A 144179-nucleotide genomic window follows, 5' to 3' on the forward strand; every position below is an offset into this window, starting at 1 on the left:
AAGGATTTAGACCAAAATCTGGAGAAGAGGATAATGTGAAGGCAGCACATGGTGAATAACAGTAGCAAGCAATTGTGTGAGGTGTATAAAGAGCCATCCAGGAAGGTGACTCAGTTAGTAAGAACAGCAAAACTACATGAGCAGAAATTAGTCAGGCCAAGAAAAACTTTAGAGAGTTTTGCAAATATGTGGCAAGTAGATGCAAGACTGGTTATGGTGAGATGATGTTAATGGTAGACTGGTAACTGCTGCAGAGGACATAGTTCAGGTATTCGGTGAACAATTTATAATAAGGGACTTTCATCCTCATCAGGGTGAAACCCTGAGTTCAAGTCTAGTGGAAAATAGAGAGGATAGCTTAATTGTGAGTGAGCAGGAGGTATATGAGGAAATAAATAATAAATAAAGTTTGATGTCAATAAGGCAATAGGATCTCATGATATATCATCACATGTCTTAATGGAATGTTCCAGAGAGTTGGCAGTAGCACTGGCATACATGTTTAATAAGCATCTTATATAACAGAACATTTCCCAAGAGAGTGGAAAGAAGGTAAATTGTTCTAATGCATAAAGGTAGTGATAAGGCTGTGGCTGTAAATTATAGGCCAATCTGTATATCTAGAGTTGTGGTTAGGGTATCGGAGAGATTAGTGAGAACTAGGATACAGAAATGGGTTTATATTAAAAGTATTCCCTGAAACTGTCAAGATGTGTTTGTTAAAGAGAGATCATGTTTTACCATCTTACTTATGCTACAAGGTGACAAATGTATTGGTTAGTGGACAAGGGAGATGCATATATATATATATATATATATATATATAAAATAAGTTTAATGACTATTACCGAGAGAAAAGATGGCAAGATATATTTAACAAGATACTACTAGTTTACTAGTTTCGTTACAAGAACATCATCAGGTATCATACTCAAAGAAGTATATAAAAAACTACAGAGACTTAACATTGTACTAACAGAACAAGTGAAAAACAGTAGCATGTTTGAAAAAATGCAAGTATGAGTTCCATACAAACGAATACTACGCGCTGTCGCGAGTGCGCCAGTACTGAACAGAAGCAACGTGTGCGTCCGAGAGATTGTAACTTAGGCTGTTATTGATATGAGAGGAATCTAGAGAAATTTCTCTTGATTCAACAATCTTTCTTTCCAGTTCATCATAGCACACATGGATATTAGCAGTTTGAGTCCAGTTTACAATGTGCTGGCGGCCTTCGTCTGAGTTAGCAGAAAAGAGAACGTGGCTAGAGAGAGCGCTAGCACTAGTCCTGTTATAGGAGATATCTCTACGGTGTTCATCCAAACGTAGAAGGATGGATTTAGCAGTCTGTCCATAATATGGTTTTCCGCAATCACATAAAATCTTGTAGACTCCTGGAAACTGAGTAGGAAGATGTTTCTGTTTATATTTGCAAAGTAATGAACGAAGTTTTGGAAGCGTAGTGTAGCACGTTTTGAAGTTAAATTTCTTGAGAATCTTAGCCAGTTTTGGTGAAAGAGAGCTGATGTAAGGTAAGGAGATGAAGGCTCTTGGGAGAGGGGGATCTTCAGCAGTAGTTGAGTGCCTGGGGGAAAGAAATTTGTCAATCTTCTTTGGAGAGAAGCCATTGTTGATAAACGTTTTTTTAAGAAAACTGAGTTCATTTATAATTTCTGTTTCTTTTGTAAGTAATGATTTGGCTCGGTGGGCTAAAGTGGAAATAATACCACATTTTTGTGGGGGATAATGATGGGAGGAAGCATGAAGGTATCTGTCAGTATGAGTAGGCTTTCTAAAAATTGAGATTTTAATGTTCTCAGCACATCTGGTAAGTTTGAGGTCTAAAAAGGAAAGACAGTCATCCAATTCCAGTTCGAGGGTGAAAAAGATTTTTTCGTGGCATTTGTTTAGGTGGTCTAAAAATAAATAGAGGTTATTGACGCCGTCTTCCCAGATGAGGAAAATATCATCAATATATCTGAACCAGACTTTTGGTTTAAAGTGAAAGGAGTTAATAGCTTTTCCTTCAAATTCGTTGAGAAATATATCCGCAAGAATCGGAGAAATTGGGCTGCCCATTTCTCAACGAATTTGAAGGAAAAGCTATTAACTCCTTTCACTTTAAACCAAAAGTCTGGTTCAGATATATTGATGATATTTTCCTCATCTGGGAAGACGGCGTCAATAACCTCTATTTATTTTTAGACCACCTAAACAAATGCCACGAAAAAATCTCTTTCACCCTCGAACTGGAATCGGATGACTGTCTTTCCTTTTTAGACCTCAAACTTACCAGATGTGCTGAGAACATTAAAATCTCAATTTTTAGAAAGCCTACTCATACTGACAGATACCTTCATGCTTCCTCCCATCATTATCCCCCACAAAAATGTGGTATTATTTCCACTTTAGCCCACCGAGCCAAATCATTACTTACAGAAGAAACAGAAATTATAAATGAACTCAGTTTTCTTAAAAAAACGTTTATCAACAATGGCTTCTCTCCAAAGAAGATTGACAAATTTCTTTCCCCCAGGCACTCAACTACTGCTGAAAATCCCCCTCTCCCAAGAGCCTTCATCTCCTTACCTTACATCAGCTCTCTTTCACCAAAACTGGCTAAGATTCTCAAGAAATTTAACTTCAAAACGTGCTACACTACGCTTCCAAAACTTCGTTCATTACTTTGCAAATATAAACAGAAACATCTTCCTACTCAGTTTCCAGGAGTCTACAAGATTTTATGTGATTGCGGAAAACCATATTATGGACAGACTGCTAAATCCATCCTTCTACGTTTGGATGAACACCGTAGAGATATCTCCTATAACAAGACTAGAGCTAGCGCTCTCTCTAGCCACGTTCTCTTTTCTGCTAACTCAGACGAAGGCCGCCAGCACATTGTAAACTGGACTCAAACTGCTAATATCCATGTGTGCTACGATGAACTGGAAAGAAAGATTGTTGAATCAAGAGAAATTTCTCTAGATTCCTCTCATATCAATAACAGCCTAAGTTACAATCTCTCGGACGCACACGTTGCTTCTGTTCAGTACTGGCGCACTCGCGACAGCTTGTAGTATTCATTTGTATGGAACTCATACTTGCATTTTTTCAAACATGCTACTGTTTTTCACTTGTTCTGTTAGTACAATGTTAAGTCTCTGTAGTTTTTTATATACTTCTTTGAGTATGATACCTGATGATGTTCTTGTAACGAAACTAGTAAACTAGTAGTATCTTGTTAAATATATCTTGCCATCTTTTCTCTCGGTAATAGTCATTAAACTTATTTTATAATATTCCAACCGAGTTAAAATGAATTGTCAAAATATATATATATATATATATATATATATGACAAGATGTTAAATAAACTGAAATGGATGGGCTTGGATTACAGACTTCTGAATTGGATTAGTGACTGGCTTTTGGAATAATGGAGTGCAGTATCCCAAAAGAGGAAAGTCATTAGTGATTTGGTGCAAGGGTCAGTTTGGGACCATTGTGGTTGTTTGTGTATTAATGATATTGGGATGGGTTTAACTGGTGATATGCAGTTGTTTGCAGTATGATGTATGATGCAAAACTGGGGAAAGCAATGCAGAGACAAACAGATGGTATGGCCTTAAGGACTAGAACGGATTGCATGAATGGGCAGAGAAGTGGAACCTTCAGTTCAATGTTGTAAAGTGTAAAGGTTTTGAAATTTTTATTATTATTATTATTACCACCCCAAGACCTCATGGAGTCAAAGACTGATCTGGGAGGTCCTGTTATCACACACAGCTCATCATACTGTGTTTTAAACACATTCAAACTCTTTGCAGACACCACATTCTCAGGCAAGGCATTCCAATCATTCACAACTCTGCACGAAAAAAAACTTGGCTCTCACTCCCCTACTCACACCCTCTTTATACAGTTATCAGGGATGACCTGTGGTTCTCCCCCTGATCTCCCACTATTCTCTGTAAAACTTCTCCAACATTGATCCTATAACAACCCCTCCAACTTGTAGGCCTCTATCATATCTCCCCTCTTCCTCCTGTCCACCACTCTGCAAATTACATCTTCTCAATCTTTCCTCATACTTGACATTCCAGAGGTCAGAAACTACCTTAGTCGGTCTCCTTTGGACCTTTTCCAACATCTCTTCATCCTTCTGAAAACCCAGTGACCAAATCTGGGCACAATAGTCCATTTTGATACACGATGATGGGATGCAAAATATACACTTGGTCTGGAAACTTTAAAGGAGGTAGAGATGAGAGATCTGGGTAATGGTGGACAAGGATCTGAAATTCAGGGGCCACATTACACAAGTTGTGAAGTCGTCACAACTTGTGTAATACAGGAGAAAACTTATCCTGTATTCCACTGTTCCATACGATATTTTTGATGTCTGTCTGTTTGTTAGCCATCCTCACCACTGAATATACATGACCATTGCCCCAATTTATGTAATGTAAATTCTTTTGATAAGATTTACATAGACGTTTAGACTTGGATAAATGATCAGTGTAAGAGATCAAAGAAATAGAAATGACAGAATTTAATGGATACATAAAAGAGAGTTGATATTATACAGGTATTTAAGTTGATGAGGAATTTTATAGGATTAATGCATAAAAGATTAATAACAGTGGTCCCTGATTCCCTGGAGGTCTCTAATAATAATAAATCACCCCAGTTTCCTTTTTTGTTAAGCTCAATAGCCTCTCATGGCCAAGTAATTTGGCATCTTAGAAACCTCATTAATGCTTATGATAGGGTAGTTAATTCTATCAGCATTGTCTGCTATATATCTGTAAATTGCGTGTGCTCTTCTGGTCAGTTTGTCTGTTTTGCAGGATGGAAAACCCAAGCTTCCAGGAGGAAAAACCATCTGTATGAGTCTGGCTTATTCAACTTCATGTGAAAAGTCCTGATAAAGGTTCTTTACTTGCTGTACACGGGTGCTTAAGGGTCAAAGCTGTATAACTGAGAGGAGACCTCCACATAGCCTTTAAAGAAATGTGGAGAACCGACCAGGGCTTCTGACCTAATGTCCAATCCTCACCTTCTCGTGGTTTACCCCGTTGGGTATCCAGTTGGATACTGAACGAACGAGGATGGGCTGACAATTTGGGATTTAGCCAACCAAATTGTATTCTTATTGGTTAAACCAAAATAGAATAGCTGTTGTAATAGATATGGTATGAAGATCAGCAATAAACAGAGAAAGACAATGAAAATAGGCAGAATCATTGAAAATGTCAACTGTATTGTGAATGGAGAACCTGTGGAACAAGTAAAACATTTTAGCTACTTAGGCATGATTTTTACTGAAGATGGTAAATTAAATATAGAAATAAACGACAGAATCAGCAAAACAGGTATGGTGGGAAATCAATTGAATAAATTCATATGGAATAAGAGAGAAATTAGTCGGAACACTAAATTAGCTGTATATAAGACTGTTCAAACCTGTTTTAACTTATGGATCTGAGAGCTGGGTCAGAAGCAAAACACTTGACCAAAGACTAGAGACCGCAGATATGAGAGTCCTGAGAAAGATTATGGCATGAACAGATGGCATCAATGGCAATATCATATTAAAAACGAGGATATTAGGAAAGAACTTGACATTGTCAGCATCCAGGAATGCGTTAACAGAGCTAATCTCAGGTGGTATGGTCACTTAAACAGAATGGGAGAGAAAAGATTAGCAAAACAAGTGTTCTCTGCCAGGTTGGCAGGAAAACAACCCAGAGGAAGACCAAGATATAGGTGGATTGATACGGTACAAAGTGCCTTAGACGATAGAAATATAACATCTGATAATGTTGGAGTGTTGACAAGTAACAGACTGATTTGGAGGAAAATTGTAGATAGGAAGTTAGTAATGATGTAATTTTTTTTTTTCATGTAGTACTATCATATCCTGTACACCCCTTGAGGGTACATGGCAGGAATTTGATGATGATGATGACTTTCTGTACAGGATTTGAATCTGGGTATTTCCAGGTATAGGGCATTGCTAATGCTGAGTGAGATATGGAGGCTCTGTTAACAATGATAGCAATACAAAGTGGAAGGATGGAACAAGAGGCCATCTCTGGAATTTATATAAACCTGTGATGAAAAGGAGTGGGAGGAGTACATTTTCATGTGGAGAATTGTGGGGGGGAATGCACTGTCAGAAAGTGTCTCAGACCTGCCAGCCTAATTGGCCTAGTGGTCAGCATATTCGCTCTACAGCTAAAAGTCCGCGGGTTCGAATCCTGCCATGGGCATGGATGTTTGTGATTGTCTGTGAAAATACTAGTGGTGGTGGTGAGCAGTAGATGATGCTGGTGTAGATGATATGGTTCACTGTAGTTGGTGGAGATGAAGAGTTGTAGAGTAGGTGCCCTTCCTCGACGAGTCTTTGGACCCTCTGGAGGTGATTCATAATAATAATAAAAAGATAGGAGTGTGAATGAGTTTAAAGTTGCACATGATAGACGTGTTGCTCACTGAGTGAAGAGGAAGTATTACAGCTGGTGTGTGTGGGGGGGGGGGAGTGGCCTCCCTCAATGAGTCCTTGACTCCCTAGAGATCTCTGATGATGATGATGATAATACTTAGTTTTACTCCTTATCCTCCACTTCGGTTTCTTTTGGTGCATTCCCATCAATGTAATAAGTCTGTTGCAACTGAATTGTCAACTGTTATTAGTTGACAATTCAGTTGCAACAGACTTCTGAAGCTAATATTATGGTTTAATGGATGAATTAAACAGAGGTATACCATATTTACAAGATATGGAAAAGCAATTCTAAGACTTCTTGATCAAAATCTAATAAGGCTGCCTACCAGTACTCCTAACTTATCCAACTCAGTTTAATGAATTTCTATGCAGTAATTTTTCTTAAAGTATAAAATATATGCATTCCCTTTAACTTTCATCCTTTTGAACACCAGGTGACTAAATTAGTAGTGCACATGTGGCTTAATAAGGCCTTATACAATGGAACCAGTCTTAGAGCAACCATATCCCCTGCATCATCGCAAGAATTCATTGATATTTAGTTCTCACTATTTTGGTAGTATAATCCTTTAAATTTTAGATCCTTATCTACCATCATCCCTAATTCTCTTATTTCCCCCACCTCCAACAATATATTCCCACCAAGAATAAAATTTACACACCATCTTTGTTTTCCAAATTTTAAAACCTTATATTTCACCACACTGAACTGGCATCCCCACTCCTGTGTCCATTTACTCAGTATATTTTCAAGTCTTTGTAAGGCCACAACATCTGCTCTACTCCTCATAGTTTGTCTCAACTTTACATCATCTGGAAACAACTGCATATCTTCATTCTTTCCTTCCTTCCTTCCACTCCATTGGAACTTGATCAGATGTAAGAGTCATATTAAACAAATATGTCAAGGCAGACATCAACTCCCTGCACATTCTTTCAAAATACGTGGTGATATATCATCAACTCCGAATTTATTTAAATATTAATTCACCAATTTAAAATTAAATATTAACACTAATTTAAAATATAACACCAATTTAAATATTAATTCAATGCTTAATCTTTTCATTCATCCATTTTGCACCTACTTTATTTAACCTTCTGACTTTTGTAATACATTTAGACATTGCTTCTACTAAATAGTTCTTGAATATCTTGAAGAATGGTGTGAAAGAAAGGCAAAAAATTGTTAAAAAATCATTGAAAAAGAAAATGATTCACCTCACTTTCATCCTAAAAAGGACAAAAGTGAGGTGAATGTGGCAGAAGGCAGTGAAATTGTGAGAATGAATGAAACCGGAAATAAGGTTCTAAAGTTGGTAAAATCTAAAGAATTAATAAAACCATAAATAGTGTGATGCAAGGTTTGAAAGTTGGAAAAATCAAACCAATGAATGATAGTGAAAGTTGGACGCATGAACCGAAAGTACAAAAACTCAAAAGGATGAATGAGAGTGAAAGTGTGAAGCAGGGGTCGAGAGTTCGAAAATTAGAAAGACTGAATGATAGAACGAGAATGTGTGCAAGATTCGAAAGTTGAATTGGGTTGGATGAGGCAAGAGATGAAATTGATGCGGAATTAAATTTAGAAAATTCATGTGAAAACGATTAAACAAATCATGATGGTACGAAAGAGTTAATGAAAGACGAGCGAGTGGCATTGTATGGTGACTCCATTATTAAATGTGTACTGGATGAGAGGATGCACGAGGCATGTTTTCCAGGTGGTAAAATGAGTAGAGCGAGGATTGAGGGTCTTGGATTTGGTCATCTCATCAGAGGATATAATTATAAATGAGGTCAAATCACCCACCAATTGGTGAGAGTGACCATGATGTGATTACCTGGGTGATTGCCAGCAGTGTGAGGACCTCTGTGAGAAAAGGGTATATGTGGAACTACAAGGGAGGTGATTATGAAAGACACAGGTCCTTCATAATCTTGCTGGCTACACCAGCAAGCTGGTGTAGCATGGAATAAGGAGTTAGCTGGAAAAGAGATCAATGCATCTTGGGGGATTTTCAAAAACTATCTAGTAGATGCAATGTCTAAATTTATTCCAAGGGTGAAAAGGTTAAATAAGGTAGGTGTGAAATGGATGAATAAAGAGATTAAGCATGCGATACAGAGAAAAAGGGCATTATGGTGGCAGCATAAGAGAAGTGGAAATAACCAATTCCATGAGGTTTACAAAGACCAGGCAAGGAGGGTGACTTGGTTAGTGAGGGTAGCTAAAGTGAGGTATGAACATCAGTTAGCTAATGAAGCCAAAAAGAATCCTAAGGAGTTCTTTTGATATGTATGTAGCCAGCAAAATAAAGAATGATTATGGAAGGATGACATTGATTGGAGAAAATGGTATAAATAAAGACATAAAGACAGCTTTCATATTAGAAATTATGGACTTTACAACCATGCTATACATAACTCTTTTAATTTCCCGACGTTTCAATCTTCATATTAAGATCATCATCTGGAGCATATAGAAATATACATACATATACATACAGGACAAGCTGAGTTACATTACATATACAGCAAGCTAGAGAAACAATGATTTGATCATAGGTTATTCTACTGGCATGACCTCTAGTGAAAAAAGAAAAAAAATTACAAATTATTTATATTTAGAAACTACATCAAAGCTAAATTCTATTTATGATAATAACATAACATGAATAAACATTCTTTCTTATAGATAGTTTTCTTTTAGTAACAATGATGTTCTATTTTTAGTATTACCATTGTTATTTTTGATTTTTTTTGATTTAGGATACTGGATTAACTATAGTCCTGTTCATAGTTGCTCTTAGAGAGTAGGGTTCCGTGGGTCAAATATGTGCCTTCCATATGTTTAAGATTTTTAGACCATCATTATTGTTCAGATTTGGGTGGTTGATAATAATCTCACATGCTTCCTTAAATTTTTTGCATTTTCATACCAAGTTCTGGTGTGATGTAGACAGCTAGTGCTTTTCCAGTCAATTCTATGTAAGGTATTCTTCAGGGCATGATTAGAAAGGCCAGCTTCACCATATTATTATATTTAATGTGTCGTTTATGTTCTTTTTGTCTGATAGGAATATTGTGTCCTCTTTCCCCTATAAAAGGTATGTTACAGGTGCAATAAATAAACAACAAAATATATACTCCAGGGTGGGCCAGCGGAGGGAGTGGGTCTTTGGATAGTTGAGTAAGCTTTTTAATTTTGTAGGAGGTTTAAAGGTGGATGAGGTTGTATTTTTGTAGTATTCTGTTTATTTTATATGATGTCCCATTAATGTAAGGAATGGTTATAGTTTTATTGTATTCTGGTTTATCTTTGTTTTTTATTGAGGTCTTGAAAAGAATTTTGTTAATAGTTTTTTATTTATATTTAAGTTAAGGGATATGCATCCCATATTGTTTCTTAGCCGAATAAGAAACTCAAAGAGTTTCATGCCGAATTGCCGGCGAAGGTTGGTCGATTGGTAGAGCCTCTGCTACTAATGGCTCAGTTAAGTAAGTTTGAGCACGGTTAGTAGTTGGAAGGGGACCAATCGTTCGATGCTGTCGGCACACTCTCCCTCAATGAGTCTTTGGACTCCCTGGAGGTGTCAAAATAATAATAATAATAATAATAATAATATAGAAACTATATAAAGTTCGACGATTCCAAGCATAAGCAAATTCCTGGATAGCGCAGGTATTTGCTCTTAGAAAGTAGAGGATAGTTTCTATATTCAGCATGAAACTCTTTGAGTTTCTTATTTGGCTAAGAAACAATATGGGATGCATATCCCTTAACTTAAATAAGTTCATGTCGCCGAATTGAAGCCTTTGGCTCTTCATATAATTAGTAATTTGTTAGTAGTGTTTTGGCTGTACCCATTTTTTTTTTAAAAGTATTGCTGATGACTTTGAATTCGTCTTTCAGTGCATCAGTGCACGTTCACTGGAGCAGATCTTCAGAGCCCTGTTTTTTTAGAGTATTAATTAATGACACCTAGTTTTTGTGTTGGGTGGTGGTAGGAGCTTGTGTGTATATATTAGCCAGTATGTGTTGGTTTCCGATATATAGTGAAGGAAAGATTGCCAGAAGGAAGCGTGTGACAAGTGTATCTAGAAACAGAAGTGTGTTCTGTTTTTTTCAATCTCAATTGTGAACTATATGCATTTGTGTTGTTTGTTTAGGTGGCTAGTGTCTGGCAGCCATGGGACCAGATCGCGAAAACATTGTCAACATACCTATCTATATCTAAGCCAGACTTTGGGTTTTAAAGGAGAGGAATTTAAAGCATGTTGCTCAAAATGTTCCATATAAAAGTTAGCAATAGGTGCAGGGGGGGGGGGTAATGGCAAGCCCATGGCTGTGCCTTCTTTTTGTAGGTATAGGTAGAAAGCGTTTTGCCATACAAAATAACCAGAACGCACACATAGAGCACCGTGACATCTGGAGGGAATTTGTTCTGTAGAAGAAGAATTGTCATTGATTGAGACATTCATAAAGAGGGCAGAGATGTCAAAACTGACTAATAAATCATCTTTTTCTAATGTAATGTCTTTGATAATGTTTATGAATTGTTCTGTGTTTCTGATATAGGAGGGGGAATGACCTACCAACTCCTTGAGTGTTGTCGCTAATTTCTTGGCTAAGTGATAATTCGGACTATCTATCCCTTCGACTATCGGCAGGAGTGGTGTGTGTTTTCTTTGTGTATTTTTGGAATTTGGAAGCCTGTAAATTCTTGGGGAATGAGCGTAGTGTGGAAATAGTTTTGTTTTGACCATCTCTTCGGGCCATGTGGTAATTGACTTAGGTAGTTTCTCTGTTTTCTTTTTTATTCTATTGGTTGGGTTGTAGCTAACAAGTTGGCATGTATTATTGTCCGAGACTAGCAGATTTATTTTTTCTAAGTAAGTGGTTTGGTTTAAAATAACAGTGGCACTTCCTTTATTTGCTCTAGTTATTAAGATGCTCGGATTTGACTTTAATGATTTCATTGCTGTTAATTCGTGTTTTATTAAGTTGCTTGTTATTGTTTTGTTATGATTTAAAAGAAAGGAATATAAAGTACAACACTAAAAGAAAGAAAAATAAAGACAGCTGTTTTGGAACGTGTGGTGGAGATACTTAATAAGCAGTTCATAAAGGTCTTTCTATCTTATGAATGGGACTTCATGGAGACATTGAGAGCAGTTGATGATGAGGAAGGGAGAGAGAGAGAGAGAGACTGACTGTAAGTGAGCAAACTAGATGTGATTGTCTGTGGTACTTGATAATATATCACCACGTATTCTGAAGGAATGTGCCAGGGAGTTGACGCCAGCCTTGACATATTTTTTTAATACGAGTCTTGCACTCAGTCAAGTTCCTAAGGAGTGGAAGGAGGGCAAGATTGTGCCATTTCATAAAGGAGGTGATAGAACTCAAGCATCAACTATAGGCCTATCTGTGTGTCAGGTGTTGTAGTTAAATTGTTGGAGAAGCTTGTGAGAACTAGGATCCAGAATTGGGTTGTCAACAATGGTATTATCTTTGATGGACAGCATGGATTTGCTAAAGGGAGGTCATGTTTTAGTAATCTACTTACTTATTATTACAATAAGTTGACTGGTTCCATGTACAAAGGAGAAGGATACACAGTAATATACTTAGATTTTGCAAAGACGTTTGATAGATTACTGCATGATAAGTTGATAGTCAAACTAGAGAGGATGGAGTTGGATATTAGATTAGTGCATTAGAATGGAGACTGGCTATCTGATAGGTAAACAAGTTGTGTATGGGGGAGCGATATCCAGGAAAAGGAAAGTCACCAGTGGTGTGCCTCGGGGGGGGGGGGTCTGTTTTAAGGCCATTACTGTTTATCTTGTATATTGATGATTTGGATGGAGATATTCAGTTGTTTGCAGATGATGCAAAGTTGGGAAGAACCATGAAGAGTAGAGAACATGTTGTGGTCTTACAAGAAGACTTGAATAAATTGAGTGATTGGGCACGGGAATGGGGATGTGAATTCAATGTTGCAAAATGTAAGGCTTTAAAATTTGGAAAACAATGATGGGATGCAGAATTTATGCTTCGTGAGGATATATTGTCAGAGGTGGAGTAATTAAGAGATCTGGAGATGATAGTGGATAAGGTTCTGAAATTTAGGGGACATACATTGCCAAAATTGTGAATACAACACAAAGGCTTCTGGGAATGATGCGGAGGACACTGACTTATAGAAGTAGGGAGATTCTTGTTCCATTGTATAAGGCTTTGATTAGGCCACACATGGACTATTGTGCCCAGATTTGGTCACCTGGTTTTCAGAGTGTTGGAAAGGGTCCATAGGTGACTGACTAAGGTAGTTTCAAACCTCTGGAATGTCTAGTATGAGGAAAGATTGAGTAGATGCAATTTGCAGAGTCTGGTGGACAGGAGGAAGAAGGGAGATATGATAGAGACCTATGAGTTAGTAAGGGGTTGTTATAGGATTAATGCTGGAGAGGTTCTACAGAAAATAGTGGGAGATCGGGGTAGAACCAGAGGTCATCCCTGAAAACTGTATAAAGAGGGTGTGAGAAGCCAGGTTTTTTTCATTCACATAGTTGTGAATGATTGAAATGCCTTGCCTGAGAGTGCGGTGTCTGCAGAGAATTCGAGTGTTTAAAGCACCGTCTGATGAGCTGTATGTATGATAAAAGGACCTCCCAGATGAGTCTTTGACTCCATTAGGTCTTGGTAATGATAATAATATCTTCCAATCTGCATTGATCTGTTTTCCAGCTTACTCCTCATTCTATGCTACAATGCAAGTTGTCTCCTGAGCTTCTCATAATCACCACCCTTGTAATTCTACATATATATAACCTTTCCTTGCAGAAGTTCTCAGATGGTTGACAACCATCAAGCTAATCACTTCATGGTTACTCCCACAAACTGGAGGGAAATTTGATACCTCATTTATAATAACATCCTCCAATGAGAAGATCAAATCCAAGACCTACAATCCTCATGTGCCCTCTGTTTACATATTGCATGATGTAGTTGTTCCTCAAAAACTCATTTTCTTTATATAGCAATCACTTCTGATTACTATCTTGTCATCTTTTCAAGTCTTTTATAGAAAGGAAAACATTTAAAAGTTATCAATTGTTATTTTATTTTACAACAATGATGACAGGACAACTGTTGAGGGAAGAAGATATTATTATTATGTGACACCTCCAGGGAGTCAAAAGACTCATCGAGGGAGAGTGTGCCAACAAAATCGAACGATTCATCCCCCTTCCAATTACTAACCACATTCAAACTTCCTTAACTTTTTGCATTAGTTAGCCATTAGTAGCAGAAGCTCTACCAATCAACCAATCTTTGCTGGCAAAGGTTGACTGACAGGTTGAGTTTTTAATGACTGTTCATTTTCCTTAGTCTTTATAAAGTTCTGCTTAAACAAAATAAAAGGATCGAAGAAAGTAAAGCTGAGTAGTTTATGTTATGGCTTTTAGAGGAAACTTGCAACTAAAACTGCAAGAGTTTTTATGATTCTTTAAAAGGGGAAACTAGTGTTTGAGTTACATATTTCAGATCCAGAAGTTTCATTTCCAGCTCTCTGAAAATAAAACATATCTAATAAATGCATTAGCAGCCAACCATGATCACATAACTTGACAGTGAATGAAATGTTTTTAAATAATAAAAAAATTTAAATTATGTAAAGGAAATAATATATTTGAATGCATTTAGAATGAAGTTGAAAACTTACTTGCCACTTATCTCTGATAAGTCACCTGTGGCAAGTGGACTAATGGATTTCTGGAGTCATGGATCATACAAATATTAGTGTTTTAACTGTGGATATAAAAATTTCCCTTAAAAATAACATATTAGTGTTTTAATGGTGGATATAAAAAAATTTCCCTTAAAAATAACATATTAGTGTTTTAACGGTGGATATAAAAAAATTTCCCTTAAAAATAACAAAAATGTGAAAAATACAAAAAAAATTATAAAAGCATACCAAAATAACATCAAAACTTCTTCCAATAAAAACACTTCCATATCCTTTTCACCAACATTTGTAGCATTAAATGATATATCATGTAACATTATGATATACATACAGACAACAAAAACTGATCTACTTTTCCTAACTGAATCCCAATTGGTGCCTTTTACAACTTTAGCCCACATGAACTATCCCAACTGTATCTTGCATGATACATTCTGCAAAAAAAGGGAGGACTATGTGCTTTCATTATGTGGTGCACTCAAAATCCCTAGAATTCTTGATGATCACAGAGGAGAGTAGTCCACTTAATAGGTGACCCCCCCACACACACACACAGACTTCCTTTAATCACTTTCCCATAGACAATGTGTTTATGTCCAATTATGTCTTTTATATATATATATATATAGGCAGTTTCATGCTACTAATCTGGTGAGCTGGCCATTACCATTCCTCTACTGTTGTGTTGTTAAAAGTAGAATTGAATAACTGGTAAGGAAGAAGAGAGACTGGTTCATGAATGTAAAGTGTTTATACTTTTAAGTAAACTTGAGATTAATAAGACTGTGGAACTTAATGCAATAGCACCTTGTATATTGAATACATGTTCATAGGAACTGATAGCCCCCTTGATTTGGTTGTTCATGACTAGTTTAGTAACAGGAATAGTACCAGAAGGAAGAAAAAATGGGTGCATTGTATAGGGATATATATAGGGAAGCATCCTAGTTAGTAATGGCAAACAATAAACCAGTTTTCTTGTTGAGAGGCTTATACGCTGGTTATACATGATAACTAATAATTAAGGAATTGACAGCGTACACTAGAAATATAAATTAAATAAACTTTAATATATACTTTCCGATATTTCGGCAAATGTCACGTTGCTATCTTCTTGGGAACTTATTACAAAGACAAGTGCACACTTGTCTTTGTAATAAGTTCCCAAGAAGATGGCAACGTGACGTTTGCCGAAATATCGGAAAGTATATATTAAAGTTTATTTAATTTATATAATTTATATTTCTAGTGTATGCTGTCAATTCCTTAATTATTAGTTATCATGTATAACCAGCGTATAAGCCTCTCAACAAGAATAATGATCATCCACAGAGATTCCTTCGCACGCAAGGCCCACCATTACGGCAAACTGAAGCTAAAGCTATCCAGACAACTTAACCGTCTAGCATTCCTAAAACGCTGCCGGGATAATCAAGTCATCCCTAACTGTGTTATTAAATTTAAACACCACTTCATCTCACAGAAAGCTCTCCGTATCTACAACCGGGCTAGCCAGGCTTTACTTCGGGAGCAAATTACCGCTACACGCGGTTCCCTAGCCGACATAAACAGAGCTATATTAGCGCTAGAAAATGAGCTTTCACATACGCTTAATCACGAGCTTTGGTCAGTCCTACATGATGTCTCATGTACGGCGACTAATCAAGAATTCGAACGAATACGGAGCCGACATATCAACAAGTTTGATAAATTAATAAAGAACTCGGCATCCAAACCTAAACTACAAACCAACACTGTAGTTAACCTTTCATCAGTTATCCTGAAGCCTGAAGCACTCAATGCTCTGGCACGTGATCACAACTTCGCCATTGCTCCTAAGAAATTACCAGCTGAGGAATTAATGATCCAAATTGAATGCGGGATTTGCCACCTCCCACACCACATCACCAACGATATCAGATTGGATGTAGCCTGTGTTCTCACAAAAGCAAAGCCTCCGAAATCCAACTTATCCATTAGTGAATACAAGTCACTACAAGAATTGAAAAGAAACAAAGAAATAGTGATCACCAAAGCGGATAAGGGGAACGCCACTGTGGTACTCAATCTTAATGACTACACAGGTAAGCTCAAGGCCTTACTATTAGATCGATCCACTTACCTCCCTATTGAATATAATCCCACCAACTCTCAAATTAGAAAACTCCATAGGCTCCTTAAGAAGGTCACTTCTTGGCCTGTGGAGATTACCAACAGACTGAAACCCTATAACTCTAGACCCCCCCCGCATATATGGGCTCCCAAAAATACATAAAGATAATGTGCCATTACGTCCCATTGTGGATGGCATTGATTTCCCCACTTACAAACTAGCCAAGCATTTAGCCAAAGTGCTCTCACACTATACTGACAACACACCATCACACATAAAAAACTCAGCCCACTTCAAAGCCAGTATAGAAAACCTCACACTCCAACATAATGACATAATGGTCAGTTTTGACGTCTCCTCCTTATTCACGAATGTCCCCCCCCCCTCAAAGAAACCTTAGAGCTAATCTAAGCTAAATTTGCTCCTGATATCTCAGCTCTATTTCAGTTTACAATGAACTCAGGCTATTTCGTTTGGCAGGAAAAATTCTACAAACAAATAGAGGGGACAGCCATGGGTTCACCACTTTCCCCACCCTTGGCTAACTTCTTTATGGAGACTTTTGAAGAGAAAGCCTTAAACTCAGCCCCACAAAAACCTACCATATGGCTTCGCTACGTTGATGATGTGTTCGCTATTTGGCCACATGGCCCAGATTCACTCCTATCCTTCCTTACACACTTAAACAACCAACACGCCAGAATCAAGTTCACCCTGGAAAAAGAGGCAAACAATATAACCTCCCCTTCCTAGACACACTAGTCACCCGCCAATCTGATGGAACCTTGGTTTTCTCAGTTTATAGAAAACCCACCAATACAGGTAGATATATTCACCAACAATCCCATCAACCCCCCTTCTCACAACAATATGGAGTTATTAAGACACTATTCAACAGGGCAAAAATAATCTGTTCTAATGATCAAGCCCTAACCACTGAACTAAATCACATCCGTGACACTTTCTCAGCCAATGGCTACCCCCCCCCCCAAAAAAAAAAAAAAAAAAAAAAAAGAATCCAAAATATACTTAACCCAGTTATCCACAAACCACCACCCCCTCCCCTTCACAAAAAAGATTACTCTAGATCCATCACCATTCCCTACATCCGAGGCACCTCGGAAAAAATCAACAAAATCTTAAAAAAACATCACTTGACCACCTGTTACAGACCACATAGAAAATTGGCATCCCTTATCCGCTCCACTAAAGACCAACCACTTCCCCTACACCTACCTGGTATACCAGGTCCCTTGCAGCTGTAAACTGTCCTACTTTGGCCAAACAGGCAGGACAGCAAATATATCAGAATCTCAGAACACAAGGATTACATCTGATTTCACAAGTAGAGCCACTCTGGGCTTGGTATACAGGCCCAGGACGAAGGGGTCCTGAAATAGGATATCAAAAAATAATCAGTATTATATTTTCATTTTCAAATTTTAAATTTTGCCGCCGTGGGAGCCGATTCCGCAACGTTTTTGGTTAAAGTTAAAAATTATCCGATCTGTTTCTATCCTTTTTTAAAAAAAAAGGGGGGGGGGGAGAAGCAAATGCACAGGGCCCATGAAAAGCTAGTTACGGCACTGTATGTATGTACAGGGTGTTCGGGATAAATTTGACATATTTATAATTAATTATATTTTTCCGTAAGTTACATGTATTAACACACACTTCTCTTCATTTAAAAGTTTGGACCCTTCTTCATTCATATACAAGATGTCAGAAAGGATGGATAGCTGGAACCCACCTGAATCATGGAAGAGAATAACTTGTATCATGATGATTCGTGCCCGCCATCAAAATAAGGATATTACGACTGCTGCCCAATGCTCCCTGAATACAGTAAAAACAATCAGGCATGAACTAGAGACTTGCAATGGTGACTACGAGGATGTAGCAAGAAGAAAGATCCCTAGCAGACGATCTGATTGCGTTCGTACAGCAGAATTCCTCGCAAATCTGCAGGAACAGGTGTTGAAGAACCCTGGCATTGGAATTCGGGCTTTGTTCTGGAGTTGCTAACTGTAGTCAAGCCCTGGATAACAAGGGTAGCCAATGGTAGGCCGTATGTATGGCAGCAGGATTCGGCCCCTTGCCACACCTCTGGGAAAAGTCAAAAATGGTTGTCTGAAAATTTCTACGACTTCACCAGTCCAAATGTTTGGCCTCCAAACTCCCCAGACCTTAACCCCATGGATTATTTTGTATGGGGCGCAGTTGAAAAAGACACCAATCGCACTTCCAGTAATACAAAAGCCCAGTTAATGGATAAAATTAAAAGTTTTTGCGGCCCTTCCCAGGAAGACTGTAGCATCAGCTTGTTCGAGGTTCCGAAGCAGAATTGAAGCTGTGATCGATGCTAATGGTGGTTATTTTGAGTAAATCTTGTTGATAGTATTGTAATTAACTCTGCCTGTAATGTTTTTTTGTCAATTCATTAAATTTAATAGATACAAAGAAGATTTTCTTTTTCCTTACGAAACTGTCAAATTTATCCCGAACACCCTGTATATATTAAAGTTTATTTAATTTATATTTCTAGTGTACGCTGTCAATTCCTTAATTATTAGTTATCAATAAACCAGTTTGTATATATCAGGTATGGTAATGAGGTTAGAAACACTACCAAATAGAGAGAACAAGAATATTTCTAGAGAAAAAACTTGAGTTCGTTAAGGGAAGGTCTTCTTTCAGTAACCTAGTTACATTTTATAATAATGTGGCAACTGTATTTGGATGGTAGAGATGTATATACTGTGATTTTTCTATATTTTGCAAAAGCATCTGATAACATATCCCATGATAAACTATTGCTGAAATCGAGGGGGGGGGGGGATTTGGATTGATAGTCAATTAGTAACTGGGATACAGAGATGGCTGGTTGAATAAAGCCAGCAAGATGGACATGGAGGATAGGATATCATACCTCAAAAGAGAAGGGTGACAATTAGGGTACCATAAGGTTCTATTCTAGTGCCACTGTTATTACTTAATTAACACACTGATATATATAATTCAAGGATTGAGAAGAGATTTTCAATTCTTTACTGGTTATGTTAAATTGAGGAGAGTAATGGCAGAAACCTCTGATCTGCTGAGCTGGCCATTACCATTCCTGGTAATGGCCAGCTCAGCAGATCAGAGGTTTCTGCCATTGGAGGATAGGACATGGAGGATAGGATATGATATCTCAAAAGAGAAGGGTGACAATTAGGGAACCATAAGGTTCTATTCTAGGGCCACTGTTATTACTTAATTAACACATTGATATATATAATTCAAGTTTGAGAAGAGATTTTCAATTCTTTACTGATTATGTTAAATTGAGGAGAGTAATGGCAGAAACCTCTCATGTGATGTTACAGGAGGGTTTGAAATATGATACACTTTAGGTAGATAAATGTGGATGTGGATTTGGTTTAATTCAGCTATGGCGAGAGGAAATGGAATGAGGTAAAGATATGGAGGTATTGATATAGAGGTAGTGATAATGAAATGTACAATCAAATTAGCCAATTAAATAAGAAAAGGGTGATCATTTGGGTGATTTTAATTATGGCAATATAGACTGGAATGATGAGATAGACAGGAAGTAAAGAAAATGAGTTTCTTGAGGGATAACTACTTCAGACAGTATGTAACAGAGGGCACAAGAGGATTAAGGGTCTTGGATTTGGTCATCTCATCGGAGGATGTAATTATCAATGAGGTATCAAATCATCCACCAATTGGTGAAAGTGACCATGAGGTGATTACTTGGGTGGTTGCCAGCAGTGCAAGGACCCCTGTGAAAAAAGGGTATATGTGGAACTACAAGGGGGGTGATTATGAAGAGCTCAGGAGACAGCTTGCAGGTGTAGCATGGAATGAGGAGTTAGCTGGAAAAGAGATCAATGCAGCTTGAGGGATTTTCAAAAAATATTTAGTGGATGCAATGTCTAAATGTATACCACGGGTGAGAAGGTTAAATAAGGTAGGTGTGAGATGGATGAATAAAGAGATTAAGCATGCAATACAGAGAAAAAGGGCATTGTGGAGGCAGCATAAGAGAAGTGGAAATAACCAATTCCATGAGGTCTACAAAGACCAAGCAAGGAGGGTGACTTGGTTAGTGAGGGTAGCTAAAGAGAAGTATGAATAGCAGTTGGATAATGAAGCTAAAAAGAATCCTAAGGAGTTCTTTCGATATGTAGCCAGCAAAAGAAAGAATAATTATGGAAGGATGACACTGATTGGAGAAAAGGGTATAAAGACAGCTGATGCAGAATGTGTCGTGGAGATACTTAATGAGAAGTTCATAAAGATCTTTCAATCTTGTGAATGTGACTTCATGGAGGGATTGAGAGCAGTTGATGATAGGGAGGAGAGACTGACTGTAGGTGAGCAAGAGGTGTATGGGGAGTTGAGTAAACTAGATGTTAATAAGGCTGTGGGACTTGATAATATATCACCATGCATTCTGAAAGAATGTGCCAGGGAGTTAAGACACCTGCCTTGACATATTTTTTTAATATGAGTCTTGCACTCGGTCAAGTTCCTAAGGAGTGGAAGGAGGGCAAGATTGTGCCACTTCATAAAGGAGGTGATCGAACTCAAGCATCAAACTATAGGCCTGTCTGTGTGTGTCAGGTGTTGTGGTTAAGTTGTTGGAGAAGCTTGTGAGAACTAGGATCCAGAATTGAGTTGATAACAATGGTATTATCTTTGATAGACAGCATGGATTTGCTACAGGGAGGTCATGTTTTAGTAATCTACTTACTTATTACAATAAAGTGATTGCTTCCTTGGACAGAGGAAAAGGATACACAGTAATATACTTGGATTTTGCAGAGGCTTTTGATAGAATACCTCATGATAGGTTGACAATCAAACTGGAGCAGATGGGGTTGGATATTAGATTGGTGCATTGGATTGAAGACTGGCTATCTGATAGGTACCAACAAATTGTGTATGGGGGAGCGATATCCAGGAAAAGGAAAGTCACTAGTGGAGTGCCTCATTGTTCTGTTTTAGGTCCATTGCTGTTTAACTTGTATATTAATGATATAGGTGAAGATTTGGATGGGGATATTCAGTTGTTTGCAGATGATGCAAAGTTGGGACGAACCATGAAGTGTAGTGAAGATGTTGTGGCCTTACAGGAAGACTTGAATAGATTGAGTGATTGGGCACAGAAATGGGGATGTGAGCTCAATGTTGCAAAATATAGGGTTTTAAAATTTGGAAAACAAAGATGGGATGCAGAATTTATGCTTGGTGAGAATATATTGTTGGAGGTCAAGGAAATACGAGATCTGGGGGATCTAAAATTTAGGGGACACATCGCTAAAATTGTGAAGATAACACAAAGGCTTCTGGGAATGATGCGGAGGACACTGACGTGTAGAAGTAGGGAGATTATTGTGCTGTTGTATAAGGCTTTGATTAGGCCACACATGGACTATTGTGCCCAGATTTGATCACCGGGTTTTCAGAAGGATGAAGAGATGTTGGAAAGAGTCCAGAGGAGACTGACTATGGTAGTTTCTGACCTCTGGAATGTCAAGTATGAGGAAAGATTGAGAAGATGTAATTTGCAGAGTGGTGGACAGGAGGAAGAGGGGAGATATGATAGAGACCTACAAGTTAGTAAGGGGTTGTTATAGAATCAATGTTGGAGAAGTTTTACAGAGAATAGGGGGAGAGCAGGGGAGAACCAGAGGTCCCTGGAAACTGTATAAAGAAGGTGTGATTAGGGGTGTGAATGGCGGTTTTTTTCGTGTAGAGTTGTGAATGATTGGAATGCCTTGCCTGAGAATGTGGTGTCTGCAAAGAGTTTGAATGTGTTTAAAACACAGTATGATGAGCTGTGTTGGTGTGTGATAAAAGGACCTCCCAGATGAGTCTTTGACTCCATGAGGTCTTGGGGTGGCAATAATAATAATATTTGGGAACGTTAATGGTAAGTGAGTGAAAGTTTAGCGACCATATTACAAAAGTCAACTGCTGTAAGTGTGTGACACTGCAAATAGGAACGTAAAAGTCATCACTATGTAAAGCACCAGGATTAAGCCACCAATAGATTTCTATACATAGATCTCATTATCTAGCTAATAATAAGGAAAGAAATCTTTCTTAGACAGACCTAGGGAATGTTCTCTGCAAAGTTTGGCAGGGAAAAGAAGGTGTGACTGAGACACATAAAAGTTTAGTAAGAGGGCTAATTCTGAAATCTGTACAAGGGGCATGTGAGTAAGGAGGTGAGAAGTGGAATTTTTTGCATGGAAAGTAGTGAATGAGAGGAATATGTTGTTGCATTCTGCATGCACTAGTACATAATGTGTTTGAGATAAGAGACATCTATAGAGATGTTTGATTTGATCTCCTGTGATGAAATTTGGTGACTAGAGTAGTCTCCCCTTATCGCAGGTTTGCTTTCTGCAGTTTCAGTTACCCATGGTCAACCCTGGTCCAAAAATATTAAATTAAATGGGAAATTCCAGAAATAAACAATTCATAAGTTTTAAACTGCACACATTCTGAGTAGTGTGATGAAATATTGTGCCGTCCCACTCCATCCCACTTAGTAGCCATCATGGTTATTAGATCAACTGTCGGTATTGCAATATTTGTGTTCAAGTGACCCTTATTTTAAAGTGTGTAATAAATATGAATTATGTTCATATTTATTACAGTATAATGTTATAATTGTTCCATTTTATTATTAGTTATTGTTATTAATCTCTTACTCTGCCTAATTTATAAATTAAACTTTATCATAAGGTATAGAAAAAAACATAGTATATATTGGGTTTGGTAATATTTGTTGTTTCACGCATCCACATGGAGGGGACATATCCCTAACGGATGGGGAGGGGGGTTGCTGTGTGTGTGTAGGCATCGAAATAATCTTCCACAGATAAGAGGAGGATATGTGTATATATATATATAGTCGTGGAAATAATACCAATGCTTATCTTAATTCTTCTTATCATTATTATGAGCATCAAACCTATATGGAGTAAAAATGCACCATGAGTGTCACACACACACACACACACATACAATGCTCATCAAACTGTACTTTAATATTGTTCACTTTTTTTATACTCACCAAATGCTTATATAATGCATTGCACAATTTAATGTAGTCCATTGTGTTAACTGATTTTTATGAAAAAGCATTAACATTTTTAAAAATTAAAAAGATCACAAGAGCTACTACATTAAGATCAGTACTATTTTTGTATTCAGGTTTCAGTAATGCTTGTTAAGTTTGCTGTCATCTTTGTTACCTCCTGATATGAACAACAAACAGCTACTGAACGCTGAGTATAAAATATTAATGACATATTTATTTTTCTAAATGTTGGTAATCTCCAAGCATAGGAGAAACTTGACACAAAGCAAAGAATTGTGATAATCATAATAAATGGCAAAATTTAAGTACAATGCATTTTAATAATACAAGTATTTAATTACTAGCGTGTAAATAAAATAACAGCTAGTTTACATCAGAGAACCTCGTATTCATATTCAGTTCATATGAGAACAGATCTAGAATGCATTGGCTTATACATAATGGATAATGTTCAGTCACTTTTTGAAAGCAAAAATATTGCACAGAATGATATGCTATAGTAGGGATCTCACACGATGAACATACAGTACATCCATAAGTGTAATAAATATGTGCAAGAAAAATTCAAGTTGTAGTTTATTTTCTTGTTCCATTGTTCCTGACTGCAAATGCAACTAATACTGTGACAGTGGACTGTAGCTTGGTAATTTTCATATACCAATATGGCAATACTAAAAAACTGCAGACAGAAGGATTATGATGATTGTTGCTCTCAGAATATGTTTAGCCTGATGAAAAGTGACGAATTTCTAGTTTTCTCTTCTTGCTATCATCAATGAATTTTTCTGTAAAGCTAAAACAATGAGATATTTGAAATTAACTTCGAAATGAAAGAAACTGTGATTATTCGCAAGTAATTTTAAACAATGTAGTGTCTTTATGGATATATAATATTATAAATGATCTCTAGAATCCAATAACTCATGTAACATTTTTTTAAAACTGAAGAGAGGAGGGAATCTATATTTTAAGTGTAATTTAATTTAATTTAATTAATGATTATGAATGGATAACTTTAATGAATGTAAATGATGGGAAGATCCAGACAGAGATAATACAGAGACAGGTGTGAGAATAAAGGTATATTATTATTATTATTATCTACAGACCTCCACGAAGTCAAGAGACTCATTGTGAGAGGTCCCACTCTCACATGCACAGCTCATCGTACCTCAACTTAAAAGCATTCACTATTCCTGCACTTGCCACTCTCAGGCAATGCATTCCAATCACCCACCACTCTCCATGCAAAAAATCTACTCCTCATCCCCCTTGATCATACCCACCTTATACAGCTTCCGGGATGGCCTCTTGTTTTCCCCCCCGTCTCTAGATATTCTATGAAAAATCTCACCCATGGGTAATTACTCTTTACCAACTTATACATCTCAATCATATCTCCCCCTCTTCTTTCTATTCACTAGACTGTGTAATTTACATTCTTTCAATCTGTCCTCATAGTCTACATTCCTGAGACCAGAAACCAACTTAGTCAATCATCTCTGGACCCTCTCCAACATCTCATCATCCTTTAGAAAACCTGGTGACCACATCTGTGCACAGTAATCCATATGCAGCCTGATCAAAGTCTTGTACAATGGAATCAAAACATTCTTACTTCTATATGTCAGTGTTCTTCACATTATTCCCATAATACACTGTGTCGTCCTCACAATTTTAGAAAAATGTCAGCAAAATTTCAAATCTCTATCCACCAGAGCCCCAAAATCCTTCATCTCTTCCAAAATATCCCCATGAATCCTATACTCTGCATCCAATCTTTACTTCCCAAATTTTAAAACCTTACATTTCATAACATTAAACTGATATCCCCCACATACTTGCCTATTCAGACAGTCTATTTAGGTCCTTTTGCAAAACTACAACATCTGCTCTACTTCTATATATGAACTGGACAAGCTTCCAATATTAAAAAAATCTTGACGCAAATCTATTGAATGTGATGTTACATAGAATATCTGCATGTATATTATGAGAAGTGCTTTACAAGACTCCTCCCCAACCAAAAAAAAAAAAAAAAACCAAATAAATAAAATAAAAAATAAAATAACATTAATTAAATTATATATAAAAATAAATAAAATTGATATTTTGTGAATATTGTAATATTAAAGTAGTATTGTAAAATGTAACCAAATCCTCACAAAAACAATAGAGTAGCAACAAAGAGGAACACCAACATGCATAGTGAAATTGCAAACGAGGCTAGTCCCAATGAACTGAATCATGTCTAATTTCAGAAACTAACAGAGATCTGCAGAATGAATTACTCTGGAAATAACTATTATTATTTTCCTGACCTCTATGCAGTCAGAAGACTCATTGTTGGAGATCAGCACAAAGTGTATCATATCACTCTTTAAACTCATCCACTATATGTTCACCACTCTCACATGCAATGCATTCCATGCTCCTGCCACTGTCCATGCAAAAAACTTACTTCTTATCCTTTTACTCATCACTCCCTTTTGCAACTTCCAGTAAAGGCAACTTGTCCTTGCTCCTTCCCCTTGTTCTACTATATGAAAAATTTCCTTAATATTAACATGATAATAACTCTTCAACAGCTTAAATGTCTCAATCATATCCTCCTCTTTGTCTTCTATCCACCAAACTCTGCAGTCAGCATGCCCTCAGTCTGCCCTCATAATCAACATTGTACAGTTCTGATACCATTTTTGTTATCCATCTCTGCATCCTCTCCAAGATTACTTCATCCCCCCTTCAAATCCCAGTGACTAGATCTGAGCAAAGAAATGCAAATGTGGTCTGATCAAAGCTTTATATAATGGGACCACCACACTTTTATCTCTTGCAGTCAATGTCCTCCTCAGCATTGCAGCAATTCTTTGAGATTTCTTCATGACACTTGCAAAATGTCCTCATAACTTCAAATCTCTATCTACAATTACCCCCGAGATCCCTTGTTTCCTCCACTTCTTCCAGTACAATCTCACCAAGTGAGTATGAAATATCCCAACACTCTGGATCCCAAATTTTAAAACCTTACATATAGTTGCATTAAACTGATATCCCAATTTTTTTGCCCACCTTTCCAGCTTATTCAAATCCTCTTGAAAAGCTAAAACATCAGCTTATAACTACTAATAACCCTCTCAATCCACTAATCTGATATCCAAACCCATATGCTGCAACTTAAAAATTAACTTATCATGTGGCACCTTGTCAAATGCCTTTGAAAAATCATCCATTGCTCTTATTACTCTATTGTAAAAGGTTACCAGATTACTAAAACTAGAGTACTACCATTTAACAAATCCATGCTGGTCTACATAAATAATATTGCCCTTATCTACAAATTCTGTATGCGAGCTTTTACCAATTTCTTCCAAATCTTAACAACAAAAAAGAAATACAAACATTCCTATAGTTTGATACTTCTATTCCACTGTCTTACCCTTCTTTCACTCTCCAGGAACTTGTCCAATTCCAAAAACTTTCATTAAACAGTCAAGCTCATGGCACAGTCAGTTCCATGGCAGGACTAAAAGAAATTATTAGATTGTTGAAAGTTTTTTCCCTTGGTTACTATAGATTAAGATGCCAAGAAATTATATTCTTCGTTTAGTCCTTTATCCAAGCGTAAACAATAAGCAAACAAAGTTTGCACAGAAGACTCTTCACGAATGGGCTATCTGTTGTGAAGAGTCTTGTGTATAGATCTTGTGCAGGTGTGATTTTAGCCGCTATGTGTATAGAGGCTAATCACACCTGCCATCATGCAGAACCTCTCTACTCTCCAGGAGTCTATCAGTGAGCGCCAGACCCAGAAGGGATACCAAGGTCGAAGTAATGCAGAAGTCATATATTTCCCCATATACAAGTAGTGAAAAGATACATCACCTTATTATTAAATTACTCTGGATCAGAAATAGATGTTGAAGGTTTCTTCACTTGTTATACAACAAATAAAGAATTCAACCAAGAAATTACATCCTTGGTTGAATTCTTTATCCAGGTGTAAGCAAACAAAGTTTGTACGTGAAGCCTCTTCACGACTGGACTACTTGTATATGGAGACTAATGACTTCACATCAGTTGCATTAGTATCCCATAATGCAAAGCACACATCCTTTCCAGTGTATATAACATGCATTATGGGACGGGCCACTAGACTGGTTTTGACCTTTATTAAGGTCTCATCTACTTCTCACAGCACTTCCCAACTTTGCATCATCAGTGAACAGCTGCCTATCTTCAGTTAAGTTAATCCCAATATCATTAATGTACAAGTTAAACAATAATGGTCCCAAACAGATCCCTGTGGCACTCCACTATTAACCTTCCTCTTTTGAGATATGACTCCTTTATATACAACCTGATGATACCTGTCTGACAGTCAATCAGCTATACAGCTTACTTGTCTGTTATCTAATCCTATCTGTTTCAGTTTAGCTAACTAGCTAGTCATATGGTAGTCTATCAAAGGCCTTTGAAAAATCCAAGACACCAATGTATATGCATCTCCTTTACGAGTGAATTTGTAACCTTGTTGTATATGTAAGCAAATTATTATTATTATTCAGGCCTCCATGGAGTCAAAAGACTCATCGTGGGAGGTCCTTCCTAAGAACATAAAGTCTGTCAAGACTCATCAAGGGGAGGTCCCCCCCCCCTAAGAAACACAAAGTCTATCATACCACTCCTTAAACTCATTGACCGTTCTTGCTCTCACCACTCCATCAGGCAATGCATTCCATGGTTCAACCACCCTCCATGCAAAGAAACCACTCCTCACCCTCTTGCTCACAGTTTCTTTTCGTAACTTCCAGGGATGGCCTCTTGTCATCACTCCCTCCCGCTGTTCAATTTGCTGAAATATGATCTCCTCCTCCCCCTATCAAAGTATGTTGGCTATCATAAAGAATACTGCAATTATAAACCCACTTCCTAACCCCACCCCCTACAGACTGACCTATAATTTGTAACCTTAGTCTTATCGCTCCTCCCCACCGATTTGAGAATGCACCCACATGACAATATACTGTCAAATCCTATTAGCTGTGAATATTAACCTCAACAAGTATGGTTGCATTAATTTACTAAAGATCTGGTAGACTATCATTTTAAGACCATAGCTTGGTTCTCTAAATTAACTTGGTAGTTATCTGACCCTGCACAGTTAGCCAAGTGGCTATGTGCTTCGCAACCACATGCCTGGGAAAGGAGTGTCCTGGGTTCGATTCCTGCACTGACATGAGGAACTTAGGATCTTTCTGAGACATAGCCAAGTTAGCTAGTCTTGGGCATGGACTGCAGGGTTTTTCTCCCCAGTTTATCTGGGGTTTTCCTCACGCAAGCAGGCAAACCGGCCTTGAGAACATAACACTTCTACAGACATAGGATACACCGGGAGGCATAGGGCCAATCATCTTATCCTTATATAATGGTTGCAATTATAAGGAATAGAAAACCCTCGACACTGTAAAGGTAAAAGAAATAAAGATTAAGAAAGAAAGAAAGTTATCTGACCCATAGAGGGTGTCCTTACATGGCACATTACATTAAGTGTCAGTTACAATTTAAATCATTTGTAAAATCTTGCATAATTTTTTTTTTGCTATCATTCACTCTCGCTATTTTATTGTCAGTCACACAAGCTTTTGCTGTCTTACCAGCTTGCCATCTTACCATTAAATGCACTCTGTTTTTCGACATCATTATCACCTGCTTTATCATCAACTGAATTCTTTTCCTCGCTATTACTTCCACACACTTTCTGAACATTCACACAATCTTCCTCAACTACCATTTCAGTTACAATGCCATGTTCCCTACTCATCTAAACATGCCTTGTGGTACATCAAAATATCACACTTCCTACATGCCCACACTCACTCCTTTGTCTTATTCAGCCTCTCCATATAAACATCCACAACATCTTCCCATACCATACCATTTTTGAAAATTCCATACCATTCACTTTACTTGTCTTTTGCACTAACCTATGCAATAATCTACCCTTCACTGCTATATTATATCAGAGCACTAAAAAGAAACAATGAATTTAACACATAATCCTTAGACATTTAATCAAACACCAACATTCCACACTCAAATATTTCACAGTAACACTCAATCTACAATTAGGCAATATCACCACACATCAAACACAGCCCATCTAGAGTAGATAGAATGTGTTAAGTTGTTGCTAATGACAAATGCCTCAAGCTGGTAGGGATGATCAGTGGAAGCAGAGAAGGGGTGGGGAAAGCTAGCTTGTGTTGTGGATAGTGAAGTCCCCAAGGAGTATGACATCATTGTTGGAGCATTTTGAGTGCAAGAAATCAAGCTTTACAGATAGGTAATCAAACAGGTTAGAGGGCAGTTGCATTCATTGCCTGGTAAAAGCAGGCAATGAATGCAACAAAGTTGGATTAGAAAATTCTGAACTTAATTAGCTTAGATTTAGCATTCTATGATACAGAATGTCAGTTGTGGTGAATGCACATGTACCACCTTTGTAATAGAAAAAATTCAGCTGTTTCTCTTGTATACCACCAAGCTAGGATTGCCTCCATGCACATGGAAATCTCAATGGCTGGTCAGGAAGCTTCCTAATTCGTAACTATCAGGTATGATCTTGCTGCTGGAGTGGATTTCTGAAATCCACCACAGCACTACTACATTATTATTATTATTATCCAGGCCTACATGGAGTCAAAAGACTCAGTGGGAGGTCGTTTTTAGGAAACACAAAGTTCATCATACCACTCCTTGAACCTATTGACCGTTCCTGCTCTAACTACTCTCTCAGGCAATGCATTCCACGGTTCAACCACCCTCCATGCAAAGAAACCACTCCTCACCCTCTTGCTCACAGCCTCCTTTCGTAACTTCCAGGGAAAAATATTCTGTGAATTTAAATAAATACATTACCTCACCATACCCAAAATATGAAAGATGATTATCTTGAGACTTTCACCAGACTGAGCAACAGTCTATCACAGTACCCACACAGAGTGCACCAGCTAGGACTTGAAGATCTCATTTTTTTAACATTAAGTCTTTGTTTTCCTTCCTGCTGATGTGCATACATGCACGTGTAGTTTATTATAACTTTGTGCCTGAAAATACTGGTCTAAAAAGTTAATAAATAAATAAAATTAGTTACTTTTTTTGCTATTATTATCATTCCTAGATATGTGTTTTCTCCTCTAAACAACGTGAACAAACAAACATTCAGCTGTTTTCTGTATACCACTATGCTAAGATTGATTCCATGCACAATCTGGAAATCTTATTAGCTAATCAGGAAGCTTCCTCATTCATAATTATCAAGTATGACCTTGTGAACTACTGTGGTGGATTTCTGAAATCTACCAGAGAACTAATACATTCTGTGAATTTATATAAATCTGCTACCTTACCTTACCCAAAATCTGGAAGATGATTGTCTTGAGACTTTGACCAGAAAGAGCAACAGCCTATCACAGCACCCACAGAGTGCTAAGACTTGAGGATCCCATTTTTTAACATTAAGTCTTTGTTTTCCTTCCTAATGATGTACCTACATGCATATGTAGTTTATTATAACTTTCTGCATGAAAATACTGGTATAAAAAGTTAATAAATAAATAAAATGATTAGTTATAGGTATTATTTTGGGGAAAATTCCCATGTTACTCCTCTAAAATAAACTATTATTTTTATGGCTAATATAGCCTACTTTTGTTTAGGAGTACCCACTTTTTTTTTACTTATAAAAAACGTATGTCCAAATTTTCCTCCTATATTATTCTACATATATTAGTGTTATAACACATCAGTAATGCTCTAAGATTTGAGTAAAGAGCCAATGACATTTAAAAAAAAAAAAAAAAAAAGAGCACTCCTAAACAAAAGTAGGCTATATTAGTCATAAAAATAATAAAATTAGTTACTTATTATCCTTAGATGTGTGTTTTCTCCACTAAACAATACAAACAACAAACAAACATGTAAGACTGCCACCTTGCTTATTGGAGTCTGGAAGTTACCACTTCAGAACTATATATATTGTATTGCACATCACCAACCCTTTAGTAGCTAACCTAATATGCATAAGTTGATTTCACACATAAAACTGAATTGACAATCTGAAATGAATGTAATGGATGTATAAATAATATAAATAATCTATACATCCATTACATCCACTCTATAAGAAATAAGAAAACAGAAATTACTGTAATTGTGATAAATAATTAGTAGAATACTAGAAAAATATCAGAGATGCTTGAATAATCTCTAAAGATTTAGTGCTAACAACACTCCTGTCTTATTTCTTAAAAAATAAATAAAAATAATAAAATAAAAGAAATAAAAATAAAAAATAAAAATAAAATAAAATAACCTTTTTTTTCCAAATCTTACTTTCTTTTCTTTGATAACACCCATAATCTCAAGACAAGATAACAAAAATCTTGTCTTATTATTATTATTATTCATGCCTCCATGGAGTCAAAAGGCTCATCATGGGAGGTCCTTTCTAAGAAACACAAAGTCTATCAAACCTCATCGAGGGGAGGTCCCCCCCCCCAAGAAACACAAAGTCAATCATACCACTCCTTAAACTCATTGACCGTTCTCACTCTCACCACTCTATCAGGCAATGCATTCCATGGTTCAACCACCCTCCATGCAAAGAAACCACTCTTCACCCTCTTGCTCAGTTTCCTTTTGTAACTTCCAGGGATGGCCTCTTGTCATCACTCCTTCCCGCTGTTCAACCAAGCGAAAGAACTCCCCAGTGTCAACCTTGTAACCACCTCTCAACAGTTTAAAAGTCTCAATCATATCACCTCTCCTTTTATCCACCAAACTCTGCAGTCCACATTCCCTCAGCCGATCCTCATAACTATCATTGTACAGTCCTGAAACCGTCTTTGTTATCTGCCTTTGTACCCTTTCTACAGTTAATTTATCCCCTTCAAATCTTGGGGACCAAATCTGAGAACAACAGTCCAAGTGTGGTCTGATCAGGATCTTATACAACGGAATGATAACCTTTTATCTCTACAGGTCAGTGTCCTTCTCATTATTGCAGCAATCCTCTATGGTACCTTCACCACCTTTGCAATATGCCCCCTAAATTTCAGGTTTCTATCAATCATCAACCCCCAGATCTCTCGTCTCCCCTACTTCCTCCAGTATGACTCCTCCCATAGAATATGCAGCATCCCATCAATGTTTCCCAAACCTCAAGACCTTACATTTTGCTGCATTAAACCAACATCCCCCATTCATTTTCCCATCTATCTAGCTTATTCAAAATCGTTTTGCAGGGCTGCCGCATCTGCACTATTCGTTTTAATGCTAGAGGAATAGGGCAGGTTCGAGGTTTAGTGGTACAGGAGGAGAATGTGTTTCAAATAGCTTCGTCTATAATTAGACACTTGCAGTCTGCTACCGCCCTTATGCAATGGCACTATCTTACCTTCCTTCCATTCCATAGGCACCTTTCCCGCAGCCAGACTTTCATTGAAAAGCCAGTTCAAAGGCACTGTCAGTTCCCTAGCACATTCTCTCAAAATTCATGGTGAAATACCATCCAGTCCTACAGCTTTACAGAAATCCAGAGCACTCAGTATTTGAAACACATTCTCCTCCTGTACCACTAAACCTCGAACCTGCCCTATTCCTCTAGCATTAAAACTGACTCCTCCAAGATGAAATACTCCAATAAAGTGGTCATTGAACAATTCTAGTATGTCCTCTGCATCAGTCACTCTATTCCCATTTTTAACCCACAATATCAGGCCACATATCTAAAAAATTCCCTAGGATTTTCTTTTTATTTTCTTCTTATTATTAATACCACCCAAGACCACATGGAGTCAAAGACTAATCTGGGAGGTCCTTTTATCACACACACAGCTCATCATACCGTGTTTTAAACACATTCAAACTCTTTGCAGACACCACATTCTCAGGCAAGGCATTCTAATCATTCACAACTCTGCACAAAAAAAACCCTGCCTCTCACTCCCCTACTCACACCCTCTTTATACAGTTTTCAGAGATGACCTCTGGTTCTCCCCTGATCTCCCACTATTCTCTGTAAAATTTCTCCAGCATTGATCCTATAACAATCCCTTACCAACTTGTAGGTCTCTATCATATCTTCCCCTCTTCTTCCTGTCCACCAGACTCTGCAAATTATAACTTCTCAATCTTTCCTCATACTCGACATTCCAGAGGTCAGAAACTACCATAGTCAGTCGCCTTTGGACCCTTTCCAACATCTCTTCATCCTTCTGAAAACCAGGTGAACAAATCTGGGCACAACAGTCCATGTGTGGCCTAATCAAAGCGGAACAAGAATCTCCCTACTTCCACACTTCAGTGTCCTCTGCATCATTCCCAGAAGCCTTTGTGTTATCTTCACAATTTTTGCAATGTCTCCCCAAAATTGTAGATCCTTATCCACTATCACCCCCAGATCTCTTATTTCCTCCACCTCCACAATACATTCTCATCAAGCAAAAATTCTGCATCCCATCTTTGTTTTCCAAATTTTAAAACCTTACATTTTGCAACATTGAACTCACATCCCCATTTCTGTGCCCAATCACTCAATCTATTCAAGTCTTTCTGTAAAGCCACAACATCTTCACTACACTTCATGGTTCGTCCCAACTTTGCATCATTGGTAAACAACTGAATATCTCCATCCAAATCCTCACCTATATCATTAATATATAGAAGTTAAACAGTAATGGACCTAAAACAGACCACTGAGGCACTCCACTAGTGACTTTCCTTTTCCTGGATATCGCTCCCCCCCATACACAACTTGTTGATACCTATCAGATAGCCAATCTCCGATCCTATGCACCAATCTAATATTCAACCCCATTTGCTCTAGTTTGACTGTCAACCTATCATGAGATACTCTATGAAAAGCCTTTGTGAAATCCAAGTATATTCTATGTATCCTTTTCCTCTGTCCAAGGAAGCAGTCACTTTATTGTAACAAGTAAGTAGATTTCTAAAACATGACCTCCCTGTAGCAAATCCATGCTGTCTATCAAAGATAATACCATTGTTATCAACTCAACTCTGGATCCCAGTTATCACAAGCTTCTCCAACAACTTAACCACAACACCTGACACACACAGACAGGCCTATAGTTTGATGCTTGAGTTCGATCACCTCCTTTATGAAGTGGCACAATCTTGCCCTCCTTCCACTCCTTAGGAACTTGACCGAGTGCAAGACTCATATTAAAAAAATATGTCAAGGCAGGTGTCTTAACTCCCTGGCACATTCTTTCAGAATACGTGGTGATATATTATCAAGTCCTTCATCCTTATTAACATCTAGTTTACTCAACTCCCCATACACCTCTTTCTTACTTACAGTCAGTCTCTCCTCCTCATCATCAACTGCTCTCAATCCCTACATGAAGTCACATTCATATTGAATACACAAGACTGAACGATCTTTATGAACTGCTCATTAAGTATCTCCACCACACATTCTGTATCAGCTGTCTTGATACCATTTTCTCCAATCAATGTCATCCTTCCATAATTATTCTTTCTTTTGCTGGTTACATATCTAAAGAACTCCTTAGGATAGGATTCTTTTTGGCTTTATTAGCTAACTGCTGTTCATAACTCTCTTTAGCTACCCTCGCCAAACAAGTCACCCTCCTTGCTTGGTCTTTGTAGACCTCATGGAATTGGTTATTTCCACTTCTCTTATGCTGCCTCCACAATGCCCTTTTTCTCTATCACATGCTTAATCTCTTTATTCATCCATCTCACACCCACCTTATTTAACCTTCTCACCCTTGGAATACATTTAGACATTGCATCTACTAAATAGTTTTTGAAAATCCCCCAAGGCCTGCATTGATCTCTTTTCCAGCTAACTCCTCATTCCATGCTACAAACGCAAGCTGTCCCCTGAGCTCTTCATAATCATCCCCATTATAGTTCCATATATATTTACCCTTTTCTCACAGAGGTCCTCGCACTGCTGGCAATCACTCAGGTAATCACCTCATGGTCACTCTCACCAATTGGTGAATGATTTGACACCTCATTTATAATTACCTCCTCCGATGAGATGACCAAATCCAAGACCCTCAATCCTCGTGTGCCCTCTGTTACATACTGTCTGAGGTAGTTATCCCTCAAAAACTCAAGAAACTCATTTTCTTTGCTTCCAGTTGCTATCTCATCATTACAGTCTATATTGCCACAATTAAATCACCCTTTTCTTATTTACTTCGCTAATTTGATTGTACATTTCATTATCACCACCATGCACATTACCTGGTTTATAACAACATTCCACCAAGTATTTGATTCTATTCACCTCTATCTCACACCATACAGCCTCAAAAACACTGGCACTATTTCCCTCTGGCACCTCTGCTTTATTTGGACATAACTCTTTCTCTATCATCAATAGCATAGCACTCTCCCCCTCCCTTTTTACCCCTTCTAACCTCAAGAAACACATCATACCCTTCCATCTCTATTCCTGTCAGGATGTCGTCCTCTTCCAACCATGTCTCACTTATTTTGACAATCTTTGGGCTAACAGATGCAATTAGTGCAACCATTTTATCTGCCTTGTTTCTTATACTTCTAGCATTTGTATACAAACACAACAGATCATTTCTGGATCTACAGCTAGTTCCACTGATACCACTCACTCGATGTGATCTCTCCATGCTCGACTGGGACCATTTCCCTTTCTGCTTCTTCATTTTAAAACCCTTTTCAATTCCAACTGTTTCCTCTTGATCCCTGGTCATCCCATTCCTTTCCTGCCTACACATGCTCACCTCCTCTTGGAGCATCCACCTCGCTCATGCTGTGTACCCCTGTCCACCCTGAGCCTCTCCATTTCCCTGCTCCTCTTGCACACCCATTCTCCCATTTTCTATACTCATACCACTAACTTCTCCATTCATAACCACCTATTCAATCTCTCTTGTCTTACTCTCCCACATCACTTCCCACTCGATCTGATTCATTCTCTCCAAGCGACTCACACCATAACCACTCAAATGCAGTCAATAGCTCCCATACAGCTCACTTCTTCCCTCAAACTCATTCCACACATTAAAAAACTATACTCCCATCTCCTCACACATTTCAGCCAGCATATCATTCATAATCCTTGCTCTCCGCCTCATTTCACCACAGTCATACCTAGGCAACACGTTAACTACCCTTCCTGTCACACTATTCTCTTTTATCCTTCTAAGCAGCCTCCTGATATCCATTCTGACACACTCTTTGTCCTCTCTCAAATCATTCGTACCTATTAATACTATTAATTCTGACACACTCTTTGTCCTCTCTCAAATCATTCATATCTATTAATACTATTAACTCTTTTGCTCACTCATATCCAATGCCTCAATCACTCTACTCACTTTAGCACCCGGAAAACACAACTTGTGCATTCTATCCTCCAGCACAGCTTTAATTAATGAAGTCGCCATACGCCACTCACTTATCTTTCGTTAACTCTTTCATGGCATCATTATTTATTTTAATAGTTTTTACCCGAATTTTCTTAATTTCATTCCACATCCATTTCATTTCTTGCCTCATCCAATCCAGTTCAACTTCTGAATCTCGTGAAATATTCTCACTATCATTCAATCTTTCTAACTCTCGACCCCCCTCTTCCCACTTTCACTCTCATTCATCCTTCTTTATTTCTGTACTTTCGGTCTTCACTATCATTCTTTCATTTTCACACACTCATTCGTCTTTCTTCGTTTCTGTACTTTCAGTCCAACATGCGTGGAACTTTCGCTATCATCCATTCTTTCGATTTTTTTCACTTTCGAATTCTGCGTCACGCCATTTCTAGTTTCATTCGTTCTCTCAATTTCATTTCCTTCCACCACTCTCACCTCACTTTTGTCCCTTTTAACATCTGTTACGGTTTTCAAATCGCTCTTTTTCTTTTTTACTGATTTTTTAACATTTTTTTTGCCCCCCTTTCTCACCATCCTTCTCTTTCAAACGTACACTCATTTTCCCCATGACAATCTCGCAACTAACACTTTCTGTCATCAATTTCATATTTGCATTCATCAATTCCTCGTTTTCAGGTCACACTTCACACACACACACTCATTCCATCTGCACCAAATATCCACAAATCATTTATGTAATTGAAAAAATACATATAACAGACCTCACACTTAACGAAACGACTGAAATCTAAATTAAAGTCATGGAATGACAATGCCGCTGCCATTTTTTGCAGGTTACTAAGTCTAATAATAATGATTTCATAATTAAGTTTTGGCAAAAAAAATCCCCCACACTAATAAAACTGGTTGTGCACAATGTTCAGCCTCTCTTACTCAAATAATTACGCATATATATAGGGTGTCCCAAAATTCACACAAGATTTAAATTTAGCGCCATTTGTGCGGTAAAGTGTTGCCAACGAGAAAAAAAAAAGACAGCATGACAGCTGACAGTTCAGAGTTATTAAAAATGGAGTGCTACACGAAAGAACAACGCATTTTCATTGTTGAGCAATATTTTAAAAATAATGAAGGTTTGGCTGGAAGTCTGGTCTGGAAGTTGTTTGGGAAAGGGAGTTTTGTGAGCAATTAAGCTTGCCCACTGAGGGCAGTTGTGTTAGCTAAGAACAGTTGGGAGTATAGCCTTTGGTCTTTTATATTTGAAGAAGTCTGTTTTGCTGTAATTGACAGCTTGTACCAGCGAGTTTGAATGCAAACTTGATTTGACGAGGAATTTTTCTGTGAGATCATGAAGAAAGGAGATGTATGGAATGCCGGTTTCTCGATGAATCTGTGAATTTCTGATGAACCATGAGGCATTTATTTTAGATACCAAGGTTGAAGTAACACAGAAGTCATATTTCATATACAATTAGTCAAAAGGTGTCACAACTTATTACTAAAATACTCTGGATTAGAGATAGATGTTGAAAGTTTTTCCACTTGGTTATACTATAAATTAAAGTTGCCAAGAGTTATATTCTTGGTTTCATGCTTTATTCAAGTGTAAGCAAACAAAGTTTGTGTGTGTGAAGTCACTTTGCAACTGGGAACTACAGTCATGTATATTATGCTTACGAGCATTATACATGTCTGTAAGGATATGTGCACTGCATTACGAGGATACTAAAGCAATTGATGTAAAGTCATTTGCCTCTATACACAAGTAACCCAGTCATGAAGTGACTTCACATGCAAACTTTGTTTGCTTACACTTAGAATAAGGATGCAACTAAGAATATAACTTCTTGGCATCTTTAATTTATATTATCACTCACAGTACTATTATTCTCATTTAAAATAACTTCGGTCTCACCAGTTCTGCTCTCCTGACCTCTTGCTCACATCACTTGTTCCTTCTTACAGCAATAGTTTCTCTAACTGACTCACACCAAATCCATTCAAATGTAACCCGTCACTTTTTGTACATTTCCATGCTTCCTTCAAATGCATCTCACACAGTCACAAACTCCACTCTATTATCCTGACACAGCACTGCCAAAATACCATTCATGACCCCTGCTCTTCATCTCAACTTTCCATTATCATATAGGCAACACAGCCCACCTTTCCAACCATCCAACCACTCTCATCAACAATATATCTAGGCAACATAGATCACCTATCGAACCACATCCGCAACAATATACTGATATCCATTCTTACAGCTATTTATGTCCATATAAGTCATTTGTTACAAAAACCATCACCACCTTGCTTGCATGCTAATTCTCCCTCCTGAAAAACACACCTAATGGAATCTCTCATTTACCACACCTCTAATAATGGAATCTCCATACATCATTATTCTCGAGTCATTCGTACCTCTTATTCTCTGCTTTCCTTTGCTATAAGCTTTTGTACTCATCCATTCATATCTACTAAACACTCACTATGCATATTTATCATTTCAATTCTCATTATTATTATTATTATTCCTGACACCTCCAAGGAGTCCAAAGAATCATCACGGAAGGAACCCTACAACTGCCTCAACCACCAATACACCGAACCTCTACTACGAATCATCTCCATTAACACCATCTACCGCCCACCTACACCACAACTAGAATTTTTTGTCTGTAAATTGCATGTGTTATGAAGGGCCAATTTGTCTGTATGCAGGATGAAAAACCTGAGGGTCTGGGAGAAAAAAAACTTGCTACCTCCGTTATGAGATCGGCTAACTCACCTTCGATTAAAATCGTCCAAATAAAGATTCCTCCCGTCGTGACGAGAATCGAACTTAGGCCTATTCCAATCAAAGGACGCAATGTACCATCATTCTTCCAATTGTGCTACGGAGGCGCTTAATTAATATGATCAATTCAGTTTTCAAGTTTCGCATCCTGGCGATTACACTATCTGAAAACACACCCCAACTCAACATCACCAGAGTTAAAGATCGGTAGTGTCAACATAAGAAGCCTGAATAGCAAAGAAATGGAGCTAGCTGAGGAATTAGATAAGTACCAGATCGACATAATAGGGGTGACTGAAACAAAAAAGACAAAAACTGGTGAGATCTTTTTGAGCAATAAACACAAAATGTTTTATTAAGGCAATGACAGTCAAGGAAAAGAAGAAGTAGCCATAGTATTCAACACTAAATACGAGGCTAATCTTCTTGAATGGCAGACAATATCAAGTAGAGTGATGTGGGTAACTGGACAATGAGACTTATTTGTGCCTAAGGTCCCACAGAAGGTTCTACTAAGGTAGAAGTGGAGCAATTTTTTGAAGCTTTAGAAAAAGCAACTGACACAATGAAAAAGGAAAAGCTGGTCCTTGTTGGGGATCTAAATAGAAGAGTAGGAAATGATTGTAAGACATACAAAAATATTTGGGAAAATTTGGAGAAAAGAGCAAAGCTAATAATAATGGCAAATATCTCTTGGATTTCTGCTCAGGACATGGACTGGTTATTACTAACACCATGTTCCAACATAAAAATGTGCACAAATTCACATGGAGAGAAGAGGCAAGGAATAAGAAAAGTCTCATTGACTATGTTATTGTTGATAGTGATGTTTTCTACCTGGTGCAGGACACCAGAGTGTACAGAGGATTTGAAATTGAAAGTGATCACTATTTAGTCTTGAGCAGAATAAAATTGAATTTCATATTGAAAAGAATGACATGTAAGAAAGTTTTAAAGCGAATAAAAGTTGAGCAGTTCTCAGATGTGAACTGTAGACTAAAATACACAAAGATTATTGAAGAAAAAATGATAGAGTTTGAGAACAGGAACGAAACCTTCGGAGAGCCATGTGGTGAGGTTGTCTGCAAGGATAGATAAATTAGAACTCCCTGGTGGACACAAGAAGTTAAAGAGGCAGTGAATGAAAAGAAGAAAGGATATCAAAAGTTCCTGGCAAATAAATCAGCTTGTGCTCTTAGAGAATACAGAGACAAATGTAAGAAACTAGCTAAACAAAAGTCATGGGAGGACTTTGGCAAGAGCATAGAAAATAAATATCAAGAAGGTGGCAAAATATTCTGGAGATTGTTGAAGAAGCTTAGAAATGGAGGAAAGAGTGCTGTAAAAGGAGTTAGAGATGATAAAGGTGATATGAAAACCAGAGAAAAAGATATCCTTGAAGTATGGCATAATTACTTTGAAAAATTGCTAAATGAAACAAGCAGTGATAGTACAATGGTAAAAAACACTGAACAGGCATGCAGTCAGGAATACATATCCATACTTGAAGTAGGAAAAGCTATCAAAGGCTTGAAATGTGGAAAGTCAGCAGGAGTAGATGATATTCGACCAGAAATGCTGAAGCATGGTGGTATAAGAGTCTTACGGTGGATGCATAGTTCAGAATGCCTGGACAGAGGGGCAAATTCCCGATGATTGGAGTGGAGCTCTCATAGTAACCATATATAAAAAGAGAAATAAAACTGAATGTGAGAATTACAGAGGTGTATACTTGAGAAACAGTTCAGAAGAATTGTGGAAGAAAACCTTGGTGAAGAACAAGCTGGATTCAGGCCAAATAGAGGCTAATATTCAGAGCCAAGTAGAAGTACAGGAAGGTGGTTTAATGTTAAATCTAGTGTCAGACAAAGATGTACATCATCCCCTCTGTTACTCATTATCTATATGGATCACATTATTATGAAAGAAAGTGGTATCAAACCTGATATCAAAATTGCAGATGTTAATCTCAGCTCTTTGCTTTAGGCAGATGATGTTATACTTCTAAATAAATCTGCTACAAGTCTGCAAGACTCCCTAAATAAATTGAATAACTGTTGTAATAGATATGGTATGAAGATCAGCATTAAAAAGACAAAGACAATGAAAATAAGCAGAAATATTGAAAATATCAACTGCATTGTGAATGGAAAACCTATAGAACAAGTAAAACATTTCAGCTTCTTAGGCATCATTTTTAGTGAATATGGTAAATTAAATATAGAAATAGACAACAGAATCAACAAAGCTGGTATGGTAAGAATTCAACTGAATAAATTTATATGGAATAAGAGAGAAATTAGTCAAAACACTAAATCAGCTGTATACAAGACAATATTCAAACCAATTTTAACTTATGGATCTGAAAGCTGGGTCAGAAGTAAAACACTTGACCAAAGACTAGAACTGCAGATATGAGAGTCCTGAGAAAGATTAGGGGCATGAAGAGATGGCATCGATGGCAATATCATATTAAAAATGAGGATATTAGAAAAGAACTTGATATTGTCAGCATCTGGGAATGCGTTAGCAGAGCTAATCTCAGGTGGTATGGTCACTTAAACAGAATGGGCGAGGAAAGATTTGCAAAACAAGTGTTCTCTGCCAGGTTGGCAGGAAAACGACCAAGAGGAAGACCAAGATATAGGTAGATTGATACGGTACAATGTGCCTTTAGACAATAGAAATATGATCTGATAATGTCGGAGTCTTGAGTAACAGACTGATTTGGAGGAAAATTGTAGATAGGAAGTTAGTAATGATGTAAATTTTTCATGTAGTATTATCATATCCTTGTACAACCCTTGAGGGTACATGCCAGGAATTTGATGATGATGATGATGATGTAAGTCTGTCATTCATTTCTTTAGTTTCTTCATTCTGATATTCCTTCGCTTTTATAAGAAACAAAAGCGAGTGACACCCACAGTGTCACTCGCTTTTGTTTCTTCAGCTATACTTTCGTAGTTCTGATCACTCCCATTCTGTCATTTATTCAATCATTTGCTCTTGCAGTTGCTTCCATTCTGTGATTCATATGGTCATTTGCTCCCATAATTATGTGGTCTTTTATTCCATCATTAGCCAGTTACGTATTTAATGATAACTTGTAGTGCAACAGAATATCACAATTTCAACATATCCACACTCTCTCTCTCTCGTCTCCTTTCAGTCTCTCTTCACAAACTCTTCATTCTGACACATATACGAGTTGCATTCAACAGAACATACCATCCTCGAAAAGTCCATGACATTAATTACGTTTGATTTTCGTGTAGCCCGATTTGCCCAAATTCCTGATCTAGTTAGTACCATCCATTCACTGCAAACTTCAAAAATAATTTTCAGCAGTAACTTTTCCCTGCCTAAGTGGCACTCAAGCATCCTAAATAAGACAGATATTGTGCAAATGTTGGTTATTGCTTAGTGAAAAATGCTTAGGAGCTCCCTTGAGACATCTGTGTAATAATAAATGATGCTGTCTGTTTGCATTTTCTACAGATGTTTCCTTTGAACTCTAGCACATGCAGTGGCTACTCAACACATCCTAACCCCTAACTTTTCTCTTCTCTCTTGAATATTTTCTGAAGAAAATATTCTATCACTTGGAGGTGGTAATATACCCTTCAAATCTAATGTTAATTAATTTTTTCTTTTTCCTCAACTTACTGTCCATCTGCAATATTACAGGTTGAAAAACTCCTTGTGTATGGGATTATCATAAAAAAAAGGTGATTATCCTTGAAAACTCTATAAAGGAGTAGTAAGCTAGGGAGTGAGAAGTAGCTTTTAGCTTGGAGAATAAGGGTGCATATGAGGAATTGTAAAAGAGCACGGTGAATGTATGCAGGACCATCGCCAGATTAGATCGCATCCTGAGGCAAAACAATTAAATATCGCTCCTAATGGATTATAAGACAAAAATATAAGAAAATCTCCATTTGCTATTGTTTTTATTACAAGAGAAACATTAACACAAAGTGATTACATAATAATATTAATTAAATGTTTGGATATTGCAGAATAAAACTGTTTATAAGTTCTTCTAAATTAAAATTATAAGCTATGTCCGCCTCTATCGATATAGTTGCTAGATCAACCAATCTTTCTTGGGTCATTGCTGTTCCAAATAATTTTTAATCAATTTATACTTGGAAAAGCTTATTTTTCCACATTTGCTATGCTAACAGGAATTGTTAGATCAGCGACGGCACCTACCACAATATGGCTGAACAAATGCCCTTATTAAGCCACACCGTCAGGCAGGCTGCCTCTATGCTGCACCCTGTCGAAGTACTGAATGTAAGGATTACAAACAAAGATGTGTTATGACAGACTTGTTTTGGCATTTAGCATGGACCTTCTGTAATGATTTTGATTCAGCAGTGATCCTGTGATGATGATGATGATAATATCAAGTAAGAAATTAATTATCTTAATTATTAATTAATTATAAATAGATGTTTTAAAATTTTCATAATATCACTGCATTTTATCATTTAAAGCTCTTTCGAATGCTTCTACCTCTTTTTCCATTAAAGCAAAATCATCATAATCCTTATCAGATAACCACATATTATTCTCATCATCTTCTGAAACACGAGAATTTCCTTCAATATCTTTTGTAATTGATCTGCATTCATTCAACAGCCCATTTTGCTGAGCTGCATCAAGTAATCCAGAAAGAAATGGATCTAATTCAGAATATTCAATACTGCACCCTCTAAAATTATCATTGCTTTTTATCTTCTCATTTCTTTTAAGCTTAGCATTTATATCATGAACACATGCATTTTCAGTGGATGTCTCAAAATTCTCCACTGATGCATCGTGTTTATTATAAACATTGTGAGAGTGTTCTCTAGTTGAATCCTGATCTGCCAATAGGCATGGGGATTTCAACTTAATAGAGATTTTTTCATTGCAGATTTGCCTGCTATCAGATGAATTTATAATTGACTTTACTTGTTCATTATTAGCAATACTTATATTAAAATCCTTGTTTTCAGTCAATAATTTGCTTTTATCAATTAGCACTGAAGCATTTACTTCATTACTGTCCACATTAACTGACAGCTTCTGTAAATCACCAAATGCAAAACCATATTGATCCCTACATTTGAAGCATAATATTCCTGGATAATGTAATTCTATTAATGGAGTACAAATACTAACATTACTTTGCCTTATTTGACTAATTCCTCTGAAATCGGGAGGATTGTTTTTATAGTTATTTATACTGCCATCAGATTTGAGAAATTGGTCTGTCACACACTCTGTGGATGAGTACACACTTAATGGGATTATTTCTTCAGTAGTACTTAAGCTGCTTGATGGAGAATATGCTGTATCAGTAATATTTTCATAAATGTTTAAGTGATTCTTACTGTTCTCAGAGTTGTCAGTGCTACCTTGACCCATTTCTCCTATACTCGATGCACTGCTGGATGGAGAATATTCCATATTAAAAGAATTACTGTTTTCAGGAAGAGAATCAATATGAAGCAATAACTTTTCTTTTTGTAGATTCATATGTACTTCAGGAACTCTACAAGTATATACTTTTACTTTTATCTTCTCATTTCTTTTTGCCTTAGTGCTCATATCATGTTGTGATTCTGGAAACAAAACACATTGTTTTACCAATTTGAATAAATATTCTATAAACTTCTAAATCAAAAAAAAAATTATATATATATATATATATTTATAAAATTAATATTTAACTGACTAGAACCTGAGAAAGTATAACACAAAAAACTTTAATAAATCACGACTAGTTTCATCGGTGTTCCGATTTCTTCAGGTGAGTAAGAAATAACACAAAACTTATAAAACTAACAAGATAAAAAACATGGACTTTCCAGCTTAACAAAAAGAAGAAGAATGGTAACAGTCATTTTGAATTGGTGACTGCGTGCTATTGTTAGCATGAGTTGAAAGTGAATGACAGCTAATTTTAGAGTGCCAGTACTGGATTACTGCACTATGGGAATCAGGCAAATTGTAGCTCAGATTGTTGTTCATGTGTGAAGAGTCCAGAACTATTTCTTTGGATTCTACAATTCGTCTTTCAAATTCATCCTTGCATATATATAAATTGGTTGTGCAGTCCCAATCAACTTGGTGTTGACGTTCTTCGAGGTTAGAGTTGGCAGAGAAAAGGACATGACTGGAAAGGGCGCTCACTCATGTTCTACCGTAATAGATCTCATTCTATGTTCCTCAAGATGTAGTGAAATAGATTTATCTGTCTGGCCAAAATAAGGTTGACCACAGTCGCACATAACTTTATAAACATCAGGAAAATGCAGTTGGTTGTGTTTTGGTTTTGGTCGACTCAGAAAAGAATGAAGTTTTGGCAGAGTTGTATAGTCAGTCTTTACGTTGAATTTCTTCATAATCCTAGATAGTTTTGAGGTAAGAGAGCTAATAAATGGTAACTGTATGTGAGTGATAAGGTTAGATTCATCTTCTTGTCAAGGTTGTTGGCATGGCCTCAAACGTTTATGATGTTACATGATGAATATCCATTATTTAAGAAGGTGTTTTTCAGGAAGTTAAGTTCTATTTGTCTTCTGTGGAAGTAAGACATCTTGCATGATGGGCAAGGGTGGAGATGATGCCAAGTTTTTGAGGAGGGAAGTGATGAGAAGAGGCATGCAAATATCTGTCAGTGTGGGTGGTTTTTCGATAAATTAAGAATTTAAGATAGTCATGTAATCTACTGATCTTTAGATCCAAGAAGGGGAGAATGCCATTAATCTCTAGTTCTGATATGAATTTAATGTTGTTATGTTGATTATTTAAATGGTTTAGGAAGTTTTGTAGTTCCTCTAAACCATGTTCCCAGATAAGGAAGATGTCATCTATGTAATGTAAACAGTTTAGGTTTTAAAGTAGCTAAAGAAATAGCTCTCTCTCTTCAAAATCTTGTAAAAAATGTTAGCTAAGACTGGGGATAGAGGGCTGCCCATAGCTAACCCGCTTGTTTGTTTATATATTTTATCTTCGTAGCAGAAATAGCCGGAATTAATGCAGTGTGTTAGTAGAGCACATATTTTCTTAGAAACCTTGTCCTTAAGAAGACTCAGAACTTCATCTGTAGGTACATTCGTAAAAAAAGACACGATGTCAAAACTCACCATTCTGTCAGAGTCTTTGATATTTAAATTTTTTATTTTTGAGATGAAATCTTCAGAGTTTTTGATGAAAGAGGAGGAATTGCCAACTAGATGTTTTAAAGAAGCTGCAAGATATTTAGACAGATTGTAAGTAGGTGAGTCAATACCTTCCACAATAGGTCTTAAAGGAGTGTCAGCCTTGTGGATCTTAGGCAGGCTGTACAAACGAGGAATGAGGAGATGGAGAGAGCAGAGAGAGAGATAGTCTTGTGTGTCTAGGAAGTTCAGATGTAGATTTTAGAAGATTGTTTGTACGGTTATGAGGTTCTCTTGTGGGATCACTTTCTAGAATAGAATAGGTATCAGAACCTAATAAGTTGTTAATCTTTGAACGATAGTCAGATTTGTCTAAGATTACAGTTGCATTCCCTTTATCAGCAGGTAAGATAATAATATCATTGTTGTTACGAAGTAGGTGGATTGCTTTTCTTTCTGTCAGAGATAGATTATCTGTAGGACGATGACTGTTGTTTATTGTGAAGATGGAATCGATCTTAAGTAGATTCGCAGCTTGTTTTGGTAACTGCACAGCCGCCTTTTTAACTTTTGTAAGAGAGAGTTCTTTAGGAATGGAGGTCGGAGAAGGAAAAAAGTTAAGCCCGTTTGAGAGCACACAAAGTTCTGTAGGAGAAAGAGTGTGTGAGGATTTGTTAATCACAACATTTCTTAAATTTTGTGAATTGATATGGGGGTTGGCGAGTTTACTCCTGATTAAGTTGGTTGAATTTTCTGATAAGAATTAATTTGTTGGAGTGTTGCGATCTAGAAGCACGGAGAGAGCTCATTTTTTTAATATTAATCCAGAACCTGTTATCTAAAGATGAACTTCAGTTATTTTCTAAAGAATCTCTTTTGGAGAAAAAAGAAGCTAACATGGACTTGGTATCTGCAATTCTTTCATTTAATAAATCAAGTTTAGCCTTGCGGTAGATATTATAAACACGTTTAGTGCGTATCGATTCTTTGAACTCTAAAAACTTCGATTCTTTGAACTCTAAAAACTTGTGGATGACAGAGTGAAATTTGCATCTTTTCAGAAAGACTAACCTGTTAATGAAAAGTCCAATCTTTACCAGAGTTTTCTGATATTCCTTGATATGATGTACATTAATCTCGTCAGAAGGTAGATATATATTGTCATTGGGATTGACTCGGGATGTATACATTTATAAAATTAATATTTAACTGACTAGAACCCGAGAAAATATAACACAAAAAACTTTAATAAATCACAACTAGTTTCATCAGTATCCCAACTTCTTCAGGTGAGTAAGAAATAACACAAAACTTATAAAATTAACAAGGTAAACAACATGGACTTTCCAGCTTAATAAAAAAAAAGAAGAATGGTAACAGTCATATTTGAATTGGTGACTGTGTGCTATTGTTAGCATGAGTTGAAAGTGAGCGACAGCTAATTTTAGAGTGCCAGTACTGGATTACTGCACTATGGGAATCAGGCAAATTGTAGCTCAGATTGTTGTTCATGTGTGAAGAGTCCAGAACTATTTCTTTGGATCCTAAAATTCATCTTTGCATATATATAAATTGGTTGTGCAGTCCCAATCAACTTGGTGTTGATGTTCTTAGGGGTTAGAGTTGGTGGAGAAAAGAACATGACCGGAAAGGGCGCTCACTCATGTTCTACTGTAGGAGATGTCACGTCTATGTTCCTCAAGACGTAGTGAAATAGATTTATCTGTCTGGCCAAAATAAGGTCGACCACAGTCACACATAAGTTTATAAATAAACACCAAAAAATGCAGTTGGTTGTGTTTTGGTTGACTCAGAAAAGAACGAAATTTTGGCAGAGTTGTATAGTCGGTCTTTATGTTGAATTTCTTCATAATCCTAGATAGTTTTGGGGTAAGAGAGCTAATAAATGGTAACTGTATATGAGTGATAGGGTTGGATTCATCTTGTCGAGGTTGTTAGCATGGTCTCAAATGTTTAGTGATGTTACAAGATGAATATCAATTATTTAAGAAGATGTTTTTCAGGAATTTAAGTTCTGTTTGAAGGTCTTCTTCTGTGGAAGTAAGACATCTTGCATGATGGGCAAGGGTGGAGATGATGCCAAGTTTTTGAGGAGGGAAGTGATGAGAAGAGGCATGCAAATATCTATCAGTTTGGGTGGTCTTTCAATAAATTGAGAATTTAAGATAGTCATGTAATCTACTGATCTTTAGATCCAAGAAGGGGAGAACGCAGTTAATTTGATATGAATTTAATGTTCTGATGTTGATTATTTATATATATATATATATATATATATTAATTTTTGGTTCAAATTACTACTGTTGTTATTACTACTGTTGTTACGGAGGTAGCAGGGTTTTTTCTCCCGGAAACTCGGGTTTTTCATCCCGCATACAGACAAATCGGCCCTTCAGAACACACGCAATTTACAGACAAAAAATACTAGTTGTGGTGGGCGGTAGATGGCGTTGATGGAGATGATTCGTAGTAGAGGTTCGGTGTAGTGGTTGAGACAGTTGTAGGTATCCTCCCGCGATGAGTCGTCGGACTCCTTGGAGGTATCAGGAATAATAATAATAATAATATTAGTATCATTATTCAGGTATCCATTAATGCTGCAGGATTAAATCACAGGTAAATTCTCACAAAATTATCACTAGATAGTGTGGGGAATGATAATGTTGGATATGATAATGTTGGATTTTTCTAAGGCATTTGATAGGATACTACATGAAAGACTGTTGCATAAACTGGAGAATATGGGATTGGACTATAAACTCTTGACTTGGATCAGGGGATGGTTGACATATCAAAAAGTGGTATACAGTGAGTGTGAATCTGCCAGATTTAAGGTGACCAGTGGTGTACATCAGGGTTCAATCTTTGGACCATTATTGTTCAATCTATACATTAATGACATTAGGCAGGGTCTAACATCAGATGGGCTGATGATGCAAAGATAGGCAGGACAATCAGGGATGGTACTAATATTCAGCACTTACAAAATAATTTGAATAGGCTGGAAATTTAGCCAAATGAAAATGTCTCTCAGATCAATGTCAGCAAGTGTAAAGTTATGCCCATTGGCATGATTATAGTTCCAGTGGCATATTATATTAGTGGGTTTATGCTACAAGAAACTGAGGAGGCAAGGGATCTTGGCATAGGTTGATAGGAATTTGAAGTTCAAAGGTCAGATAGAAAAAGTTGCAAATACAACTCAGAGGATAATTGCAATGTTGAAGCAAACCTTGGCATGTAAGGATAAGAAAATCATTTTTCCTCTTTATAAGACTTTGATAAGACCACACCTGACAGATTTGTGTACAGATTTGGTCTCCCAGGTTTCAAGGGATAAAGAAGTTGTGGAAAGGGTGCAAAGAAGAGTTATTATAATAATAATTATTATTATTCAGGCCTCCATGGAGTCAAAAGACTCATCGTGAGAGGTCCTTCCTAAGAACATAAAATCTGTCAAGACTCATCGAGGGGAGGTCCCCCTAAGAAACACAAAGTCTATCATACCACTCCTTGAACTCACTGACTGTTCTCGCTCTCACCACTCCATCAGGCAATGCATTGCATGGTTCAACCACCCTCCATGCAAAGAAACCACTCCTCACCCACTTTCTCAGAGTTTCCTTTCATAACTTCCTGGGATGGCCTCTTGTTATCACTCCCTCCCACTGTTCAACCAAGCAAAAGAACTCCCCAGTGTCAACCCTGTAACCACCTCTCAACAGTTTAAAAGTCTCAATCATATCACCACTCCTTCTTCTATCCACCAAACTCTGCAGTCCACATTCCCTCAGCCAATCCTCATAACTCTCATTGTACAGTCCTGAAACCATCTTTGTTATCTGCCTTTGTACCCTTTCCACAGTTAATTTATCCCCTTCAAATCCTGGGGACCAAATCCAAGAACAATAGTCCAAGTGTGTCTGATCAGGGTCTTATACACTGGAATGATAACTGTTTTATCACTGCAGGTCAGCGTCCTTCTCATTATTGCAGCAATCCTCTGTGTTACCTTCACCACCTTTGCAATATGTCTCCTAAATTTCAGGTTTCTATCAATCATCAACCCCAGATCTCTTGTCTCCCCTACTTCCTCCAGTATAACTCCTCCCATAGAGTATGCAGTATCTCATCGATGTTTGCCAAACCTCAAGACCTTACATTTTGCTGCATTAAACCGACATCCCCCATTCATTTGCCCATCTATCCAGCTTATTCAAAATCCTCTTGCAAGGCTGCCGCATCTGCACTATTATTAATAATCCTTCCCAGCTTTGCATCATCTGCAAACAACTGAATATCCCCTTACAATCCACTGACAATGCCATTGATATAAAGGTTAAATAGTATAGGTCCCAGTACTGAGCACTGTGGGACCCCACTTGTAACCCTCTGCCTCCTTGAAACTGCTCCACCATACACAACTCTCTGATACCTATCAGACAGCCAATCCTGAATCCAGTTGACCTATCTGACATCCAGACCCATGTGCTGGAACGTAAATATCAGCGTATCATGTGGCACCCTGTCAAATGCCTTCGCTAAGTCTGAGAAAATTGCAGTATATATGCCTTTCCCTCATCTAATGTTCTTGTAACTTTATTATAAAAGGCTAGCATATTAAAAATGTTAAAAACGTTTAATTTTCTTGACCAAAAAGCTCTGGGAAGACTTTTATTGGGATTATATTGATCAAGTGCATATAATAAACAACTAAGTTATACCAACTAGTTTCACCAACTAAGTCTGTTGGCATCTTCAGGGTACATAACTGATGTACAGCACTAAAAAGTAAAAAACTGTTACAAACTATAATCAATCAACCAATTCCAATTATATTAAACAAAGAACAGAGCGCATGCAATACATTCATAGAGCGTGGATGATATCACTTGTTGTTATTTAGGAACGTTCTATAGTTGGCACTATAATTCAGTTCTGGCGAGTTGAAGGATCTGATAAGGGTCTTCCAGATCACGGGCAAGATTAGTCCTTGGTTTACCGCAAACCTACCAATACAGGACGTTATTTACATTTCACTTCCTCACACCACATTTCTCAGAAACTTAGTATTGTACACATGTTGAAGAACCGTGCCACTCTCCTTACAACAGATCAACAAGACCTCCAGGAAGAACTATCCCTGATATCCACCAACCTTACCATGAATGGATTTCCTTGAAGACTCGTCCACAAGACACTTTTCTCTGAAACCCCAACAAAGACAACAAGATGATGTATGTTATATTTCTACCATCGTCATTCCATACTTAGGGACAGTTTCCAATAAGACTCCTTAGACCACATAAAATAAGAGTGGCCTTTAAACCCACAGAAACGATTAGACAATTCTTAAGATCTCCAAAAGATAGCCATCCTTTCTCCAAATATGCTGGTGTTTATAACATACCATGCTCGTGCGGCTTGAATTACATCAGCCAAACTTCAAGAAGCCTTGAAATTAAGCAAAAAGAACACATAGGTGAGGTCAATAATAACAGAGAAGAAAAATCGGGGTTAGCTTTTCATTTCTCAAGAACGAACCATACCATTGAGTGGGATAGAAGCACAATTCCTTACATGGAGGAGGACTTCTGCTCCCGAATTTTTAAGGAGGCCACAACAGTTGCCCGCTGTATACAAAACCTTAACGGGAACCAAGGACTAATCTTGCCTGTGATCTGGAAGACCCTTATCAGATCCTTCAATTCACTAGAACTGAATTATAGTGCCAACTATAGAACGTACCTAAATAACAAGAAGTGATATCATCCATGCTCTATGAATGTATTGTACACACTCTGTTCTTTGTTTAATATAATTGGAATCGGTTGATTATAGTTTGTAACAGTTTTTACGTTTTAGTGCCGTACATCAGTTATGTACACTGAAGATGCCAACAGACTTAGTTGGTGAAACTAGTTGGTATAACTTAGTTTATTATATGCACTTGATCAATATAATCCCAATAAAAGTCTTCCCAGGCTAGCATATTACTAAAACAAGAGTGCCCCTTCGCAAATCCACGTTGACTCTCACAGATAACATTACCCTCATCTATCCAATGCTGTATACGGTCCCTCACTACTTTCTCCAAGGATCTTAACAACTACTGATGACACACAGACTGGCCTATAATTAGACACTTCCAGTCTGTTACCACCCTTATGCAATGGCACAATCTTACCTTCCTTCCATTCCCTGGGCACCTTTCCCGCAGCCAGACTTTCATTGAAAAGCCAGTTCAAAGGCACTGTCAGTTCCCTAGCACATTCTCTCAAAACTCATGGTGAAATACCATCCGGTCTTAAAGCTTTACTGACATCCAGAGCACTCAGTATCTGAAACACACTCTCCTCCTGTACCTCCTGCTAAAAAATTCCCTAGGATTTTCTTTGGATCTTAGGGCCACTCTCCTCTCATATTCCAGTTTCGTCTTCCTTACCATACTAGTCGCTCTTCTGGCCTGTGTCTTATATTCTTCATGCATCTTCTCTTCAGCTGTCTCCTTATATCTCTTCCATAACCTCTTTTTCGCATGCAATTACTGTTTAATATTGTTTGTCATCCAATTTACTCCAAATTGTGTCCTCTTCTTCACTCGTGGTATACAACTTACCATTGCTGCTAACAAATATTCTTCACAATTTCCTACGCACTAATGATATCCCGGCCTTCCCATTCCTCCCTCCATGAAACCTCCCAAAGTTGACATCTAAGACTAATATAATCACCTGCTTTATAATTCCACATAAGTTCCAGTCTCTTTGATACTCCTGCATGTCTACTCATTTTTCAAGTCAAAACCATATGTATGGTCACTCTCTCCAACTGGTGGGAGAGATGTCATCTCAGTTATTATCAACTCTTCTGATGCTATAACCAAATCCAAAACTCTTGAACCTCTTGTTCCCTCTGTTACATGTTGCCTAAGACATTTGTCCCTCAAGAATTCTAGAAATTCCATTCCCCTATTGCCACATGCATCTTCCTCTCTCCAATTTATACTACTGTAGTTAAAATCTCCCATAACAATCATTCTTCTTGCACTTGCAAAACTTAACTGTCTAAACATCTCCTGGCCCCCATCCTCTGTGCTCACATAGGATATTTAGTGGGGTGTTGCTACAGACCCAGTAAATATCCTGTCTTGCCCACCTCTACCTCATACCATATGCTCTCAAAATCATTTGTCTCACTGCCTTCCAAAGCCTCCACTCTTAGAGGACATAGGTCATCACTTATCATAAGCAGTACCCACTACCATGCTTTCCCTTCCTATCCTGCTAAAAAATTCTTGTTATTATATCCTCTTTTGTCAACCATGTTTCAGTGATCCAATAACTTTTGGCCAGGCTAATGCTATCTGTGCCACGAATTCCTCTCCCTTATTCCAGATACTCCTGGCATTAGTATAAAGCATATAAATGCCATTGTTTCTATACCGAGCATTATCCCCTCTAGACTCCCCTGGGCTCAGTGTTACCTGATGTCGTCCCCCTTCTCCCAAGTATCCATTCCCCACAAGAGGCCACCCCTGCTATCATCTTCCCTGGGACACACTGACTCGTTCAGAACAGCAATCTCTCCAGATGCCTACATCCTTCCTCATTCAAATGTAAGCGGTCTCTCACATACAATTCCTCTCTTTCCTCAAACGCACTCCAAGCATCCACATATACCAGTCCTCTCTTGTCACACATTCTAGCTATTATACCATTCAATATTACTGCTCTTCTGCTCAGTTCGTCATTATCATACCTAGGCAACACGCACACTATTTTTCCTCTCTCTGTCTTCTTCCGTACAGCCTCAAGCAAAAATCTCATATTTCTCGCTGCCCGACTTACATTACCACTCAAGTCATTTGTTCCTACCATCACAATCATCTCATCCACCCTTTCACCTCTCTTAATTGCCATAGCCACCCTTTCTATTGTTCCTCCTGGCAAACACTCCTGACGCATCCTATCTTGAACACCACGGATCATTGAGTCGCCATACATTATACCTCTTACCATTCCCTCTCTCCTATTGTTTCCATTCTCTCCTCTTCTTTCATTCCCATACATCTCTCTCTCATTCCCTCTCTCCTACTTTTCTATTTTCTCCACTTCTAACACTTCCATATCCCTCTCTCATTCCATTTCTCCTACCGTTTCCATTCTCTCCTATTCTAGCACCCCATACCTCTCACTCATTCCCTCTCTTCTACTGTTTCCTTTCTCTCCTCTTCTAACACTCCCAAAATTCTCTCTCTCCCCTACTCTGATTCGCCTTGCATTTATCTCTTCCATTCTCCTAATCTTATCTTTCATACTTCTGCTCTCATTCACAAGACATTCCACCTCCTCTTTCAGCTCGTCTATCTCCCTCTGTAGGTCAGTCACTCTTAATCTAAATTCACTCTCCCAAACAAAACCATCTCCTATCTCCTAAACTTTCACAGTCACTCACACCTTCCACACTATCAACTATTATTTTCTCATTCACATATATATATTTTTCATTCTCTCCTATCACACTACTTGTCTTTCTACATTCATTCCCCATTCCTGGAGCAACAAAGTCGGATATTGATATTTCTAATGCACTTATTTCCTCCAACTGCCTGCATTTTGCACACATACGCTCTCCACTCTCTTTAATTTACAAAGATAATATCTGGATTATGGGATTTAGATTATGAGAACAGATTGCAAGAATGTGGATTGCAGACTTTGGTTAACAGGAGAAAGAGGGGATATGATGGAAGTCTATAAACTTTTGAATGGGTGTTATAGGATATTGTCTGATGAAATTTTTCATTATATGGAAGGTGGGGAGAGAACACGAGGACATCAATGGAAGTTAAGTTTGCTCATCATCAAGAAAGGTAAAAGAGCTAGGTTTTTCTCCCAGAGAGCAGTGAATGAGTGGAATATTTTGCCTTCAGGGATAGTGAGTGCATCTGGTGTGAATGAATTTAAGGGAAGGTATGACAGCTGGTTTGGGTGATTTATAACCTCCCGTGACAAGTCCTCGACTCCCTGGAGGTCTCACATAATAATAATAATAATAATATGGTAGATAGCAGCATTGTGTGCAGATGGAGGATTAAGAAGTGCCAATGGCAGACATGCGGAGCAAAGTGAACTCTCGCAGTGAGTCTTTGGACTCTGAGGTGTTACATAATCATAATAATAATAACAATGCATATTATAATAACCCTTAACTCAGCAGCTGTCACTGAATCCCTTGTGCTCTCTGACAAGGCATTCTTCTTGCCTACACTCTAAAGAAAACATATGCTTCTTACCTGTTCATACCTTCCTTATAGCTTTAAGGAAGTTTCTTATTTTCCTATTTCCTTTCACTCTGTGAATAACTCCCATCTACCAGACTCTGCAGATAGTATTTCCCCCAGTCAATCCTCATGACCAAAATCCAAAGTTCTGAGCAAAAACCATACATACATTGCAGAATAGTGCAAAATTGATCTGACCAAGATTTCTATAGGGGAATGACTGTCTTCTGATCTCTATTGTCTGTGATTTCCTCATAACTAATAGTCTATCATTTTCACAATTCTTGCAATGTATCTTCTAAATTTCAGCTTTTGTTCTACCCTTATTCCCAAATACCTCACTCCACTTCCTTCAGTACATTTCCACCAATGAAATTGTCATTGCATCCTATCCATGTCTTTATAAATATTATGCGTGGCAATATAGATTATACTTTACAAGAAATTATATTCTCATTTAATCCTTTACCCAAGTGTAAGTTTTTGCTTACACTTGGTAAGGATACCTGAGGCTGTTGGCTTCATGTCAATTGCCTCAGTATCCCATGATGCACAATACATTTTCTTTTAGGCACGTATATTGCTATGCAAGGGTCACCACCCAGACTGGTTTCGATCTTTATCGAAGTCTTAGTAGTCAGTGCTAGATCCAGGAAGATAATGAAACTGAATACATTAGTCATATATTTTTCAAATAGAAGTAGTAAAATGGTGTGTCACCATATTATTAAAATACTCTGATCCAGAGTATTTTAATAATGATCATTATTAAATAATAATATGTTTTAATTTTAATAATATGTTGATATACCATTTTAATACTTTTGTATGGAAAATATGACCTGCATTGATTCAACCTCTTATCTTTGTAGATCTAGCTAACATTAATGTGGTTTTCTGCTGAAGTGATCTTTATCCCTCAGTGGACGCTTGCCTATGCTACTGACATGGCCTTGATCACAGCCCTAGAAGATGAGCAGTTCTTGTTAGCTAATTGCAAAGTTTCGTGTTTGGCTCAGTAGGTTTCTGTCTATCATTAGGAGGAGCTGAGGCTTTTGCAGGTGGTTGTCTGGCTGAATTACTGCTGACAGTCCTGGATTTTCCAGATATATCCAGTAATAACTTCAAATAATTCTTTCAGGACCACTCATTGAAATTAATTTCAATTTCAGGGATCTGAAGAATCACCTTGTTTTTGGAGACTATTCCTGTACTTATACAGTGAAACTAATCTGGGTAGTGATTCTTCCTATAATGTATGGCAATATACATACCTGAAAGAGAGTATGCAGTGCACTGTGGGATAATGAAGCAGATGATGTTAAGTGAACATCCTTTATGTACACCTAGCCTAGTCATGAATATATTTTGCACACAGACTTTGCTTGTTTACACTTAGTTTATTATTATTATGATTTAGGCCTCCATGGAGTCAAAAGACTCGTTGCAGAAGGTCCTATCTAGAAAACACAGTCTATCATACCACTTCTTGAACTCACTGAGTGTTCATGCTCTCACCACTCTATCAGGCAATGCATTCCACAGTTCAACCACCTTCCATGCAAAGCAACCAATCAAAAAAACTCCCCAGTGTCAACCCTGAAATTACCTCTCAACAGTTTCAAGGTTTCAATCATATCACCTCTCCTTCTTCTGTCTACCAAACTTTGCAGTCAGTCCAAATTCCCTCAACCTATCCTTATAACCAACATTGTATAGCCCTGAAACCATCTGTTATTTGTCTCTGCACCCTTTCCACAGTTAATTTATCATCTTCAAATCCTAGAGACAAAATTTGAGAACAATAGTCCAAGTGTGGTCTAATCAGGGCTTTATACAATGGAATGACAACTCTTTTATCTCTGCAGATCAGCATCCTTCGCAGTTTCTATCAATCAACACAGCAGATCTCTTGTCTCCCCCTACTATAACTCCTCAAAAAGAGTATGCTGCCTTGCATCGATGTATCCCAAACTTCAAGACTTTACATGTTGCTGCATTAAACTGACACCCCCATTCAATTTGCCCTGCCCACCTGTCCAGTTTATTCAAATCCTCTTGCAGGACTACCAGATCTGCATTATTCCTAATAACCCATCCTAGCTTTTAATCATCTGCAAACAACTGAATATCCTCCTGCAATCCACTAAGAATGTCATTGATATAAAGGTTAAACAATACATGACCCATGTTGAAAGTTCTTTCTCTAAATCCAGAGTAATTTATTAAAAAAGGGTGGCACACCATTTGGCAACTTCTATAGGTAGAGATGACCTGCTAATGCTTCTGCCTGGTATCTCCACTTGGGCCTGGCTCCCACTGAAGAGACCTCAATAAAGGTCAAAAACTAGTCTGGGTAGTGGCCCTTCCGTTAATGCATAACATTAGACATATCCACAAGGAGATGTGTTTTGCATTATAGGAGATACTCAGATAGGAGTGTTGGTAGCTTGCTCCACCTTTGCAACGAGTTGTCCTGGTGTTGTACCACCTTACCCCAGTCCTGAAGGTACTTTCAGGTGCAAAATTTGTTTGCTCACACTTGGATAAAGGATTAAACTAATTTTATTATAATATAGGACCCAGTACTGAGCCCTGTGGGACCCCACTTGTAACCTTCTGCAGGCCATCGCCAGATTAGATCGTGCCCTGAGGCAAACAATTAAATATTGCCCCTGATAGATTTAAGACAAAAATATAAGAAAATCTCCAATCACTATTTTCCTTTTATTACAAGAGAAACATTAATGCAAAACAAGTACATTTTATTATTAATTAAATGTTTGCTCTATGAAGATATTGCACAATAATTGTTGAGAGGTGGTTACAGGGTTGACACTGGGGAGTTCTTTCGCTTGGTTGAACACCCCTCTGTGTGTGTGTGTGTGTAGGGGGGAGGGTAATATCCTGGAAGTGAAAACTCACTAATAGTGTGCCCCAAACAGTCAATTTGGGTACTGTTGCTTTTTAATTTTTATATTAATGAAATAGTATTGTGGTTTTACAAAACAGCTTGAATGGGTGAGTAAGTAAATGAATGGGGCTACCAGTTCAATGTTGCAGAGCATAAGGTTTTTAAAATTTGGAGAGCACATATGAAATACAGACTATACACTTCATGTGGATTTTTTTAGAGGGAATAGAGAAGATAACAGATCTGGAAATTATGTTGAATAACCTAAAATTTAAGGGACATTTTGCTAAAACTGTGAAGACAGCACAACAGATTATGGTGATGATGCAGAGGACACTGATGTGTAGAAGTAAGGAGATTATCATTCCATTGTATAAGACATTGATCAGGCCAATACTGCACTGCTGTGCACAGTGGTCCATACACAGAAATATTTAACCCTTTCCAATATCTCCATATATGGATATGGAGATATTGGAAAGGATTCAATATCATGGATATTGAGATAGTGAAAAGCTGGGCTCAACAAATATGCTCATCTGCAACTACACAAAATAGAATATTTTTATTTAATAAAAAAAAAAGAACTTCCTAAAAAAATATTTTTAACTTTATGAAAACATAGATGCAGCCAGGGCCATTTTAAGGTAACGGCAAACCCGGCAGCCACAGGGGCCTTTCTCTTTAGGGGCCCCATTCTCTTATTGTGAACTAAAGTGAAATTACTAAAAATTAATTAAAAACAGCATGGCACAGTCACGATTAAACCAAAAAATTAAGTTCAATGCTCATTAAACCTAAGTTTAATGAGCACTGAACATGAGATTTTACAAAATATTAACTTTGATGACCTAATACATGATTTTGCCACATCAGAATGTAGAAGTCACTTTATAATGTTAGTTTTGCTATGGGAAGCATGTGAGTGGAAAGGAGTGAATTGTTGTGTTATTTTTGTTTTGAATATCGCCTTCACATCACCAATGGAATTACTTGGGACTTCAAAATCGATGAGTATCTTATTATTATTATTACTGAACATTAGGAAATGTGATGGGGGGGGGTCTCACGTTTCTCTCCAAGCCAAGGTGTTGATTCGGCCCTGGATGCAGCACTACTAATAATTTTATGGAACTCCTATTTACTCACTGGGACATATAATGGAAAAAAATGTGGAAAGGAAGGGGAATCTTAGGCAAGAACTTTGCATAATAAGTAGGGTTTTACATGTCAATTAATATTGGAGAGGGTCCAGAGACAAGTGAGGTGGTTTTGGTTTCTGGATGAAAACTATGAAAAATGATAGAGGAAATGCAGTTTCCAGAGTCTAGCATAAAGGAAGAGGGAGATTATCATTGTAACATATAAGTTGATTTTATTTCATTCATGTGAGGTTCCTGATTTTCCTCCACCATCCCTTAACGCTGGTTCAGCCCTCCTAATGAGAGATTAAGTATATATTTTATGATTGTAGATCCATGTGTTCATGGGCCAGTTTGCCTGTTCTGAGGGACAAAAAACCCGAGTTTGCAGGTAAAAAAACCCTCTACCTCCGCATGAGACCGGCTAAGAGGGCGCTAGTGGGTCAAGCGCTACGGACGTGTTTTGAAGAGCTCCTGATTCAGATAAGTTTTACTAGGAATAATTACGTATATATGCATAATTGTTTAAGTAAGAGCGGCTGTAAACGTTGTACGCTACCGATATTATTAGTGTGGGGTTTTTTTTCTTGCTTAAACTAAATACGAAAACGTTAATATTAGACCTAGTAACCTGCAGAGAAAAAAAAAAAATGGCGGTGGCATTGTCATTCCATGATTTTAATTTGGATTTCAGTCGGTTCGTTAAGTGTGAGGTCTGTTATATATATTCCTTTGATTACATAAATGATTTGTGGATGTTTAGTGCAGATGGAAGAAGGGTGTGTGTGCGAAATGTGACCTGAACGAGGAATTGATGAATGCGAATATGAAGTTGATGACAGAAAGTGCTAGTACCGATTGTGTCACGAGTGCACGTTTGAAAGAGAAGGATGGTGAGGAAGACAGGTGAAAAAATGTTAAAAAATCAGAAAAAAAGAAAAAGAGCGATTTGACAACGGATGACGTAATGGATGTTAAAAGGGACGAAAGTGAGGCGGAAAGAAACGAAATTGAGAGAACGAATGAAAGTAGAAATGGTGTGATGCAGAAATCGCAAGTAAAAAAAATCGAAAGAATGAATGATAGCGAAAAAAGAATGACTGATGGCGAAAGTTGGACGCATGTTGGAACGAAAGTACGGAAACAAAGAAAGATATGTGAGAGTGAAAGTGAGAAGAATGATAGTGAAAGTTGGACGTATGTTGGACTGAAAGTACGGAAACAAAGAAGGATGAATAAGAGGGAAAGTGAGAAGAGGGGGGTCGAGAGTTAGAAAGATTTAATGATAGAGAGAATGTGTCGCGAGGTTCGGAAGGTGAATTGGATTGGATGAAGCAAGAAATGAAATGGATGCGGAATGAAATTAAGAGAATTCAGGTCAAAACTATTAAAATAAATCATGATGGCATGAAAGAGTTAACAAAAGATGAGCGAGTGGCGTTGTAGGGCGACTCCATTATTAAAGGTATGCTAGAGGATAAAATGCACAAGGTATGTTTTCCTGGCGGTAAAATGAGTAGAGTGATTGAGGCATTGAATATGAGGCGGGAATGAGCAAAAGAGTTAATTGTATTAATTGGTACAAATGATTTGAGAGAGAACAAAGAGCATGTGAAAATGAATGTCAGGAGACTGCTTGGAAAGATAAAGCAGAATAGTGTGACAGGAAGGGTGGTCAGTGTGTTGCTTAGGTATGATTGTGGTGAAATGAGGCAGAGAGCAAGGATTATGAATGATATTCTGGCTGAAATGTGTGAGATGGGAGTACAGTTTGTTAATGTGTGGAATGAGTTTGAGGGACGAAGTGAGCTGTATGGGAGCGATGGACTGCATTTGAGTGGTTATGGTGTGAGTTGCTTGGAGAGACTGCTGCTGGAAAGTGGAGAAGTGAATAGAGAGAATGAATCAGATCGAGATGGGAGTGATGTGGAAGAGCAGGAGAGTAAGACAGGAGAGATTGAAGAAGTGGAAATGAATGGGGAAGTGAGTGGTATGAGTATAGAAAATGAGAGAATGGGTGTGCAAGAGGAGCAGGGAAATGGGGAGGCTCAGGGTGGACAGGGATACACAGCGTGAGAAAGGTGGATGCTCCAAGAGGAGGGAGAGCATGTGTAGGCATGAAAGTAATGGGATGATCAGGGATCAAAAGGAAACAGATGGAATTGCAAAGGGTTCTAAAATGAAGAAGCAGAAAGGGAAATGCCCCAGTCCAGCATGGAGAGATCACATCAAGTGAGTGGTATCAGTGGAACTAGCTGTAGATCCAGAAATGATCTGTTGTGTTTGTATACCAATGCTAGAAGTATAAGAAACAAGGCGGATGAAATGGTTGCACTAATTGCGTCTGTGCACCCAGAGATTGTCGGAATAAGTGAAACATGGTTAGATGAGGATGACATCCTGACAGGAATAGAGATGGAAAGGTATGATGTGTTTCGTGAGGATAGAAGGGTAAAAAGGGAGGGGGAGTGCTATTGATGATAGAGAAAGAGTTATGTCCATACAAGGTAGAGATGCAAGAGGGAAATGGGGCCAGTTGTTTTGAGGCAGTATGGGGTGAGATAGAGGTGAATAGAATCAAATACTTGGTGGGATGTTGTTATAGACCTGGTAATGTGGATGGTGGTGATAGTGAAATGTATAGTCAAAGAAGCCAAGCAAATAAGAAAAGGGTGATCATTATGGGTGATTTTAATTATGGCAATATAGACTGGAATGAAGAGATAGCAACTGGAAGTAAAGAAAATGAGTTTCTTGAGTTTTTGAGGGATAACTACCTCAGACAGTATGTAACAGAGGGCACAAGAGGATTAAGAGTCTTGGATTTGGTCATCTCATCGGAGGATGTAATTATCAATGAGGTATCAAATCATCCACCAATTGGTGAAAGTGACCATGAGGTGATTACTTGGGTGGTTGGCAGCAGTGCAAGGACCCCTGTGAAAAAAGGGTATATGTGGAACTACAAGGGGGGTGATTATGAAGAGCTCAGGAGACAGCTTGCAGGTGTAGCATGGAATGAGGAGTTAGCTGGAAAAGAGATCAATGCAGCTTGGGGGATTTTCAAAAAATATTTAGTGGATGCAATGTCTAAATGTATACCACGGGTGAGAAGGTTAAATAAAGTAGGTGTGAGATGGATGAATAAAGAGATTAAGCATGTAATACAGAGAAAAGGGCAATGTGGAGGCAGCATAAGAGAAGTGGAAGTAACCAATTTCATGAGGTCTACAAAGACCAGGCAAGGAGGGTGACTTGGTTGGTGAGAGTAGCTAAAGAGAGGTATGAACAGCAGTTAGCTAATGAAGCTAAAAAGAATCCTAGGGAGTTCTTTCGATATGTAGCCAGCAAAAGAAAGAATGATTATGGAAGGATGACATTGATTGGAGGAAATGGTATAAAGACAGCTGTTGCAGAATGTGTGGTGGAGATACTTAATGAGCAGTTCATAAAGATCTTTCAATCTTGTGAATGTGACTTCATGGAGAGATTAAGAGCAGTTGATGATGGGGAGGAGAGACTGACTGTAAGTGAGCAAGAGGTGTTTGGGGAGTTGAGTAAACTAGATGTAAATAAGGCTGTGGGACTTGATAATATATCACCGCGTATTCTGAAGGAATGTGCCAGAGAGTTGACACCTGCCTTGACATATTTTTTTAATACGAGTCTTGCACTTGGTCAAGTCCCCAAAGAGTGGAAGGAGGGCAAGATTGTGCCACTTCATAAAGAAGGTGATCAAACTCAAGCATCAAACTATAGGCCTATCTGTGTGTCAGATGTTGTGGTTAAGTTGTTGGAGAAGCTTGTGAGAACTAGGATCCAGAATTGGGTTGACAACAATGGTATAATCTTTGATGGACAGCATCGGTTTGCTAAAGGGAGGTCGTGTTTTAGTAATCTACTTACTTATTACAATAAAGTGACTGCTTCCTTGGACAGAGGAGAAGGATACACAGTAATATACTTGGATTTCGCAAAAGCTTTTGATAGAGTACCTCATGATAAGTTGACAGTCAAACTAGAGCAGATGGGGTTGGATATTAGATTAGTGCATTGGATTGGAGACTGGCTATCTGATAGGTATCAACAAGTTGTGTGTGAGGGTGCAATATCCAGGAAAAGGAAAGTCACTAGTGGAGTGCCTCAGGGATCTGTTTTAGGGCCATTACTATTTAACTTGTATATTAATGATATTGGCGAAGAGTTGGATGGAGATATTCAGTTGTTTGCAGATGATGCAAAGTTGGGACGAACCATAAAGAGTAGTGAAGATGTTGTGGCCTTGCAAGAAGACTTGAATAAATTGAGTGATTGGGCAAGCAAATGAGGATGTGAGTTCAATGTTGCAAAATGTAAGGTTTTAAAATTTGGAAAACAAAGATGGGATGCAGAATTTATGCTTGGTGAGAATATATTGTTGGAAGTAGAGGAAATAAGAGATCTGGGAGTGATAGTGGATAAGGATCTAAAATTTAGGGGACACATAACCAATATTGTGAAGACAACACAAAGACTTCTGGGAATGATGAGGAGGACACTGATGTGTAGAAGTAGGGAGATTCTTGTTCCATTGTATAAGGCTTTGATTAGGCCACACATGGACTATTGTGCCCAGATTTGGTCACTTGGTTTTCAGAAGGATGAAGAGATGTTGGAAAGGGTCCAAAGGCGACTGACTAAGGTAGTTTCTGACCTCTGGAATGTCGAGTATGAGGAAAGATTGAAAAGATGTAATTTGCAGAGTCTAGTGGAGAGAAGGAAGAGGGGAGATATGATAGAGGCCTACAAGTTGTTAAGGGGTTGTTATAGGATCAGTGGTGGAGAAGGTCTACAGAGAATAGTGGGAGATCAGGGGAGAACCAGAGGTCATCCCTGGAAACTGTATAAAGAGGGTGTGAGTAGGGGAGTGAGAGGCAGGTTTTTTTCGTGCAGAGTTGTGAATGATTGGAATGCCTTGCCTGAGAGTGTGGTGTCTGCAAGGAGTTTGAATGTGTTTAAGACCCGGTATGATGAGATGTGTGTGAGATAAAAGGACCTCCTAGATGAGTCTTTGACTCCATGAGGTCTTGTTTAATAATAATAATAATAACTCACCTTTAGTCAAAAGAGACCACATAAAGTATGGTCTCTTGTTCCTCATGTCATGGATGGGAATCGAATCCAGGTCTTTCTGATTAAAGGACTTTTTCTACACCAACTGGGCTATGGAGGCTCACTATAAGTTGATAAGATGTTATGACTAGATTATTGTAGAAGAGATTTTACATAGAATGGGGAGAATGAGAGGTCATCCTCAGAAGTGTATGGTTCCAATCGCCCACCACTCTCCCTTCAAGAAGCTGGCTTCTTGAAGGGAGAGTGGTGGGTGATTGGAACCATGTCATGGTTCATCAAACCATGTCATCTCACCATGACATGGTTTGATGAACTATGTCATGGTGAGAGTGACACCTCCCACGAGTTTTGACTTGATGGAAGTCTGATGATAATAATAAATAATCAAGACACATTTGTGAATATGAATGTGTCTTATCCTAAATGGTAATTACATACTTACTTGGTAGATCAATCAACTGGTAGCGTTTAATATTTTTATCTTGGGATCTCAGATTTTGGAGAAATCTACATTTCTTTAAAGCCGTGAGAAATCTATGCCTTAGATCAACAATTTGTACCTGGGAGTTACTTTCATGTGGATTTGAAAATTTCTTCCAGTCCTTCAAAAAAAAAAAAAAAAAAAAAAACGTTAATGAAAAGACCATAAAAGCTTGCACTCCATAAATTATCTTATGTTAACTCTTTGATCTACTGTATGAAAGAACTTCATATCGAGCATTCTGAAATGAAACAGCATTAGTCAAACTGTTTGGGCTACCCAAATGATAGGAATCATTTAGTTGAGTAGAAACTTCATGATTTATTAAGTATGTACATATGATAAAAAATAATGTTTCATTTTTTTTTAATTTGGCTCATGGAAAGAGCATCTTATGAACTTTATTCTGCAGTTTTAAATTTAAAATCTTCTATGATTTATCTAGTTTTTTCCATAAGCAAAACATAAATTTAAAATATCCAGTTGATACTCGCTATACGAACTTGTAAGGACCATAGGAGTAGTTTATTATACCAGATAGTTTTAGTAAATTTCTTTAGTCTGCATACTTTGTGCAAATGGTGCTTTGGGAGAGACTTTTCAGTAGTTTATTATAGTTCATGAGTTTGTTATAATGATGCTTGCTTTATTATGAGTTGACAGAAATGTAGTCCTGTGGCTGTATATGACGTACATTAAAATAGCTTTTAAATGTGAGCTTTTAAAAGTTAATATACAGTAATTGGTCTATTAGTGTGTGTGTGTGTGTGTGCGCGCGTGCGTGTGCATTAGCCTACTTCCTTTGCAGTGACATCGCTGTGTACTATATTTTTCTCATCATTAGATAGGTATGTACATTTCATTAACACAATATGAATGCTCTCACTTGTATCTGTCATATCCATGAATTTCATTTAAAAACTAATTATCATCTATATATTTTTATATTGATTATTATTAATATTCCAGACCACTATGGAATTACAAGACTCTTGCTGAACTCTAAATTATTATTATTATTATTGCATCCTCCATGGAGTCAGTAGACTCATCATTGTAGGTTCATTCAACTGACAACATGTTTATTATTATTATTATTATTATTACCGTCAACTCCAAGGAGACCTTAAACTCATCGAAGGAGGCCCTAAACATGTTAGGAACAACTATTCAGCATCCTCACAGTATCTATCATACTCTGCATTGAACTCATTTACAGTCATGGTACCCACAACAAACTCAGCCAGCTTATTCCACTAATTCACCACTCTCCAAGTAAAAAACCTAGTTCTAACACCCTTGCTAACTACACTCTTGGATAATGAGTGTAGTAGCAAATTACTGGTGAGAGAGTGATCATAAGATCAAGCCCTTATGATCACTCTCTCACCAGTTGGTGGCAAATGGTCATGTTTATTACAGCCAAATTCTCAGATGCAATTACTAGTCAAGCACTCTCAAACCCCTAGTATATTCCATTACATGCTGTCTCAGGTAGTTATCCCTTAGTAACTGCACAAAATCCATTTCCTTCCTCCCATGTGTCCTCTCCTCCTTCCAATCAATGTTACCATAGTTGAAATCCCCCATAATAATTACCTGTCCTCTTCTCATTGAGTCTATTTGCCTATGCATACTATCTCCATCATTTATTCCATCATCTGGTCTATAGCAGCACACAACTGCATATTTTGTTCTGCTGGCCTCAATCTCACACCAAATAGCCTCAAATGTGTATCATACTGAACCCTAAAATCCTTAATACTCCTTACATTAACCACACATTCTGGTAATGCATTCCATGCATTGACAAGTTTCCATGTAAAAAATCTACTTCTCACATCCTTGTTCACTACACTTTTACATTACTTCCAGAGATGACCTCTGGTATTTCCCCCTCTTGCCTTCTACTCTTTTTATAATTCCATCTGGATTAATCCAAAAAAATCCTCTCACTAACTTAAATGTCTCTATCACATCACCTTTTTTTCTCCTATTCACCAAATTATGCATCCACATTTTTAATATAACATGAAGGGAATAGACATATAATAAAAAATTAGAGAAAAAAAACATGATTTTGTTTAAAAAATGCAATTAACAAGGGAAAACATTTTTTCTCAGTTATTCTTTGTAAAACTGACATTAATCAATGATAATGTCATACATTTTAGTGCACATTTTTTTATCTTTTGTTTTTAAAGTGAATATGAGCTACAAAAGGTTGTAATGTATGGTACATTAGTATGTTGATGGACTAATAGTTAAATAATACAGAAATCAAGCTCTAGAGATGAAACATGGAAACAAAAAACAAAAAAACTTGAAAATTTTTTTGAGCTCTTTAGGTCTCCAGTAAGTAGGATGATGTCTAAAAATCAGAAGATGAAATTCGTGTACTACCACCAAATGACATTTACAAATTCATGACTTATTTGCTGGAGAAGATACTTAATCAAATAACAGCAAAGTGCTCAGAACACTTTGCTGTTATTTGATTTGATATTTAGACGATTTCATTGGTAAACCTATGTCAGTTCATGCTTACATAAATTTAAGATACTTTCTCGTCAAGTATAATTTAATTTCTCACTCAACAAAAAAACTTCATACACCAAATCAGAGAGAGAGAGAGAGAGAGAAGGAAGTTATTATCTCTGTATATTATTGCTCTCTGATACAACCATGTTTGATACAGGGGTTAGGCACATTATTGATGCTTCAGTTTCTAGAGGATGAAGTAATAGTTTCAAGAGACAAAAATGATGATTAGTTCTATGCAGTGTTCCTTAAAAGATGGATTAAAGATTTGCGGACCAAACTTTGGTTAATAGGAAAAAACAATTGGTTTTGATAAAAGTATATGGCTTACTATACGAGTTTTATAGCATAGATGCAGAAGAGATTTATTACTTGGAGAGAGAGGAGAATGAGTGGAATGGTTTAGCACAGGCAGTATCTTAAGATCTTTACCAGTGAATAAGTTGTAGGAGAGGTATAATAGACAGTGTAAATAATGTCTCTTCAATGAATCTTCAAACTCCATAGATAGTTTTGTAATAATAATAATATTAACTTTATTCACCTGTACTTGAAATGTTTTACTTATTATTATTATTATTATTAGGTGACACCTCCAGGGAGTTCAAGGATTCATTGTGGGAGGGCACACTACTCAACTTCGCTAAATACATCTCATCCTCTCCACTATGACACTACTACCATCAACACCATCTATTGCCAACATGACCAACAACAGTATTTTTTGTCTGTAAATTACGTGTGTTCTGAAGGCTGATTTGTCTGTACGCGGGATGAAAAATCCAAGTTTCCAAGAGGAAAACCCTGCTACCACCATATGAGATAGGCTAACTCAACTTCAACTGAAAAAGCCCATATAAGGATTCCCCTCATCACGACAAGAATTGAACTCAGATCTTTTCCAATCGAAGGGCACAATATTCAGTTGTTCTTCCAATTGCACTATGGTGGCTACTTCTTCTATAGGTTCTCCATTCACAATGCAGTTGGTATTTTCAATACTTCTACCTATTTTCATTGTCTTTGTCTTGTTATTGCTGACTTTCATACCATATCTACTACAACAGTTATTCAATTTAGTCAGAGAATCTTGCAAACATGTAGCAGATTTATTTACAAGTATAACATCATCCACATAAAGCAAAGAACTAACATTAACATCTCCAATTTTGATATCAGATTTAATACCACTTTCTTTCATAATGTGATCCATATAGATAATGAATAACAGAGGGAATAATGTACATTCTTCTCTGACACCAGATTTAAACCATCTTCCTGTACTTCCTTCAATTCTAACTACTGACTTACAACTCAAATAAAGACTAAGTATTATTATTATTATTACCCCACGACCTCATGGAATCAAAGACCCATCTAGGAGGTCTTTTTATTACACACACAGCTCATCATACCATGCCTTGAACACATTCAAACTCCTTGCAGACACCACACCACACTCTCAGGCAAGGCATTCCAGTCATTCACAACTCTGCATGAAAAAAACCTACCTCTCACTCCCCTACTCACACCCTCTTTATACAGTTTTCAGGGATGACCTCTGGTTCTCCCCTGATCTCCCACTATTTTCTGTAGAACTTCTCCAGTATTGATCCTATAACAACTCCTTACCAACTTGCAGGTTTCTATCATATCTCCCCCTCTTCCACCTGTCCACCAGACTCTGCAAATTGCGTCTTCTCAATCTTTCCTCATACTCGACAATCCAGATGGCTGAAACTACCTTAGTCAGTCGCCTTTGGACCCTTTCCAACATCTCTTCATCCTTCTGAAAACCAGGTGACCAAATCTGGGCACAACAGTCCATGTGGGGGCCTAATCAAAGCCTTATACAATGGAACAAGAATCTCCCTGTTTCTGCACGTCAGTGTTCTCCACATCATTCCCAGAAGCCTTTGTGTTGTCTTCACAATTTTGGCTATGTGTCCCCTAAATTTCAGATCCCTATCCACTATCACCCCAGATCTCTTATTTCTTCCACCTCCAACAATATATCCTCACCAAACATAAATTCTGCATCCCATCTTTGTTTTCCAAATTTTAAAACCTTACATTTTGCAACATTGAGCTCACATCCCCATTTCCGTGCCCAATCACTCAATTTATTCAAGTCTTCTTGTAAGGAGGCCACAACAACTTCACTACTCTTCATGGTTCATCCTAACTTTGCATCATCTGCAAAGAAATGAATATCTCCATCCAAATCTTCACCTATATCATTAACATACAAGTTAAACAGTAATGATCCCAAAACAGACCCCTGAGGCACTCCACTAGTGACTTTTTGATACCTATTATATAGCCAGTCTCCAATCCAATGCACTAATCTAATATCCAACCCCATCTGCTCTAGTTTGATTATCAATTTATCACGAGGTACACTATCAAAAGCCTTTGTGAAATCTAAGTATATTACTGTGTATCCTTCTCCTCTGTCCAAAGAAGCAGTCACTTTATTGTAATAAGTAAGTAGATTACTAAAACATGACCTCCCTTTAGTAAATCCAATGTGTCCATCAAAGATAATACCATTGTTGTCAACCCAACTCTGGATCCTAGTTCTCACAAGCTTCTCCAACAACTTAACCACAACACCTGTATGGAGTCAAAAGACTCATCGTGGGAGGTCCTTCCTAAGAAACACAGTCTATCAAGACTCATCGAGGGAAGGTCTTTCCCCCCCCCCCCCACGAGAACACAAAGTCTATCATACCACTCCTTAAACTCATTGACCGTTCTCGCTCTCACCACTCCATCAGGCAATGCATTCCATGGTTCAACCACCCTCCATGCAAAGAAACCACTCCTCACCCTCTTTCAAACAGTTTCCTTTTGTAACTTCCAGGGATGGAAGTTACATATCAAGAATCTGATGATGGTAATCATCAGGAGCCATTCTTGCTTTTCCTATCCTGAGATGAATATTGTTTCCTTCTATTACTATTCTTATCAGGATGTCCTCCTCATCCAACCAAGCATAATTTATTCCAATAATGTTTGGATGAATAAACTCAATGAAAGCAATAATTTTATTTCTGATACTGCTGACATTCATAAATAAGCACAGATTGATTTTCAGATCTATAATTAGTCCAACCCATGATGCTTCTTAGCACTGACTTCTCCACACCTTCCCCTGACTGTTTATTTACATTTATCACCTCTTATCCCATATATAACTCTAGACTAAGCTATCCTTGTGGCATCTCAGGCTACTATTATATTCCTATGCTAATCATCTTCATACACACATTTATTACTACTTCAGCAGCCATTCTTCTTATACAGTATCTCTCTCTGTCCACCCTAATCTCTTCCATTTCCCTGTTCATCCTCCTTTCATTTTCACATTCTCACCTTTCATGCTACTCTCTTGTCTACTCAGAAACACTTTGGTCTCGCCTATTCCACTCTCTGGCTTTTTCACATTACCTTATATCCTTTAATCTGTTATTCACATCACTCATCATAATCCCTTCCAGCAACAGTCTCTCTCTAGTTGACTCGTGCTAAATCCATTTAAATACAATTCATTACTTTTATACAATTCCGTCTGTCACTTGAATGTATCCTGCATACATTATTAACAAACTGAATTTTTCTCCTCACACAGCTATGCCAACATACCATTCATGATTTTTGCTTTCCGTCTCAACTTATCATTGTTGTCTTCCACTTTACTCAATATCCATCCTCACATTTGTCCAACTAAATTATTTTGATTCCCAACCATCTTTAACTCACTCACTTATTTATTCCATACATCTGAAACCAGCAATTACCTTGTTCAAATAGGCCTTTCTTTTGTCAAACATATATGAGGAAGGTCATTCCTTCCTTCTTCTTGTCAAACAGACTTTGTGTATTCTCTCATTCACAAAACTTTTAATAATGGAATATTTATACAAATCCACTCTTGAGTTATTTGTCATCTGTTTTTCATAACTGATGATCATTCAATTCGTTAACATCCTTCCATTCGTACCCACCAAATATATGATCTCATTTTGCATAAACCTCATCTCATTCCTCGTCTTATTCTTCAATTCTTGCATTCCTGCTTTATTTCACATCTGCAATCACATTCACTTTCTTTTGTGCTCTTTCCTATTTCTATAGTCATGCTCACATTTGTTCCATTAGTCATGCTATCTTGTTGCTGCAGTTGTACTTGCCTTTGCTACTTTAATCTCTTTCATAACCAAAATCATAGCAAACATATTCTGTCACTAATCTGGCTAATGCCACTCCTTACTGTCTTTTCTCCTTTGTACATCATTCACTTTCATTCCCTGCTCTCGTTTAATATCTTGTAAACTATCAAAAATTAGTTTTTACAGATCAAAAATAACTTTTAACAACACTCATGATGATAACAAATCATCTTGAAGATATCACTGCTCACCATTTGATTTTCACACTAAGCTTTGTAAAAACCTTCTTTTCCCATTATTATATCTTTGTTCACTTTACAATATAAAAAACATGCCTAAACCTAACAACAATATCTAATATATACTATGCAATTAGTCTCAACTATAACCATCATCATCATCATCAAATTCCTGCCCACCCTCAAGGGGGTGTACAGGATATGATAGTATACCACATGAAAAATTTACATTATTACTAACTTCCTATCTACAATTTTAATCCAAATCAGAATGTTACTTGTCAAGACTCCAACATTATCAGATGTTAAATTTCTATCGTCTAAGGCACTTTGTACCGTATCAATCCACCTATATCTTGTTCTTCCTCTGGGTCATTTTGCTGCCAACCTGGCAGAGAACACTTGTTTTGCTAATCTTTCTTTGCCCATTCTGTTTAAGTGAGATTAGCTCTGCTAACACATTCCTGGATGCTGACAATGTCAAATTCTTTCCTAATTTCCTCATTTTTAATATGATATTGCCATTGATGCCATTTATTCACGCCTCTAATCTTTCTCAGGACTCTGATATCTGCAGTCTCTAGTCTTTGGTCAAGTATTTTACTTCTGACCCAGCTCTCAAATCCATAGGTTAAAATTGGTTTGAACACTTTGTATAGCTAATTTAGTATTCCAAATAATTGCTCTCTTATTCCATATGAATTTATTCAGTAGACTTCCTACCGTACCAGCTTTGTTGATTCGGTTGTCTATTTCCATATTTAATTTACCATCTTCACTAAAAATCGTGCCTAAGTAGCTGAAATGTTTTACTTGTTCCACAGGTTCCCAGTTCACAATACAGTTGACATTTTCAACGATTCTATCTATTTTCATTGTCTTTGTCTTTTTAATGCTGGCTTTCATACCATATCTATTACAACAGTTATTCAATTTAGTCAGGGAATCTTGCAGACTTGTAGCAGATTTATTTAGAAGTATAACATCTCCAATTCTGATATCAGGTTTAATACCACTTTCCTTCATAATATGAAATAGATAATGAATAACAGAAGGGATAATGTACATCCTTGTCTCACGTCAGATTTAATATTAAACCATCTTCCTGTACTTCCTTCAATCCTAACTGCTGATTTACAAATCAAATAAAGATAAGTATTGCTTGATATAATGCCCTATTGACACCATATAACTGTAGCGTATTGAATAGCTTCTCTCTTGGCACCTTGCCATATGCCTTTTCCAGATCGACAAAACTTAAATACAGATCTTTGTTATGTTATATTCCCATGATATCTTGACTGTTTGACGTAATGTGAAAATCTGATCCTGAAAGCCTTTATTTGGTCTGAATCCAGCTTGTTCTTCACCAAGCTTATCTTCCACAATTCTTCTCAACCGTTTCTCAAGTATACTTGCATATATCTTACCCGGAACACTCAGTTAGAGAAATACCTCTATAATTCTCACATTCAGTTTTATTTCCCTTTTTATACATGGGTACTATGAGAGCTCTACTCCAATCATTGGGAATTCGTCCCTCTGTCCACGCCTTCTGCACTATGCAATGCAGCCACTGTAAGCCACCATATTTAACCATTTCTCGTCGAATATCATGTACTCCTGCTGCCTTTCCACATTTCAAGCCTTTGATGGCTTTTTCTACTTCAAGTATGGATATGTATTCCTGACTGTATGCCTGTTGAGTGTTTTTTACCACTATGCTATCACCACATGTTTCATTTAGCAATTTTTTGAAGTATTACTCCATACTTCAAGGTGCCTTTATCATCTCTAATTCCTTTTACAGCACTCTTTCCTCCATTTCGAAGCTACTTCAACAACCTCCAGAATATTTTGCCACCTTCTTGATATTTATTTTATATGTTTTTGCCAAAGTCCTCCAATGATTTTTGTTTAGCTAGTTTTACACAGTGTTTAGCTTTCTTACATTTGTCTCTGTATTCTCTAAGAGCATAAGCTGACTTATTTGCAGGAACTTTTGATATGCTTTCTTCTTTTCCTTCACTGCCTCTTTTACTTCCTGTGTCCACCATGGAGTTCTGATTTTCTATCCTTGCAGACAACTTCACCACATGCCTCTCTGGCTGAATCAATCAGGGCTCCCTTCAAGGTCCGCCACTGAATCTCCAAGGTCCAGCTCCTGTTCTCAAACTCTTTCATCTTTTCTTCAATAATCTTTATGATTTTAGTCTACAGTTCACATCTGAGGGCTGCTCAACTTTTATTCACTTTAAAACTTTCTTACATGTTATTCTTTTCAATATGAAATTCAATTTTATCCTGCTCAAGACTAAATAGTGATCACTTCCAATTTCAAATCCTCTGTACACTCTGGTGTCTTGCACCAGGGAGAAAACATCACTATCAACAATAGCATAGTCAATGAGACTTTTCTTATTCCTTGCCTCTTCTCTCCATGTGAATCTATGCACAAATAACCAGTCCATGTCTTGAGCAGAAATCCAACAGGTACCTGCTATTACTATTAGCTTTGCTCCCTCTCCCAAATTTTCCCAAAATATTTTTGTGTCTGACAATCACTTCCTACTCTGTTATTTAAATCCCCAACAAGGACCAACTTTTTCTTTTTCATTGTGTCAGTTGCTTTCTCTGGAGCCTCAAAAACTTCTACTACTTCTACCTTAATAGAACCCTCTGTGGGACCATAGGCACAAATAATTCTCATTGTCCAGCTCCCCATTCTGATATTTACCTTTCCTTTTTCATTGTGTCAGTTGCTTTTTCTAAAGCCTCAAAAAATTGCTCCACTTCTACCTTAGTAGAACCTTCTGTGGGACCATAGGCACAAATAAGTCTCATTGTCCAGTTTCCCCATTCTCATAATTGCCCACATTACTCTACTTGAGACTGACTGCATTTAAGAAGATTAGCCTCGTATTTTGTGTTCTATTATTCCTACTATAATAGAACCCTCTGTGGGACCATAGGCACAAATAAGTCTCATTGTCCAGCTCCCCATTCTGATATTTGCCCATATCACTCTACCTGAGACTGCCTGTCATTCAAGAAGATTAGCCTCGTATTTAATGTTGAACACCATGGCCACTCCCTCCCTTCCCTGATTGTCACTACCTGAATACATTCTACATTCATCGCTCAGAAAGACCCCCAACAGCTCCTGTTTTTTCTGCTTCAGTCATGCCTATGATATCGATCCAACACTTATCCCATTCCTTAGCCAGCTCCATTTCTTTGCCATTCAGACCTCTTATGTTGATAGTGCCGATCTTCAATTCTGATGATATTGAGTTGGGGTGTGTTTTAGGGTTTGTTCCAGTAGCTGACTTTTCGCTGTTCACCTTGTTTCCCTGGCGAAAACAACAGGGGCCTTGTTTAACAGGGCGATGCTCCAGCCAGCATGAAATTTTGTCATGTTGTACCATCATTTTTTATTTTGGTTTAAGCCAATAAGAACACAATTTGGTTCGCTAAATTCCAAATTGCCAGCCCATCTTCATTTGTTCAGTATCCAGGTAATACCCAACAGGGTGCACCATGAGAAGGTAGGGATTAGACATTAGGTCAGAAGCCCTGGTCAGTTCTCTGCATTCCTTTAAAGGCTATGTGGAGGTCTCCTCTCAGTTACACAGCTTTGACCCTTAAGAACCCCTTCCAAATAAAAATTAAAGATATTAAAAAGAATTACTGAGTCCTTCTCTGAAATGCATACAGTTTTGCCAAATATTACACAAAGTGAAACTTATTATTGCTTGAGTGTTCCCTGACAGTGGTCCTCTGATCATCTTCTAAACCAGGGGTCAGCAACCTTTTCAGACTCACGGGCCACATTCAACTTTTATTTTTTAATAATCGGGCCTCAAGCGTTTAATTAATAGAAAATAGTGATTGAAAAAAATACTTAAGTTTCAATTTTTATTATATCAATCTTAAAACACACAGAAATATTTAAAGTATGAGATATGACACAATGAAGATGAAACTAAATGAAAAATTATTATCACATAAAAACAAAGTAATATAGTGTATCCATCACAATTTGTATGTCTCCCTGCTTAATGTGACTTTTGTGATTGTTTTCCCTTAGCCAAATTATCTAGATCCACTTTATAACCTGATGTGCAAATTCGAATCGAAGCATGCAAATGTTCATCAGTCAGTCGAGAAGAAAATTTTTTTTTCTTCTAAAACTCATGCAGAAAATGCTTGTTCGCATATGAATGTGCTTCCAAATGCGACTATCATCTTCTTTGTGAAACTGATTAAACCTGCACATTTTTTTGTAAACATCGATAAATTTTTTGGATATTTTCTAATGAAAATGCGTTCTTTAATGTTTCATTGTGTTGTAATTCCAAAACTTTCATTTATATAGTCGGTTTGGTACGTCATCAATGTCGACATTAAAAGGGCGCAAAAATAATCGCATTTCAATGCTATTTTTATGAAAATCCACAAATCTTATTGAAAATTCCATTTGTAAATGTTCAATAATACCAACAAAAGTTTCCTTTTGTGTTTGCCATTCAAATGTAGATGCAGATTTGCAACATATATAATGATGTAGATTTTCTTCCATCATATATTTCTTCAACAGACATAGTTTGCCTTCAAAAGGTTTTATCTCAGAAAACAGATCTGCTAGTAATCTACCTTGGCCCTGCAAAATCAAATTAAGTTTATTATGGTAGTTGTAATAATCCATTTTTATCCGATAGTTGTGGGACAGTATTTTCGTGTTCCGTCATGAAAATATCTATTTCTTCACGTAAATTAAAAAATCTTTTTAGCACAGCACCTATACTTAATCATCCAACAGTTGAGTAGTAGATAACATCCTCTTGAATGTCCACAACATCTTTTCTTGATGATAAAATTTTATGGGCCACATTCCATGTAAGTATGGTTAACCTTTTAAGGGCTGCCAAAAATGCACATTTGTGGCCACATGTGGGCTGCCGCTTGCCGACCCCTGTTCTAAAGCATTCAAATATACTACAATGCTATTTTAAATATTTAAAAATAATAATGTTTAAAATAATCACATATTTAAATATGAATTTATAAACATTCACTTGCCTCAAAAATAACACACTGGCTGCGTTCCCATTTAGAATTTCGTTTATTTTTAACCTTCAAGATGAATATCATATGCTTATTATCTTCAAAGTATAGAATTCCAGGATATCTATTCTCAACTAGAGACTGCATCAAAAATTCCACAAGTTTTGAATAGGTTTTCATCTGAACAAATCAAAAATAAAAATTAGGAACTGTTATAATAAAATACTGATTAAAAATTTATAAAAAAATATTATTATTGCTACTTGACCTTTTATGCAGTTTCAAGATTCATAACAGGAGGTCCATCCTATTCTACAGTATTCAGAATAACTTATCCACTATCTGTTCTCACCACCCCCCCCCTTTCTCATTCACCACTCTCTATGAAAAAAAAAAACAAAAAAACTCTAGTCTTTCCTTTCGTTCTTGTTTATACACAATGAATATGGATGGTGCCCAGGGAATGGAAAGAAGGTAAGATAGTGGCATTGCATAAAGGTGGTAACAGACTAGAAGTGTCTAATTATAGGCCAGTTTGTGTGTCATCAGTAGTTAAGATCTTGGAGAAAGTAGTGAGGGACCGTATACAGCATTGGGCAGATAAGGGTAATGTTATCTGTGAGAATCAACATGGATTTGTGAAAGGAGCACTCTTGTTTTAGCAATATGCTAGTCTTTTTATAATAAAGTTACAAGAACATTAGATGAGGGAAAGGCATATACTGCAATTTTCTTAGACTTAGTGAAGGCATTTGACAGGGTGCCACATGATAAGCTGATATTTAAGTTGCAGCACATGGGTCTGGATGTCAGATTGGTCAACTGGATTCAGGATTGGCTGTCTGATAGGTATCAGAGAATTGTGTATGGTGGAGCAGTTTCAAGGAGGCAGAGGGTTACAAGTGGGGTCCCACAGGGCTCAGTACTAGGACCTATATTGTTTAACCTTTATATCAATGACATTGCCAGTGGATTGCCAGGGGATATTTAGTTGTTTGCAGATGATGCGAAGCTGGGACGGATTATTAGTAATAGTGCAGATGTGGTAGCCAAGAGGATTTGAATAAGCTAGATAGATGGGCAAATGAATGGGGGATGTCAGTTTAATGCAGCAAAATGTAAGTTCTTGAGGTTTGGGAAACATCGATGGGATGCTGAATACTCTATAGGAGTTATACTGGAGGAAGTAGGGGAGACAAGAGATCTGGGGTTGATGATTGATAGAAACCTGGAATTTAGGGGATATATTGCAAAGGTGGTGAAGGTAACACAGAGGATTGCTGCAATTATGACAAGGACACTGACCTGCAGAGATAAAAGGGTTATCATTCCGTTGTATAAGTCTCTGATCAGACCACTACTGTTCTCAGATTTGGTCCCCAGGATTTGAAAGGGATAAATTAACTGTGGAAAGGATACAAAGACGGATGACAAAGTTGGTTTCAGGACTGTACAAGGATAGTTATGAGGATCGGCTGAGGGAATGTGGACTGCAGAGTTTGGTGGATAGAAGAAGGAGAGGTGATATGATTGAGACTTTTAAACTATTGAGAGGTGGTTACAGGGTTGACACTGGGGAGTTCTTTCGCTTGGTTGAACAGCAGGAAGGAGTGATGACAAGAGGCCATCCCTGGAAGTTACAAAAGGAAACTGAGCAAGAGGATGAAGAGTGGTTTCTTTGCGTGGAGGGCGGTTGAACCGTGGAATGCATTGTCTGACCGGGTGGTGAGAGCGAGAATGGTCAATGAGTTTAAGGAGTGGTATGATAGACTTTGTGTTTCTTAAGGGGGACCTCCCCCTCAGTGAATCTTGACAGACTTTATGTTCTTAAGAAGGACCTCCCACGATGAGTCTTTTGACTCCATGGAGGCCTGAATAATAATAATAATAATAATATGCTTTCCAAACCATTAGTGTCATTGCCTTCCAAAGCTGCCACTTGTAGAGGACATAAGTCATCACTTATCATAGCAGTACTCCACCATTTTGTTTTTCCTTCCTATCCTGCCGAAAAATGCTGTACCCTGCTACTTCTGTTCCTGTTATTATATCATCTTCCATCAACCACATCTCAGAGATCCCAGTAATCTCTGGTCATGCTGATGCTATCAGTGCTACCAATTCATCTCCTTTATTCCAGATACTCCTGGCATTAGTATAAAGCATAAAAATGTCACTGCTTCTATACCTATCATTATCTCCTCCAGACTCCACTGGACTCAGTGTTACCTGATGTTATCCCCAAGCACCCATTCCTACAAGAGGCCATCCTTGCTACCATCCACCCTGGGAATTCTAGTTTACCTGCCTTGACACACCGATTTGTTCAAAAAAAGAGAAATCTCTCCAGATGCATACGTCCTTCCCCATTCAGATGCAAACAGTCTCTTGCATACAGTTCCTTTCTGTCCTTAAATGCCCTCCAAGCATCCACATATTCCAATCCTCTCTTCTGACACATTCTAGCTATTATGCTATTCATTATTACTGGTCTTCTGCTCAGCTCATCATTATCATATCTAGGTAATACACACACACTGCCTCTCAAGTCATTCGTGCACACCATCACAAACATCTCATCCACCCGCTTAATTGCCATAGCCACACATTTTATTGTTCCTCCAGGCAAACACTCCTCTGGCATCCTATCTTGCGCACCACAGATCATCAAGTCTCCATACATCACACCTCTTACCACTCTGTTCCTTAATTGCTCACCTGCATCCCTCTCTCTCTCTCTCTCTCCTCTAATCCTTTCTCTCTGTGTTACTCTACTCAACTTCCATGTAAAAATGACTTTTCTCCAATATCTTTTGTTGTTGTTGTAGTTCCTGTTGAAATTGCTACCTGCTTCACAGCAAGTTAGATTGTCAGCAGCAATTTGTTACCATTTCTGAATTACACACTTATCTACCTCTTAAATTATTAACTAGTTCATAGTGTTGGCCTCTTATGATAAGTGTCTTTGGACTCTATGGAGATGTTTAAATATGCACAACATTGCTCCTTAAACTCATTTACTGACAAAAAAAAGTCAACAAACTACCTCTGCTAACCAATTCCACTCTTTGTTACCAAATTTACAACTCCTGTCCATTATCAACCTCAAATCATTAACCTCAGTAATATAAGGGGGGCTGTTAATCTTTTCATCAGATCATCTCCAAGTGCATAGTTTTGCACTTTGTCACAATAAAATGCATCTATTATCCTATACCCAAAGTGTCAGTATACACAAAGTCATCATGCAAGATCTTATGAGCAAAGAACTAGATATTACTCTTCAAGGCATCTCCATTATTATTATTTTGCAAATTAAACAGCAGTCTTGTAGTACACTACTGGTCACTTGCCTTACACACTAGACAAACACTTCTGCAAAGTTGAATAGTGTTATAGTACAGCCATTTCCTTTATTCAACTGGGTGTTAATTTTGAAAGTTTATTTTTCACTAGGTTAGACTATAATAAATTTAGTTTAATCCTTTATCCCAGTGAGAGCAAACAAAGTTTGCACCTGGAAATATCTTCAGGACTGAATATAGTGTTGTACTATCTTACCCAGGTAAGATAGTACAACACTATATTCAATCCTGAAGATATTTTCGGGCACAAACTTTGTTTGCTCTCACTGGGATAAAGGATTAAACTAAATTTATTATTGGGTGTTAATTTATTACATAAGGAGTTATTAAAAGTTTTTCCAGTTGGTAATACTATAAATTAAAGATACCAAGAAATTATAAACTTGGTTTAATCCTTTATCCCAGTGTAAGCAAACAAAGTTTGCACCTGAGCTATTTTCAGGACTCAGGCAACTCATTGTAAAGGTGGTATGACTTCAGGTTGCTTGCCTTAGTATCCCATAATGCAAAGCACATCTCCTTGTGGACATGTATAATTATGGGAAGGGTCACTACCCAGATATCAAACCAGTTTCCCTGTTTAAGTGTGGGGTTACCTCTCCAAAAACTTGTGCAATCACTCAAATCACCCAATAATCAGCGACCTGAGTGATCATTTAACTCGGCGGTGGCTCAGCTCAGTGACAAGCTCCCCTACCACCAAGCAGAACTGCTCATATTACAGGAAAAGCACCCCTGGATTCTCAAAAGCTCCCTAAGACAAAAACCTTAAGAGAGCACAAAATCTAGTCCTCAATCTCTTGCTAGCCACACTCTTACTCAATTTAAATGGATTATTCATCATCATCAAATTCCTGCCATGTACCCTCAAGGGGTGTACAGTATATGATAATATTACATGAAAAAAATTACACCATTACTAACTTCCTATCTATAATTTTCCTCCAAATCAGTCTGTTACTTGTCAAGACTCCAACATTATCAGATATTACATTTCTATCGTCTAAGGCACTTTGTACCATATCAATCCACCTATATCTTGGTCTTCCTCTGGAAGAGAAAGTTTTGCTAATCTTTCTTCGCCCATTCTGTTTAAGTGACCATACCACCTGAGATTAGCTCTGCTAACGCATTCCTGGATGCTGATAATGTCAAGTTCTTTCCTAATATCCTCGTTTTTAATATGATATTGCCATTGATGCCATCTGTTCACGCCTATAATCTTTCTCAGGACTCTCATATCTGCAGTCTCTAGTCTTTGGTCAAGTGTTTTGCTTCTGACCCAGCTCTCAGATCCATAAGTTAAAACAGGTTTGAACACTGTCTTGTATACAGCTAATTTAGTGTTCTGACTAATTTCTCTTTTACCAGCTTTGCTGATTCTGTTCTATTTCTATATTTAATTTACCATCTTCACTAAAAATCGTGCCTAAGTAACTGAAATGTTTTACTTGTTCCACAGGTTCTCCATTCACAACACATTGACATTTTCAATTATTCTGCCTATTTTCATTGTCTTTGTTCTTTTTATTGCTGACCTTCATACCATATCTATTATAACAGTTATTCAATTTAGTCAGAGAATTTTGGAGACTTGTAGCAGAGTTATTTAAAAGTATAACATCATCTGCATAAAGCAAAGAGCTGACATTAACATCTCCAATTTTGATATCATGTTTAATACCACTTTCGTTCATAAAGTGATCCATATAGATAATGAATAACAGAGGGAATAATGTACATCCTTGTCTCACACCAGATTTAACATTAAACCATCTCCCTGTACTTCCTTCAATTCTAACTGCCGACTTACAACTCAAATAAAGACTAAGTATTGCTTGATATAATGCCCCATTGACACCATATAACTGTAGCACATTGAATAGCTTCTCTCTTGGCACTTTGTCATATGCCTTTTTCAAATTGACAAAACTTAAATACAGATCTTTGTTATATTCCCATATTTTCTCGACTATTTGTGGTAAAGTGAAGATCTGATCCTGACAGTCTCTATTTGGCCTGAATCTAGCTTGTTCTTCACCAAGCTTTTTCCACAATTCTTCTCAACCGTTTCTCAAGTATACTTGCACAGATCTTGCCAGGAACCCTCAGTAGGGAAATACCTCTGTAATTCTCACATTCAGTTTTATTTCCCTTTTTATATATGGGTACTATGAGAGCTCTACTCCAATCATCGGGAATTCGTCCCTTTGTCCAGGCTTTCTGAACTATGCAGTGCAGCCACTGTAAGACTCTTATACCACCATACTTCAGCATTTCTGGTTGAATATCACCTACTCCTGCTGCCTTTCCATATTTTAAGCCTTTGACGGCTTTTTCTACTTCAAGTATGGATATGTGTTCCTGACTGCATGCCTGGTCAATGTTTTTTGCCACTGTGCTGCCATCACTGCTTGTTTCATTTAGCAGTTTTTCAAAGTAATTACTCCATACTTCAAGGATATCTTTTTCTCCAGTTTTCATATCACCTTTATCATCTTTAACTCCTTTTACAGCACTCTTTCCTCCATTCCTCAGCTTCTTCAACAACCTCCAGAATATTTTACCACCTTCTTGATATTTATTTTCTATGTTCTTGCCAAAGTTCTCCCATGACTTTTGTTTAGCTAGTTTAACATAGCGTTTGGCATTCTTGCATTTGCATCTGTATTCTCTAAGAGCACAAGCTGACTTATTTCCCAGCAACTTTTGATATGCTTTCTTCTTTTCCTTCGCTGCCTCTTTAACTTCCTGTGTCCACCATGGAGTTCTAATTTTTCTATCCTTGCAGACAACTTCACCACATGCCTCTCTAGCTGAATCAATCAGGGATTTCTTCAAGGCTTGCCACTGAATCTCCAAGGTATGGTTCTTGTTCTCAAACTCTTTCATTTTTTCTTCAGTAATCTTTGTGTATTTTAGTCTACAGTTCACATCTGAGAGCTGCTCAACTTTTATTCGCTTAAAAACTTTCTTACATGTCATTCTTTTCAATATGAAATTCAATTTTATCCTGCTCAAGACTAAATAGTGATCACTTCCAATTTCAAATCCTCTGTACACTCTGGTGTTCTGCACCACGGAGAAAACATCACTATCAACAATAACATAGTCAATGAGACTTTTCTTATTCCTTGCCTCTTCTCTCCATGTGAATTTGTGCACATTTTTATTTTGGAACATGGTGTTAGTAATAACCAGTCCATGTCCTGCGCAGAAATCCAGATATTTGCCATTATTATTAGCTTTGCTCTTTTCTCCAAATTTTCCCAAAATATTTTTGTATGTCTCACAATCATTTCCTACTCTGCTATTTAGATCCCCAACATGGACCAACCTTTCCTTTTTCATTGTGTCAGTTGCTTTTTCTAAAGCCTCAAAAAATTCCTCCACTTCTACCTTAGTAGAACCTTCTGTGGGACCATAGGCACAAATAAGTCTCATTGTCCAGTTTCCCCATTCTCATATTTGCCCACATTACTCTACTTGAGACTGACTGCCATTTAAGAAGATTAGCCTCGTATTTTGTGTTGTATACTATGGCTACTCCTTCTTTTCCTTGATTGTCATTGCCTGAATATAATATTTTGTATTTATTGTTTTTTCAGTTTTGTCTTTTTTTTGTTTCAGTCACTCCTATTATGCCGATCTGGTACTTATCTAATTCCTCAGCTAGCTCCATTTTCTTCGCCATTCAGGCTCCTTATGTTGATAGTACTGATGTTTAACTTTGGTGATGTTGAGTTGGGGCATGTTTTCAGATTTGTTCCAGTAGCTTACTTTTCGTTGTTCGCCCTGGTTCCCTGGCGAAAACAACGGGGGCCTTGTTTAACCGGGTGACACCCCAGCCGGCATGAAATTTTGTGATGTTGTACCATCATTTTTTATTTTGGTTTAACCAATAAGAATACAATTTGGTCGGCTAAATCCCAAATTGCCAGCCCATCCTCTTTCGTTCAGTATCCAAGTAGATACCCAACAGGGTGCACCACGAGAAGATGAGGATTGAATATTAGGTCAGAAGCCCTGGTCGGTTCTCTGCATTCCTTTAAAGGCTATGCAGGTCTCCTCTCAGTTGTACAACTTTGACCCTTAAGCACCCTATGAATTGTACTGAAATATTTTGTCTTCATTAATGCTATAAACCCCCCCTAAGCAACTTATATGTCACTATCATATAAGTTGTTTAGCGGGGGATTTAGGATAACACACAAATCATCTCTCCTCATATGGAGCATCATACATTCCTGCACCATCTTAGTTACTCGCCTCTGAATCTGTTCCACATCTCCAAGAAACCCAGGCAACCAAATCTGTGTGCAGTAATCCAGATGAGGTCTTACAAAGAGGAATAATAATAATCTTCTTATCTCTGCAAGTCAAGGTGTTCCTCAATAACCAGGATCCTAAGAGGTGTTGCAGCCGCTTTTTCAATATGCTCTCCGAATTTGAACTCTCTCTCCACCAACATCCCTAAATCCGTGGCATCATCAAGTTCCTAGTGTGCAACCCCATCAATATGGCACACACATGGTAATCTTTTCACTCCAAAATACATTTTGCCATATTAAATTGGCATCTGTTCTCCTTTTATTATTATTAGTGAAAACTATCACTTCTGAGACAGGAGAGATTTTCAAATGGAAGATATACAAGGAAAGTTCTGATAAACATGCAGAACAAAAATGATATTAGAGCAACTGATGTAAGTTATGAAGGTAACTTACGTTCACATATTTTTACATGCTCTCCGAATTTGAACTCTCTATCCACCAACACCCCCCAAATCCTTGGCATCATCAGGTTCCTAGAGTGTAGTCCCATCAATATGGCACACATATGGTAATCTTTTCACTCCAAAATACATTTTGCCATATTAAATTGGCATCCGTTCTCCTTTTATTATTAAATGTGCAAACTATCACTCCTAAGACAGGAGAGATTTTTAAATGGAAGATACACAAAGAAAGTTCTGATAAACAACACACTAGTAGCCGAGTTATGAAGGTAACTTACGTTCGCATATTTTTACATGCTCTCCAAATTTGAACTCTCTATTTACCAACACCCCCAAGACAGGAGAGATTTTCAAATGGAAGATATACAAGGAAAGTTCTGATAAACATGCAGCACAAAAATGATATTAAAGCAACTGATGTAAGAAGAAGAAAGAACACACGTAGCCGAGTTATGAAGGTAACTTACGTTCGCATATATTTATATCCTCGTCTTTCTTGTGGTTATATCAGTTTCTTTAATATCATTTTGTTCTACGTGTTTATCAGAACTTTCTAGATCCCCCCCCCCACTCGCGTGTATTACATATCTTCAAGTGGATGCTAATTTCCATTTACCTTCCACTTGAAAATAAATGGAAATTATCCACCACTTGCTTTTTTGCATTTAAATTTAATTGTTGACGTAATCGGTAAGCAACGGTTATACTGCTAAATAAAAAATTGCAGAAACGCTAAAAACGGTTTGATTCGCCTTTGATGCTGCACTCTCCTCCTCTCTGCCCTCTCCTCCCACTCTTCCGTGGCAACTTCTAAATTCGTAAAAAAAACTCTATGAATAAATTTCATAGCATAATAATATATAACAATTCTAAATGATATTTTACAATATATTAATATTAAGAAAATTACCCATTATTGCTAAGATATGAACACACGCAAATTACAAACAAAAAATACTAGTTGTGGTGGTGGAGGTGGGCGGTAGATGGCGTTGGAGATGATTCGTAGTAGAGGTTCGGTGTAGTGGTTAAGACAGTTGTAGGTGTCCTCCCGCGATGAGTCTTCGGACTTCTTGGAGGTGTCAGGAATAATAATAATAATATATCCAAATATTAATTTAAAAAAAAAACGGGTAAAAAAGTCTGCGCTCTCTCGTACTACTACGCCACTGTCGTCGACATGAAACAGCGGTAACAGAACTAGCCGGGACTTGTTACATATCGGCTGATGCAATAATGCGCTCTTTCCCTTCATGTTCCCACTATTATCAACAGAACTCCAATATAGCAACAGAGTTTTACACCAACTATACCAAGTACAGCTGACCCTTGAAGAGCGTATATACGCATTTTTTTTTGTTTTTTTTTTAATTTATTTTTTATGAATAAACATATCGGAAAAATTTTTGGATATTTGCGACAATTTGAAAAAACTCGCAGACAAACCGCGTAGCTTAGAAATATTGAAAAAATCAAAATATATGTAGATAGTAGTCTATTTTATCATTTATTATAAAGTATACATAAATATATTATACAAAGTTAAAATTTATCAAAACTTACGCAAACAAACACTTACAGACCGTACATGGCCATTTGCAGTCGAAAGAAATATAAACAAACGTAAAGATGCAGTGTTAAATCATAACTGCATAAAATTAACTGTTATTAATTAGTTTGATGAATTAATTAGCATAAAATAAAAATTTTATAACGATTCGTTCATTCGTGTATAGGCTAGACCAGGGTTTCTCAAACTGTGTTCCGTGGAAGGTGAATAGGTGTTCTGCGAAAAGTTCTGGAATTTGTCATTTTAGTTTTCTAAGCATTTTTCATGAATAAATATTTTATATTTTATAGTAGAAATATTTTCAGGAGAATAATATTCGTGAATATATTTCGAAAAGCTCAGACCCAGAACGCCTAATAACATCTGTGTATCGTTAATTTTCACACATCGAAACCTTTCAACATTTGGGAAAGAGAATACCGCTTTATGACAGGTCATAAAAATTGCCTGCAAGCTGATTATAACAATGGGTTAACGTTATAATGCATATCCTCGGTTCTCAAAACTGAAGGAAATAACATCTGTGTAGCATATGTCAGTGACCAAGTGGCATATTTTTAAACATGGATATGTTCATGAATTATCGTTAATTTTCACACATTGAAATCTTTGAACAATCGGGAAAGAGAATACCGCCGTTTATGATCGATCATAAAAATTGTCTGCAAGCTGATTACAACAATGGGCGGCATGTTCTCAAAACTGAACGAAATAACATCTGTGTTGCAAATGTCAGTGACCAATCAGCAAGGAAGTATAAAGAAAATTTTTTCCACTGAAATTGAAGATCAAGGTAGTCTGTATCCAGTTCTCAAATCTAGTAATACTGAATACTTTCTTCACAAGTTCGTATTGCATGGTGAAAGTTTCGAAACCGTAGTGCCGTGATCTTTTAAAAGTAACAGACCTGCAGATTTAAATTTTAATATGAATAACAGACAAGGGACTTTGTTTAATTTTGGTATTAAGAAATCTCTTATTGAAGGTGTTTATGATGCAACAGACAGTGAGTCATCCACTACCAGCACACAGGCGAAAAAGTCTGCATTCACTCGTAAGTACTGTGGTCAGAATAGGATGTCAATGAAAATCAGCACAAATTAATTTAATGATAGCTTAATTAATTATTAATTAATACATTACAAAATAACCAAGGCGTTCCGTGAAATTTTCAGGATTTGTGAAGTGTTCTGTTATAGAAAAAGTTTGAGAAACCCTGGGCTAGACTACCGCGAAGCAATCGCATCGATTGCACTAGGCTACCATAAAGCAATCGTATTGCTGCTTCGTTATCAACACATGAATCGCTATACCTGTAAATAAATATGAATAATTTCATATTCACGTCATCTTTTCATTTTTGATGTCTAGTGTTAGTAACACGTGTAACATCTACAGTGTTTTGTATCATAAGACAACATTGATGTAGCTACTGACATACATACGATTCACCTTGTGAACAGACAACAACGTAAACTTACACATACAGTAAATTAGTTACCATATATATTGAATTTATATTATACACATATGTTCTATTCTATTATATATTGAATTTATATTATACACATAAATTATTTATCATATATATTGAATTTATATTATATTACAGGTAACCCTCGTATAACGCGGATGTTGATTCCACAGAAATGCCGTGTTATGCGAGACTCAGATCACATAGAAAAAGTAGGGTTAGGTTCCGAAAGCGCTTTTTGTTTTTTGTTTTTAATTATATAAAAACAACGGCATATCCAACGAAAAAATATTTTTATTTAATTCATGTAACATATAAACTATGAAACAAATACATAGTATAAGCTAATAAAAATACAAATTGTACGTAAACTTCATTGCACATAATGCATAAATGTTTCAGGCAAAATAAAATAAAGTACATATTTTAATTGTCATCACTGTCTTCAAAAATAACATTTAATAGATGGTCTTTATTTACTAGTGGCAGGACGTCATCATCATTTGAATCCCTTGTATATGACTTGTATAATTCTCATTGCATACTTCGGCTGGTTTAGTTATCAAAAAGTCAGTAGACCTTGCTTGCCACTATGCTGCAATTTTTTTTTTTTTTTTTTTTTTTTTTTTTTTTATTATTATTATTATTAAGTTCATAATATTGGAGCTAAATAAATATCCAATTGTCTCGTGAATTTTCCGGAGCGTTCCATCGAGGGATTGTTAACCGTAAAATAACTTCCTAACTTTCTTGCCAAGTCCAATCCTTCTGCTAATTTCCTTAAATTGAATTCTTTAACGGATTCATCACAATCAGAATCTTCTGCAGAACTTTCCCAGTCATTTGATTCTATTAATTGTACCAGTTTCTCCACATTTAAATCTATTTCCCCATCAATTACTTCACTTTTTTGTTTTCAACCATATCGTAAAAGCCCTCTTTTGCGATATGGTTGAAAGTGGCAATTACTATAAAAATAATTTTTTTACATAAAAAGTATTACATATTGTATGTAACTCACCAGAAAATAAAGTGCTCAGCTTGAGATGAACGCACTTATGATTTTTAATGCACTTTCCTGGCAGAAAACGAAGACAATTTTCAACAATAAACACTTTACACGGTAAACAATTGATGTGCATGCGTGATAAAGGGTATTTCTCCTGATATATATAAGTTCACTACTTAAAACTACATGTGCGAGATCTTGGGAGTTGATTTGATCTGAGTTGTTGTTGTTTTTCAGTGAGTTCAGACGTGTTTATCAGCGCTCCTTGTAGTAGTACAGCGTGAAGTTAAGTTTTGTTTTTAATTGTTTTTAATGTTTAATTCAGAGTTATTTCAACACTGAAATTAAATAGTGATTATTTGATGCGCCACCAGCGTGCTCGAACATCAGAGCAGGTAAGACTTTTTCCTTTCAACTTCAAAAATATTTTCCAGGTTCTCTCCTGTTTCCCGCCCAGTACAACACTCGGTGGTTGAAGGGACAAGGCAGGTCCTTTCCCCCACTTCAAGTCTACATTATGGATTCACCATATGAAGATCTCTCCTTCAAGGAACTTCTCGCTATCTTTCGGCAAATAGGCAACATCTTGCACACAAAATGGCCAGGAAAGGTAGAAATTCACCAGATTATGGAGGTCGAGAATGAAGACCCTCGAACCTCCGAACTTTCTGCTCGCCCTACACATGACAGCGTCAATTCCTCCGCTACAGCGTCAATTCCTCCGCTACAGCTGACACAGACGATAATGATTACCAAGAAGTCAGCAGAAAGAAGAGGAAGAAAGAGTCTCTTGCTGCAGAACAAGAAATTGTCTCTCAAATGGACACATCAGCACAATCTAGTGCAAGCACTGAGACAACTATACCAATACAGCCCAAAGAGAGGATCCCACCAGTAGTACTGCGATCTAAAGAAAAGTGGTCGTTGCTTGCAGAGACGATGAAGAAAAGCAACATCAAGTTCTCGTCAGCCAAAAACACAGATGACGGAGTACGTATACAGCCTGAAGGAACAACGGACTACCGCCAGTTAACCAGACTTATGGACGATCATAAAATTCCATACCATACTTACCAACTTAAGAGTGAAAAGAACCTCAAGGTAGTGATCAGAGGTTTGGTAGAAGACATAACAACCGACGAAATAGCTACTGACCTCAGATTACAAGGCTTGGAGCCAGTCAAGATTTCGCGAATGTATCGCGCAGACAAGCGTCCCATGCCTCTGGTCTTAGTAGAGATCAGTAAAGACCAGAGGGAAATTTACGATCTTAAAATAGTCTGCAACTTGGTCATCAAGACCGAACCACTACGAAGAAAGGCATCGGCTGGTCAATGCCATCGCTGCCAAAAATTTGGGCATGCGCAAATGCTATGCAGAGCAGACTACAAATGTGTGAAGTGCGGTGGCAACCATCCCTCGCACACTTGCGTCAAGCCAAAGACCACACCTGCTAAATGTGCGAACTGCAGTGGCCCACACCCTGCAAACTACAGGGGTTGCACTCTCCACCCATCCAACCTTCAAAAGCCTAGACAGGAATTAACTCAGCCCACTCAGAAAAATACTGTGAGATCCGTGCCTGAATTCCAAGGGCGGAAAGTTACACCAGACAAATCCTATGCTTCTGTGGTTTCCTCGAGTAACACTAAGGTACTCCCTACAACTAGCAGTCCAAATTCTTCAGCAATACTCGCTGCCTCACTTAGGGAGATGCTAATGGCCTTCAGCAAAACAAATCCAAGCCAGGCCGATACCAACAAATTCCTTCGGAATACTCAAGTCATCTTCTCCATGATTAATGACTAATCCGGCTTTAACATCAAATTCTATGCAGATAATATTCTGGAACGCAAACGGTCTCAACAGCAAAATTTTGGAATTACAGGAGCTTACAGATCATTTACAAATTGATATTCTCCTCATTAACGAAACACACCTACGTCCCTGCGATAATCCCAAACTCAGAAACTACTCGTTACTTAGAAATGACAGACTTAATGCCAGAGGTGGAGGCACTGCCATCTTTGTCAGAAAAAACATTCGCTATAATGAGACTAAGAAGATTACTACATCTAACCTCGAGGAGACGGGCATAGAAATTCTTACCAACAATGCAGGCAGCTTAAAGATTTTTTCTGTATACAACCCCCCTGGCAAACCTCTACTCCCCTCTGATCTCTCTCAGCTACTAGATACAAATGAAGCAGTAATTGTAGCTGGAGACCTCAATTCCAAGCATCCTTTATGGAACAGCAAAAGCTTTAATAACAACGGAATGATCCTCTATAACTTTTCCTTGAAGAGAAATATCGTTATTGCAGGCCCGATTGAGCCAACACACTACGGAGCGATCGGCAGACCTGATGTTTTAGATATTGCTATTTTTAACAATATTTCTCATCATTTCCGACTTCAAGTGATTGACGAGCTAAGCTCAGATCACAATCCAGTACTCTTAAGTTTAGGGGAGGAGCCTGAGCTCATTCCCAGCCATTCCCACACAAACTTTGCAAAATTCAAGACTAAAATGAACACTATCATAGACTCAGTACCGACTATTTCCACCCGTGAAGAAATTGACGCGGCAGTCAACAATCTTGAATCTAAAATACAGGCTGGCTTATCCGCAGCTTGCTCTACTTCTACCCCAGCTCAAGTCAACCTACTTCCTGCAGAAATCCTTGCTCTGATAAGGAACAAAAACAGGCTCAGACGCCGCTATCACAACACGCTATCTCCGCAAGACCGTCGAGAACTAAACAGAGCGTCCAACCTAGTCCGTTACGCTTTAAAAGATCACAGAAACCAGCAATGGGAAAGAAAACTCTGTTCTCTCAAAACTGAAGATAATTCTCTGTGGAAGTTGACTAAAGCTCTCCGTACAGATCGCTCTAACATCCAGCCCATTCACGGAGAAAGAGGCCTTGTTTACAGAGATAACGAAAAAAGCGGAAGCGCTCGTTCAAGCCCTGCAACTTCAGTGCCGTCCTAATTATGCACAAGCGGATCTAGTCTTCATAGAAAAGATACATCGTAGGGTACGTTCTGTACTTCGGCGATCTTGTAGCTGTGAAAATATCTGCCCCACCTCACCTAAAGAGGTCTATTCAATTATTAGGAAGCTTAAAAACAAAAAAGCCCCTGGCCCGGACGAAATTACCAACAAAACAATTAAAGCCCTCCCACACAAAGCTGTCATGCATTTAGTAGCGATTATCAATGCAATTCTGAGAATTCATTATTTCCCCTCAAGATGGAAACAAGCCGATATTTTCCTTATTCTCAAGCCTGGTAAAGCGCCTCAGATGCCACAAAGCTATAGACCCATCAGTCTTCTATCATGCCTAGGAAAAATAGCAGAAAGAGTCATTCTCAACCGACTTAATGAGGAGGTGAATAAAAATCACATAATTCCGAAAGAACAATTTGGCTTCCGTACTGGACATAGCACTACACAGCAAATTCACAGACTGACTGAGTTCATCACTACAGGCTTTAACTGGAAACAGCACACAGGAGCTATCTTTCTTGATGTTGCAAAAGCTTTCGATACTGTATGGCACAAAGGTCTCATCTACAAATTAATTGCAGCCAACATCCCTCTTTATCTTACCAAAATTATTAACTCCTTTCTACAGGACCGTAAAATTCAGGTTAAGTTGCGGGGAATTAGATCATCACTGAAAAAAATCACTGCTGGTGTCCCTCAAGGTTCGCTGCTCTCACCGCTTCTTTTTAACATCTTTGTTTCTGATGTTCCTAGCACATCACTAACCACTATAGCTAGTTATGCAGATGATATGGCTATTCTCAGCAGATCTCTCAGGCCTAATATAGCTACTCAGCGATTACAAACTGCAGCAACAAATTTAGAAGACTGGTTCAAAAAATGGAGAATATCTGTAAATGCCGATAAAAGCACTGCCATTCTTTTCACAAGAAGACAAGCATCTCATGTTGGAGAAGTTAAACTTTTTAACACAGCCATCCCATGGAGATCTAGCACCAAATATCTAGGCATTCAACTTGATAACCGTTTAAACTTTAACTCCCACATAGTTTACGCATGCAAAAAAGCAAACTCTGCAATAGTACAACTCTATTCTCTGCTCAATAGAAGAAGCCAAGTCAGTACTGATAACAAACTACGGATCTACAAAACAATTATCAGACCATCGTTAACTTACGGATCGCCGGCCTGGAGTCACACTTCCGCCACTAACATCCAAAAGCTACAAGTTATACAAAACAAGTGCCTCCGTATGATCTTCAACGCTCCGTGGTTTGTAAGAAATACTCTCTTACATCGAGATGCCGATATTCCAGATATTTCCACTTTCCTCCATAACAGTGCTGCTGCTTATTTTGCCAAAGCAGCTGTTCATCCAAATCAACTCATTCAAGAGTCATCTAATTATGACGAACACGATAGGTGGAAACATAAGCGCCCGAAAGCTGCTTTGCTTATCGATTCTGGTACCTCCGTACAACCCTAAATAGGGTGAGCCAGGTGCTCGCTAACACTTAATACAAGACTATTCCATACCGATTAAGGGATAGAAGTCCAAGGGACTGTAATCCATCAAGCCATATCAGGTTATCAGGTTATCTACATGTGCGATACGGGCAGAGGCAAATTTAACGAAGATAAAATTTCATTTTTAAGTCGCGCGGTGTGAAATATATGTATGAAAACATAAAGGATTACTACAATTTGTAGAATTTGTTATATCGAAATCGAAACCGCGTTGAACAAGGGTTACTACAATTTGTATTTGTAGACCGCGTTATACGAGGGTTACCTGTATGGGTTTGGTTTGTTAAACAAGCACATAATTTCAAATGAATACGTTAAAGTACCTACTTACCTTTATGCTTTTTATAATTCAGGACAGCAGAGATGCGAAAAATTCTATGAGATGCTGTAATGTATCTTATATGTGACTAAACGCAACTGGTTTGGGTTTCATTTTCAGCATTGCAACCGATTGGCTGATACTCTACAAAGTAACATGGTAGCTAAAAATGACGTCAAGTGCCATTTACGGTTTCAGTTTTAAATTCAAGCATAGTAACTATATTGTCAATAAAAATAATAATAAATAAATAAATAACATATCTCACTGGATCCAGTGAGATATGTTAAGAACGAAAGTTCTTATCCAGTGAGATATGTTATTTATTTATTTATTGTTATTTTTATTCACAATTAGTTAACATGCTTGAATTTAAAACTGAAACCGTAAATGGCACCTGACGTCATTTCACCATAGTCAGGCTGGCTGGCGTACGCTTCTTTTCTAGTTGTGATTCACCTACGGGAAATCCCCCTTCTCGTCCAAACACGCAACAACTGTTCGTATACTCGATGTGTGTTGTCAAATGTCAAATAATTCTATAGTTCGTAAACTTGACGGTATCGTTTAGGGGCAAAAAATTATTCGTAAAGGGTGCGAAGTGACCGCGTTAAAAATGACGACTCGATCATCACCCGTAGTAAGAATTATGGGAAAAGAATATTCTTGTCCGGAAAAAAAAAGCAGCAAAGACATGGCGCGTATATTGTGCTATGTAAGCGTGATATCGGTGTAACAAATAAACTTTACACTTGACAACAGAAAAACATAAAACTTAAAGAAGTGCAACTGATTCGCAGATCATGACACACACACACACTCTCAAGGGAAAAATAAATAAATAATAAATTTTCTGCTGCTGAATTATAAGACATTTCATTTTCTTAAACATCAAAGTCACAGTGCTGATGTTAAGAAAATACCATGTGAAAAAAAAAAGATAAAAGCTATGAAACGTATTAACACTGTTTTCGGTGGAAAAGCCGTTAAAAGTTACTATTCAGTAGCAACTGGCGTTTCAAACAAATGAACAATTTAGTGTTTTCCAATCATTTTAAATTACCGGTATTTTAATTTTGAATTTGGCTTAACATATTGCCTATTATTATTATTATTTTGTCAGACCATTAATTACCAGCAAAAATTGTTTACTGCTAGTATAAATTTACGAAAACTATTAGCTTGTACAGCTGATAACGTTAGCCCACTGTTATCTGTGGTACAAACGATATCGTTGTTCCCAAACTGAAAAGTGAAGTTATGAAACAATTTTATCTGCTAATTGTTTGGCTCATATAATTCATAATACTTTCCGAACTTTGCACCGAAAGCTTTTTTTTTTTTTTTTTTTTTTTTTACTTGTAAGTCAGTTGAATGTTTTGCTAGTAGGACAACAGAACAAAAGAAATGCGATTTTATGGAAGTGGAATATGTGCAAATATTAAGTCTTAATTTAAGACATGTCCCAATCACATGAGTAAGCTTATTACTAGCTATGGATACAATTTTGAAATATTCATTTCCATTAACAAGCCACTTCAGAAATTCGGATGAAGAAAATTATTCAAATATTTTGTGGCAAACATTTGGAGATGATGAAGATTAAATTATATCCATAACTAGTAATAAGCTTACTAGCTATGGATACAAGTTAATTGCATGAAAATACTTGTTCATGCAATTAAAACTTTAGAAAATACAAAGTTTTCAGCTATCCAAAATAAAGTTTTATTTACGGCATAAATTTAAAGCTAGAGAACAGAATTAAGAATTAATATTTTTCTAGTTTCGCAGCGCATAATAAAAGTAAAGGATTATCTTCATATAAAGAAGAATAGTGCAAAATACGTTTTGTACTATTTTCGCAAAATAGATATTAAAAAAAATATTTAAACAAAAGGTAATATTTGGATGACACAAATATATTGACTACTTGTTTGCAATGTTTCCTTTGCATACTGAACTGTTTTCATTCAACTCAATCTCTTTGGCAATTCTGAAAATTGACAACTGACATTAAGGTCTTTTAGGGGTGAAGCAAGATGCTTTTCATATTCCCCGCTATCTGGTACGGCTACAGGGAGGATAGAATTTCATGAGCAGTTTGCTCGCCCTGGATGGGCATGGAGATTATGCATCGCTACAGGAAGTTAAAATGGCTTTTGGTCTTTTATATTTGAATATATCCGTTGCCTCGTATGCTACAGCTTGCTGGACTAGATCATTGGGGTGTATGGACGTCTTTAGGAAGAACTTTGTTGCTAAAGATTGTAGGAAAGAGAAGATATAAGGAATATTTGTATCTCGATGAAGTTGATTGTTTCTGTTGACCTATCAGTCTCATCTCCAACACCACAATTCTCTGTCTCCATCACTACATCAAACCACTACTACCATCATCATCTACATCAACGCCATCTACTGCCAGATAACCACCACTAGTATTATTTTGTCCGTAAATTGCGTGTGTTCTGAAGGGCCGATTTGTCTGTATTGGGGATGAAAAACCGGGTTTCCGTGAGAAAAAAACCCTGCTACCTCCGTATGAGATCGGCTAACTCACCTTCGATTGAAAAAGTCCATATAAAGATTCCTCCTGTTGCGACGAGAGGAATCGAATCGAACTTAGGCCTTTTCTAATCGAAGGGCGCAACGTACCGTCGTTCTTCCAATTGCGCTAGACATCGTAATAGACAGTTACATTTCATTATGTAATTGTTAATGGTATAGAACCCCCCCCCCCTTCTTCTCTCTCTCTCTCTCTCTCTCTCTCTCTCTCTCTCTCTCTCTCTCTCTCTCTCGCGCGCGCGCAGGCGATGACTCTGACTGCAGGAGAGTTGATGTGATAATAATAATAATACTTTTTTTTCTTTTCTAGCACCCTCTATCCTACCAAGTAAGCAAACTACATGACAGCCTGTTTATATGATTATAACTTCATGACAGCAACAAGGAAAACTGATTTTAGCTTATTTGGAAAAGGCTACTAGAAATCCTGCATATTAACAATCTAAGTAATAATCAATATATTTCATTTATCTAAGTGAAATGATATGCATTCCCCACTGCGTAATGATTCATATTAAAAATTTGTTGCAATTTTTTTAATAATTCTTTTTCTTCTAAATTTAAAAATTGTTATTATTTTTTTTAAATCCAGAAATCATCTAAATAACTAGAGTGTTAGGATAATTGAAACTCTTTTTAACTGCAAACACACAAAAAAAAAATCTAGAATAAAAAAAAAAACGATTGTAAACATAAAATATAACTCATTAATGCGTAATAGTATCAGAAAGAGCGTCAGTGTCTCCGTGACGAAACGAGAACGCCAGAGTTGCGCAAGGAAGTAGTTTCAGTTTCGTTCTGCTGGTACCGTGTTTCTCAGTGAGTTGGACCTTGACTTTTCTGTAGCTGAAATTGAAATCTAAACCGAATAAGTTCAGTAGTAGATCTGTATAAATAAATGTGAAAGACTGTGTTGTTTAGTGCTAGTCGTACATGCAAGTATATGAAATAATCTTCATTTATTGAATTGTGTTTTATATGTTATATATTCGCTACTTAAATTTGAGTAGCAAATTTTCGAAAGTTTCATTTGGAGTGTTCATTAGAAATACTTTTGGGCCAAGACTAATTGCAACGTCGATCTTCCCAAGACTTTGCAGTGTGAACTTCGTTTTGTTGTCAGGTAATCGATTATTGTTTTCGTACTTTTAATAACGTATGCTAATCCATAATCCATTTCTAGATTAATTTGGGAGTGCTGCACAGTTACCCTGAAATGATTTTCTCTTGATTTTATGACATATTTAACAGATCATTTAAAGGAATTCAGCACATTTCATACATCTCTGGCAGTTTGGTCAGTGTCGCTAAGCGGAACTTATTTTCCAGAAGTTAACAGATAACGTAGGAGTTTCGCCGTTCAGTAGAGTTAGATTAACATACACAACCATGCTAACTTGTAGTTTCAACTGTAACATGCATCATAATCCTGATTATCGGAGTTAGTAGCGTACTCAAGATTTAATCTTGGGGGGGGGGCAGCGAGTTGAGTAGACGATTTGAGAATACACACTACGCATCGCATACACTTATGACTGAGCATCTGCAATGATCGCTAATTATTAAGTAGTACAGAAATAGAAGGCACGACACAACATTAAAAAAAAAAATTACAACATTAAAAAAAAAAAAAAAAACGAATTTTAATTAATAAAAGATTTTTGGAAAATTTTGTAGTATTTTTTCCCCTTTTTTCTTTGGGAGGGGAGCAGCCCCCCCCCTTTTTTTGGTTGCGCTATTTTACCTTTACGGTGTCGAGAGTTTATATTCCTTATAACTTAAAAGCTACAAAAAAGTATATTGGGCCAACCACCTTATCCTCGTATAACGCAAGAGTTATACGAGGATAAGGTCGTTGGCCCAATGCCTCCGGGTGTATCCTATGTCTTTAGAAGCATATGTTCTCTCTCTCTCTCTCTCTCTCTCTCTTTATAACAGGGGTGGGGTACTAAAACTAAAAAAGTTTTTTAGTATCAAGGGCGAAAATTGCTAATTTAAAAGCTTCCGCGAGCGACTGGTAAATTTTAACTCTTATATATAGTGTATGTAGTGTGCAATATATATCTTACCGGACGTATGACGATCATATTATATGTAATATTGCTCTTTTTGGTTTTGTATATTTAATTATTTAAATTTAAATAAATTTAATTATAATAAATTTAAATTATTATAAAATTTTATTTACATGTACATACGAGTACATTAGCAAAGGGGCGAATTGAAATAAACTCGCGGGCGAAATTTCGCCCACGGGCGAGGGATTCCCCACCCCTGCTGTATAATCATCATCATCATCAAATTCCTGCCATGTACCCTCAAGGGGTGTACAGGATATGACAGTACTACATGAAAAAATTACATCATTACTAACTTCCTATCTACAATTTTCCTCCAAATCAGTCTGTTACTTGTCAAGACTCCAACATTATCAGATCTTATATTTCTATCGTCTAAGGCACTTTGTACCGTATCAATTCACCTATATCTTGATCTTCCTTTGGGTTGTTTTCCTGCCAACCTGACAGAGAACACTTGTTTTGCTAATCTTTCCTCTCCCATTCTATTTAAGCTGTATAATAATAATAATAATAATAATAATAAATTCAATATTTAAAAAAAAAACTGAAAATAATGAAGTTTGTTTGATTGGACTTCCTTCCTTCATATTGTTGTTATATTGAAACAACGATTCTTTTTCCTTTTATTATTATTATTATTATTATTACGGGGCAACTCCAAGGAGTCGACAGACTCATCGAGGGAGGCCCTAACATCATGTCAAGAACAACTATTCGACATTCACACAGTATCTATCATACCTTGCTTTGAACTCATTCACAGTCATAGCACCCACAACAGACTCAGGCAGCTTATTCCACTCATTAACCACTCTAAAAGTAAAAAACCCAGCTCTAACACCTTTACTAACCACACTCTTGCCCAGCTTCCATGGATATCCCCTAGTCCTCCCACCACCAGTCCTGTTCTCAAAAATATCCCCTGAATTAATCCTATAGAAACCCTTCAGGAATTTGAATGTCTCAATAATATCACCCCTTTTTTGCCTATCAACCAATTTCTGCAACCCACAAATCTTCAACCTGTTCTCATAAGGTTCATTCCATAAACCTGCTATCATCTTGGTCACTCGTCTCTGGATCCTCTCCACCTCCTCTCCATCAAGAAGAAACCCTGGCACCCATATCTAGGCACAGTAGTCTAGATGGGGTTGTATCAAGGCTCGATACAGAAGGAACAATAACATGTTTGTCTTTGCTTGTTAAAGTATTTTTCAGCAACCAAGTGATTTGATGAGCTGATTTAGCCACTTTTGCGATGTGCCTCCTGGATTTCAACTCCCTATCCACCAACACTCCCAAATCTCTGGCCTTGTCAATCTCCTGGAGTACAGTTCCACCAATGTGATATACTGCTGCTAATCTTTTCACCTCAAAATGCATAATCTTACACTTTGCCACATTTTTAAACATTACTTATTTACTGTAGTGGAAAAATAGGAAAAGAACGAGAAACACATTAGTATAGTAAAACCTTGAAGATTAACAAATGAAATTGAACAGAGTGTCTTTGAGAACTATTGCACAGGTCCCTGTATAACCCTTAATCCAACAGCAAACAATAAATCGGAAGATTATATGGGATATTTGTTTATACTAAGCAGATCGCCTTGATTATTCAAGTGTCTACTGTACGCTGATTTAAAATCATCTCGGCAGTCCTTTCCCTCGATGGGTTAATGAAACTGAAATCAAAACCGAATTAGGTTAATAACAAGAAATCTGTATGAAGTGACAATGCCATGTTATCTAAGTGTGATTAGAAATACATGAAATGACAGTTAAAATTGCATTGTTTCTACTGCATACTATTGGAATTTCATTTATTATTGTTATTATGTGACACCTACAGGGAGTCCAGTGACTCATCGTTAGAGGACCCACTACACTGTTACCCCTACTCGATCCTCCAAATACAACACACAATGCAATCATTTATTCAGTTTGAATTCTAAGCTGTTGTCAATGAACTGCAATAATGTTTGAGTAGGTTGCTCGTAATTTATGGGGGGGAAAAAAAGAACATGAACTGTCAAGGGGGAATGTGAAATTTCCTCAAAAAAAAAAAAAATATATATATATATATTTTTATTATTATTATTATTTTTCAATTGGAGATGAGTTAGCCGATCTCATACTAAGGTAGTAGGGTTTGTTTCTCCTCAGCCAGGTTTTTCATCTCGCATACCCTGGGGCAAACAATTAAATATCGCCCCTGATGGATTATAAGACAAAAATATAAGAAAATCTCCAATTGCTATTTTGTTTTTATTACAAGAGAAACATTAATGCAAAGCGATTACATAATAATATTAATTAAATGTCTGCTCTACGGGGATATCGCACATTAAAACTGTTTATAAGCTCTTTATATTGCTCATATTTTATAACAATGCTACATCCTAGTCGGATAAAGGGAACGGATACGTTATGATAATCTTGGATTTTTCTAAGGCATTTGATAGGGTGACCTGGCAGCAGCCTGCTGCCAGGTCGTCGTCAGATTAGATCGTGCCCTGATGCAAACAATTAAATATCGCCCCTGATGGATTATAAGTCAAAAATATGAGAAAATCTCCAGTTGATATTTTGTTTTTATTACAAGAGAAACATTAATTCAAATCGATTACATAATAATATTAATTAAATGTTCGCTCTATGGGATATCGCATAATAAAACTGTTTATAAGCTCTTCTAAATTTAAATTATAAGCTATGTCCGCCTCTACGAGTTGCTAGACCAACTAATCTTTCTTGGGTCATTGCTGTTCGCAAATAATTTTTAATCAGTTTAAGCTTGGAAAATCTTCTTTCCGCACTTGCTACGCTAACAATTTCTGTTAGCGTAGCAAGTGCGGAAAGAAGATTTTCCAAGCTTAAACTGATTAAAAAATTTTTGCGAACAGCAATGACCCGAGAAAGATTAGTTTCTGTTAGCATAGCGATGATCTTAATTGTTCTGAGTGTTGTGGCTTTTCACTCGAACTGTAACAGCTGTGGCAATTCAAGTCTGAGGTAACCAGCGCATTCACTTTCAACAGCAAAGGTTCGTTTAATAAGTAAAGTATAATTCTATGCCCTAATTATTTTCTAATTTGGAAAAGGAAGCTAATAACCTTAAACTAAAGTGGCCAAAAAACAATAATGATGAAGCAATTTCAACGGTTAATGGCATGAAATCGATAAAATCTGAAATAAGTTCTTTAGACCTTATTCTATCCCTCTGCTGTTAGAGATGGACTGGTGAAAAACAATTTTAAACTGTGACTGACCCAAATTTTGTTCCCTATACAAAGAAAGATATAGTTAAAAGTTTAGGAAGAGAAATAAAAGGAAGTGATGTATGGCACCTTGGTCATTTGAAGCATAACAATGTTTCTGTCTTATCTTTTAAACAATTGGCTGTTAAAGAAAGTTTTGTTTACAGATGTGAGTAATATCAAAATCAGGTATAGAATGTGTGAAATAACCAATATAAACTCTTCCAAGAAAGTAGAAATTATTGCGTACTGGATGCCACCTAGGGATGGTACGAGAGTATCAGATGCCCCTAGGCAGAGAAAATTTAAGCGCCCCTGTACATTGTCTCTCTCTATATATTTTGTCATACTTACACAAGTCTTAGCTTCCCTAGACAATTGCCTAGGTTCGTCTAATGATAAAACCGGTCCTGATGTTACCGCATGTTCCAAACAGATTAGTTACAATGCATCTTGAAAATTATGGTAAAATTGAGTTTTTAGACAATATTGCTATGATTAAAAATAATGATGGGGCACATGTTCTCAGTAATAAAAAGAAAGTAAGTTTAGAATTAAATGAAGTGATAAAAATTGAAGAAATTCCATATACTATTCATGTAAAAAAGATAATGGGAGCTGTTGTGATCCTCTGAAGGCCACCTTTGCCCTTTGGCCACTTGAGAAGGCAATATGTAGAACCAAATCACGAGAATTACCTGTGCATTGAAATATGATTGATAATTATACGAGAAGTACACATCCCTCTGTTTTAAGAAGAAAAGTGCAAGCTTATGAAATGGAAAATATAGAAATGGTGTACATCTTCTATATTTTCCATATCCATATCACCAGTTTCATATTTATCCTCATTTGTTCCAATTGCATAACAGTATTTCATGTGGTATTCTTTCAATCCATCAGTATAATCATGAAGCCATTCCCTTTATCGAACTGAGTTGTCACTCTATTATAAAATGTTAAGAAATTACCAACTAAGACTAACCTTTAACAAAGCAATGCTGTCCCCATAGAGTGTCATATTCTTATCAACCCTTTCATGATCTTTGAGCAACTTTCCAATACTTGTACCATCACTCCCAAGATACTGATTGGTCTATAAGTTTCTGCCACAGTCTTGGAGTCTCCTTTATGCAGAGGAACTCTTTTGCTCTCCTTTTATTCTCTTGTAACTTTATCAGGGCTGAGGCTTAAGTTAAACAGCTTAGCAAGAGGTTTGATAATTCCTTTGCACATTCTCGTAATATGCAAGCTGATATCAGTGCTGTAGTGCGGTGTCCACCTAACATGTGGAAGATCTAGGTGCAAGCCCTGCTAGGTGCAGTGAGTTTCTTTTAAGCATCTCTATAGTGCAGTTGGAAGAACAACAGTACATTGCACAATTCAATTGGGAATGGTCTCAGTTTGATTCTTAGACCTGTCGTCTAAGAGGCCTGAGAATCAAATCAAATAAAGATTCCTCTCATCATGACAAGAGGAATCTTTATATGGGTTTTTCAATTGAAGGTGGGTTAGCCAATATGCTGTGGAGATAGCAGGGTTTTTCATCCTGCATACAGACAAATCAGCCTTGAGAACATATGCAATTTACAGACAAAAAATACTAGTGGCAGTGGTGGGCAGTAGATGCCGTTGGTGTCGGCGGTCATGGTAGTAGCAGTTCGCTGTGTGATGGATGGAGTGGTGGTGGAGATGGAGATTTGTCGAGTAGGTGCCCTCCCTTGATGAGTCTTTGGACCCTTGGAGGTGTAATAATAATAATAATATCCCATCCAATCCCATGGTGGTATCTGCATTGAGATTCTGTAGTATACTAATTATCTCTCATATCATATTCTGCAGTATACTAAAATTCTCTCATATCAGTTCCAGTCACATTAGACATAGAAATATCCTCCCTTAGATGATAAACCTTTGAAAATGGGCACTCAGTAACTCCTCTACTTCATGCACTTCTGTTGAGAAACACTTTAATAAGTGTTGATCCTTCTATAGTCATTCTCTCTTTTATTTACTATAGCAAAAGACCACTCGGGGATTTCCTTTAGTCTTCTTGGCTAAGTTCTTCTCATAATCTGATTTTGCCTTACTGTGCTGGTTAGTCACCTTTCTTGCTTGAGTCTCACACTGCTTGTGAGCTTTCTGATCACCTTCTCCTTATAACTTTTGATGTCCTTGGCAGTTTTTTTTAAAACAATGCCACTATTCAGTTCTGCTTTTAAATAAATTCGTTAACACCATAATGCAGTAATAAGTACACTATGATGGGCGATATTGCCTCTATAGTTGCAAAAAAAGATAACATAATTCTCTCTTCAACTGGAAAAGAACTATATTTGATTCTTGTCATGAACAGGGGAATCTTTGTGGATTTTTCAGTTGAAGGTGAGTTGAGACAATCTCATATGAGATGAGATTGCAGTGTATTGATCATTTTTGATCCATCAAGTTTGGTTTCAAGACTGCTTTTGATAAAAGATTTTTTTAAATTTCACTTTTATTGGCAAATTGATTGGAAATTATAATAATATTTTGTTTCTTTTTTTGCTATTTTGCTATTTATAATTGGCTGTTTTTGTTGTGAATATGAGTTGTAATGCTAGTAATAATTCCTTTTTGGTTCAGTGAAGTGAATGAAGTTTGGTATTTCAAATCACTATAAAAATCTCTTGAGTTGTTTCAAATGGACCATTTTAATCATAAAAAGTCTACATCATATACAAGAGGCCATCCATGGAAGTTACGAAAGGAAACTGTGAGCAAGAGGGTGAAGAGTGGTTTCTTTTCATGGAGGGTGGTTGAACCGTGGAATGCATTGCCTGATGGAGTGGTAAGAGCGAGAACGGTCAATGAGTTTAAGGAGTGGTATGATAGACTTTGTGTTTCTTAGGGGGAACCTCCCCTCGATGAGTCTTGACAGACTTTATGTTCTTAGGAAGGATGAGTCTTTTGACTCCATGGAGACCTGAATAATAATAATAATAATAATATACAAATCAAAAACAGCTGTAGGCTAAACAAGAATGGTGTTTCCATACAAGAATGCTATTATGAAACTTTATTATAATGGGTCTGAAATCTCTTTTTTTTAAAAAAAATTCCTAAATTTCTTCCATCCCTAGAAGCTGTATAAAGAGGATGTGAGCAAAGGGGATGAGGAGTAGGGTTTTTTTGTGTGGAGAGTTGTGGATGGTTGGAATGCATTGCCTGGAAGTGTGGTGGGTATGGAGACAGTGAATGCATTCAAATCACAGCATGATGTTGGAAGTTTTTCCACTTGGTTATACTATAAATTAAAGATACCAAGAAACTATATACTTAGTTTAATCCTTTATCCAAGTGTAAGCAAACAAAGTTTGCACCTGAAGTATTTTCAGGACTGGAACAACTCGTATATAGAAACTAATGACTTCACATCACTTGCCTTAGTATCCCATAATGCAAAGAACATATCCTTGCAGACATGTATAGTGCTATGCATTATAGGAAGGGTCACTATCTCTAATCCAGAATATTTTAATAATAAGGTGTGACACCTTTTCACTACTCGTATATGAAAATATGACTTCTGCATTACTTCAACCTTAGTATCACCTCTGGGTCTGGCTCCCACTGACGAGACCTCAATAAAGGTCGAAATCGGTCTGGATAGTAACTCTTCCTATAATGCATAGCATTATAGTCTGCAAGGTTAGCCTAGTAGCTTTGCACTTCATAACCATATGCCTGGGGAAGGAGTGTCCTAGGTTCGATTCCCGTCAATGACATGAGGAGCTTAAGGATTTTCCTCAGCCATAGCCAAGCTAGCCAGTCTTGGGCGTGGAAAGCAGGGTTTTTCCCGCGTTTATCTGGTGTTTTTCATCCCGCAAGCAGTCAAACTGGTCTGAGGACACACGGATTACAGTCAGGAATACTGACCCAGCCATAGGTTTGATTCGTCAGCCTATGCCGGTTCCGGAGCCCGGTTAAAATTTGGGGGGACTAGATGGTACTGTGAACTCCCGTAAAAAGGGGGAACGCAGCCTCTGGATCCTCTCAACCCACTCCCCATCAAGAAGAAACCTAGGTGACCAGATCTGGACACAGTAATCAAGATGGGTCTTATCTAGGATCGAGTCTTATCAAGGCTCGATACAGAGGAACAATAACTTGCTTATCTCTGCTTGTCAAAATATTTTTCAGCATCCAACTGATTTGATGAACCGATTTAGTAACTTTTGCGATGTGTCCCCCTAAACTTCAACTCCCTAAATGTTCCAGGTAAAGTGGCCAGAGAAACTAACATGCAGTCAAAAATTACATTTAGTGGATAAATTATGAATCTTGAGATTTAATGGAAGAGTTAAGTAATAATAATATATGTATATTTTTGACAATGACAAGGTTTATTTATCATACGGAGTATTTACATATATATATATATATATATGCAATGAGACATATTTTCTCTACAGTGCAAAGATTCAGAACAAAATGTAGAGTACTTAATTCTTTATAAATATAAATATACATTTTTTTAAACTAACTATATATTTATCCATCGTATTTACATATTGATTGGCATGAATGTGCATACAATTCACGATATGCACATTCATTGGCATGAATGTGCATATCGTGAATTGTATGCTGTAATACAACACACAGTTCATTAATAATAATAATGGAATGATTTTATATTAATATACCTAATTTTTCTGCATTTTGTCTTTTTCTTTCAATAATTTTTTTTATTTTTTATAGATTTTGTATTTAATAGATATTTTACTTCTCTACAAAAATTCAGTATACAAGTTACAGAATACATTGTTTTTGATATACTTGTTTGTTTGTTTGTTTGTTTGGGTGGCATTTTTGCTTTCTTCCTCAAAGCTTCTGCAGAGCTTCTCTGAGGAAAAGATCTGAGGAGGATAATAATAATAATTCTGAATTACTATTATATATTCTGAAATTATATATTATATTCTGAAACAATGCATAAGTTTAAGTCATTCTGAAATCTTTTAATTTTGTATCTCTTGCAGATATCTTTAAGGAAACTGAAACTCAGACACTTTGCTCTGATGACACAGTTTTGTGGCTGAAGGTAACCAGAAGTGAAGAAATCCAAAATAATACTAGATATATATGTAGTAACCAGTTAATTAGCTGGTTATTGATCAATCAGAAGTGGATAAATGTGTAATTAGGAACTTAATCTACTAAAAAAAAATCTATTTAAAGTTCTCTTCAAACATTTTGTTTTCTGTATAGAGTGAATACTAAACTGGTAGCCATATAGACTGATTACAGAGAATGTTGAACTGGCAACTGCATAGACTAAATGCACTGTGTGCCAATGTGGCAGACATGTTTGTGACAAACCATTGGAGCATCCAACCACTTGCAAGTTATAGAAAAAAAAAGTCAAATTTATTATATTTATTATTAATTTTTAAATTATAATAAAATTTATAATATTTTAATATATTTAAATTATACAGGGGTTGGACAATTTATTAGAAATCAGCATGCAACAATTACTGATAAATTTAAACCTTTCTAATAAATTGTCCAACCCCTGTATAAATATTTTCCATAAGTTGTCCAATCCCGAATAGTGGGGTTGGACAATTTATTAGAAACATTCTTTTTTTTTTTAAAGAAAAAAAAAAACTTGGGAGATAATACAATGCACTTTCCAAACTTTAATTTTTGTATATTTTTAATATTACATATGTCTTAGTTATACCTGACCAGCACACTTTCTAGAGAACACTCTCACAATGTTTACTGGTTATACACCAGTAAACATTGTGAGAGTGTTCTCTTCAATGTGTGCACTGCACTTGAAAAAAACAATCTCATCAAAATGTTTAATAACTGCTAGTTACACTTAGCTAGCATGCTATCCTAAGAAACACTCACAATATTGAACAAATCATACCTAAGAAAGAAATACACCTGATCAGTACCACACACACTCTCACAATGTCTCCCAAGTTATAAGATCCATTTTTAAGAGAACACTCTCACAATGTCTCCCAAGTTATAAGATCTGTTTTTAAGAGAACACTCTCACAATGTCTCCCAAGTTATAAATTCTGTTTTCACAATGCCCCTCAAGTTATAAGATGAATTTTTAAGAAAACACTTCCACAGTATCTCCTAAATTATAAATCCCTTTTCATAATGTCTCCCAAGTTATGAGATGCATCTTTAAGAGAGCACTTTCACAATGTCCTTCAAGTTAAAGAATGAATCATTAAGAGAGCATGTTCACGGTGTTTTCCAAGTTATAAATAATGGAAAAAATGTTTTTCTATTTATTTTTGTATACTTACAAACTAATGTGAAAAATTATTGCTCTACTTTATGAAAAGTGATAAAAAAGTTTGAAAAGAGTCTTTTTAAAATATCGATATAAAATGGAAATATGGTTTAATGTCATTATTCAAATAGATTGCTTGATTTGCTGCTCTTTTTTTATAGAGTTATTAAGCACATTTAAGAGAGCACTCTCACAATGTTATATTAAAAGTTATGGTTGCTTTCTCTGTTATTAAATAATGTGCATATACTTTGATGACATGTTAAAATGTGTTATCGTGTGTGTGTGTGTGTGTGTGTGTGTGTGTGTGTGTGTGTGTGTGTGTGTGTGTGTGTGTGTGTGTGTGTGTGTGTGTGTGTAAAAGGCATTTCAGAAGGTACCAGAGGTTGGACTGGGATCTTTTGATACCATGAAGGTGTAATAAATAATAATAATAATTTTAGTAAAACAGATTTTAAGAATTTCTGTTCTTTGTTATTCAGAAATTTCTTAATAAAAATTTATACTGGATATACAATATTGATAAAAATTGTTTTTCAGTCTTATGTAAAAGTAGCCTTGTGTTTCATACATTTATCATAACTTGCAGATACTCAGAAAATGATTTCTGATTGTAAATGCTTGTGCTGTCACTTGTTTTATGTATAAGCAGGCTTTGAAACTTGCTGCACAGATGCCTAACATAATAGTAAATGAAATAAAATCAGTATTAAATATGTTTTCTATGTGTATATATGTCATTAGCAGGGGCGGCTCGCGCATAGGCACTGCAGAACTAGCACCCCAAATTTTTCTCGATATATAAATATATTTATTAATATTTGCTTGTAATATTTAATTTTATCATCAACAGTCCTATACAAATCTCATATTTTGTATAAAAAATAATAAAAATCCATCTTGTAGCACTTAGGAGAGCGAAGGACGCTAGCAGCACTGTGTTTATCACAGTGTCATATTGCTATGCATGCAAGCATATGCACGTCATAGTGAGATGCAAGCTATTGGTGTAATGCGGCACTGTTCGTCACACAGTTCCACTGTTGTTTATATTTATATATGCAGTTTGCACCAGTAGTAGAGTGTTCATAGTGCTTATTATTATTATTATTATCCAGGCCTCCATGGAGTCAAAAAAACTCATCGTGGGAGGTCGTTTTTAGGAAATACAAAGTCTATCATACCACTTCTTGAACCATTAACCATCCCCACTCTAACCACTTTCTCTCAGGCAATGCATTCCAAGGTTCAACCACCCTCCACGCAAAGAAACCACTCCTCACCCTCATGCGCACAGCCTCCTTTCGTAACTTCCAAGGATCATATTTACTCCGTCTCTTTAAATATTTGGACATTACAATTAAAGACATAACATTTGTTTTAGTTTTTATTTTAGAACCAATTTATTTTAGAATCCATTATGATAATGGATTTTATTTTTAAGTAATTTTGAATTATACTAAACTGTATAATTTTATCTATAATAAACAATATTTTTTCATGAAACAAAACAAGAAGAATATATTTTATTTTTAAGTAATTTTGAATTATACCAAACTGTATAATTTTATTCATAATAAACAATATTGTTTCATGTTTAATTTTTTTTTTTTTAACTTTTACCATAATTTTGATATTTTATCCAAACAAGTATACACTGTACTTACAGTGTGTATGTATATTTCAAAAGTTGCAGCACCCCCTGATTTCAAGCCACGAGCCACCACTGGTCATTACTTATGTTTATGTATATGTCATAACTCCTTGATACAAGAATCTTCCTCGAAATATAACATTAGTAATATAGATGAGTTTACATATAAAAAACTATATAAAATACCCTCAAATTAACAAGCAGAACAGGTAAGTCACCAGGAGAAGATAATATAAACACAGAACATACAAATTTGCAGGTAAAGGATTTAACATCAGATTTCTAAAATTTATAAACCAAATATATAAAGAAGGAAAATCTCCAAAAAAGCTGGTGGTAGAGATCTAGTGATACCAATTTATAAAAAAGGTCTAAAAACAGATTGCAATAACTATTGTGGCATCAACCTCCTCAATACAGGATACAAAATATATGCAAAAATGTTTAAAAACAAATTAATAATATCCTATATAGAATCACAGCTGGGAGCAGAAGAGAACAGATTCTGTAAGTGAAGATCATGTATATAGACTCAGCTTTTATCTTAAAAATAATTATGGAAAAACATAGAGAATACAATATTGAAATACACATAGCTTTCATCGATTATATAAAAGCATTTGACAAAATTCTGAGAAATAAACTATGGGAAACTAAAGGAATATCACATTCCAAACCAACTATACAATACACTTTAAACATATACCATAAAATAATGAAATAGCAATGAGGCAAAATGATATCATATCCACTTGGAAACCAATAAATAAAGGAGTCCATCAAGGCTGTCCTTTATCACCCATATTATTCAACATATACATGGACAATATATTATATAAAAATGGACAGAAGTAAATACATGTGGCTTCCAAATCAGTTGACATACAAAAATAGACACACTACTCTTTGCTGATGATCAGATCATCTTTGGAAAGACTGAAAATGAACTGCAGAAATCAATTATAATTTAAATAATATTATACAACATCTATATCTGTAGCTTAGAAATAGAAATGTCAATGGAGAAAACTAAAGTCATGGCTTTTTATGGAAATAATCTTGTCAGAAGTAAAATAGTAATATAAATAATAAAATAATTGAGCAAGTTGATAATTTCAAATACCTAGGCTGTAAACTATCTTACATAAATGAAATAGATATTGATTTTAAGGTGACAAACTTTATAAAAATCACTGGAGTAATTAACAGAACCTTTAAACCTAACTATGTAAAACACACACAAGACTCAGTAGCCAAACCTACAGTATTATATGGAAGTGATGGACCTTTGGAGAAAGAGATTTGAAGAAAGAGATATACAGAGAATTCAGGCAGCAGAAATGAAATTCCTTGGGGAAAACAGAAAAACTTACTCAATTAGATAAAAAAAAGAAATAGTGAAATAATTAATAATCTCAAAATTAATCCCATAACAGACTCAATAATTAAATATAGGAAAAACTGGCTCGACCGTACTGCAAGAATGCAGAGAGAAAGGTTACCAAAAAAGATCTTAACATATTAACATATAATCCTAGAGAAACAAGGAATTGGGAATGACCAAGAAGAAGAAGAAGAAGATGGACTAAGTCTGGAACAGGCCACATGGCTTAGAACATGGATAGGAAGATGATGACAATAATGTCATTTCTGTATAAGTTTCATATTTATATTTATAAGATTGTATTTATGATGATATTGGTTGTTTGTTTGTTTGTTTAGACCACTGATTTTCAAGATGTTACTATTCATGTAATAGAGTCTGCTTTTTTTAATTTTTAATATGTCCCTTCTTCTATAGAAAACATGCTATAGTTCGCCCACAGATTCGAGACCCTTTGACACTTCTGCGCATGTCAACAGGAGGAAAATCCATTCCAATAATAGGGTAATCAGTCCGTATTGTGGGATGGGTTGTTTATTATTACATGTCGGAAAATTAACTTCTCTTTTATGATCATTGTAGTTAAGTATGTTGCTTGTATAACAGTCGGAAAATTTTACCTATGTGTTGGCGACCAATTCGTACGTCCTTCATTTCTTTCTCCCCTTCAGCATGAATCGACTGTTCTTGGCAAGACGCCAAGGAGAAACCTACAAACTGTGGGTGAACTATACTGTATTTGTCCTGTATATCATTTATTGCTTAAATAATAAACGTTGCCTCATAGGGAATATAATGAAGTTCAGATTGACTATGATACCATAATGAATCTGTAAAATTTATGAATTTCAGAAAATAATATGTTTGAAATGGAACAGTTAACTTAAAATGCTTACAAGCATTTTAAGTTAATTGATTTTTTTTAAAAAAAATCATATTAGTATCATGTTTCGTTACATAGCAAGTAGGAGGAAAAAAGACAATGGTAGAATGACTTTAAACAATCAATGCTCGTAGTAGGAAGGTGACTGACCAAAAGAAATAGTTGAGTTGCTTAGTGATCATTTTGCAAAGGTGTATCATCCAGGTGGTGATTTTGCAGTTGCTGATGCTACAGAAATTCATATCAACATTGAGGTAGACGAACAGGAGGTGTTCAGCATATTAAAAAATATGAATGTGGCATATCAGCCCATGTACTACGTGAATGTGCAAGAGAATTGGCATTGCCTCTGATGAAGTTGTTCAGTCTAAGTCTCATCTCTGGCAGGGTTCCAAGGGGAGTAGGTGGAAGGAGGGTAAATAGTACCATTGCATAAAGATGGCTCCAAGACAGAGATAGCAAACTACAGACCAATTAATAAATTAATTTATCAGGAATGGTTATTAAAGTATTGGAAAAGTTGGTGAAAGGTAAAATATAACAGTGGATGGATAGGGATGAGATACTCTATAATTGGCAGCAGACTTTGTAAAGGGTAGGTCCTGTCTTAGTAACTTATTCACATTTTATAATAAAATGACAGCAGAATTGGATAAAGGTAATGTTACACCCATGATACTGTTGGACTTTTCCAAAGCATTTGACAGAATGAAGTTTACCACATGGAAAACTATTACAAAAACTGGAGGATGAGAATGGATATGAGGCTAGTAGCATAGATAGGGAGATTCTGACAGACAGATACCAGAGAGTAATATTGTATATGGTGGAGTGGTAATATAAAAAAATTAAAGATACTAAGAAATTATATACTTGGTTTAATCCTTTATCCAAGTGTGAGCAAACAAAGTTTGGGCCTAAAGTATTTTCAGCACTAAGGCAACTCATCAGTCCCACCTTTTGGCTACTTTATGAAAATTTTCAGCACTAAGGCAACTCATCAGTCCCACCTTTTGGCTACTTTATGAAAATATGACTTCTACATTACTTAAACCTTAGTATCACCTCTGGGTGATACTAAGGTTGAAGTAGTGGCCATAGTAGTGCCACTACTCTTTAATTTGTATATCAATGACATAGGGAAAGATTTACATGGAGATATTCAGTTGTTTGCTGACGATGCAAAATAATAATTAAAAAAAATGTGATGAATATGTATAGTCTGAACGTCCCTTGGAATGTACCTGAAAGTGTAAAGAATGTTGAGAACATTTGTGTACACAAGATGGCAAGTGCAAGAATGATTGTTATGGGAGATTTTAACTATAAGTTGGGAAGAGGAAAATACATGAAGGGAATGGAAATTCTGGAATTCTTGAGGGGACAGATGTCTTAGGCAACATGTAAAAGAGAGAACAAGAGTTTTGGATTTGGTCTGCATCAGAAGAGCTGATAATAACTGAGATGACATTCCCCCCCCCCAAGTTGGAGAGAGTGACCATGTGGTTTTGACTTGGAAGATATAAATAGACATGCAGGAGTATCATATATATATATATATATATATATATATGGAATTATAATGCAGGTGATTATAATACTCTTAGATATCAACTTGTGGCTGTTCCATGAAGGACAGAATTGGAAGGCCAGGATATCGTTAGTGCATGGGAAATTGTGAAGGAATATTTGTAGGCAGCTGTATTCTATGAGTGAAGAAGAGGACACAATTTGGTGTAAAGTGGATGACAAACAATATCAAACAGAAACCGCAGGTGAAAAAGAGGTTATGGAAGAGATATAAGGAGAGGGGTGGAGAGAAGATGCATGAAGAATATAACACAGGCCAGGAGAGCAACTAATATGGTAAGGAAGGTGAAACTGGAATATGAGAAGAGACTGGCACTAAGATCCAAAGATAATCCTAGGGAATTTTTTAGCTATGTGACCAGTATGAGGAGAAATGATTGTGGAAGAATGATATTGTGGGATAAAATGGGAATAGAGTGACTGATGGAGAAGACATAGTGGAGTTGTTCAATGAACATTTTATTGGAGTATTTCATCCTGGAGAAGTGTTTTAAATACTAGAGGGACAGGGCAGATTCAAGATTTAGAGGTGCAAGAAGAGGGTGTGTTCCGAATACTGAGTATCCTGAATGTCAGCAAAGCTGTGGGACTTGATGGTATTTCACCATGGGTTTGAGAGAATGTGTAAAGAACTAACAGCTCTGTTGACCTGGCTTTTCAATGAAAGTCTGGCTACAGAACGGTACCCAAGGAATGGAAGTAAGATAGTGCCATTGCATAAGGGCGGTAATAGACTGGATGTGTCTAACTATAGGCCAGTTTGTGTTTCATCAGTAGTTTTAAAGATCTTGGAGAAATTAGTGAGTGACCATATACAGCCTTTTGGAAGATGAGGGTAATGTTATCTGTGAGAGTAACAGATTTGTTAAGAAGCGCTCTTGCTTTAGTAATATGATTGCCTGATGAAGGAAAGGCATATATTGCCATATTTTTGGAATTTGCAAAGGCATTTGATGCGGTGCCACATGATAAACTGATATTTAAGTTGTAGCACATGGGTTTAGATGTCTGGTTAGTCAACTGGATTCAGGATTTGCTGTCTGATAGGTATCAGAGAGTTGTACATCGTGGGGGCAGAGGGTTACAGGTGGGGTCCCACAGAGCTCCGTACTTGGTCCTGTATTGTTTTACTTTATATCAATTACTTTGTCAATGGATTGCAGGTGCGGATATTCCGTTGTTTGTAGGTGACATGGGAATGGGGGGGGGGTATAAGTGGTGCATGGATGTGGAACTCTGTGGGAGGATTTGAATGGGCTGGACAGGTGGGTAGGTGAATGGGGGTATCAGTTTGGTGCAGCAGGGTGTAAGGTCTGAAGTTTGGGATACAATGATGGGCGGCTGCATACTCATTTGGAGGAGCTGTTTGATGGGGGTGGGGAGACAGGAGCTCTAGGTATTGATAGAAAACTAAAATTCAGGGAACATTGTGAGGGTAACCCAGAGGTTTGCTGCAATGCTGGGGAAGAGAGAGATGCTGACCTGTAGAGATAAAAGAGTTATCATTCCATTGTATAGGACCCTGATCAGACCACACTTATTGTTCTCAGATAGATTTGGTTCCCAGGATTTGAGGGAGGAATGAATTACCTGTGGAGGGGGGGGGGTGCAGAGGCAGATGACAGGGATGGTTTCAGGATTGTACAGTGTTATTCTCGTGGAAAGGCTTGGACATTGGTTATAGATTCTTATTAAATAGCTTAAGGAAATTACAACGTACAATAGAATATACATTAAAATAAATTTTAATACACTTCCAATATTTCGGCAACAGTGCACGTGCACGTGTCTTTTTTAAGTTCCTGTGAAAATGGCAATGTGACGTTGCCGAAATATTGGAAATGTATTAAAATTTATTTTAATGTATATTCTATTGTACGTTGTAATTTCCTTAAGCTATTTAATAAGAACCTACAGTGTTAGTTATGAGAATCGGCCGAGGGAATGTGAACTACAGAGTTTGGTAGATAGAAGGAGAGCAGGGCTGGCTCTACCGGCGGTGCAAGACGTGCATTTGCATGGGGCGACTATACGAAAAATAAGGGAGAAGGGGGCGGTCCTGAAGGAGAGGTGATATGATTGAGACTTTTAAACTGTTGAGAGGTAGTTACAGGGTTGACACTAGGAAGTTCTTTCACTTGGTGGAACAGCGGGAAGGAGCGATGACAAGGGGGCCATCCCTGGAGGTTGCAAAAGGAAGCTGTGAGCAAGAGGAATGAGGAGTGGTTTCTTTGCATGGAGGGTGGTTGAACCATTGAATGCATCGTCTTATATAGTGGTGAGAGCAAGAACGGTCAGTGAGTTCAAGAAGTGGTATGATAGATTGTGTTTGCTAGGAAGGACCTTCCATGATGAGTCATTTGACTCCATGGAGGCCTGAATAATAATAATAATTTTATCTCCTTTTTTTGAAAGAGAAGTTCATTCGCATACAACATAAATAACTTGTCCGTGTGCTGGGAGGACATTATGTTGGAGGTTTAATGGGGTATTGACAGCAATAGGAAAGTTAGGAACTGATTATAATGCGTCCAATATTTTATCTCAGTCAGCGAGTCTTCTTGAGGAATCACAAATAACGCTTGTAACACACACACACGGGAAAAAAATACTAAATGGAGGGAGTGGGGTGACTCTGAAGTCCTATCTGGGTTGAGTCCTCTATGGGCGTTTGCATGTACCTTAGGATGTAAACTGGAACCTCTTACGAGTATTGTTTCCCAAATTTTGGGGAGTTTTGCATCCGTATTTGTTAAGATTAGGTTCATTCCTGAGTGCTACTGCAGATTCCAAAAATAGTCTTTCCTTTTTAAATTTAAGGTGGAGCATGATGGTTTTCTTCCAGGAGATCCTGTGAGTTGTGGTCTGCAAGGCCTGATTGACCATAGTCGTAATTGCAGATGTAAGATTTCTGCTCATCTAAACGAGTGGCTTATCTACCTGTCTTTCTGAAGAAAAAAAACCAACTTGCAGGAACAGGGTACTTTATATACTCCAGGCACCGAGAGATTAGGGAGCTGATCTTTGGTAGAATGGATAAGGGTAACAAGTTTCTGGTGGAGCTTAAAAGCTGTGTAGAGGTTGTACTTTTTTAAAGACCTGGCTGTTTTTTCTGAAGAGATGAGAAGGAACTGATTATTTTTTTAAAATTCTGTAATCACTTGCCCATTGGATAGGAAGGTGTTGTGTATATGATTGATTTCAGTTGAAAGAGAGTTTTCACTAAAACAAAGATTACAGGCTCTATTGGTTAGAGTTTTAATTATGCCTAGGGCCGGTTTTATCATTAGGCGAACCTGGGCAATCGCCTAGGGGCGTCACATGTGTAGGTGTACGTGTGCTTGTGTGAGTATGACAAAATATATATATATAGAGAGAGAGAGAATGTATAGGGGCGCCTATATTTTCTTTGCCTAGGAGCATCAGACATCAGATACTCTCGGACCGGCCCTGATGATGCCATATTGTTGGGAGGGGTAGTGGGAAAGTTTGTGAACGTATCTGCCTGTGTGAGTGGTTTTTGTTACCATTTGGGAGGCGTGTTACTGTATAGGAAGGGTAAACTTTCTGAATAGGAAGGCTGTACGTAGATGATGTGTTCTCGTTTTGGCCTCATGGCCCAGATGCATTAGCGTCCTCCCTCAGTCTCCTTTTCCATCGTAAACTGGATTCTTAGTTGTAGACTATTAAGGCGACTGAGGGAGGACGCTAATGCATCTGGGCCATGAGGCCGAAACGAGAACACATCATCTACGTACAGCCAGATAGAATGTTTCAAAATTTTCCATGTAAAAATTGGCAAGAGGTGGGGGGGAGGGACCCATATTGTTTCCCTCTATCTGTTTGCAAATTTTGTTCTTCCAAGAAAAATAACCAGAATTAATGGCAAAGGAAAAAATATGTAAGATATTTGAAGGAAGAACGTTTTTTTAGGAGTGTTAAGGTGTCATTTAAGGGCATATTGGTAAACAGTGATATGATGTCAAAGCTTACCAAGGTTTTTAAATGGGTAGAGTTTTTATTTATATAGAATGCGATTTATATAGAATGCGATAAGTCCAGTGAGGGGGTGGGGGGGGCTCTGCTAGACATAACATACAACATAGAACTTTGATTCTGTCGCTTAGCTCCGGAAATAGCCAACAATCAGACTTGACATCGCAAATATTCTCTTCCAGTCGTCGCCGCCAAAAAGTATCTTCTGGTCAAATCCCTGCTCTCAGAAAGTTACGGAATGATAAAAGTATTGTCATCACCAGAGCAGATAAGAGTAATGCCACACAATATAACGGGAAATGAATATTATTCTCCAAGATCGCGATCCCACAAAAATGCGAGGTAAAAAAAATTAAATACTTGCTTGAAAAGTATCTTCCTGATTGCTGGGCATTACAAAAAAAAACTGAAATCCTTCGGGTCTCTTCCCCCCCCTCCCTCCCCCGATATATGGTTTTACCAAAAATTCACAAACTGAATCCTCTAAGGCCTACAGTAGATGCCACTGCTACAAATTGTCAAAACAGCTGGCAAACTCTCTTATCCCCCCCCCCCTCACTAATATTACCACATCGTATATCAAAAACTCTACTCGTTTCAAAATTTTGATTGAGAATCTAACTTTAAAGTACAGATATATTGGTAAGCTCTGACATCACATCACTACTTACCAATATACCCTTAAATGACACACATCTTAACACTCCAAAATAACAGTTTTCTTTCAGATATCTTAGATTTCTTTTCCCTTACCATCAATTCTGGTTATTTTTCTTGGAAGAACAAAATCTACAAACAGATAAGAAGCAACTGCTATGGGCCCACCTCCATCTCATCCCCTTTTGTCAATTTTTGCATGGAAAATTTTGAAAAACAGCCATAGATTCAGCCCTTCTTAAAACTTCTATCTGGCTAAGATACGTAGATGATGTGTTCTCGATTTGGCTTGACTTGTAGAAGTAAGGATGTTATGATTCCCTTGTATAAGGCTTTGATCAGGCCACATATGGATTACTGTGCATAGATTTGGTCACCTGGTTTTCAAAAAGATGACTCATTGGAAAAGGTTCAGAGACGATTGATTAAGGTGGTATCTGGTCTCTGGAATATTGAGTATGAAGACAGATTGAGAAAATGCAATTTGCAGAAATTGGTGGATAGGAGGAGGAGAAGGGATATGATTGAGACATATAAGCTGTTAAGAGGTTATTACTAGAATGCAAACCTCTCCAAAAGATCAAAAAGAGGTGAAGATAAGAAGTGAACAAGAGGTCATCCCTGGAAGATGTATAAGGAGTGTGAGCAAGGGGGGTTGAGGAACAGGTTTTTTGCATGAAGAATTGCGAGTGATTGAAATGCATTGCCTGAGAGTGTGGTGAGCGTATAGCTAGTGAATGAACATATTTAAGGCACAGTATGATCAACTGTGTGTAACAGTGGATGTCCTGCATGAGTGTTTGACTTCAAGTAGGTTTATTAAACTTGCATTGTAATTCACAGTCGCACATAGTTATTCGCATGAATTTTATTATTATCATTATTTTAATTTACAAACATCAAACTGGAGGGAGGAGGAAATAGGAGAGATGAAGAATCAGTGCTTCGGCGTTGCCTCAGTAATAGTTACGGTTTATATTCCACAAGGTTGTGAAACATTCATCTGAAAGTAATTTGTTTATTTCGTTTTCGTTTTCCCTTGTTAGGGGATTTCAAGCGACACGAAAACCGAAGAAGCCCAATATGAAATCTGTATGAATGAATATTTAATTGAAATAGTGCATAAAAAACTGAACGGCATAGTTAGAACTACATTTGTTAAAACTTGGACTTGTAATTAACCAAAATATGTATTGAAATGAAACAATATTTAACTAACAACATATACATTAATTGAATTTTAAAATTCAAGGCATTGCTTAATTATTAAATAAAAGAGTCATTCATTGGAGTGCAGAGAGAAAGAAAGAGAGAACTTGCTTTTATTGTCTATCATTGCCCGTCTCATAATTTTTTATTTTTATTTATTTATTTTTATTGTGGTGGATCATCCAACTGCTTGGAAGATGTTACTCACTTATATCTTAGCACCATCTTCATTCTTTCTCATATCAAGCATCACAAATTTAAAACTTATGGAATTGCACTTCCTGGATGTTGATTTTTTAAATTTCCTTAATTTCTTTTTAGTAGAACATCTTCTCTAGCCCGATTTATTTAACTTTAGTTATTTTCGATTTTTTTTAATTTTTATTTATTTTTAACGGTTATGTTACCGATTTTACCGATGTTACTAATGTTACCGATTTTCCCGTAATTGGTTTAGTTTATAAATTGGTTTATAAATCGGCATTTATGCATTCGTTTATAATTTATTGAGGACCCCCTCCCCCTGGGGGGGGTTCCTCAATAAATTATAAACGAATGCATAAATGCCGGTCTGATTGACCATGTAGTTACCGTACCTGCTCTCCAACCAACAGGTCGCGGGTTCGAATCCTGCTGTAGGTATGGATGTTCGTGATGGTCTTCAGGTGGGAGATGATTTTTATCGCCTGTGTTAGTACATCGCTTAGCTTAATGAAATCCTTAGGTGACTTGAAAAGGTTACATGTTTAGGCTGCAAAGCAGGGTTTCGGATTATATAAAAATATATATATAATTAATTTTTTTAAAATCCTTCGCTCATCCACGCAGCTCATGTACAGTACTATTAGTTTATACTACTTTGGGGGGTTAAAGTAACATATGAGTGCAATTTCGATACACACAAATAGCATTTTTAAAATAATTAAAGTTTTGAGGACTGGGTTCTTTGCTACACCTATCTCTCTGTTAGCTAATATCAACACATTAGCCTAGTTAAGTGAGAGATGAATGTCACTGAGAGTGTGAGCCCACCAACTCGCTTATTGGAGGCCTCAAGTGACTGAAACAAATTCCATGTCTGCTCTCTAATAAAGGAGAGTTTTTGGATTATGCAAAAACTGAACGAAAAAATACAATATGTATGTACGAGGAGGATCTGGAATGTTCTGATAAACACCTAGAACAAAAATAATTAAAGCAACTGAAATAACCACGAGAAAGAACATACTAGTAGCAGAGTAATGAAGGTAACGTATGTTCTTATATTATTATATCCTCGTATGTTCTTTCTTCTGGTTATATCAGTTGCTTTAATATCATTTTTGCTCTAGGTGATTATCAGAACTTTCCATACCCCCCCCCCCCCCCATCGTATGTATGTGTGTGTGTGTATTAATAAAAATTGAGTTAAAAACCCTCAGCCTACCCGCGGTATGAATGTACTAGAGATTTATAGAAGTCTTTCGTGGGTGGGAGCATTTAGAAGAAATATAATAGCCTTCAATGATTAGCTATTTAAAAATAATTTATTTTTCAATCCTTGCTTACCACTTCTTCTCTCTACTATAGAAAGAATAGAATTATTTCGGACTTAATGCATGAGGAGCAACAGTTTTGGATATCCATCATGGTCAAAGTTGTTTAAAACTGATTCATACCAGCTCCGTGCCATATTGATGAAACTGTACTCTAGTAATTTGATGAAGCTAGGGATTTGGGAGTGTCGGTGAACAGGGAAGTTGAAGTTCAGAGGGAATATTGCAAAATTGGCTAAAATTGCTCGTAGGATTAGTTAGTTATTAAAGAACACCCTGACAAGCGAAGATAAATTCCTTTTTATGAGGCCTCATCTGGATTACTACGAGCAGATTTGGTCGCCTTTGTTTTTGGAGAGGTGAAAGAAGTGAAACGGATTCAGAGACAGGTGACGCATATTTGTGTCACCTGTCTCTGAATCCGTTATATGAATCCTCATATTGGCGTATTTGTGATGCTCCATATGAGGAAAGATCGAATATTTGTTGGCTATAGAAATTGACTGATAGGAGGAAAAGTTGAGGGATATGATCAGTAGGACAGTCAGGATTTAATCTTGGGGGGGGGGGGGGTTGAGTAGACCAGCGGTTCTCAAACTTTTTACCTCTGAGCCCCACCTGAGCAAGAGAAAACACTGTCATCCCCTCCGCCGGTTTTATTTATCAAAATAGAAGTCATACTAAGTTTGACGATTTATTCAGTTTATTTTGTGTTTTCTACATACTATTTAATTTTTGACACAAAATAATTAAAGTATCACAAAATTAGGCCTACAATAAAAATTAGTTTTAACACTTGTAATTAACCAAAATATGTATTGAAATGAAACAATATTTAATTAACAAGTATTTAATTTTTCTCTGTAAAAATAATCAAACAATTAAATGTCAAAATCTAATTTGATGAATGGGCCTGCTTTTGAGAACAAAGTTTATCAAAACGTGTAATATCAGAAATTGCCATTCTAAGTTCACAACTGTGCTCTAAGCAGCACAATTGCACTGAAGCAAGCGCCAATGAGATGTCATTAAGTCGCTGCTTTCAGCTGCGCGTGTATAGTGCTGCCTGGAAGAGGATGCGGCCGCTACCGAACTATCAACACTGTCTCTGGCACACGCGTTTTATAAGTGCAAATGAAGAAAATAATTATTAGTTATTTTGAAATTCATGATAATTAAAACCTGTATCATCAAAAGTTTTTCTTTCTGTATTTTTATTTGTTGTTATTTTTAAAACTGATTTAGGGCAGTTTTAATTTTTATCTGTAGGAAAGTACGCCCCCCCCCCTGTGGTCGCTCCCCACAGTTTGAGAACCACTGGAGTAGACGATTTGAGAATACACGCTACACATCGCGTACGATCTATGACTGAGCATCTGCAATGATCACTAATTCATAAGTGGTATAGAAATAGAAGACACGACACAACATAAATAAAAAAATTAATTTTAATTAGGAAAAGATTTTGGGAAATTTTTCTAGTGTTTTTTCCTTTTTCTTTGGGGCCAGGGCCACTTGGTTCCCCCCCCCCCCCTTGGTGCGAAACCGGATATGATAGAGATATATAAGTTGCATTGTGGGGGGGGGGGGTATAGGATTTTTATGGTAGAAGTATTTCAGTATATGAATAATTTAGGAAAACTAGGGGTTATCCATAGAAATTAAGAGTGCTGTTAACAAGGGCGTGAGGACTTTTTTTTTTTTTTTTGGCTTTGAGAGTGAATGAGCGGAATGGATGGCCATAGTTAATTGTGAGTAGTTTGTTAGTGCATGATTCAAACTCCGGATCTGCTCTACACTAAGCACATTTTAGCCTCACCTTTATAAGAAATCTCGTATATTCGTTTTGAGGATAATTACTTGTATTGTAGGCACACTTTCTTAATATTATTTGTTCTTCTTCAGAAATAAAAATCCCCAAGGGGGATTTTTATTTCTGAAAAATTTGCAAATCAGTTTCTAATTTTGGTTTCTTTTTCTAGTTTTTGATAAGATGTATTTCACAGAAATTATACTTGAAGCTAAAACACTGAAATGACATCCACAAGTTGAGCAACATATGATTACACTCACGTGGTAATACCGATTCTTTGTAATATAAGCGATTTTATAATTCTCTTCAAAAAACATTGTAAATACTACTTTCAAATAACTTTTTAATTAATTTCAATTATTTTTAATACTTTTTTTTCTAAAATATTTCGTTCAATATCAAAAATGTGTTTAGATTAATCTTCATCTAATATATCATTTAATAATAATAAAGTGTTAAATTTTGTTGTCTGTGTTCACGTGATTTCTTCTATTTCCATATCAATCAATAGTAGGTTCATGTTAGAGGTTTAATGGAATATTAACAGCACTGAGAAAAAATTAAAACTAATTTTAATACTTCCAATATTTCGCTCCGTCACAGAGACATCTTCGGGGATTACAAAAACTTTCTGTAACAACACACATACAAATACAATACAAAGTGAAACTAAAATTCTATCTAGGTGGTGCACCCTCTATGGGCATTTTCAGGTGGCCTGGGATGTAAAGAGGGATCTCTGATAATTAAAGTTTCCCAAATTTTGGGAAGTTTAATGCAACCGTATTTGTTTAAATTAGGTTGATTCCTGAGTGCAAATGCAGATTCAAAGAATAGTCTTTCTTTTTTGAATTTACTATGGTGAAGCATGGTAGTTTTTTTTCAGGAAATCCTGGGGATGTATCCAAAACATGGTCTGCAAGGCTGGACTGACCATAATCGTGCTTGCAGATGTAAGAGCTGTGTTTTTCTAACCGGATGGATGCTGACCTGCCTGTTTGTCCGAAGTAAGCAAGTTTACAGTAACAAGGTACTCTATATACACCAGGCACTGAAAGAGGAGGGAGCTGGTCTTTAGTGGAGCGGATAAGGGAAGCAAGTTTACAGTGGGGCTTAAAAGCTGTATGGAAGTAGTACTTTTTTTTTAATGATCTGGCTATTTTTTCTGTACCACAGATGTAAGGAATGGTGATGGCATTTCTGAAGTCCTTCTGAAGAGATGATCGGAGAATGGGAAAGGAATTGATTATTTTTTAATCATTAAAAAAGTACAATCTCCATACAGCTTTTAAGCTCCACTGTAAACTTGTTACTCTTATCCGCTCCACTAAAGACCAGCTCCCTCCTCTTTCAGTGCCTGGTTTATATAGAGTACCTTGTTCATGTAAACTTGCCTACTTCGGACAAACAGGCAGGTCAGCATCCATCTGGTTAGAAGAACACAGCTCTTACATCTGCAAGCACGATTATGGTCTGTCCGGCTTTGCAGACCATGTTTTGGATACATCCCACAGAATCTCCCGGGAAAAAACTACCATGCTTCACCATAGTAAATTCAAAAAAGAAAGACTATTCTTTGAATCTGCATCTGCACTCAGGAATCAACCTAATTTAAACAAATACGGTTGCATTAAACTTCCCAAAATTGGGGAAACTTTAATTATCAGAGATCCCTCTTTACATCCCAGGCCACCTGAAAATGCCCATAGAGGGCGCACCACCTATATAGGACTTTAGTTTCATTTTGTATTGTATTTGTGTGTGTTGTCACAAAAAGTTTTTGTAATCCCCGAAGATATCTCTGTGACGGAGACGAAATATTGGAAGTATTAAAATTAGTTTTAATCTTTTCTCAGTGCTGTTAATATTCCATTAAATCTCTAACATGAATTCTTCACAGCACTTAAGCCTGAACACACGAATAGTAGAATCTGCTAACAAGTAACCAGTGCATGTCTCTTTGTCAAAAGACAATGCGTCACGACAAAATAGCAAATTTCACTCCATCGCTTTCAGACATTTGCGATTGATTTCCAACTACAATTCTTTTGAATTAAAAAAAAAAAAAAAGTATAATAAGAATGAAATCTACCTAACCAATATTTTAACTCTCTGCACTTACGAAACTATTCCACGTATTTACTGATTAAATGACTACTAGTGTTATTTATTAGTAACGTATAATCATATCCAACTGTTATATCAAGACTGAATTATAATGACTAATCGCTGAAGAATAAGTTTCACCGGCTGTAAGATGTTGTACATCTTACAACCGGTGAAATGTAGAGAAATCTCTTACTGGCCACATACCTTATATGATTTATTTTACAAAAATATAAGTTAATTTTTTTTTGAAAGTTGTAAAAACAAAAAGATCATTTGTTTATACCTAAAAAAAAAAAAAACTTGTGACATTGTGATTTGATATTCTGGATAATCAGGTGCTGCCTACACTGTGGAGTTTTCATGGAACGGACCCGTGTTACTATCAAGACACAGTGCCCCATGCCACAAAGCTGCAGCTGTTATGGAATGGTATGAAGAGATGGATATTAAACGACTGCCCTGTCCTGCTCATAGTCATGATGTCAACCACATCGAACACCTGTTGGACGAAATGGAGCGGCGATTGAGGTCCAGAGCAGCACGTCCTCGATCTGTCACTGAACTTAGTGCTGCTTTGATGGAGGAATGGAGACAAATTTCACCTGATATCTGCCACACACATTGGTGGAAAGCCTCCCTGAAAAGGTGCAGGAGGTGATAAAAGCCAAGGGTAGAGACATACCCGATATTAGGGATCGCCTGCTGCCACCAATTGTAAATTGATAAAGTGTCCGGACAATTATTGGTAGATAGTGTAGATCCAGTAACGCCTTTGATTCCCTATAGGAAATAGGCGAAGTTAATTCAGTGGTGGTGGTCAGCGGTAGATGGCGTTGGTGTAGTTGCAGTCAGTTAGTGGATTGAGTGGTGGAGACAGAGTAGTAGAGCAGGTGCCCTCTCTCGATGAGTCTTTGGACTCCCTGGAAGTGTAAAATGATAATAATAATAATAATTTAGCCCTATCGAACTTTTGGAGAATGATGGGAAATTTCAATCTCCCCAGTTGCCAATCAGCATCCGGTAAAGAAAGGCAGACAAGTGTCGTCATCTCGTGTTCCCTAACCTTAACACAATGTATTCTTTTCAAATATAGTCTGTATTCTACAGTCGATTTTCTTGAGTTTACGGGGGGGGGGATTCTAGTTTCCCGGAGAAAAAATCCGCTTGCCCGTGCCTGAGATCGATTAACTGGGAAACCAATTGAAGAAAGGGTTAGAAAGAGTTCTGTGTCATAGGGAAGATACTGAGCTTGTTACCTCCGTATGACAATGAGAAGTGGAGAAGAAGGGCAGCGATAATGAACGAGATGATAATGAAAATATGTAGGAAGAGAAGCACTGACTACGTGTACATGGAACGCTATCTGCAGCCAACCAATAGTATTTTTTGCCTATAAACTGTGTGGGGTCTTTTGACAGATTTGCTTCTATGCGGGATGAGATCGGTTAATTTGCCTTCGATGGAAATAGCCCATTTAAAGATTCCACTGCTGTAATTTTCTTCTGTTGTCTGTTATTCTCTATTCACTTTTGAATTATTTTAAAATAATTCAACTTCTTGAGCTTTTTCTTGGGCTTTTATTTCGTTGGCATCATAATCAACTTCATTTTCATTCGGATTATGTCCGTAATCATCCTCACTTTCAGGTATGAGTTGCTTATTTTAAATCGGTGTTATGAAGTATCGGAACACACACAAACACACACACTGCATTTGTTTGGTTGGTTGATGGTTTCTGCTTTGGTCAAACGCTTTCCTCGGTACTGATGTCCGCTTTTTTTTTTTTTTTTTTAATGGCATGTCTAAAATTAATCGGAGGAAATTTTAAATTAATAATAGTTTTTGGATTAATAATAACTGCCTGGTTATATAGCTAGTACAAAACAGTATGCACACATTATTTATAACTTCTAACTTATTCAGTATCATATAATGAATATGGAGCCCTTTGGTTAGTAAGACTTGGGTCCGAATCCCGTCTATGACATGATGTACCTTTATCAGGACTTTTCAATCAAAGGTGTGAGAACCTGTCTTAGAGCAAGGCGGAGGGTTTTTCTCACAAAAACTCTGGTTTTTCGTCCTTCGAAACAGAAAAACTGGTCTCGTGAACAGATATATCTGCAACAGAGATTACTATTGGACAAGGAAAGGCATGGGAATCACCTTGTCCTATAACAATTTCATAGTAAAAGTAGCATTGCCATCTCACCAACCACTAGATTGATGGTGCATTGCGTAAATAGCGATCTGCAATGTATTTGATGTTGTGAATATTAATCCTCAACATATTAGCCTAAGGTTTTCAATAGTCAGTTATTTATTTAAAGATTATTTTTTGTTCAGCCTTACATTTATTTACCATCGTTTTTCTATTACTGTAGAAAGAGAAGAATTAGTTGTCGCTAATACTTGAGGTGAAATTTATTATACCTGACAAAAAAAATTTAGTCCTTTATCTAAATCAGTGTTTCTCAACGTGGAGTGAACGCCCCACAGCGAGGGGGGGGAGCAATTAGCAAATTATGTTGCATTCGTCACCCACCTCATCACTGATATACTCAAAACACTCACCATTGTCGGCGGGGGGGGGCATCAAAATCTTTGAGGCGTTGAGGTAGGGCATGATCGAAAAAAACGTTGGGAAATACTGAACTAAATGTAAGCAAACAAAGTTTACCCATGAAGTACCTTCGCGACTAGTCTAGACTAGTCGCGAGACTGTTGATCGTCCTCATCCTTATGAACCAACATCAATGGATGGCATTTCGGCAGCTAACTTTCTGTGCCAAAATAGCTCGGCACATGGAACTGATCTGTCCTAAAATTCTATCACTTTCCGTTCTGACAACTGCGTATTTGGCAGCTAATTCAAAATCAAACATCAGAAACAATTAAGATTTCTAGCAACTATAATTCTTCGTCCGGTGTGAAATAGTATTTGCATATTTTATTGTAATTATAGTCTGTTTAATACATTTTCTTTTCAGATTTGTAAAACCATTATAGTTTTATTCGAACATCACATTATAATTTTCATTTGCAGACATAAAATTGAAGGGGAAAAAAACAGGATGGATGACATCATGCCTACGTTGCTTCAAGAGCGGTTACGGTTTCCGTTTCACAGTGTTGTGAATCATCTTTCTGCAAGTAACTGGTGTGTTTCGTTTTTCCTTGGTAGAACGGTGTGTGTGTGTGTGTGTGTGTGTGTGTGTGTGTGTGTGCGCGCGCGCGCGCGCGTGCGCGTGGAGGCGGGGGGGAGAGTTCGAGGCTATTTGAACGATCGTTCTGTATCTGAAACCAAAACCAAAGAAGCACATTTGATGATGTTCATGCATAAAATTTAACTATAGCTCGTAGCAAGGAGACTAATCGCGAAGATACTTCAAGTGCAAAGCTTGTTTGCTTCCGCTTGGATATAATTTTATTCACGTATACTATTACTTTACAACTAATCGAAGAAACTTTCCACATGTATCTCGAGGAGAAACCAATACATCACATTCAAAGTTGTTGGCTTCTTCTATATTGCTATCCAGCCTGCTTTGCAGCAATCATATTTTCCCCATACTTTTATTTTTAAAAAAATGTATCTAAATTTTAAGGGTAATTTTTATAGTCCTAATGTTGTCTGCACTCTTTCTTAATACTCTTTGTTTCTTCTTTTACATAAATAAGAAACAAAAACTATTAAGAAAAGAGTGCAGACAACATTAGAACTATAATATTATCCTTAAAACCTAGATACGATTTTTTAACCCCCTCCCCTCCCATTTCACATAAAGAAAGAGAATATGTGAAAAAAATTACTAATTTTGGTTTCTTTCTGTAGTTTTTGATATTATGTATTTCACTCAAATTTTACTTGAAACTAAAACATCGGCATGTTAGAAGCGAGATGGGATGGAAAGTCATTGAAACTGACGTAGTATTATCGATTGTCTTACTACGAATATAATCAATTCTTTCTTTTAATTCCATAGTCCAAATCAATTCCATAATTCTCTTCAAAAATGTTATAAATACTACTCACTTTTTGATGGCTAAAATATTTCTTCGAATTCAAAATTGATTTAGATTAATGTAGGTTTGTTTTATTAATAAATATTATGAATAAACTAAAACGCAATAAATGTATTACGTGCCAAGTTATCAAGGGTAACTGACACGTGATGCTTCTCTTTCCATATCAATAAAAAGTGTGTTTCTTTATCGACAGGCAAATGCGCAATGACAAACTGCATTTTATGAATTTCAAACCTTTTCATTCGAATCCTGCTTTGAGTAATCCAAGTAATAATGAAATCTCTAAGATAAACTTCTCTCTCTCGATTGCTTTTTGACTCCAGGAGAGTTATATATATATTATTTATTGAGGTCATAACCGGTCTGGGTAGTGGCCCCTTGCTTTTAATGCATAGCATCATACATCTCCTCAAGGAGATGGGCTTTGCATTAAGTGTAAATATTACGAATAGTGATCAGAGCTTATTCCACCTTTACCACGAGTTGCCCAGACTTGCACTACTTTACAGGTTATTTAGACTTCACTACGTGCAGGCGCAAACTTCACTTATTTGTCTGTTTGCTTATTTGGGAAATGGAGTAAAACCAGGTTTAAAATAGCTTGATATCTTTACATATATTATACCCAAGGTAAAAAACTTTCTACATTTAAAACTATATATTTAGAAATTTATGTACATTTAATTATACAAACACAACATTTATTTTACAAATGATATTCTATATTTTTCAATTTAGCTACTTGAATACAATTCTACTCTACGGTTCTTCTTTATGAAGTGGTCAATAACATCGTCATAAAAAGTTGGTTGTAACTTAATTTTCCCAAGCAACACGCACACTTGTAAAGGCTGGCTGAAGCTCACTGGCTAGAGCTACTTTGACTGCGTATGGCCTGTGTTTAAGCAACAGGGTGAGATGACGTAGAGGGAGCGGAAATGGCTATGCGCGCGCATGAAATCACAGTGCTGAAGCGAGGACCTGGATGCTCTCACAACCGAGCAAGCCAAGGTAGCTTGACTAGCGTCGGCTTTCGATACACAACGCACAGCTCAATTATTGCCGCGCAAGCTTAAAACGTCTTCTGTCTACAAAAATAAAATCCTAAATGGAATGCTTATAAATGCATACATTTATTAACAAATAAATATTACTTCTTTCTCAATTAATGAGTTTGCATATCAAGCATGGAGAATTCGCCACTGCTTTGCATCCGGGTCTGTTTTTCTAACATGTCCCATGCATTCTCAATGCTTTGTGGTGGCCAGGGAAGATGGTGGAAGTCGCTGTCATGCTCGCTTAACCACTACTGAACAATTCTTGAGCAATGGAGAATAACATTGTCGTCGACCGTCACCTGTTGGCTAAAAGTGAACATTGCAGGATGGACTTGATCGGCAACGATGTTCAGATATTCCTTGGAGAAAACTCGAATTTCCAGCAGTATCAAGGGACCCCATTCCATAACAAAAGAACGTTCCCTACAACACCACACAACCTCCAGAAGCTTGAGTTGTGTATATAAGGCAACTGGGTTCATTGCTTAATGCCCCCTCTTCCCCCCCCCAAACTCTTTGCCTGCCGTCAGTACAGAACATGGTGTGTACCGTGACTCGTCGGACCGTGACTTTTATTGCAGTCTTCCAGTTTCTAATCAAGGTGTTCCTGACACCTCTGTAGACGAACTTTCTGGTTCTTCGCAGAAATCAGTGGTTTCCGTATAGACATGCAACTGCCAATACCAATCCTCTTCAATTCCCTATCTTATAGTGCGAGGAGAAATGGGTCGGAACAACCGTAATTAAATGCTTTGATCAATTGCTGCACACAGGAAGTTCTGCTTTTCCATACAAGCCTTCTCAGATGACAGCAATACCCTTCCTGATTTATGCAGATATACTTTAACTGACGTTCACGTACATCTGCATAAAAGTTTCTAATTCAGTGGCCGGTATTATGTGTACGAACCATTGCATGAAAGTATTTAGGGATGGTGTCGCAGAAACCAAAACCTATGTGATACTGGGTGGAGTCAAATGGTAAGATATGAAACATTAATCATCCCAACTGCTCTTTTCTGTATTTAGGTGAGTTTTTAGGACTCTATCCCAAATCCGAGAGAGTAATATTCGATTGTTGGGCGGATTTGCGATTTATGTAAGGAAGTAAAGTAATGCCTATAACGAAAGTGAAATCCTGAGTTCTTTAGATGATGAAGAGACAATGTTGTAATGTGTTTACTCCAAGAGAGGCTTGATGTCGGAATGATGCCAAGAAGAGAAATCTGATCTTGTCTGGGTATTTGAGTGTTGTCTAAAGTAATATTACAAGAAAACGGTTCTTTTTATGGGAAGGCAGAACTGTCTTTTGAAATTGATGCTGCTTGTAGTAGGAACTTTCTGTTGGAGGCAATGACTGAGTTATTCCAAAGGTCAGGAGACTAAATAAGGTAGGTGTAAACTGGATGAATGAAGAGGTGAAGGCAGCACAAGACGAGTGGCAATAATCAGTTACATGAGGAGTACAAAGAGCAAGCAAGGAAGGTGACTCGCTTGGTAAGGGTAGCGAAAGTGCATGAGCAGCAGTTAACAAATAAAACAGAAAAATCCTAGAGAGTTTTTTTAAATGTGGCTGCGAGGTTTCTGTTTATAAATGGTAGTATTGATTAACAAATCTCAAACGCAGAAGCTGTGTCGCCTTTTCAATAATAATTGTTGAATTCAAATATAACATAATTAGTTGTCTGAAGTCCTGTTCTACGATACATGATTCTGACTAGTCTATAAGCACCATCGAAGTAGTATTTCGGCATGTGATTTTTTTTTCCCTTTTAGAGAAATCTATGAAGAGGCCTACCTACGAGCATTTCATTACGTTTTTGTTTTTGTGGTCGAGTTTCATGTTTAAGTGTATCATACGATTTAGACAGGTTGATAATGTCAGCGATGGCAATTTCGTTTTTATCTAAGGCCCCATTGCTTTAAGCTTATATTGTTAAATTGTGAATGATGATATTTTATATGTTTTAATACTTCATTCACATTTAACATAATCCACCATGTCATAAGCAAGACTTGTAAATATCATTTGTTATTAGTCTCTTACTTGTAATATATTATTCATATAAATGCTTTGAGTTTTGTTTGTTATTAATCAATTATTTAATCTTAGACTATGTAATAGTTATGAAAAGACTCTATATAAGAATGTCATTCGTTATTAAGCTTATTCTGTAAAAAATATTATATAAATTGTCATATATCTTTTTTATTTCTGTAAATAAGAGTGATTTTATGTAATTCTATTGATTGAATTTGATTGGCTGCTGAAGGAGAAACGGAGTTTATTTTACTTAGCGCTTGCTGAGAACGTGAGCTACTGTGTATAAACAGAGAAGCCAGTGGATACAAGCTGAACTGGTTAGAACCAGATTTTGGCGGGAAAAAGGAAGGTAGTTGATTGGAAAGCGAAAGAAGTAAAGGGGAAAGCTTAGGGACAGCTGAGAGGCTGATCATTGAAATTCTTTTAGCTGTCATTGTGATCGGACGTATTCCTTTAGACTCTACCTAGTTGATTTTTATATAGGGTTTTTCGGGAAACTCGCATTGCACTGGAACTAACACAGTTCGTGATCTGCTATCTCCCCCTCTGTATGAAATATGCAGAAGTCTAATGTCCGGCAGGCCCCACCCGCAATGAGGACCAGTGGTGGTTGAATGGTTTTTTTAGGGAGGTAGATCGCTGCACTGTGTCCAAGTAAGCTCCTGAAACTCCCTTTTCCTCGTTTTTAGGATAATCTCCTATAACAGACTAACTTTTTGCTGGTAGACGCTTATTCTAAGCTGTCTACGGGATTTGCTAGTGGACTCTCAGTCAACAGAATTACCCGGGAAACTGCTAGTTTCTCTCAAGCCAAACTATGGACTCTCCATACGGCGAACTTGATTTCAAACAGCTTTTGGCTGTCTTTTAGCATATTGGAGGCCTACTACAAAGGAAATGGCCAGGTAAGGTGGCAATCCACCAAGTAGAAGAGGTGGATACAGAGGACTGTCAATCCCCTGACCCTCTTCCCAGTACTTCTCAAGATAACACCAGAGAGATTATGTCACCGGTTAACGACCAGCCCCTAGTGGACTCAGATAACTCTACAGATTATCAGGTTGTCAGCAGAAAAAAGCGTAAGAAGAATTCACCAGCAGCAGAGCCTGAAATAGTATGTCAAATGGACACATCAGTGCTATCTGGTGCAAGAACAGAGACAGATATACTGACACAGCCCAAAGAGAGGATACCACCAGTAATCCTGAGATCTAAAGAAAAATGGTCGTCACTTGCACAAATGATGAAGAACAATAACATCAAGTTCTCATCCTCCAAAAACACAAATGATGGAGTCCGCATACAGCCGGAAGGAACAACGGACTACCGCCAGCTCACCAGGTTTATGGACGAACAGAAACTACCATACCATACTTACCAACTAAAAAGTGATAAGAACCTTAAGGTAGTGATCAGAGGATTGGTAGAAAACATAACATCAGAAGAGATAGCTACTGACCTCAGATCACAAGGCTTGGAGCCAATCAAGATTTCTCGTATGTATAGAGCAGACAAGCGTCCCATGCCTCTGGTCTTAGTGGATATCAGTAAAGATCAGAGAGAAATCTACGATCTCAGAATAGTCTGCAACTTAGTGATCAGGACTGAACCACTGAGAAGAAAGGCATCGGCTGGTCAATGCCATCGCTGCCAAAAATATGGGCATGCGCAAATGCTATGCAGAGCAGACTACAAATGTGTGAAGTGCGGTGGCAACCATCCCTCGCACACTTGCATCAAGCCAAAGACCATATCTGCTAAATGTGCGAACTGCAGCGGCCCACATCCTGCGAATTACAAGGGTTGTTCTCTACATCCATCCAACCTCCAAAAGTTTAGACAGGAGTCAGTCCCATCCATTCAGAAAAGTATCATGAGATCTGCGCCTGAAATCAAAGCGCGGGTAGTTACGCCAGATAAATCTTATGCTTCGGCGGTTTCCTCGCGTAACACCGAGGTACTCCCTGCAACTAGCAGTCAAAACTCCTTAGCAATTCTTGCTGCCTCACTAGGGGAGATGTTAACGGCCTTTAGCAAAACAAATCCAAGCCAGGCCAACACCAACAAATTCCTTAGGAATACTCAAGTCATCTTCTCTATGATTAATGACTAATCCGGCCTCAACATCAAATTCTATGCAGATAGTATTCTGGAATGCAAATGGTCTCAACAACAAAATTTTGGAACTACAGGAACTTACAGATCATTTACAAATTGATATTCTCCTCATTAACGAGACTCACCTACGTCCCTGCGATAATCCCAAACGCAGAAACTACTCGTTACTTAGAAATGACAGACGCAATGCTAGAGGTGGAGGCACTGCCATCTTTGTCAGAAGAAACATCCGCTATAATGAGATTAAGAAGACTAATACATCTAACCTCGAGGAGACAGGCATAGAAATTAATACCAACAATGCAGGCAGCTTAAAGATTTATTCTGTATACAACCCTCCTGGCAAACCACTTCTCCCCTCCGATCTCTCTCTCAGCTACTAGACACCACTGAAGCAATAATTGTAGCAGGAGATCTCAATTCCAAGCATCCTTTATGGAACAGCAAGAGTTTTAACAACAACGGAATGATCCTCTACAATTTTGCCTTGAAGAGAAATATTGTTATTGCAGGCCCGATCGAGCCAACACATTACAGAGTGATCGGCAGACCTGATGTTTTGGATATTGCTATATTTAACAACATTTCTCATCAATTCCAACTTCAAGTGGTTGACGAGCTTAGCTCAGATCACAATCCAGTACTTTTAAGTTTAGGAGGGGAGCCTGAGCTCATTCCCAGCCAATCCCACACTAATTTTGCAAAATTCAAGGCTAAAATGAACACTATCATAGACTCAGTACCTAGTATCTCTTCCCGTGAAGAAATTGACGTGGCAGTCAGCAATCTTGAATGTAAAATACACTCTGGCTTATCTGCAGCTTGTTCTATTTCCACCCCAGCTCAAGAAAGCTTACTTCCTGAAGAAATCCTTGCTCTGATCAGGAACAAAAATAGACTCAGACGCCGCTATCACAACACGCTATCTCCGCAAGACCGTCGAGAACTAAATAGAGCTTCCAACCTAGTCCGTTACGCATTAAAAGACCACCGGAACGAGCAATGGGAAAGAAAACTCTGTTCTCTCAATACTGAAGATAATTCTCTGTGGAAGTTGACTAAAGCTCTCCGTACGGATCGCTCTAACATCCAGCCCATTCACGGAGAAAGAGGTCTTGTTTACAGAGATAATGAAAAAGCAGAAGCTTTTGCTGATGCTCTCCAACTTCAGTGCCATCCTAATTATGCACATGCGGATCTGGTCTTCATTGAGAAAATACACCGTCGAGTACGCACTGCGCTTCGGCAACCTTGTAGCCGTGAAAATATCTGTCCAACCTCACCTAAAGAGGTCTACTCAATCATTAAGAAGCTTAAAAACAAAAAAGCCCCTGGTCCAGATGAAATTACCAACAAAACAATTAAAGACCTCCCACACAAAGCTGTCATGCATTTAGTAGCCATTATTAATGCAATGCTGAGATTAAATTATTTCCTCTCAAGATGGAAACAAGCTGATATATTCCTTATACTCAAGCCTGGTAAGGCACCTCAAATGCCACAGAACTATAGACCTATCAGTCTTTTATCATGTCTAGGAAAAATCGCAGAAAAAGTCATTCTCAACCGACTTAATTAGGAAGTGAATTAAAATAACATAATTCCTAAAGAACAATTTGGTTTTCGTACCGGACATAGCACTACACATCAAATTCACAGACTGACTGAATTCATCACTACAGTCTTTAACTGGAAACAGCACACAGGAGCTATCTTTTTAGATGTTGCAAAAGCATTTGATAAGGTGTGACACAAAGGTCTCATCTATAAATTGATTTCAGCCAACATCCCTCTTTACTTTACTAAAATTATTGACTCCTATTTACAAAACCGTAAAATCCAGGTCAAGTTGCATGGAATTCGATCCTCATTGAAAAAAATCACTGCTGGTGTCCCTCAAGGCTCGCTGCTCTCACCGCTGCTTTTTAACATCTTTGTTTCCGATGTTCCTAGCACATCACTAACTACTATAGCTAGTTATGCGGATGATATGGCAATTCTTAGCAGATCTCTCAGGCCACATATAGCTACGCAGCGCTTACAAACTGCAGCAACAAATTTGGAGGACTGGTTCAGAAAATGGAGAATATCTGTAAATGCCAATAAAAGCACTGCCATTCTATTCACAAGAAGACAAGCATCTCACTTTGGAGAAGTTAAACTTTTTAACATAGCCATCCCATGGAGAACTAGCACCAAATATCTAGGCATTCATCTTGATAATCATTTAAACTTTAACTCCCACATAGTTTATGCATGCAAAAAAGCAAACTCTGCAATTGTGCAACTCTATTCTCTCCTCAATCGGAGAAGTCAAGTCAGTACTGAAAACAAACTACGGATCTATAAAACAATTATCAGACCATCGTTAACTTACGGATCACCGGCATGGGGTCACACTTCCCCCACCAACATCAAAAAGCTACAAGTTATTCAAAACAAATGCCTCCGTATGATTTTTAACGCTCCGTGGTTTGTCAGAAATGCTCTCTTACACCGTGATGCTGATATTCCAGATATTCCCACGTTCCCCCATAACAGTGCTGCTGCTTATTTTGCCAAAGCAGCTGTTTATCCAAATCAACTCATTTAAGAGTCATCTAACTATGATGAACACGATAGGTGGAAATATAAGCACCCGAAAGCAGCTCTGCTTATCGGTGCAGGTGCCTCCGTACAGCCCTAAATAGGGTGAACCAGGTGCTCGCTAATATTTGATACAAGATTATTTCATACAGACTAAGGGATCGGAGTCCATGGGACTGATATCCATCATACAACATCAGTTATCACCTGAGAGACCGCTTGTGTGTAAGTGTGGGGAGTTGATATATGCCCTAAATTGACTACGAAGGACTGGGAATTAATAGGCAATTCAAATTGCTTCTATGGTAGTTCTGATACTACAATATTTTCCAAATGTTTAATGGAAAAATAGTGCAGAACCGAAGTTAATACATAAAAGAAAATAAGGAATTAGTAGATAACTGAAATCAAGTGCATGAAGACTAGTATAGTATATTTCTGTGTCTATAATTCAGTTATTATAGTGGAAGATTTCTTTAGAATTGTGTTGCATTAAAGTAAAAGTCAACAAGAATTTCAAATGTGCCTTTGCGATTTCGATGTGTAGAAGCAGTAACCCGGTAAGAGCTGTCCTTTCTGTAACTTGTGAAGCTATAACTGTTAACTCTGTCGGATATATTTTGACCTCAGCTGTGGTGTTATGTCGATTAATGGTCGGATGTTAGATGTACTAAAGTACTTTCTCCTCGAAATAATAAGTCATGTTGTTCTATTACATGTTAGCAGACTGAGAAAGATTATAGTGTAGCCTGTCATAAGATTAATTATTGTAACATTTGGAAGGTCGATCTTTTATGAACCATTTCCAATTTGATTGACTGAACATAAAGAACTGATAAATGAATGTTTGATAATTTATGGATTGTAATTATGCTGAATTCTTTAAACTGAGCTAATATATTTATGATATAATTCATCCAATTGGATAGAGAGAAATACCTGTCACAGAAATACTTATGAGAAGTTATTAATGTATGAATGTAAATTCTTATATTTTAATTGGATAACCTTTTGCAGATAGTTATACTTAAATGTATATATTGTACTTTTCCACATTAAATGTTTTCTTTTGTTGAGTTAAACTTGGTGTTTGCCTGATTTTCTTTCATTGCACTGCTCATAAAATTATTCGAACCTTTGCGGAAACCATAAATACTAGTAATAACCTTGGCCTGAAGATAAGTTTAGTTGATGATTGATTCCTCTATATTATTTAGACTAATCTGAATATAGGGTGGCGCAGTATAATATAAATTTCTTTATATTCAGATGAGCATCAATTAACAACTAAGAAAGTATTAGGGAAATTAAAGAGGTAAAGATAAAAATAAATAACCAACATAAATGAAACAGTTAGTTAGGTAGGATGACACAACAATATGACAGCAGCTGGATTTTTTTTCTCCCAGAAACTTGAATTCTTTATCTCTTAAACAGGCAAACAGGTCAAAATTTACCGTTGTGCACTGGTCTAATAGCTTCACTTGTTCTACCTTAAATCTAAAACAGGACAAACGGTTTGGTTAATTCTACAAAATCCTGCAAGAGAGATCGAAAATTCTGAAAATCGTAGGAATTATTTGATTTTCTGTATTAGTGTCAATTTGTTAACACTAACCTCTCCATTATAATGTTATGCATGTAACGTAGACGACTCATTTCTTTATATTTCAATTACTGATAATTGGTAGAATAGTTACGGGTCTACAGTTGATGAATAATTTTTTTTTCTTGTTTGTATATAGGCGTGATTAGTGTAGTTTTTAAAATGTTGGCAATATTATTACCAGTTTCAAAGATTAATTTTAGTATGATAGGACCCAGACCAACTGAGTGCTGTCTTTATCTTTGAGTTTGATGACATCGACACTTGAACCCTGTATAGGTTAATTTGACGATTTGGAAAAAAAAAAAGTTCTGTATGTATTATATTTGAGAACCGGTGTTTCATTTGCTGGTGGCCAGAGTGAAGGTTACACCATTGTAAATGGATTTTTTTTGGGGGGGGGGTTCTAGGATGGAGTCCACACAGTATTGAATAACATCGTCTGCTAACCGTTTGAAAAGTTTAATGTTTTTAGAAAACTATAGTTTATTGCTTCAAAGGTGAGTGGAGGGGGATTCAGTCTTACATCTCGTTAATCAAATTGCAGTTTTTTTTTTTTTTTTTGCATTCCATGCAGAGGTTAAATTGTCTCTATAGTATTCTTTTTTGAATTTCTTATCGCTGTAGTAATTTTTGTGTTGCGATTCTTTTTTTTTTTTTTTAATTCTGCTTCTAAAGTTACACTATTTGGGTATTTCTAGTCGTTTCTATACAATATAATTCCGTTGTATATCTAAATTTTGTTTTCTGTTATCCAAGCTAGCATGGAAATGCAAGTTGATTTTCTTTCTAGATTTCTTCTATATATTTTCTCCAACGTAAGTTTAATGTTTGAGTATAAAATAGTAATGGCATCTGTGTCTAGCCAGTTTTTCTTATTTCTTGTTTTATTTTATTTTTAATCTATTATCTTTTGTATTGCTTTTTGGAGTAGAACATTACAAAGATTCTGTTCTAGTATTCACATGTAGAATCATTAAGTAATTTGCATTTTATGATTGCTAACAAGTACAGCTGTTTGCTATAACCAGGGCCGACGCTACCATTTAGGCAAACTAGGCAACCTCCTGGGGCGCAAGCCATGAAGGGGCGCAAAACTTCAAGCTATGCTTTATTCATACTTTACTAAAATATCAAAATCAAATAGTGATATATGATTTAGGTATCGATTCTTTTTCCTTATCCCTCACACATGACACTATTTTGCTATTTAACTCTTGGTTCTTTTTTGTTCCTTACCTAAATGATTTGAACTTACCGCTATTTAAAATTCGGTTAAGATAAATATTTTAAAACGTTAACATTTTAAAATATTACATTTTGGTATTTTATAACTTTTTTTTTTTTTTTTTTTGTAAATGAATTATAACAGAGAATTTTCAAATTTATTAAAAAAAGAAAATAAAAAAGCCCTATTAATTTACCTATTAATTTAACCTAAAAGACAATTTTATTTTGTTTAATGTCAATTAGAAACATTTTAGTTTATGAAATAAGAGGCGCACTTGTAAACTTTGCCTAGTGCGCAAAATAACCTGGCACCGACAGTGGCTGTAACTAAACAATTATACCACTACAGCTTATGACCTTATTGACTGTGTTATATTATAATGATTGATATTTGCAATGTTTATTATTATATTACCAATTACTACTGTATTTAATATTTTATACCACCTATTAATAGCATATACGATTAATTAATAATATATGCCATTGTTGGAACTGTATGCATGTTAGAACACAACTGCGTGTTTTAACAGGCATGCAGTAATGAATATACCTGACATTTGTATCAATGGTTTATCAATTATATTTAACAATTGTGAAGTTATCGAAAACATCTAATTGTCATCCTCTCAAGATTACAAGAAACAACAGATAAAAAATGAATCATACCAAATTAACGATTTGGCTTCCGACGAGAGCACAGCTCAGCTAATCCACTGACTAGTAGAATACAATAAAATAGGATATAATTGGAATCTGCACACCAGCGAGGTATTTCTAGACGTCACTAAGGCCTTTGACAAGATCAGTCACCAAGGCCTTCTCTATAAACTCAAAAGCAAATATGCCAATAAATCAAATAAGATTAATAAAAGCATACCTAGAGAAAGAACCATGCAGGTAAAAATCGACTGTTCCGTTGAGAACAGTTGAATTCCCCCCCCCCACTATTCGCAATCTACATCGCGGACAGTCCACAAAACCCGAGGACAATCATCACAGTCCTATACGCAGACAACACGGTAGTACTAGCAAGCCCCCCCCCCCCCCCAAATCGGAAATCCGACAACTCCAGGACGGTATCACTACACTGGAGAAATGATTCTCCGACTGGAGGATCCAAGCAGGGGTAGCTCGTATATAGGGGCCAGGCCCCACCTATATTTGTATAACTAGCCCAATAATTGCAGTTTTAAAAAATATGTTTCTTGTAATTATTATTTTTTGATCTATTTCCAACACGTTTTATTGTTTAATAAAAAATTACTGTAGTATTTTGTGGCAATATTGTATAATGCGACTTAGTACGGTCTCTGGGGCCAGCCACGGCTGGCCCCTATTTTATACGTGTAGAACACAGGGCGTGTATGAGACACGTGCACTAGCGATCGTGTTTGTTTACGGCGCGCAACGCTTATTTTGGGGCCAGTTTAGTCTGGCCCAGTCACTGTGTTGGCAAGTACGTGCATAGCGAGCGATTCTTTGATTGTGAAGCACGTGCTTCACAATCTCAGTGGATTCTGACTAAACATTATTGTAATAGAAATAATAACTATAAATCAATAATAGAACCCGCTATATAAATATAAAAAAATTAAGTTGTTTTTGGCCCCTGGCCCCACCTGTTTCTATTGTCATCAGCCGCCACTGGATCCAAGTAAACCTCCCTACAAAAGCACAGCCATACTATTCTCCAGAAGGAAAGCCTCCATCAATGATGATATGCTATTCGGAGAAAAGATTCCATGGTAGACAGAAACCAAATATCTCGAAGTACAACTCGACAAAGAACTCCGATTTAACAGCTACATCAAACGCATAGGTGCGAAAACATCCAAAGCCATAGCTCAGCTCTATCCCATAATCAACCGCAGCAGCAAACTAGATACACGAAACAAGCTACTACTATACCAGATGGTGATACCCCCCCCCTGTAATCACATACGCCTCCCCAACATGGAGCCATACCTCGAAATCAAACATTCTAAAATTGCAACGAATACAAATAAGTGCCTGCGGATGATACTGGACGCCCCATGGTTCGTTAGAAACACAGATTCACCGAGAGACCAGAATCCCATACATCTTTCCGCTCCTTCATGACCTAGCTGAAAAGTTCTTCTCAAAGGCAAGCACGCACCCAAACCCAATAGTCAGACAAGCTGCCAACTACAATGAATCAGAACACTGTAAACACAAAAGACCCAAGACAATCCTGCTCCCAGCTGAACACGGCTAACTCCACAGCCCCAAAAGAGCAAGCGTAAAGCTCACAATTCCCCCCCCCCCAAGTTTCCTTATACAGATTAAGGGGGAATACGAAAAGCATATTTGCTTCACCCATCATCTAGACAGTAATGTTCTTGTTGTTAAAAACATCTAATATGTGTAATTAATTGTTAATAGTTTGTGTGTGTGTGTGTAAAACTTTTATGTACCACTACCCCTGATGATGATGTAAGTGTCTTGTCGGATTTTAATTTCTTGTTTTTATTAAACTCCTCATTTATATTATAATACGGTCTCAATACCGAAAACTTCCCACATTATTTTTATTTATTTTGAGTATGGAAGAAAATATAAGAAATCACTGAGCGAAATTACATACAGACAGACAGTTCAGTTAACCAGTGGATGGCACTATCTGGGAGCACTATCAGTGATGATGCATAGATGATCGCATACATTTATTAGTAGATGCGTGCGTATTCTAAAGGTACAAAATACGAATCTGGTTAATTCGTTAGTTTACTCAATTTCCAGCTTAAATATGCTTAAGTCTTCTGGCGAAAAGCCAACAACAAGCAGGAGAATGAGTGAAACAGAGTTAAATGAACTGGAGGTCAATAGGCAGAGTTGTATCACGCATAGGATTGTACGACAGTTATGAAAGTCAGGTGGTTAGTGGTACAAAATGAATTTGAGTAATTCAGAGTTCATGCTATTACTATCAAAGTTGGGCTAAGTTTCCTGGTGAAAGGCAGACAATAATACACCGTAATATAGATTTCGATGAACTGAATAATGATTGTCACAAATGGAGATCGGGCATCTTCAACTGAAAAAGCCCATAATAAAGATTTTTTCTCATCATGACGAGAAATGAACTTGGGTCTTTTCCAATCAAAGGGCGCAATGTCCTATTATTCTTCCAATTGCGTTACGATTTTCTGTTGGGGGGGGAGGGGAGGTTCAAACACCCCATTTTTTCCAAGTGATCTATATTAAAGGTTAAAGAAATAGAAGAAATAGTATTATTAATTAATTATTAGACTGCACTTCAAGATTTATTTTTACTTTATTCGTATGGGGTTCCACCCTTTCCTCATCCGTCCCTTAGGACTGGTTGAGTCCTTCTAATGAGGGATTAAGTATGTATTTTATGACTGTAGTACGTGTGTCTGTTCATGGGATCGGTTTGCCTGATATGGGGAGACAAAAAAACCCGAATTTCCGGGTGAAGAAAACCCCCACCTCCCTATGAGACCGGATAAACATGCCTTGGACAGCAATTGAACTCAGGTCTTTCCGACCAAAGGGCTTGTCTCCAT

General features: G+C 37.1%; 1 protein-coding gene across 6 annotated transcripts; it reads right to left on the reverse strand.

Moving 5' to 3' along the window:
* Positions 1-9058: 9058 nt before the first annotated feature.
* On the reverse strand, positions 9059-94962 carry LOC150110091 (uncharacterized). 6 transcript variants are annotated; one of them, XR_016548826.1, is made up of 6 exons: positions 89068-89145; positions 77909-78073; positions 65833-65992; positions 45140-45370; positions 30926-31065; positions 9059-9103 (listed from the first exon to the last, which is right to left on the reverse strand). XR_016548826.1 is itself a non-coding variant. In XM_090397905.1 (5 exons), the coding sequence occupies exons 2-5, from the start codon at positions 78071-78073 to the stop codon at positions 24263-24265; spliced, it is 600 nt and encodes a 199-aa protein (XP_090254031.1). In that variant the 5' UTR covers positions 94921-94962; the 3' UTR covers positions 23708-24262. The 6 variants fall into 6 exon arrangements, 3 of the variants coding, with proteins under 3 accessions (XP_090254031.1, XP_090254025.1, XP_090254015.1); XR_016548824.1 differs by lacking the exon at positions 9059-9103 and adding an exon at positions 23708-24306 and having other exon boundaries at positions 30931-31065; XR_016548823.1 differs by lacking the exon at positions 9059-9103 and adding an exon at positions 23708-24306.
* Between the last annotated feature and the right edge of the window lie 49217 nt (positions 94963-144179).

Source organism: Typopeltis vanoorti, chromosome 1 (genome assembly GCF_054136105.1).
Source record: "Typopeltis vanoorti isolate ZY-2024b chromosome 1, IOZ_Tvanoo_1.0, whole genome shotgun sequence".
Taxonomy (NCBI): domain Eukaryota; kingdom Metazoa; phylum Arthropoda; class Arachnida; order Uropygi; family Thelyphonidae; genus Typopeltis; species Typopeltis vanoorti.

What these genes read in the sequence shown, in the direction of transcription:
- LOC150110091 (XM_090397889.1), bottom strand. An exon ending in GCCAGTGTGTTATTTTTGAG is followed by an intron (nt 65,993 to 77,908) that starts GCAAGTGAATGT and finishes TTTTTTTTGAAG; the next exon opens with GACTGGAAGAAATTTTCAAA. An exon ending in CACTGACAACTCTGAGAACA is followed by an intron (nt 24,307 to 45,139) that starts GTAAGAATCACT and finishes TCATTGTTTTAG; the next exon opens with CTTTACAGAAAAATTCATTG.